At 39.8% G+C, this 121896-nt stretch overlaps 4 protein-coding genes, 1 non-coding gene and 1 pseudogene across 12 annotated transcripts in view; 3 read left to right on the plus strand and 3 right to left on the minus strand.

Annotated features, from left to right (window-relative positions):
- ZCCHC10 (zinc finger CCHC-type containing 10) overlaps positions 1–1373 on the plus strand; it is a 17251-nt gene extending 15878 nt beyond the window's left edge. Inside the window, exon 4 of the mRNA XM_037509336.2 lies at positions 1–1373. This exon is cut by the window's left edge and continues 1145 nt beyond it. The gene's annotated coding sequence lies outside the window, so the exon portion shown is untranslated.
- Positions 1374–14016: 12643 nt separating this feature from the next.
- AFF4 (ALF transcription elongation factor 4) lies at positions 14017–106200 on the plus strand. 5 transcript variants are annotated; one of them, XM_054694404.1, is made up of 23 exons: positions 14017–14262; positions 14931–15005; positions 51386–51477; positions 51941–52086; positions 54035–54829; positions 56352–56396; positions 60428–60514; positions 74070–74106; positions 76224–76272; positions 79060–79114; positions 79567–79604; positions 80248–80410; positions 81084–82001; positions 86240–86328; positions 86944–87184; positions 90872–90966; positions 91584–91647; positions 91756–91892; positions 92313–92384; positions 93530–93623; positions 94732–94775; positions 96223–96443; positions 99021–106200. In XM_054694404.1, exons 4-23 carry the CDS (start codon positions 51964–51966, stop codon positions 99146–99148), a joined length of 3495 nt encoding a protein of 1164 aa, XP_054550379.1. In that variant the 5' UTR covers positions 14017–14262; positions 14931–15005; positions 51386–51477; positions 51941–51963; the 3' UTR covers positions 99149–106200. The 5 variants fall into 5 exon arrangements, with proteins under 5 accessions (XP_054550379.1, XP_037365235.1, XP_054550380.1 ...); XM_037509338.2 differs by having other exon boundaries at positions 51960–52086; XM_054694405.1 differs by lacking the exons at positions 14017–14262; positions 14931–15005 and adding an exon at positions 27753–27912 and having other exon boundaries at positions 51960–52086.
- On the minus strand, positions 43849–43955 carry LOC119243899 (U6 spliceosomal RNA). Its single transcript, XR_005124883.1, has one exon. It is a non-coding gene; the product is annotated as a U6 spliceosomal RNA (small nuclear RNA).
- LOC119243727 (ubiquitin-60S ribosomal protein L40-like) lies at positions 83939–85757 on the minus strand (annotated as a pseudogene).
- Positions 106201–106332: 132 nt separating the features above from the next.
- On the minus strand, positions 106333–112752 carry LOC119243479 (cytochrome b-c1 complex subunit 8). 3 transcript variants are annotated; one of them, XM_037509340.2, is made up of 4 exons: positions 112693–112752; positions 112366–112533; positions 110597–111729; positions 106333–107250 (listed from the first exon to the last, which is right to left on the minus strand). In XM_037509340.2, exons 2-3 carry the CDS (start codon positions 112517–112519, stop codon positions 111635–111637), a joined length of 249 nt encoding a protein of 82 aa, XP_037365237.1. In that variant the 5' UTR covers positions 112520–112533; positions 112693–112752; the 3' UTR covers positions 106333–107250; positions 110597–111634. The 3 variants fall into 3 exon arrangements, with proteins under 3 accessions (XP_037365237.1, XP_037365238.1, XP_037365239.1); XM_037509341.2 differs by having other exon boundaries at positions 112702–112725; XM_037509342.2 differs by lacking the exons at positions 112366–112533; positions 112693–112752 and having other exon boundaries at positions 110597–110730; positions 111448–111629.
- Positions 112753–113573: 821 nt separating this feature from the next.
- Positions 113574–118212, plus strand: GDF9 (growth differentiation factor 9). Of its 2 annotated transcripts, XM_037508240.2 has the most exons (3): positions 113574–113653; positions 115334–115514; positions 116620–118212. In XM_037508240.2, exons 2-3 carry the CDS (start codon positions 115397–115399, stop codon positions 117576–117578), a joined length of 1077 nt encoding a protein of 358 aa, XP_037364137.1. In that variant the 5' UTR covers positions 113574–113653; positions 115334–115396; the 3' UTR covers positions 117579–118212. The 2 variants fall into 2 exon arrangements, with proteins under 2 accessions (XP_037364137.1, XP_037364135.1); XM_037508238.2 differs by lacking the exon at positions 113574–113653 and having other exon boundaries at positions 114866–115514.
- Positions 118213–121896: the final 3684 nt, after the last annotated feature.

Consider the following 121896-nt stretch of genomic DNA (forward strand, 5'->3'; position numbering starts at 1 on the left):
AAAATTAGAGCAATGTCAGATGCCTTTCATTAAGATTTTTTAAAACTTTCTAAAGATTGCCTTTTGCCATTTTTGCAATTATGGTATGACAGTTTATATGGTAACTGGTCAAATATGACAGTCTACTGCAAAATATGAATTATTTGGGTTAATATGGTATGTTGTCAAAGTATATATACAGCCGGAATCAGCATGAAAAGTTAAAAAAGATATACTGCACAATTATTTCTTTAAAGTGCTCTGTTGTGGTGAGATTATTTGGCTTAACATCAAATTCTGTGATGTCTTAAAGCTTTTTGGAAAGGTATCATTTGTAGAAAAATCTTGACTTGGATTAAATATAGGTTTTTAAAACTGAATGTTGTATTTTTAAAAATATTTATTTATTTATGTATACAAGGTGTGTGTATGGGGAGGGGGAGGTAACAGGATTCACCAGAGATAGAGGCGGGAACAGAACAGGCAGATTGACTGAAATACACTGCTGAGGTGAGCTTAAAGCCAGACAGGAGAGGTCTGCTGTGCCATGTGGGTTAGCTCCCTGGCTGGGATCCAACTCATGCTGCAGTGGCTAGTGATAGCCTGATAGCGCTGGGACTTTTTTTTTTTTTAATACAAGAACCGGGGTACAGGCCAGATTCGCAGGTAGGTGAGAGAATTCACTGGAGACAGAGCAGGGAGCAGAACTAGCAGACTGAAGAAATACACTGCTGAGGGGAGCAGCAGGTGAGACAGGAGAGGTCTGCTTCACCATGTGGGACCCTCACCAGCGGGCCGGGATAGAACAGGGCGTTGCAGAGGCTGCGGACAGCATCATAGCGCTGTGCTCAACCGCCTGCGCCACCAGGGGAGTCCCAAGAGACTTTTTTAAGATTTATATATTCATGCATACAAGAATCAGGGTACAGGCCAGATGTGTGGGAGGGTGAGAGGACTCACCAGAGATAGAGTGGGGAACAGAACAGGCAGACTGACTGAAATACACTGCTGAGGGGAGCAGCGGGGGAGACAGGAGAGGTCTGCTGCACCATGTGGGTATCTCCCCGGCTGGCTGGTATCAAACCCACGCTGCAGAGATTGTGGACAGCTTCACCAGCTTCACAGCGCTGCCCTCAACCGCCTTCACCACCAGGGAGTCCTGCACTGAGACTTTAACCCCTGCCCACCAGGGATGCTCCTGAATGTTGTATTTTTTAATATTTTTATGAGAAAGTAGTGGAAACTTACTTTTGAAGAAAATGGGCTTCTATTTAAATATTGAAGTATGTAGTTATGAGTTTAAGGAGCCTGTAATTACCTGTATTACAGAACCATCTGCTTTCATAACTAAACTTTCAACAGATGTTTCAAAAACTCCATATAGACAACAGTTGACAAGTAAATTTAATAAATTATTTTTTTTTTTTATAGAGGCATGTTTTATTTATTTATTTGTTTGTTTGTTTGTTTATACATGCACTGGGTACAGTCAGAAGCGCGGGAGGGTGAGAGAATTCACCAGAGCCAGAGCGGGGAGCAGAGCAGGCAGAAGGACCGAAGTACACTGCTGAGGGGAGCAGCGGGCGGCAGGAGATTCTGCGCGCCATGCGGGACCCGCCTCCGGTGGCCGGGGAGCAGCCGGGGATTGAACCAGCGCTGCAGAGGCTGCGGGCAGCTTCGCAACCCAGCGCTCAACCGCTGCGCCACAGGGGAGGCCCTAATAAATTATTAATTCAACACATATTACAATATTCATAGCTGAGCAGGTAACCTGAAGGAGAAAAAAATGGGTATGCAGGTTGCATCACTTGCAATTAAATAAATTTCACAGTTTGTGCTCATTTTGTTATCTTAAGTTTCCATTATCTTTGTTAGCTTAATTCCAGTTCTTACTCCTTTTGAACATTTAAACAAATTCTAATTCCAAATGTTTGCTGTTACAACTATTAAAAGATGTGCCTGAAGAAGTACAGAGGGCAGAAACTACATTGTTCTCTAGTCACACATCACTTAAAAAAGCAGAACCAATGGCAAAATAGAGACCAACTTCCAGAGTTTCTCCCCATCTTGTCTGTAAGTAGTACCCAGGAACTTGAGTCCCTGGCAAATGTAAATGCATTATTTCTCAACCACAATCATAGCAAAAATTATAGGTTTTCATTCCAAAAATATTTCATTAGTATGACTGTACAATGTAATTTTATCCTGGAATCAAAATATAGCATCAGACCACAAGTTAGCATTGGAGATGGAAAAATGTGCAGAGGAGGTATAATTCCTGGTTTTATTTATTCTTTTAACTATTTGGAACTGATTGTAGATTTATAGAACAGTTGTAAAAATAGTATAGTTTCCATATATACCTCTCCCATTTTCCCCTAGTGTTAATATGTTATATAACTATAGTATGTGATCAGAACCAAGAAATTAATTGTGTAAAACATTTAAAACAACTTTACTCTTCTTTGTCTTCTTCACCAGTTTTTCCACTAATGTTCTTTTCTGTTTTATAATACTACCTTGAAAATGCACTCAGTTACTTCAACTCTTCTAGTCTCTAACAATTCTTCAGTCTTTCCTTGTCTTTCATACCCTTAACGTTTTTAATAGTATTTAAACATTTAAACATTATTTAAACATTTATTTTATTTATTTATGCATACAAGAGCTGGGGTACAGGCCAGAAATGCAGGGTGTGAGAGGATTCACCAGAGACATAGCGGGGAAGGAGAACAGACAGAGTGACTGAAATACACTGCTGAGGGGAGCAGTGGGTGAATCAGGAGAAGTCTGCTGCACCATGTCGGTAGCTCCCTGGCTGGCTGGGGATCGAACTTGTGCTGCAGTGTCCGTGGACAGCTTCACAGTTTGCGTCCCAACCCTTTGCACCACCAGGAAGGCCCAGATCTTGGATTTTAAACACCAATCTCCAATAAAAACCAGGGTAGGCCTCTTAGAGAAATGGTTTGCTCTAAAGCTGGAGTAGGGATACTGTTAAGTTGAAACATGGAGCATCTCGTGATCCCAGAAAGCAAGGAATTTTCTTTTTTCACATTATGAGAGTTTGTTGAAAGGACAGAGAAGACAACCTGAAGAAGCTCCCCTAATAGCCAAAGGTAGAACAATTTTAGCATCTATAAGAATGGTATTGATTTTAATCTACTGAAAAAAACAAATATCCATGAGTTCATACTATAAATAATTAATTAGGGGAGAAGTGACAGCTCTTCCTTACAGAATTCCCATTAATAAAAGAAGGGGAAAGTAGAAAATTGTCATTTGGAAAACATCACAGGAATAACGGTCACAGACAAGTTCTACTAAAATTAGAGGGTGAATATGAAGAGAAACAATCTGCTGTCTCAAGGTATCTCCTCAAGATATTAACTAAAAAAGGAAAGACAGCAACTTCATAATGGAGAAATGTGGCAGAAACCACCTTCACCAAGTAATTAAGGTCAATATCACCTGTAATAAGGAAGATAATTGACATGAGGAATCCTGTCTGTGACAAGAGGAACGAAGGATACAACTTTGTTTGTGTGATAGTCTTCAAAAAATCATAACCTCAATTCAACCATGAGAAAACACCAGAAACTCAGACTGAGGGACATTCAACAAAACTGATCGATGCTATTAAAAAATGCTATTAAAGAGCATCACTGGTGACACAATGGGTTAAGTCTCAGTACAAAGAAGCTATCAGTAGCCACTGTAGCATGAGTTTGATCCCCAGCCAGGGAGCTACCCACATGGCGCAGCAGACCTCTCCTGTCTCGCCTGCTGCTCCCCTCAGCAGAGTGCTTTGGTCAGTCTGCCTGTTCTGCTCCCCACTCTGTCTCTGGTGAATCCTCTCACCCCCCCACACCTCTGGCCTGTACCCCAGCTCTTGTATCCATAAACAGATCTTAAAATAAAAATTCAAGATCTGAGTGTTGGCTTAGTATGTGTTTTACACATCTTGAATGGCAGTGTTCTACATTAGATAAGGTATAGTATCTTGCCATTAGCTGCAAAACATACAGTACCTTCAACACATCTCTTAGTTTTATTTATTTATTTTTTTTTACTTTCACAGGGTTCTTCCTTAAGAGCAATTCTTTCTTTGACAATAAATAGAAGAGGTATAGTCTTTAATTAAAAATTGTTATGGACCTAGGCCTCCCTGGTGGCGCAAGGGGTTAAGACACAACCTATGAAGCTATCTGCAGTCACTGCAGCACAAGTTCGATCCCCAGCCAGGGAGCTACTCACATGGTGCAGCAGACCTCTCCTGTATTGCCTGCTGCTCCCCTCAGCAGTGTATTTCAGTAGATCTGCCTGTTCTGCTCCCTTCTCTGTCTCTGGTGAATCCTCTCACACACTCACACCCCCCTCCCATCTCTGGCCTGTCCCCCAGTTCTTGTATGCATAAATAGATCTTCAAAAAAAATTATTACTGGTGGCCTCCCTGGTGGCGCAGGGAGTTAAGCGTAAGCACTATGAAGCAATCTGCAACTACTGCAGCATGAGTTCGATCCCAGGCCAGGGAGGTGACCCACATGGCACATCAGACCTCTCCTGTCTCACCCGCTGCTCCCCTCAGCCGTGAATTTCAATCTGCCTGTTCTTCTCCCCACTCTGTCTCTGGTAAATCCTCTCACCCCTGCACCTCTGTCCTGCACCGCAGCTCTTATATGCATCAATAAATAAATCTTTAAAAAAGCATATCTAAATTCAGAAGTAGACTAAATATTCATTTTCTAACACCAGGCTGTGCTCTTGACAGAAAAATAAGTATAGGTATGGATATATTATAGATGTAGATTATATATAGATACATAATCTCTAGACATTATATTATGGGGCCTTTATTGAAATAATTTGACCCAAAGAAATATTTCAAATTATATTTTTGCATGCTGCACTGCAGAATTTTGTACCCTGGAAAAACTGTACCATAAAAAGGTTTTGATGTGTGTGTATAAAGTTGAAGAAAAACTAATGAAAGAGGGAGAGAGAAATGAAAATCTATAGATTTTCATTTGGACTTCACTTGGACTGCAAGCATTGTCAGGTGATTTTTAGAAGGTACAGTCGGGAGTTGAGAACCTAGAAACGGCCAGTATTCTCAAAAAGTCTTTTGTGTACCCCAAGGGTACTTGTGTGTGCCAGCCATGGTATTTGGTAATATGAGCCACAAACATTAGTAGAACTCTATTTGGAAGGTACTATACAACAAAGTATAAGGAACATTCTGGCAATGGTTTCCTTTGAGTTTATTATCTAGTTGGGAAGACCATACATACACAAAGTGATAAAGATCAATGAAAAGAGGACTTTGAGAGACCTCCCTGGTGGCACAAGGAGTTACATCTCAGCAATATCAAGCTATGGACAGCCACTGCAGCATGAGTTCTATCCCCAGCCAGGGAGATAACCCACATGGTGCAGCAGACCTCTCCTGCCTCACTCGCTGCTCCTCTCAGTGCATTTCAGCTCCCCTCAGTGTATTTCAGTAGATCCATGTGCTCTGCTCCCCACCCTGTCTCTGGTGAATTCTCTCATCCCCTGCACCTTTGGCCTGTACCCCAGTTCTTGTATGCATAAATGAATAAAAATAAATTAAAAAAAGAGGACTTTGAGTTAAACAGCAGTAGAATCCATGAGTTTATTGACCTTCCTACTGAAGTGTTACTGAAATGGTGGAAAAAAATGAAAACAAAATCCTGTAAGGCAAAGACAAAAAGAGAGGAAATGAAATATGAGAAATGACAGCATATCTGGAAGCTGGAAAGTTGATGGAACAGTGGGTGCTGACTTAAATAACCAAACACAAGGCCCAAACCTCGGCTACTGTGAGAAAAAGTCAACAGGAAGCCAGGTGATTTATACCACAGAATGCTGAAGAGTTTCCAAACTTGATGACACCATATGCTTGTCAGCCAAGGTGCAGGGAGAGTTTGAGGATTGAAGCAGTTGTAGAAAGTTTATGGTATGGGGTCCTCTCCAGTGGCGCAGTGGTTAAGCGCTGGGTTGTGAGGCCGTCTGCAGCCTCTGCAGGCCGGTTCAATCCCCTGCCACCAGGTGAGGGTCCCACATGGCACGCAGACCTCTCCTGCCGCCCTCTGCTCCCCTCAGCAGTGTACTTCATCACTCTGCCTTTTCTGCTCTCCGCTCTGGCTCTGGTGAATTCTCTCACCCTCCCGTGCCTCTGACTGTACCCAGTGCTTGTATAAATAAATAAATAAATCTTAAAAAAAAAAAAAAAGAAAGTTTATGGTAAGATGCTGTGGTTATGTGTATTCCACTCCTAATCATATTGCCTTAGTTCATTCCTTTAAAAAAATACATTTATTGGGCCTCCCTGGTGGCGCAGCGGTTGAGCGTTGGGTTGCGAAGCTGCCCGCGGCCTCTGCGGCGCCGGTTTGATCCCCGGCTGCTCCCCGGCCACCCGAGGAGGGTCCCACATGGCGCGCAGACCTCTCCTGCCGCCCGCTGCTCCCCTCAGCAGTGTACTTCGGTCCTTCTGCCTGCTCTGCTCCCCGCTCTGGCTCTGGTGAATTCTCTCACCCTCCCGCGCTTCTGACTGTACCCAGTGCATGTATAAACAAAACAAACAAATAAATAAATAAAACATGCCTCTATTTGAAAAAAAAAAAAAAAAATACATTTATTTATTTATTTATTTATTTATTTATTTATTTATGTAGAAGTAGGGGGTAGGACAGAGTTGTGAGGGGGTGAGAGGACTCACCAGAGACAGAGTGGGGAGCAGAACAGGCAGAGCTACTGAAATACACTGCTGAGGGGAGCAGTGGGCAGAGACAGGAGAGGTCTTCTGCACTCTGTGGGTAGCTCCCTGGCCAAGGATGGAACTCAGACTGTAGTGGTAACAGCCCTGAGACTTAAACCCTAGGCCACCAGGTAGGCCATATTCTTTATTTTGTTTTATTCTTTTACTGTGAAGTTCTGGGAGGGGGCACTAGTGAACAGCTAAATTCAACTAGCCAAGATTAATGGGTATTACATTAAAATTAAATGAGACACAATACAACTTCTATATGCTAAGAACCACTTGGGGTAAGGCAAGTAAGTGGTACTGGACCATGCTGATAAATCTCAGCGTGAGCTCTTACTGTCCCAATTCTGAACAAAATCAAAAATGAAAAGCCAGGGCCTCCCTGGTGGCACAAGGGGTTAAGCACCGCACTGTGAAGCAAACCGCAGCCTCTGCAGCATGAGTCAATCCCCGACCAGCCATGGAGCAACCCACATGGTGAAGCAGACCTTTCCTGTCTCGCCCGCTGCTCCCCTCAGCGGTGTGTTTCAGTCAGTCTGCCTTTTCTGGTCCCCGCTCTGTCTCTGATGAATCCTCTCAACCCCCCCCCCCGTGTCTCTGGCCTGTACCCCAGCTCTTGTATGCATAAATAAATAAATCTTTAAAAAAAAATGGAAAGCTGTAAAACTGCTGGGTAAAATTTTCTTATATGGGCATTGTGCTGTATGCTTGATAAAATGATTCTCTTAAGTCCTGAAGGTTACTCTGAAAAGATGATTTCTGTACTAGCCAAATCCATAATAAAGTCCAGGACTATGAAAAATGTAAGCCAACACAACAAGATCCTTGTACAAGGAAAATCATACCTAAGTAAATAATTAGCTCTCTTGAAGGGAATCAATGAATATGTGGACAAAAGACAAAACACTCCTTCACTTATTTATTCAAGCAAAATTTAACAACTCTTACTAAGTGTCTGTGTCCTCTGAGGATTCACAGTCTATTAATAAACTAGTACAGATAGGTCTTAAGTGCAGCAAACAAGTCACTAGAGAGCTTAGAGTCTTAAACAATTGCTGGAAGAGTTTGGTAAAAAGGCTTTTGGAGAAGCGTGTTTGACTGACTAACTGTTGTTGAGCATGGCTGAATGCCACTTCGTATGTAAGACTTGCTGGGGTTGAGGTTGTGGAGGTTGGAAGAGGATTGCTATATTAGGAAAGGTAGCACATGTCAGGCTAAGAAATTTATATTTTATCTGTGGATGACAGGAGAACCTCAGATTAAACATTTTTTCAAGAGTATCAAAACTGGAAGTAGAGAAACTAAGTAAGTGACTTTAACCGTTAAAAAAGTCAAGTCCCAATCCTTCACTGAGGATCAAACCAATTAAGAGCCAGACTTTATACTCCATTTGTCTGAGATGATATAGCTTTTCTTGTAAGTTTGGTAACATTAATATAACCCTAAAAAGAGGACCTCCCTGGTGGCACAAGGGGTTAAGCACAGCACTATGAAGCTATAGTAACCTCTGCAGCATGAGTTCAATCCCCAGCCAGCCAGGGAGATACCCACATGGCACAGCAGACTTCTCCTGACTCGCCTGCTAATCCTCTTAGCAGTGTTTTCACTCATTCTGTTTGTTCTGCTCCCCACTCTGTCTCTGGTGAATCCTCTCACTCTCCACACCTCTGGCCTGTAGCCCAGGTCTTGTAGGCATAAATAAATAAATCTTTAAAAAAATAACTCTAGAAAGAAATCCAATTAATACCACCAGGTCCTTCAGGAAATATCACAAAAAGAGAAAAGACTAGCAGTAAGGCAAGAAAGAAAAAAACCAAAAATTAGTATAGAAATAATTAAATTAATAAAGTGATTTTTTTTTTTAAGATTTATTTATTTTTTATACAAGCACTGGGTACAGTCAGAAGCGCGGGAGGGTGAGAGAATTCACCAGAGCCAGAGTAGGGAGCAGAACAGGTAGACTGACAAAGTACGCTGCTGAGGGGAGCAGCAAGTGTGGCAGGAGAGGTCTGCGCGCCATGTGGGACCCTCGCCGGCGGCCGGGGATTGAACTGGCTCTGCCGAGGCTGTGAGCAGCTTTGCAGGCCAGCGCTCAACCGCTGCACCACCGGGGAGACCCTAATAAAGTGATATTAATAGTGTTTTAAAATATGTGTGTGTGTGTGTGTGATTAATACTCAGCCATGTAAAATACATTTAACTGATCAGGTTAGAAAGGTAGTGACAGATATGAAAGGTAATGGGAAAGTGAGAATGACATGTGGATTATGAGACTGACATGAATGATGTGTGGATTATGGTGGTGAGAGAGGTGTACACCGCAGGGTTTCAAGATCTGTTCTTTGGATGATATTGGAGGAGGTCATGGAGAGGACACGACTTCTGAGGGATGGCGAGCCTGGGCATTTGGAGGCTCTCACTCCTTCCCCTGTCCTTGGGATGTGCTTCCACTTGCCTTCTACTTACTTCAAGTTGCCCCAAGGACAGAGCCTTGAGATAGTGATGTGTTGAGATAACACAAATGACTAAACCCTCTTAAGGCCTCTATTAAACTTTTTTTTTTAAGATTTATTTATTTATTTATACAAGCACTGGGTACAGTCAGAAGCGCGGGAGGGTGAGAGAATTCACCAGAGCCAGAGTGGGGAGCAGAGCAGGCAGAAGGACCGAAGTACACTGCTGAGGGGAGCAGCGGGCGGCAGGAGAGGTCTGCGCGCCATGTGGGACCCTCGCCCGGCAGCCTGGGATTGAACCGGCGCTGCAGAGGCTGCTGGCAGCTTCGCAACCCAGTGCTCAACCGCTGTGCCACCGGGGAGGCCCTCTATTAAACTTTTAAGATTTGGTGGGCAGATGCAGAAATCTACTTCTCTTGCGGTCACCCAAGAGAAGCCTCATAAGTCACTTCCCTTGCCTCCTACCAATCTGGAGTGATCTGTTTCTTCCATCTTCCCCTGCCCTCCATACATGAGGCAGTTTGCAAACCAACACTGAATATAGAAATAAAAATATCCATTTCTATACCATTATAACAGTAATAGTATCCATCACTTGACAATGGGAGAAAGATAAACTATTTTCATAGACATAATGGAATACTATAGTTTTGGAAAAATGGGAGCTACCACTTCGGTATCCAAAAAAGTGTCTAGCGCTTGATAGTTACTAAAATGTTAACAGTTCTCATATTTGAGTGGTTAGAATGTAGATCCGATTCTTCCTCTCCTTGGCAATTTTCTTTTTAAAAATGCATTTAGGGGCCTCCCTGGTGGCACAGGGGTTAGTCTCAGCGCTATCAAGCTATTGCCAGCCATGAAGCATGGGTTAGATCCTCCGCCAGGGAACTAACTCACATGGTACAACAGACCTCTCCTGTCTCGCCTGCTGCTAAAAAAAGATAAAAATGCATTTAGGTGCAGTTGGTATACAGTAATCTGTACATATTTAATGTGTATAATTTGGGAAGTTTTTTAAAAAGATTTATTTATTTATTTATTTATTTATGCATACAAGAACTGGGGTGTAGGCCAGAGGTGTGAGGGGGGTGAGGTATTCACCAGAGACAGAGTGGGAAGCAGAACAAGCAGAAAGAGCAGTGGGCAAGATAGGAGAGGTCGGCTGTGCTATGTCGGTCAGCTCCCTGGCCGGGGATCAAACTCATGCTGCAGTAGCTGGCAACATCTTGATAGCACTGAGACTTTAACCCCTGTGCCACCAAAGAGGCCCCTAATTTGGGAAGTTTTGACAAATGCAACACCCATGAATTCCTCAGTACACGCAAGATAATTAAAACCGTGCCCAGGGGGCCTCCCTGGTGGCGCAGCAGTTGAGCGCTGGGTTGCAAAGCTGCCCACAGCCTCTGCAGCGCCGGTTCGATCCCCGGCTGTTCCCCAGCCACCAGAGGAGGGTCCCACAGGGTGCGCAGACCTCTCCTGCCGCCCGTTGCTCCCCTCAGCAGTGTACTTCGGTCCTCTGCCTGCTTTGCTCCCCGCTCTGGCTCTGGTGAATTCCCTCACCCTCCCGCGCTTCTGACTGTACCCAGTGCTTGTATAAATAAATAAATAAATCTTCAAAAAAAAAAAAAAAGATTTGATGTCTGATAGACCTATAAAAAAAAAAAAAAAACCTTGCCCAGGGCCTCCCTGGTGGCGCAAGGGGATAAGACACAACCTATGAAGCTATCCACAGCCATAGCAGCAAGAGTTCGATCCCAGGCCAGGGAACTACCCACATGGCGCAGCAGACCTCTCCTGACTCACCTTTTGCTCCCCTCAGAAGTGTATTTCAATCAATCTGCCTATTCTGTTCCCACTCTGTCTCTGGTGAATCTTCTCACCGCCCACACACCTCTGGCCTGTACCCCAGTTCTTGTATGCATAAATAAATAAATCTTAAAAAAAAAAACAACCCTTGCCTGTATTGCTTCCTTGTACTCCTTTATAATCCTCCTCATCCAATCCTCCCTTTTTACTTTACCCTCCACCAGCTCCCACACAAACTATAAATATAGTTTCTTAAACATTAGAATATTTGCATTTTTTTAATTTTATATAGAGCCACACAGCACATACTTTTTTTGGTCTACATTCTTTCAGTATAACTATTTTCGTATCAACATGTTCCTTCATTCTTATTTATGAGTAGTATTTCATCACAAGGCTAGACCATATTCGTCCATTCATTCACAATTTGATGGTCATTTAGATTGCTTCTAGTTGCTATGAAAAATAAACCTGTTGTGAATATTTATGTATCAGTCTTCTTATGTAATATGATTTAATTTTTCTTGGGGAAGGTCCTAGGGGAGAATGACTAAGTATAATATGAACCATAAAACAGGCAATAAGACAACAAAACAAAGAGTTCTAGCTAGTATCCAACAAAGGAGATAGTGGAATAGTTACAAAAAAAATCAACCATTCCCAAGGAAAAAAAAAGTAGAAGAGGAAGGACACATCAAAAATCAAATGGGGGGCCTCCCTGGTGGTGCAAGGGGTTAAGACGCAACCTATGAAGCTAACTGCAGCCACTGCAGCATGACTTTGATCCCAGGCCAGGGAGCAACCCCATGGTGCAACAGACCTCTCCTGACTCACCCGCTGCTCCCCTCAGCAGTGTATTTCAGTCAGTCTGCCTGTTCTGTTCCCCACTCTGTCTCTGGTGAATCCTCTCACCCCCTGCACCTCTGGCCTATACCCCAGTTCTTGTATGCATACATAAATCTTTCAAAAACAATCAAATGGGGTAAATCGATAGCAAATACCAAGATGACAGATTTAAACCTAATCATGTCAACACATTAATATGAATGTTCTAAACACTCCAATTGAAAGGCAGGGATTATTACATTGGATTAAAAAAAGAGATGGTGTAGATCAGAAATGTACTTTAAATATAAACACAAATAGATAGACTAAAACTAATTAAAAAGAAGCAAAGGAAGTTATACCAAAGTAGATTTCAGAACTTTACTGGGACTAAAGAAGAAAATTTTGTATGACGCTGTGGTTAATTCATCAAAAAGAAATAAAAAATCTTAAATATTTGTATGTTTAATAACAGATATTCAAAATACATGAAGCAGAATTGATACAAATGATAGACAAGTTCACAATAGTCAATACTAAAAACTCAATACCCATACTCAATAATTGACAGAACAAGTAGACTAAAAATCAGTAACTATATAGAGACTTGAAAAACACAACCAATCAATTTGACATTATTAACATTTATAAAATGCTCCACCCAAGAGAAGTGTACCTAGACCATTTATTAAGATATATTTACTAAGGTATAAAACAAGTCACAATAAATGTCTGAAATATTGGCTACCTTGGAAAATAAATGTAAAAGGATTCAAGTTATACCAGGCACAGTCTCTGATCACAGTGGAATTAAATTAGAAATCAAAAACATAAAATCTCTGGAAAGTGCCCCAATATATAGCAATTGAATAATATACTTCTATATAACCATGGGCCAAAGAACTCACAAGGAAAATTAGAAAATATTTTTAACTCACCAAACACAAAAGCAAAGCATATTAACATCTGTGGGATGTCTTTAAAGCAATAGTTCGGGAAGACTTACAGCACATTTATCTATCTATCTATCTATCTATCTATCTATCTATCTATCTATCTATCTATCTATCTATCTATTTATTTATACAAGCACTGGGTACAGTCAGAAGCGCGGGAGGGTGAGAGAATTCACCAGAGCCAGAGCCGAGAGCAGAACAGGCAGACTGACGAAGTACACTGCTGAGGGGAGCAGCGGGTGGCAGGAGAGATCTGCGCGCCATGTGGGACCCTCGCCTGGCGGCCGGGTATTGAACCGGCACTGCATGGCTGAACCAGCGCTGCAGTGGCTGCTGGCAGCTTCACAACCCAGTGCTCAACCGCTGTGCCACCGGGAAGGCCCAACACTCATTTTTTTTAAAGAAAGGTCTAACACAGAAGAAAAAGAAGAGCAAATCCAAAATAAGCAAATCCAAAATAAGCATTTGTTATGCAAAAAATAAGATCAGAATAGAATAAATGAAATGAACAATAGAGAAAATCAATGAATCCTAAAGGTGGGTCTGTGAGATTAATAAAATTGATAAACCTTTAATCAAATTGCTCAGGATAAAAAGAGAAAAGATACAAATTACCAACATCAGGAATGAGATAGATGACATCACAGATGCCACAGTCATTAAATGGGTTCTACAGGAATAGTATAATAACATTGCTCATTTGATAATAAACTAGATGAAATGGAAAAAAATCCTTGAAAGCCAAACTGAGAAGTTTCACAGAAAAACAGATTACCTGAACACCTTATATTTATGAAAAAATTTGAATTTGTAGTAAATATCCTTCCACAAAGAGAATTCTATTTTTAAATATATATTTTTGTATTTTAATATACATTTAAATTTATAAAAATAAAAGGGAGTAAACTTCAGACAGGAAATAATGATTAAGACTGGATATGAAATGGAACCGATACAAAAAATTAGACTTTAGTGTTTATTAGTGGGTGTTTCCCCCTGTAGACTGCTTAAAATCATCACAAACATATGTGAGAAAATGGTTTGAATGAGGCTAACCAAGCCCCAAGATGGTTCCCAGTGAGTCTCACTTCCTGTTATGTATACCCTTGTGTACTCACACATTGTGTCAGGGTTAATCTATGTGACCAGCAGAATAATACCAAACTGACAGTGTGTGACTTCAGAGGCTAGGTCATAAAAGGCATTACAACTTCTGCCTTGCCTCTTGAAACACCCACTCTGGGATGAACCAGCTTCCACTGCTTGAGGGGACTCCAGCAGCCTTGTAGAGAGACCTATGGGGAGTAACTGAGTCCTCCAACCTGTCAGTCAAGCCAGGAAGCCACCTGGAAAGCAGATCCTGCACTCCCAGTAAAGGTTTCAAATGACTACAAGCTCTGAACAGACTCCTAGCCAGAACTGCCTAGCAAAGCCACACAGGAATTCCTGGCCTACAGAAATTGTGAGAGATAAAAAATGGTCATTGTTGTTTTAAGTCATTAAGTTTTAGCAATTTGTTATGCAAAAAATAAAAAACTAATGCTTATATATTTAAAATTACACAATTTATTGAAAGACCATGTTAAAGTTTCTGCTCAAAATTTATCACCTTTGAGAGGTTTTCCTAGCCAACCTGTCTAAGATAGCACCTGCATTCATCGTAATCCTTTCCTCTTTGAATTTACACTTGAAAGTTGTGTGTATGTGTTTCTTCTCCACTAAAATGGAAATCACATGAGGACTAGAACTTTATTTTGTTCACTACTGCCTCTAGGCTTAGAATGTCTACAATGTTACCTGGCATATGACAGACAATTGATAACTGTTGAAAGAGTAAATAAATAACAAGTAAAATAATTAATATTTATATTTGCCGTAATAATATACTTGGTTTTATATCTGGGGACAATGGGTAGTAGTGTAGAGACTGAGTTTTGTGTGAATTTTTACTTTTCTTAGAAATGTTTTGTGTTAGAATCATTACAAGAACTTTTTTTTAAGGAAAATAGAAAATAATGATTATACTTGCACTTTCTGTTGATTTGCTTTTATTAAGAGGGCACTGTTGTCGGCAGCCCCTAAAACGAGCCTCAACAATCCCTGACTCCTAGTATTTTTATTCTTCCACAGTCCCCTCCAACAGGGAATAGGGAGACTTGTGCAATCAAAGGGATACTGCATACATGAATGTGACTTCTGAGACAGGTGAGGACACTGAAAATTTTGTATCAAATATCTCATTAGAGTTGAATTGATTCACAAGGTTAAAAAATTAAAAGGAGGCAGCTACCAAAGCAGGTTTCTGAGTCACTCATTTGTTTAAGCATTTGCTGATGGACAATACATTAACTCCTATTTGATTGTAGCAGTCAAAGAAATATATCCAGAGAAAGTTTGTTTAAGGTTACTAGCTTTTCCATGAGAGCAGTTTCTCAGGTGAAGATATTTCAAGCAACATCAATAGTCAACGAAAGAACAAATTAAAGTGATATCGACTGGCTTTCTTAGACTTTTTTATAATAGGTTCTTGAGATATAACTAGCATACCAAGCAATTCACCTATGTTAAGCACAAAATTGCACAACCATCACCATAATCAGTTATAGAACATTTTCATCACTCCATACAGAACCCTTACCCATTAGCAGTCACCTACTTTTGCCACAACCACCAGCCATTGGCAAACTCTAATCTACTTTCTGTCTCCATAGATTTGCCTAATGTGGACATTTCATATAGATGATATCGTGTAATATATTGTTCTTCATGACTCACTTCTTTCACCCAGTATGTTTTCAAGGTTCGTCTGTTTGTGTTGCATCTACCGGTGTTTCATTTCTTTTTATTGGTTAGTAAAATACTATTTCATTGACATACCACATTTTGTTTATTCATTCATCGGTTGGATGATACCTGGGTTGTTTTCCACCTTTTGACTACTATGAATAATTTTGCTATAAATATTTGTGGACAAGTTTGTGTGTAGACATATGTTTTCAATTCTCCTGTGTAAATAGAAATGGAATTTCTAGGTCATATGGTGACTTTAACATTTTCCAAAGCAGCTGTACCATTTTACATCCCATCAGCAAGCTATAATTGTTCCAACTTCTCCATTTTAAAAAAAATTATTTTTATTTATTTATGCATAGAAGAACTGGGATGTAAGCCAGAGGTGCGAGGGGTAAGAGAATTCACCAGAGATAAAGTGGGGAGCAGAACAGGTGGACTGACTGAAGGGAGGAGAGCAGCGGACAACACAGAAGAGGTCTGTTGCGCTACATGGGTTAGCTCCCTGACTAGGGATAGAACTCAGGTTGTAGAGGTGATAGTGCTGAGACTTAACCCCTAGGCCAGCAGGGAGGCTTTTTGAATCATAAGTTGCTTTCTGTATTGCCCAAAGTTACAAGAAGTAAAATGTCCACTACCAGTCAAATGTACAGTATACAGCTTTGCTGAGCTCAAACTATAGTGCCTACAATGTTTTTTGAACTCTAATTGAGTTGTAAAAGAAGTTCCAATATTTCAGAATTCTTTTAACTGTATAATGGAGTATCTCCCATTCAATCTTTAATAGGAGATGATTAGTCTTCTATGTAATAATGTTTTCCAAGGCATGCATTAAAAGAAGAATCTAATAAAATTCTATGAATTTTTTCTGAGCAACAAATATTCTTTTTTTTTTTTAATAGAGGCATGTTCCATTTATTTATTTGTCTGCTTGTTTGTTTGTTTTGTTTATACATGCACTGGGTACAGTCAGAAGCGCGGGAGGGTGAGAGAATTCACCAGAGCCAGAGCGGGGAGCAGAGCAGGCAGAAGGACCGAAGTACACTGCTGAGGGGAGCAGCGGGCGGCAGGAGAGGTCTGCGCACCATGTGGGACCCTCCTCCGGTGGCCGGGGAGCAGCCGGGGATCGAACCGGCGCCGCAGAGGCCGCGGGCAGCCTCGCAACCCAGCGCTCAACCGCTGCGCCACCGGGGAGGCCCAACAACAAATATTCTTAATTAATATTGCAGTGATATCAGTATTCAGCAATATCTACCTGTGTGAAAAGATGTTTTAAAAAATGAAATGCATTAGGTCTCATTATAGATAAGCATCAACAGAAAAATACCTGAAATCACTTTTGATGATAAGAACCAGGGCCTCCCTGGTGGCACAGGAGTTAAAGACAGCGTTATCAAGCTACTGCCAGCCACTCAGGCACAAGTTGTTGCCAGGGAGCAACAACCCACATGGTGCAGCAGAGCTCTCCTGCCCATAACCCCCTTCCCCCACCACCAGCAGTGTATTTCAGAACCTCTGCCTGTTCTGCTCCCCACTCTGGTGAATCCTCACACCTCTGGCTTACACCCCAATTCTTATATGCATAAATAAATAAATCCTTAAAAAAAAAAGAACCATTAACTTTGAATCCTAGTTAAGTGAAATATTATCCCCACCCCCACCAAAAATATTCTCATTAGCAGATATGAATTAAGAAAATTAATGATTTGGGGCCTCCCTGGTGGCGCAGTGGTTGAGCTCTGGGTTGCGAAGCTGCCCGTGGCCTCTGCGGCGCCGGTTCCATCCCCGGCTGCTCCCCGGCCACAGGAGGAGGATCCCACATGGCGCGCAGAAATCTCCTGCCACCCGCTGCTCCCCTCAGCAGTGTACTTTGGTCCTTCTGCCTGCTCTGCTCCCCTCTCTGGCTCTGGTGAATTCTCTCACCCTCCCGCGCTTCTGACTGTACCCAGTGTATAAATAAATAAATAAATAAATAAATCTTAAAAAAAAAGAAAATTAATGATTATATTTTTAATTTCATTAGAAAAAAAATTACAGAAAAATTTTAAATCTATTGTATGTGCCTACATAAAATTCTCTGTTGTCCCACTAGGACTGCAAAACTTAAAATATTTATTAAATGGCCTTTACAGAAAACATTTGCCAAAACATTTGCCTGGTTTTGATGAAACTAATGTGAGAAAAGAGCTAAAGACCAAGTGTTAGAATACTTCTATTCAGGAGTCAGGAGAAGGTAAAGAACTCCTGCAAATAAGAATTAAAAGCAGTGGCAAGGGAGATGGGAGGAAAAGTCAGAGTGTAGCATCTCCAAAACCACTGACAATTTCAGTCAACTGTGTTGAACGGCACTAAGGTAGACATGAAGATTAGTTTTGGATTTGATAATGTGAGGATTGGTGGTGATCTTGGTGTGTAGTTTCAGTGGCATGGTGGTAGTGGAAAAATACAGAAGAAATGGACAACTTAATGAACACATCTATAGTGTTTAGCATTATGTAGGGCAATAGCAAAGAATGAAATTTCTAAACTACCAAATTTCTATACTACCAAAGCAGACAATGCTAGTATCCCATCCATGTCCCCTCACCTCTACCACCTCAGGAATGCCACTCTGACTTTCAATTGTGCAGATGTTCCTGATTTTATTTTCCTGAAAACGTTCTCCAGCTGCTCTATTCACATGCCACAGGCTGGAGTTGCTGGGTAACTAACACCGTCACGGGCAGCCCTCAGCAGTGACAAATAAGAATAATTGTACAAATACTCCAGATTCTTTGCCTCTCAGAGGGGGTAACTCTGAGATACATGTTCTCTAGGTTTCCCCAGTGTTCCCCAGAAGGATTAAGAATGAGAAAAGTGTACCCTTATGCAATTTAAAACAACCATCACCAGAAATTTGATTTGTAGTTATCATACTCTAAGTTAACAGTGAAGATTTGGACTGATCATGGCTGCAGATGCTAATGGTCTCCAGCTCAGGTTAAAGACTGACTGCAAGGTGGGACACAGAAATGACACCATCTATAGCCACTCAGATTATTGTCAATGTTATTGCTATGAAATAACATAATTTTGTTATTTCAATTGTCATCTTCAACATAACTATTATTCCAGAAACATTTTCATCAGGAAGAGAAAAATTGCAAACAGTTATATTGTTCATTTCAGAGACTTTCCAAACTCCCGAAAATCCTAAAATGAACAATGAACTGCCCAACTTTTCAGTATATGACTTCATTGATTTTATTTTTTTTAAAGATTTATTTATTTGTTTGTTTATACAAACACTGGGTACAGTCAGAAGCGTGGGAGGGTGAGAGAATTCACCAGAGCCAGAGCAGGGAACAGAACAGGCAGACTGATGAAGTACACTGCTGAGGGGAGCAGCGGGCGTGGCAGGAGAGGCCTGCGCGCCACGTGAGACCCTCGCTGGCAGCCGGGGATCGAACCAGTGCTGCAGAGGCTGCAGGCAGCTTCGCAGCCCAGTGTTCAATCGCTGCGCCACCAGGGGAGGACCGACTTCGTTGATTTTTTGCATTGTGTGGCCGGCAGAATAAAGGTCCCACAAAAATAACTAAGTACTAACCCCTGGAACTTTTGAATATCTGTGTTGCGTGGCAAAGGGGAATTAAAGTGGAAGATGGAATTTAGGTTGCTAATTCAGTTGACTTTAGAATAGTCATCCTGGATTATCCAAATTGGCCGAAAATAAACACAAGGGTCCTCAGAAATAGAAGAGGGAGGCAGAATAGAAAGCCAGAGTGATATGATTTAAGAAGGACTCAAGTGGTCCTCCCCAGTGATGCAGCGGTTGAGTGCTGGGCTGAGAAGCTGCCCACAGCCTCTGCAGCGCCAGTTCGATCCCCGGCCACTGGTGAGGGTCCCACGTGGCACGAAGACCTCTCCTGCCACTCCTGCTGCTCCCCTCAGCAGTGTATTTCATCAGTCTGCCTGTTCTGTTCCCTGCTCTGGCTCTGGTGAATTCTATCACCCTCCCGCGCTTCTGACTGTACCTAGTGCTTGTATAAATAAATAAATAAATCTTTTTTTTAAAAAAAAAAAGGACTCAAGCCTCCACTGCTGATTGAGGAGGGAGGAAAGGGGCAACAAGCTGAGGAATGTGGGCAGGTTCTAGAAGCTGGAAAAGGGAAGGCAAGGGGTTTTCCCCTAAAAGCCCCCCAAAAGGAATGACCTCGCCAACATCTTGCTTTTAACCCAGTGGGACCTGTGTCAGAATTCAGATTTACAGAATATAAAATGATGAAATTGTATGAGTAGCAATTGAAAAGAAATACATTCCCTAAGACTCTAAAATTCTTATTTTACTGTCACTTCTCCTAACTAATTATATCTTAGTTCTTAGCCAGACCAAACCAAGCCCCCCAAATTGAAAAGCCCCTTTAAACCAGACCCCAAAATCTTAAAAATAATTCAGCTTCTCCCTTGGGAATGCTACTGAGTTTGCAAAGATACTGGTCTCTTTTATTAGTAAGATAGTCACTTTTGCCTCATCAACATGTTGCTTTGGTGGTATTTTTTGGGAGACAGGATTTTTGACAATTATTTCATATATGTGCCTAGAACAGTACCTGTTTTAGGGTCTGTTTAGGTAGGTATGTAATACATGTGTGATATATAATGAATGCATTATCTGAGTTCTAACATAATATGGAGTAATGCTTTTGGAGATATAATTGCGACTTGATATTTTCTCTACCTAGATGTGACTTTCATAAAAAAATTTTAAGTCTGAATGAAACTTTGTCCATGTGTATTTATATCACATATATAATGATTTTAGTCATAATCATTCAAACCTGTAAACAACCCAGGTGACCTTCAACTGATGAATGGCTATGATATATTGACATGTCATATATCCATATAATAAAATACTACTCAGCAACAAAAGGTAATGAATTAAAAAAGAATTTTTGAAAAGCAATACATTATTTACACACTCAAACATAGTGTATTAATCTCAAAGGCATTATGCTAAGGGAAAGAAACCAAACTTAACAGACTACATACCCCCCAAAAAATTGTAATAATAAACATGCAAACTTTTTAAAAATAACACAACAGGCTACATACCCATATGATTCCATGTAAGCAATATCCTGGAAAAGGTAAAACTACAGGGACAGACTCTCTGATGCATACATTTATGGTAGTATTTTCTATTATTCCTCCATTTTCTGCAGTTGATTTACATTGTTCTAGAACACAAAGACAGACAATTTACTTTGTTAAAATAAATGCATATGATTAAGTAAAATGACAGAGTATTAAAATATTACAAACTGAGAAATAATTTTAGCATCTTTTTCTCTCACTGCTGCAAATTGCACAGTAATGCCAAAGAACAGTCGAGTTTCCACTCCCAAGCCCTTCAAGGTTTTTAAGTAGGTCTCATTTATAGTGAAAAATTATCATGATTTTTTTTATGAAACAAAACACCTATTATCATTTGGTTAACCAAATAACATTCATCACAAAGTAAGCAAAGAAAATTTCTTGCAAAGTTTATTAAGTAACTTCAATTTGCATTTTAGTATTTCTTTAATAACTATGTAAAATGACAACTAGTCTTTTTTATTGCTTCTTTCATCCTCACTCCCTCCAAACAGAGCCTTGTAAATCTTTCTAAGCGGAACTTGAAAGAAAGCAAATTTAACTAGAGGATAATTTGGCAATACCTATCAAAAGTAAAAATGCCTTTTGATCTAAAGATTCAATTCTGAAAATTTATTGGTATAGATGCCCATTATATGGAGTTATTTGTTCCAGCTTAGTTTCTTTTCTTTTCTTTTTTCCCAGCTTAGTTTCTAATAGGAATGGTTTGGCAACAATTCAAAGGTCAACATATAGAGAATGGTTAGATTATGATAGTCTAAGCATTGGAATATTATACTGCTCTTAGGAAGAGATAGTTCTTTATGTAGTGATATGAAAGGATATCCAGGGTATATCCAGGTTAAGTGAGAAGAGAACTAACAGTGTCTAATGTGAGTTTTTTTTTTTTATGTTAAGGGTAGCTACAGAAACGTAGGAGTAGTTGAAGGGCAGAGATGGGAATGGCAATTATTTCTTACTGTATTTTGTCATAATTTGTTTTAAAATTTGCATTAAATTACTTCCTATCTTTTAGAGATAACTACAGATAAAGCCATAGAGTGAGGCTTCAAAGAAACAATACATTTTTAAAAAAGATTTATTTATTTATTCATACAAGAGCTGGGGTACAGGCCAGAGATGGGGGGGTGGAGTGTGTGAGAGGATTCACCAGAGTCAGAGTGTTACAGGGTGGTCCCCAGGAAAGGGGGAGGTTCCCTGCCCCACGTTGGGCGCCAAATCAGTTATAGGACAGGGAGAGGGGCAGCCCAAACCCCGCAAACCTGCCTATTCTAAATGGGTTCTGCCATCCGCCGCATCAACAGAAAACATAGGAGACTTTAAGGGGAAGGAACTTTAATAAAACTAGGAAACAATACAGGTAAGGCAGAGTCTAGTTTCTAAATGAAGGAACCAAAGTTACCCGTCCCCTCGTGGGTAAAAGTCCATCCATATGGGAATGGCCCAGAGCAAGGCCCCAAAGCCTGCCACAAGTCTAAAGCACCTTCCAGTGGGGACCCACAGAAAAGGGTCAGAAACTACCAGACAAGCCCGGAAGGAAAAGAGCAAAATCAACATCAAGATAAAAGCTGCCATTGTCACCTCCCCACGGGTCTCACCCACATCTGTGTCACCCAGTCCACGACCAAAGGACAAGCACAGTTTCTTCACATGTCTCTAGGCTCCATGCGCCTCCACCAGGTCTCCTGGCTCCATCCTGCTTCCTTCCTCAGTCTCTTCTGCAGCTTCTCCTCTTCCTGCTCAGCTCCACCCTCCCTTGGGTGGGGCAGGAAACCTCCCCCTTTCCTGGGGACCACCATGTTACAAGAGTGGGGAACAGAACAGGCAGACTGACTGAAATAAACTGCTGAGGGGAGCAGCGGGTGAGACAGGAGAGGTCTGTTGCGCCATGTGGGCTGCTGCCTGGCCAGGGATCGAACTCATATTGCAGAGGCTGTGGATTTCTTCATAGTGCGGTGCTTAACCCCTGGCGCCACCAGGGAGGCCCAACAATAGTTTTTTTTTTTTTAAGGGAAAAAATTATGCTTCTATCGATGCTGGTGAGTGACCTGCTATTAAAGCTGATAAAAACATTTTCATATGCACATTCCCTGTAGTTTATTACAAAGCCCCTCAAAACCCTTTAATTTTATTTAAAAAACACATTAAAACGCTAGGTTCAAAATTAGTAGAAAGTAAAATACTAACCACAAAAATCCAACTCAGCTTCATGAAGCGCCTTCATTGAAACGACAGGTCAAGGAAAATTATCAAGTGTTTTCCAAACGAACCAGAGGTAGTTTTTCTGGACAGGCTTATTAATAGGAAAATCTCGTGTTTATCATTTTATTCTCAATTAAATGACAGCTTGCCCTGTGTGCACGTTAAGGGGCGAAGGAAAGTGTTAAAAATGAGGCTGAAGAAAAGTATTAGTGGTGTTATAGGACAGGGAGAGGGGCAGCCCAAACCCCGCAAACCTGCCTATTCTACATGGGTTCTGCCATCCGCCGCATCAACACAAAACATAGGAGACTTTAATGGGAAGGAACTTTAATAAAACTAGGAAACAATACAGATAAGGCAAAGAGTCTAGTTTCTAAATGAAGCATCCAGAGTTACCCGTCCCCTCGTGGGTAAAAGTCCATCCAAATGGGATTGGCCCAGAGCAAGGCCCCAAAGCCTGCTACAAGTCTAAAGCATCTTCCAGTGGGGACCCACAGAAAAGGGTCAGAAACTACCAGACAAGCCCGGAAGGAAAAGAGCAAAATCAACATCAAGATAAAAGCTGCCATTGTCACCTCCCCACGGGTCTCACCCACATCTGTGTCACCCAGTCCACGACCAAAAGACAAGCGCAGTTTCTTCACGTGTCTCTAGGCTCCATGCACCTCCTCCAGGTCTCCTGGCTCCATCCTGCTTCCTTCCTCAGTCTCTTCTGCAGCTTCTCCTCTTCCTGCTCAGCTCCACCCTCCCTTGGGTGGGGCAGGGAACCTCCTCCTTTCCTGGGGACCACCCTGTTGCAGTGGCAGAAAATGTTTAGATGAGGAAGAAAAGGGGCTGATTTGGCGACCATGAAGATTTAGGACAGAGCCATCCGTGGTTAGTCAGCCCCATGGGGAAATTGGGCTTCCCTATGGCACTGGCTACCATAAGCGCAAATGTGATTTTTGGTTTCTCTAGTGTGTTTGTTTCATGTCGATTTGCTGTTGAAAAACTGGCTTGGGCTTTGTGAAGATTCTGTGTGTTTGTGTGTAATTTGTTTGTAGTGACTTGCTAAGAGATTTTAATTTGTGGAAATTTTTTTCTATGCCAGTTTTACTCAAAAGATTAGGCAGTACATTGGACCATGTGGCCAGATCAAAGATGGCGTCTGAGGCCACTTGGAGTGCTCTTGTAAAATTCAGAGATTCTTGTTGCTAGGACTTTGGAACTTTTTTTTTCTTTCTTTTTGTAATCTCTGCTGTCTCATTAGCATTTCTAAAGGCAATAATGGTTCTTCAGTGGTATGTTGCTTTGTCTTTGGCTACTTCCTGCTCTCTGCCTGATGGATTTTGCAAGCCAATTGTGGAGCAGTGGTGTTTAAATTAGCAAATGTATGCCTGGGTGTTAAGGAAAGAGTAGCCTTATCAGTAACTGGTAATTGCTGGTATCCTTGATGGATTCTTGGAGATAACTTGAATTTTTGCAAAGTCTGGATCAGAAAAATTAACAAGATTTTGTCTGAGTCTGAAAGGATTTGCTACTATGAATTTTGTCTACACAATTTGTTTTGGGCATGTTTGCCATTTTGAATACTGGATTTGTTCAATTGCTGGTGTAAGACAAGATTCTAAGTTTCTGCTTCCTACTGAGGAAGGTCTGTTATGGAAAGCACTCTTTAGGGTGCATCATGTAACCGTACCAGGTTTTCATACCTGTGTTGTTGTCCCTCCCTAGTGTGGGGAAGGTGTAATCTGTGCTTAGATGTTGAATCTGCTCTTTCAGCTTCTGTCCCAAAGTGGCTAACAGAAGTAAGGAGATGACTCCTTTTATTTATTTATTTTTTTTTTAAAATATTTATTTATTTATTTATACAAGCACTGGGTACAGTCAGAAGCGCGGGAGGGTAAGAGAATTCACCAGAGCCAGAGCGGAGAGCAGAGCAGAGCAGGCAGACTGATGAAGTACACTGCTGAGGGGAGCAGCAGGTGGCAGGAGAGGTCTGCGCACCATGTGGGACCCCTCGCCCAGTGGCCGGGGATCGAACTGGCGTTGCAGAGGCTGTGGGCAGCTTCGCAACCCAGCACTCAACCGCTGCACCACCGGGGAGGCCCAGATGACTCCTTTTAATTGAAAGTTAATTACTGATATTTTGATTTTGCTTTTTCATGTTCTATTCCAGGAAACCCAAGGAGTGCCTGCTTGGTGGCTAACGAGAGAGGACTCCTTTTGCTTAAAAGTTTACTTTTATTCTTTCAGTTGCTGTACAGAATACCCCAGGATTGACTTCTAATAAAAAGTCTTCAACACTGAAAACCCTAAGGTGATAAACAAGATCATGTAACTCTTGTGATTAATAAAACTTTTCCTTCCTGTTTCCAAAGTCTTAGGTTTGTAGGATGACAACTGGAAATTTTTCTGCCAGCAACACTCCACATTTTTTTTGGACTTTAACATTTTTTTTCTGAGCCTATGGAGTAAAACTGCAGTTACATAACATATTCTACGTGGCATAACTAAAAAAAAACTGTCTTTGTCTATATGTTGTATGTCTGTATGTCCTTCTTTCTGTCTTGACCTCCAGTGATTGACAGATTGGTATACATGGTGCCCATAGATGTTGAAAAAAAAAAAAAGTCTCCAGTTATGAGAAAAACAAAAAAGTTATGGTTTGATTGTCAACATTGTGCTACTGAACTAAGCCGGTGCCTTCATAGAGACTAAATATTGTTGTTTCTGTTAATTTTCTGATATTTATGGCAAAGCTTCCCAAAAATCTAAATTCAAGTACAAATTTGGTAGCCTGTCATTTGACTGATGCAAGGAAATTTTGTGGAACCTCAGTAGAGCTCCTGAGACACTCCACAAAGTTTCTCCCTTTCCTCCTGGGAAGGCATTAGATGAATTTGTTCTATTTGGCTTTTACCTAATGAAGTAAAACTGGAAGGGAAGCATTGTCACTTGGGAAAATGGTAAACTTTGGTATGTACAAAATGTTAACAGTAGTTTTCTAAAATGTGTATAAAAAAAAACCTCTCGGTATCTGGTATGTATGTAAATTGTCAATGGTGATCGTCACCTTGTAATATTGTATAATTCAATTGTTTCACATCTACAGAAATTGTTTCTGGAAATATAGGGAGAAAAGGTCTCAACAGATTTCTATTGATGGAACTGTTGAGAGTAAAAAAACTTTCCTACAAAGGACTGAATAGACCTGGAAATACACCTGAAATTTACTAAGGTTTCTTTGACATAATACTGGTAATTTTTTTATGCATTCTGTCCTGAATCCACAAGGTTTTTGTTTTGTTTTGTTTGAGTAACAAGGATCTGCACCAAGGTTGCAATTTTTTTTTTTCCAGAAAAGCTAACTTGTCACATTTTCTCTCCCCTTGATACTGTTATAGGACAGGGAGAGGGGCAGCCCAAACCCCGCAAACCTGCCTATTCTAAATGGGTTTTGTCATCCGCCGCATCAACACAAAAATAGAAGACTTTAATGGGAAGGAACTTTAATACAACTAGGAAACGATACAGGAAAGGCAAATAATTTTGTTTTTAAATCAAGCACCCAAAGTTACCCGTCCCCTCGTGGGTAAAAGTCCATCCAAATGGGATTGGCCCAGAGCAAGGCCCCAAGGCCTGCCACAAGTCTAAAGTATTTTCCAGTGGGGACCCACAGCAAAGGGTCAGAAACAAGCAGACAAGCCCGGAAGGAAAAGAGCAAAATCAACATCAAGATAAAAGCTGCCATTGTCACCTCCCCATGGGTCTCACCCACATCTGTGTCACCCAGTCCACGACCAAAAGACAAGCGCAGTTTCTTCACGTGTCTTTAGGCTCCATGCGCCTCCTCCGGGTCTCCTGGCCCTCTCCATCCTGCTTCCTTCCTCAGTCTCTTCTGCAGCTTCTTCTCTCCCTGCTCAGCTCCACCCTCCCTTGGGTGGGGCAGGGAACCTCCCACTTTCCTGGGGACCACACTGTTGCAATACCAACACGGCATACAAATAGTGGTAGTAATTTTTGCTACTTATCTTAGAGTCTGTTTTTGCATAACTTCCATAGGGATTTTGTCTGTTTTAACAAAAAATTGGACGTGAGTTTGATTGTGTGGCTTTGTATGAAGTTCTTCCAAAAAGTTGAAAAAGAGCTGAACCAAGAAGAGGAGAACCTGTTTGCTTTGTCTGTAGGGTTCCAGAGACCTCCAAAGAAGGTGAGGAAGCTTGCCTCCATTGGCAGGACTGGACGACCCGGCCAACGAAAATGCCCTGGTACCCTCGAGCAGAGGTAAGCCCAGGTGGAGTCTGATGAGACCGACTTTGTACCTGAAGCCTACATCGACCGGATGCCAATGGTTCGCTCTGATCCTATATGGAGTATTTCAACAAAGCCAGCTAAAAATTGCTGTTAGTTATTTCTGCCCTGTAATTTTATGCAAAAATAGGAAAAATGGTTTAAAAGTAGATTTAATTTGCAAACTTTTGCTATGCTGTTAGAGTTTGGGATCAAGGTTGAGAGAATTCGTTTTTGCATAAGTTGAACCATTTTAACATTTTTTCCCTGTGATTTTGATATATTTGCTGTCTTGTTTTAGCCAATGCTCCACATTTTTTTCTTTTGGCTTGGATAATGGACTATTTTTAAGTAATGAAACTGTCATACTGGACATTCATGGACAATGCTGCTGACTAATTGTTGCTTCTCTTACACACATTGTAACCCTAAAAAAAGACTGTCTCCTAAGACTACACCCTGAGATCTGTGCCACCATAGATATGGTGGAGTAAAAATTAAAAGGGGGGGATTGTAACGGGGTGGTCCCCAGGAAAGGGGGAGGTTCCCTGCCTCACCCAAGGGAGGGTGGAGCTGAGCAGGAAGAGGAGAAGCTGCAGAAGAGACTGAGGAAGGAAGCAGGATGGAGCCAGACCTGGAGGAGGCGCATGGAGCCTAAAGACACGTGAAGAAACTGCGCTTGTCTTTTGGTCGTGGACTGGGTGACACAGATGTGGGTGAGACCCATGGGGAGGTGACAGTGGCAGCTTTTATCTTGATGTTGATTTTGCTCTTTTCCTTCCGGGCTTGTCTGGTAGTTTCTGACCCTTTTCTGTGGGTCCCCACTGGAAGGTGCTTTAGACTTGTGGCAGGCTTTGGGGCCTTGCTCTGGGCCATTCCCATATGGATGGACTTTTAACCACGAGGGGATGGGTAACTTTGGGTGCTTCATTTAGAATCTAGACTCTTTGCCTTACCTGTATTGTTTCCTAGTTTAATTAAAGTTCCTTCCCATTAAAGTCTCATATGTTTTGTGTGGATGCGGCGGATGGCAGAACCCATTTAGAATAGGCAGGTTTGCGGGGCTTGGGCTGCCCCTCTCCCTGTCCTATAACAGTTTGGCTTCCAGGAGAAGTTCAAGCGAGGTTCTAAGCAGCCTCCCACCTAATTCCCCGCAGATTTCCTTTCCCGCAGGCCCTGCCGCGAGGCCGGGCTTCACCCTCGGCAGCTGCAAGCGGGCCCAGGGGGCCTGGTTCTGGCGAGACCCCAGGAGGGGCAGATGGCCTGACGCCCAGCGCTTAAGCCCAGAACCAGTCGATCCGGCTCTGCCCGGCCCCGCCCTCCCCAACCTCGCTAGCGGCTACGCGCGAGGCTGTGCGCGCCGGGACGTGCAGGTCCGGTCCTGCCCGGCCGGTCCTGCCCGACGCGGCCACCGGGCCCCGCGGCTGCGGCCTAGGTCGCTCGGGTCCGTGCTCCGGGGGCCGGGGTCGCGGGTCGCCGCAGCCGCGCACGTCACCGCCCCGCGCGTCGCCTCCGGGCCCGGCGGGCCCCGCAGCGCCCCCCCACCACCGCTTTTCTGGAGGGAGGGGCGCGGCGTCGTCACGTGACGCCTCGCCCCCGCCCGGCCCTGGTCACATGGGTGGCGCGGCCGCTGCGTCAGCCCCAGTCCTGGCTGCGGGAGTCGAGCCGCCGTCGCCGCCGCCGCCAGCGGACGGGGCGGGGATCCGGTGCCAGGTCCTCGTCAGCCCGCCCCTGCCGCCTCAGTCGGCCGTCCCGGCCCGGGCCCGACCGTCATGGAGCGGGGCGGGACCGCCGCCCGTTGCGAGTGAGGTGCGCCGCCGCCGCCGCCGCCGGTGCTTTTCGAGGTCTCCCCAGCCCCCGCCGCCGCCCGGAGCCCCTCGCCCTTGGCAGCCCTGTCGCCGCCCCCCGGGCGGGCTCGAATGCGCGTCCGGTGAAGGTGCAGGCCCGGCGCCGCCGCTGCCGCAGCCGGGAGATGGTTCGGGCCTAGTGGAGAGGGGACTGAGGTGAGGAGGGCCGGCGGGCTGGCGGAGGGCTGGGCCGGCCGCGGTGGGGGAGGGGGCGGGCGGGATCTGGGGGGGGAGACCGGGTTCGCCTGCGCGCTCCGGGGGACCCTCGGTTGGGGGCTAGGCTGCTCGATCCGGCCTTCTCCCCTTCATCTTCGCGTCCCCCCCCTTTCCCCCTAAATAAATAAATAAATAAATAAGTGGAAAAAAAAAAGGCTAACCCAATCCTAACAAAAATTCCCAGAAATCATCTTTCCCCGTTTCTCCTTTCGTCTTTCGTCCCTTGATCTGTTCCTTCGCTCAGAAATTTCATCGACTGATTTGCTACTTTTTAGTCACCCTCTAATTTCAAGTTATTTCTAGTTGAAGGCAAAATAGGCCTAGATTCTGGCTATCATTACCCTACTAGTTCTCGCTTTCCTTCTCGCGATCCTGCGCACGAACACCACTCCCCCTCCTGCCTCCCCCCCCCCCCAAAAAAAGGAAAAAATTTCCGCCTTCTACTAGCGTAGGGGTTGACTAAAAATGGGAATGTGGGGGTGTAAAACTTGAATACCCCCCGTAACTTCTGAATCGGCCTGTTAGCTAGTTATCCCGATAGCTTGTATTTGGATATTGATGTTTAGGCCTTTGCTCCAGCTGCCTGTGCCCGGGGTTAATCTCGTAATTGACGTCAGTGCTTTGTTCCTTCCACTTTGCTGTTCCTTCCACTCTTTTGAGGATGGATCGTGGGGTATAGGAGTTTGAGGAGTATCCTTATTGCCTTTTCTTTAACAAATGATATAATTTATAGGAAGTTGAAAGTACAAATCTGAAATGTTGGTGTGTGCAGTTCAAACTAAAACGAAGAGTTGGATTTAGGTTTCTTGTAGTCAGTTGCAATTGAGAATTGTATGGTTTCTTCCCTGTTGGTGAGATGCAGATTTTAAATTAAGGCCAGTCCCTTTTCCTGTGGCCGATTTTTTTTTTTTTTTTTTTTGACAGAACATGACTGTAGGATCCTGTGAATAGGATGTTTGTAAATCTGATGTTTAAAATGTGTGTTGTTTTTTTAGGGCTCAGATGTTTAAAAAAAAAAATCAAAGCTTTGTTTCCAAACTGATTGTACAAAGCTTTGTAATGTGGTTTTATGTAGCTGCCCTTTAACTTATCAAATCTGAAATATTGGAGAACTTTTCTAATTTGGCGTTTGATAAAGATCCTTTGTGGCCATGAGTCTGCCTAGAATCATCTTTGGTAATATGTACATAAAGAAGTGTTGGCAAGGGGCCACTTTGTTTTTAACAAAGCAGGCTTTTAAAAATTTCTCAGGTTTATTTTCCTTATTCATCACTGTGCCTCTCAGTCTCCAAACATAAAAACATGTCTCAAGAAGTTATTTTTAATTATCTTTTAGAGCTAACTTACCTGGAAGCAATGAAATTTTTTTTTAACACCAGCAGTTTCATTCACTTTGTGTGGCTTGCAGGTTGATGACTTTGGTTTTTGTTAGCTCTACAGGAACAGTAGGCAAATATTACTTTAAATAAATTTTTTTGTCAAGTGGTAACAAGACAGGGTGTCTGTGACAGACCCAACCTTTACTGTTTGGTTTAAAAAAAAAAAAAAGCCTTAGCTGTGTTAATTAGAAGTGGTCTGCAATTTGGGTATGTAGAGGTGATTCTGTAAGTGCTTTGGTGAAGGTGTATAATTGAGAATTCTTAAATACAGGTGTTTTTTTTTTTTTTCTCAGATTCACTTTGTTCTTGTCAGATGACATGTCCTCTTCTCTGTACTGTGATGTTATTGCACCCTCTTTATAACTGTAGATAATTATGATTTTATATTTTTATTTTCTTATAGGTTCATTATAGTGTCTTTATAGGTAGAACTTTATACCTCTCTGTATCCTTCCTAGTGTTTTATACACTTACTAGATTGAATGTGAAAGTGATAATATTTTGAACTTAAAACTCTTAGTCTATCAGGTTGTCCCACCTAAGATTTCACGAAAGGGTAATTTAAAGACAGTGTATGAGCAAGTGATCAGTGTACGAAGGAGAAAGAATGAGTATTGACTCATTCATCAAGATGACAGGAGATGAAACCTTCTAAAAGTTTTGTGTCTTACCTTTTTGAGGAGGTAGGGTAACTGTCACAGTTTTTTTGGTGCACCTGAGAGGAACAAAGAAAACTGGTATTTCTTCTTCTGTGGCCATCTACTGGTTTAGAATGGAGCCCATAATGTATGAGGCCTTCTCTTTGTAGTATTTTTCATAAAATCTAAGAGTTGTTCTTAAGTATTGAAGGCTCATCTGGGCAATAATGGAGAAATACAGTGTGGGTTTTAAAAGTTGATGACTTAGACTTTATTTTTCACTTTAATACTATTCTTAGTATGAAAACTTTCCTATATGATACAAAGATCTCCAGTTTTTGAACTCCCAGTATTCATTATGTTTTACTCATTTCCTTTGTCATTTCCTCTGATAAGCTGCAACAATTATATTTGATTTCTGGGAGGATGTTTGCCAGTCTAAGTTATTGTGAAATAAGGTGTAATCAGTGACTAAAGACTGTTTAAAGCTAATCTGACCTGTTACCTTGCTGCTTTTTCTTTGGTTTATGAAAAGCTTGTAGTAACTCCCTACACCCATTCATCTTGGTTATTTGAAATGATACCCTATTTTTTATTTTTAAAGATTTGTTTTTATTTATACAGGAACTGGGATATAGGCCAGAGGCACAGGAGGGTGAGAGAATTCACCAGAGACAGAGCGGGGAGCAGAACAGGCAGATCTACTGAAATATACTGCTGAGGGGAGCAGCAGGCATGACAGGAGAGGTCTGCTGTGCCATGTGGGTAGCTCCCTGGCCGGCCGAGAGTCCAACCTGTGCTGCAGAGGCTGTGGACAGCTTCACAGCACTGCGCTTAACCCCTGTGCCACCTGGGAGACCCCTGTGTACCCTAGTACATAGAAGAAGAGAACAGTAATAAACAGTGCAGTTACTGAGTTTTGACTGATCGTTTGCATTCCTATTTGTTTTGATGTTCATTTTCACTGGTTCATATTCTGAGAACTTTTTTAAGGTTTATTTTTACCTATTTATGTATACAAGAACTGGGGTGTAGGCCAGAGGTGCGGGGGTTGGGGGTGGTGGTGAGAGGATTCACCGGAGACAGAGTAGGGCGCAGAATAGGCAGATCCACTGAAATACACTGCTGAGGGGAACAGTGGGCAAGACAGGAGCGGTCTGCAGCGCCATGCGAATTAACTCCCTGCCCCAGGATCAAGGTTTTACAGTAGCTGCTGATAGCTTCATAGTGTTTTGTTATAAACCCTTGCTCCACCAGGGAGGCCCCATATTCTGAGAATTTTAATGATACTGGTGTGTAGACAATACTAGAACCACTGACTGAATACTTTTCCAAAATACTCCAAATCATTTTAATATTAGGACTACTTTAATTTTGAAGGGGAAAAAAAACTCATTTAAAATTATTTGCTTCATCAGCTATACTTTATTAAAATATCTGTAACCAGAGGAATGTTCTGAGGGAAGAGATTTCATCATGTAATTTTTTTTCTCTCTTGGAGTGTCTAATGAACTATGACATGGTAGTGGCTTTTAGGGAGGTAGACACAGCTTATTAGTGGATACTGTTTTAAGCTGATTATTTTGATCATCATTTCCTAGTGCAGGTAAAGAACCACATATATTCTTTTCTCAAAGTAGTTTGGGTAGGGGAGGGACAGAAATCAGGGCCTGCCAGGAATAGATTACTCTGGAAAGCCAATGTAATTTGACTACCCAGATATTGTCATTATCAGTGCTGGGACTGGGCTCCCTTTGACTGCTTTTGGCTTGAATGTATCTTCCTTTATTTTGTGCATTTGGAGTGGGCTGGTGGGCTATGACTTTTCACTTTGACTACCTTTTCATGTTGTCATTAAGGTAGGGACAGTTTAACGGACAGGTGAGTGTAGGCCAGTACTCTGCATAGACAAGATTTTCTGCCTCTTTGCACTTGCTTCTATTTCTTCCACCTGGAGTCTCACTTTCCCTTTCTTATTCCCTACCTAGTAAAATTTCACCATTATTAAGACCCATGGTAAGCACAGGTGGCCTTCCTAAAGTTTTTGCTTGATTTTCCTCCTCCCCCCAATCCTTTTTGCATCCCTGTATCACTTTGTATCTTATTTGTTATGCAACTAACTATGGAACTAGAGCTTGCTGGGTGACATGGGGCACAAAGTATCCAGAAGATACAGTAGTGAAAGAAAGACTGCTATTCTGTTTCATTGTGTATCTTTAAAAGATAAGGTTTAAGATGGTAATCTAACCTAAGTTTTCTTTTAAAAATTATCACTAATTCCTGAGTATCATCAAATATCCAATCAGTGTTCAAATTTCCCTGATTAGTTTTGTTTTTTACAATTTCTTTGAATTAGGATACAAATAACTTCCCAGAATTATAATGGATTGATTCCCCGCCCCCGCCCCCCCCCCCCCGCCCCCCGTTCTGGTTTTTTTATTCTTGTTCTTGTTTCCATGCAGTTGTTTTGTGGAAGATACCAGATATTTCCCCTCTGAAATATCATAGTTTGCATTGTGTTGATTACATCCCTGTGGTTTCATGTAATGTGTTCCTCTGTCCCCTGTATTTACTGTCAATTAGAGTAAGTGACATCTAGAAGTTTGATTTGATTCAGACTTGAATTATATTAATGGAGGAAATACTTTATAGGTAGTGCTGTGCATGTCCTTTTCACTTTTCACTTTACTTTTCATCTTACTAGGCCAGTGAAATTGATTTTACCAAGGTCACCCATGATTTTTTTTTAAAAGATTTATTTATTCATGCATGCAAGAACTGGGGTACAGGCTAGATGTGTGGGAGGGTGAGCGGATTCACCAGAGACAGAGCGGGCAACAGAACAGGCAGACTGACTGAAATACTGAGGGGAGCAGCAGGTGAGACAGGAGAGGTCTGCCATACCATGTGGGTATCTCGCTTGCTGGCCAGGATTGAATTCATGTTGCAGAGGCTGCGGACAGCTTCACAGCACTGCGCTCAACTGCCTGTGCCACCAGGGGAGGCCTTGATTTTTTTTTTTTCCTAGTTTTATGACAACAACAAACTAGTGTAGGGAGCAAAACCACAATACAGCAGTAAAATTACAGGATACAAAATCTGTATTCAAAACTCAGTTATACTTCTGTATACTAACAGCAAGCTACCAGAAAGAGAAATTAAGAAAACAATCCCATACAGAATTATATCACAAAGAATGAAATACCTGGGAACAAATTCAACCAAAGAAGTGAAAGACCTCTACACTGAAAACTATAAGCCATTGCTGTGATTGAAGAGGACACAAAGAGATGGAAAGATATTCAGTACTCGTGGATTAGAAGATTTAATTTTGTTTAAATGTCCATTTTGCCCAAAGCTCTCTACAAATTCAGTGCAATCCCTACCAAAGTTTCAGCATCATTTTTCATAGACGCTGTATAAACAATCCCCAGATTTATCTGGAATATCAAAAGATTCCAAAGAGCCAAAGCAGCCCTGAGATAAAACCAAGCTGGTGTGAGGGAGAGGGGCCAGTTTCCCTCTCCCCTTTCAGTTCTTTTAGGCTGGCAAATGAGCAAATTAATATCACACAGATTGACATGAGAAAAAAACAAAATAAACTTAATAGTAACATGCATAGGTGAATGGGAGAGACCCAGTAGAAATCTAGTAACTCCCACCTGAGTCTTCTGTATTTCCAAATGGTGTAGTCATTGTTTACCCCTTTGCCTCTTTCTCCTTGATAATGTTTTCTTCCTTGACTTTCATTATTCTGTCCTCTTCTTGCCTTTCTCCCTAACTAGCTGCTTCTTTGTGGACTCTTAATTTTCTCTTAATCCCTTGATATTGCTAATTCTGCGTTTTGGCCTGGGCCTTCTCTTTCCGCTCTTTGTGATATCATTTGTATTGCTTTAGCTACCATCTCTCTAGTTTGTGAGTATTGGAACCTTTCATTTAACTAACTCCCATTATCTCTTCTATAAAGACAATTCAAATTAATTCATCTCTAGCTACCACATCCAGAGGTCATCTGAGTCCAGATACTAAAAGTGATATTCTCTGTTCATCAGGCCTGTGTATGCTTTGTCGGTGTCTGAAAACTGTGCGCTAAATACTAAATTTTAATCAGTTATTAAAATAACTAAAACAAAACACTCATAGGGAGGGAAGGTATAACTTTTCTAAACTTGTAATAAATCTTGCTGGACAGCCAAAGTATGTGGTAAATGATAGAACCTGCGCATTGCATGGGCCTTCATTTGTTGACTCACTTCTTTGCAAATGGAGTGCAGTTGGTCAGCTGATTGAAGATTTTCAATTCCTCCCATAGGAAAATTTTCCTTATCTTTTTTTTTTTAAATGTCTGGTCTTACTATTTTTTAAATTTCATTCTTTAAAAAAGATATATTTATTTATGCATATAGGAGCTGCGGTGTGGGCCAGAGGTGCAGGGGTGGGGAGTGAGAGGACTCACCAGAGTCAGAACAGGCAGATCTACTAAATGGGATCTACTGAACAGGCAGATCTACTGTTGATGGGAGCAGTGGGAGAGGCAGGAGAGGTCTACTGTGCTATGTGGGTTGCTCCCTGGCCAGGGATTGAACTCATGCCACAATGACTGGTAATAGCTTCGTAGTGCTGAGACTTAACCCCTTGTACCACCAGGGAGGCCTGAATCTTGGGTGCTTTGGTTCTCAGTTTCTTACCATCTTTGATTAGAGGCTTTCTCACAATGTATTGGCAGACATCGTCTTCTTTAGAGAGATTTGGGTTTTTGGGGCTGACAGCTCTTGTTGGATGCAGGTATTGCAGCGCAGTAATATCAGTGAGTCCAAGAATGTCCTTCTTCTGTTTTTTACAATGACCAAGTCAAGAACTCTCAGACTGGCATCCACAATACAAACTCAAGCAGATTTGCATTTTTTAAAAAAGATTTATTTTTATACAAGAACCGGGGTACAGGCCAGATGCGCAGGAGGGCTAGAAGATTCACCAGAGACAGAGCGGGGAGCAGAACAGGTAGACTGATGAAATACACTGCTGAGGGGAGCAGCGGGCGAGACAGGAGAGGTCTGCTGCACCATGTGGTAGTCTCACCAGCTGGCCGGGATCGAACCCGCAGTGCAGAGGCTGCGGAGAGCTTCACAGTACTTCACAGTGTGGCACTCAACCACCTGCGCCACCAGGGAGGCCCATGCATTTTCTTTCGTCAGTCCTCCATGGTCTATAACAGAAGTCTTCCTTACTCAACAGCAGGCAAACCAACCATTGGTCAAGACACCCTCTTTCATGGGGAAACCTTATTTTTCATTTCTTCCACTGATTTGGACTATGGAATCCTTCCATTCTTCACCTAAAGCATCAGCAGCAACTTCAGTGACCATACACTTCTCATTAAAGATACGAAGTTTGCATTCCTCATCCACATCAATGAGTTTCTCGTAGCAAGTGACTGGGAAAGAGATGTTCACCTTCATCTTTTTTTTTTTTTTTTTTTTTTTAAGATTTATTTATGCATACAAGAACTGGGATACAGGCCAGAGATGTGGGGGTTGAGAGGATTCACCAGACAGTGGGGAACAGAACAGGCAAATTGACTGAAATACACTGTTGAAGGGAGCAGCGGCAAGTCTGGAGAGGTCTGCTGCACCATGTGGGTGGGTAGCTTCATAGGTTGCATCTTAACCCCTTGCGCCACCAGGGAGGCGCTCAGCTTCATCTTGAAGCAGCCAACTGCCTCTCAGGCACCACGAAAAAGAGACCTTGTGTGTTTTTTAGGTTAAGATCAACACTGAGGAAATTTGGAAGGAGTTCTAGGGTAGGGCAGTTCTGTGTTGCCTTAGCTCAAGGGTCAATAAACTGTGGTCAATGGGCCTATGCAGCCTGTCTGCTTTTGTAATCTGTGAGCTAAAAATTGTTCTACATTTTTCTGATGGTGGAAAAAAATCAAAATAAAGAATATTTTGTGGCATGTGAAAATTTAGGAAACTCAAATCTCAGTGTCCATAAATAAAGCTTTATTGGAACACAGACAACACACACCCTTTTGTTTATGTATTATCCATAACTGCTTTTGCTGCTACAATTGCAAAGGTCAGTAGTATCCTGCAAAGTCCAAAATATTTACTTCCTGGTTTTTAAAAAGTTTGTTGATTCCTCTGTGAGCATCAAATGGGCTTTAGTGGATATTTTGATCTAAGGATTGCCTTAGAATTGAGCTGTTAGAGGCAAGGTCTCTATCTACTGTGGTGGTAAGATTTTTTTGTTTGATTGTAGAGTATGTATGTATATGTATAAAATAGGTATGTACATATACCTGTATAATGTATTTATGTGTATGTACACATATATACATTTACTGTATATAAAATGGGTGGCCTCTGGTCAGTTACCTAGCTTTAGGATTCAGACCTTCTATCCCTGACGGTAGGGTTACTATGGTAGGTTACAATGTAACATTGTTGGTCTCAGTACAGTTATGTGAATAGGGAAGAACATTTCCAGAAAAAGTGAGGGTGAGAAGAGGCTACAAGCTCACATAGTCCCTACAAATGTTCATCATGGTCAGATTAATATCTACTTCTCAATCACTTTGCCCCCAAATCCTGCTCTTTTCCTTGGAGAAATGCCCCACTGTCATTGCTTTTTCCAGAAACCTGACAGTTGTCTTTCATCCCTTTGTTTTAAAGCTCCCATCTGGCTCTCCTCAAGATTCTACTTCCTTGACTTCCCTTGAGTCCAAACTCTTTCTTTACGTTATCTGCATTTCTATCACTGCCTTATTTCAGGCTTTTGTTTACTCACCTGGATTGTTGCAGCAGCATTCTCATTTGTTTCCTTAGTGTCAGTCTAATCTACCCCACCAGCGTGATTTTTCTCTCTAGACTGCAAATCTGAATTTGTCACTTGTCTTCTTTAAGCTCCTTAGTGTTCCATTTTCTGTAGTAGTGTTCTAAATGGGTATTCCTGGACATTAATGAGTTTTATGAAACTTCTGAAGGACTGCTTTATAGCCAAATACTCTCAGGATTTTGTTGCTGTGTTTAGATTTTGTTTATTGCTGTGTGTGTGTGTGCATGCGCGCGCGCCAAGTTATAATGCTTTGTACTAATGATGACTTTGCGGTGGTTCAGATAGGAAGGAGGATGAGTAAACTTAGATCATTGGATCATGCCATGATATGTGTTAGTAGAGGCAAGCCAAACCCAAAAGAACCCTGGTATAGGAGGAGTTAGTATCATATTTTCACTGTGAGATGTGTCTGGTGGATCCCATGTTGTAACTAATCAACAAAAAACAGTTTGCAGTGTAGGTGCTTTGTTCTGAACTTCAGCAGTGATTATACTGTTATGCATTTAATGTAGATTGATTTCAGTAAGTTCTTACTGCAAATGAACAAGATAGATTGTCTAAATTAACAGGCAGGGCCTCTTTAAATTTGAGATTTAAGGACTGTTAGCTGGTATGGTGGTATAAGATTGGATTTTCCTACATTAGCAAACGAACAGTTATTAAATCCATGTTAGTGTATGGATTGTAAGCATTTTATGCATTAGTGTTATTGAAGTCAGATTACAGAAATGACTAAAGAATGTGGAATCAGTCCTGTGACTACATATTTCTAGGGTTGAATATCTGTAAAACAACCAAATCTATTACATTAATGTTAAAATTTTGTCTTGTATTTAATTTTTATATTTTTTATTTTGTTTTTACTTTTTTTTTTTAAAGATTTATTTACTTATTTATATAAGCACTGGGTACAGTCAGAAGCGCGGGAGGGTGACAGAGTCCACCAGAGCCAGAGTGGGGAACAGAACAGGCAGACCGAAACATACTGCTGGAGGGGAGCAGCGGATGCTGCAGGAGGTCTGTGCACCATGTGGGACCCTTGCCGGCAGCTGGGGATTGAACTGGCGCTGTAGGTGCTACAGGAATCCTCGCATCCCAGTGCTCAACCGCTGCACCACCAGGGGAGGCCCTTTTTTTTACATTTTAAAAGGACAGGTTTATTAGGAAAAGAGATGGCACCTGCATAATCACAGGTGGGTAGGAGACCTGTTATATTTAATTTTTAAAGTTTGAGTTTTACAGGTATCTAAGATGTAAACAGTTATAATAGAGCTAAAATGGGTTATTACTTAATTTTGTATTTATACTCTCATTAAAATTACAATTTTTAAAGCTGTCCACCACTCAAGATTTGGAAGATCTCATTTTCTTTGAAAAGGTATTCTTACATTTTTCAGACTTGAAAAACAAACCCATGGGTCTAGTCTGATCCCATGAATATATAGCTTGTGTCTTTTCTTTTGGTCTCTCCCAATTCTGTTTTTCAACTACTGTTCCCTGTGTATGCCTTGCTCTCTCTTCTGGGCTATTGCATTTCTCTCTGCTTCAAGCCTCCTTGCCTCCCTCTTGGCTGCCGCTCCTCTCCTGCCACCTTGCTTTAATCAGGCCGGCTACAGCCAGATCTTGGAGGTATATAGCAAAGTGACAGATTCTGAAATCAGAGTTGTTAAGTTTTAAATTTACTTCTGAATTCTGTTTAAATATGTTGCAGGTCAGAATTGGAAAATATTTGGAAAGTAGGTTTACTTTATCACTCACTAATTGATTTGTTGAAGTAAATACTCTTTGTACCATAATAACGAACTCATTTATAATTTATAAGTTTATATTTCATTGATTAAAGAGTAGTGACCTTAGATGGCATTAACCTTCTAAAACAATATTCTTGTTTATATTTTAGTAAAACCTTATTAACAGAATTTAGGGTAATTGGAACAGAGCCTGATTTAAGTCACAAAATTTTCGTTTATGTTTTCTTCATTCAGTAGATCAGCAATTTCCTTGTAGCCTTGATTATAGTATTCTGAAACATTAGGTATATTTCAAGAAATATACCACCTGTTCCTGCAAATCAAGGTGGCATTAATGAGAAACAATTCCTTTTCAGTGTAAACTCTTACCACTTTCATATACCACTTCTCATAAAAGTAATAATGCTGCTTTTATTTTTTTTTTAAAGATTTATTTTCAATTATGCATACAAGAACTGGGATGTAGGCCAGAGATGCTGGGGGGATGAGAGGATTCACCAGAGACAGAGTGGAGAACAGAACAGGCAGATCTACTGATATACATTAGGTATGTTTCAAGAAATATGCCACCTGTTCCTGCAAATGAAGATGGCATTAATGAGAAACAATTCCTTTTTAGTATAAACTCTTACCACTTTCATATACCACTTTTCATAAAAGTAATAATGCTGCTTTTATTTTTTTTTTAAAGATTTATTTTCAATTATGCATACAAGAACTGGGATGTAGGCCAGAGATGCTGGGGGCTTGAGAGGATTCACCAGAGACAGAGTGGAGAACAGAACAGGCAGATATACTGAAATACACTGCTGAGTGGAGCAGCAGGTGAGACAGGAGAGGCCTTTGCGCCATGTGGGTTAGCTCCCTGGCTGGGGATCAAACTCATGCTGCAGTGACTGGTGGTAGCTTGATAGCTATGAAACTTTAACCCCTGCACCTTCAGGAAGGTCCCTAATAATGCTGCCTTTGTTCTCTCATTTGGACTTGAATTATTTTCTCCTGGTTTCCTCAGGTAGTGCAAGTCAAAGTTGTCCTGAAGTACTCTCTTGGACAGATTGTTCTGTTCTGGATATTATAGAATGAAACATTCAGTGTTTACACCTTCCCAGTTTTCCAAGTATGGTTCTGAGATTTTATAGTCTAGCACTTACATTTGGTGAACATTTGAGGGTTTAAGTAAAAATAGAAATTGACATTTCTCTTTTTTTTCCTCTTACAAAAATTGCTTTTAAAAAATCCATTTATTGCCAATATTATCAATTCATTTCATATCACTATTATACTTTTATTAGGCTGATAATATAGTGAATGCAGAAAAAAGACGACCTGCTCTCTTACTATTATCAAATATAACCAAAAGTGTTAGGGAAGAGGTGATAGACAGTCTGCATAGGGAAAGATGAGTGACATATTTTGAAATTCCCATTGGCTGTTTGGTTCTTGAGGTAGTAGCAAAAGACAGTTGTGACTTTTATAAATATAATCAACTGTTTTGAGTGTCTGTTGTATGTCATTGTGTTAAGCACTGGGGGTTGGGAGGAGATAAGTTAAATGATGTCTATAGTTCTTACTCTCCAGAGGCTTATATAATATGGAAGAGAGTTGGGAGGGAAGGTTGAAGGATAACAGTAACTAATCCTAATGTAAAGCGAGATTTAATGCTAAATGAGATTAAAAGACATGCGTTGGGAACTTAGTGATTTTAGTGGCAGAGGAATCTTGGAGGACTTCATGGAGGAAGTGGGAAAGTGATGTACTTTGAAATGGATGTATGTAGGAATAGGGAGAAGGAAGGACATTTTGAGTAGAGCAGTTGGTTGGATGGATATAATGTTATTTGGATGGGGATTTCTGGAATTTTTGGAGTTATGGGAACACAGGTCAAGACATCCGTTTTGGATCTGTTAAGATTGATGTTACTATTAGAAGACATGATCAGACAGGCTCTTGGGTTCTGCATCTCAGAAAGGTGTGTTGTGGAATTATTTGGGCCTTTGAATTGTAGGCTTAGAGATAATATTTTAAGCCATGAGAATTTAGGGAGAGAATGTAGAGTGAATCAGAACAAGACCCATGGTTGAGCACAGAGGAACTTTTAAGAAGTTCATGGGTAGAATGAGATTAAAAGACTAGAACTGCTGGGAAAACTGGGATGGGCCAGTGTTATAGATGCCAGAGTATATTAAGGAGCCTTAAATCATTCAATGTGTTGTATAAGATTGGTCAATTAAAATGATAAAGTGTCAGGTTTAGAACTATGCAGAGCACTAGCAATCTTTGCAAAGGAATACAACGTGGGAAGTTAGAAATAGAATATTGGGAAGTTGGCAGCAATAGAATGTTTAATAGTGATTGGATACATTTTGGAAAGCAATTTGTATCTTCTAAAGTTGAAGATGCTCCTATCCTATAACTTTGCAGTTTCAGTTCACTTCTGATGTCTATTCTACAAAAATCCTCATTGTTGCAAAGAGAATGGCATTAAAACTGATCATTTTAACATTGTAATGGCAGAAAAGGGGGAAACTATCCATCAACTGGAGAATGACTAAGTTGTGTGGATACATGTAGCTGTGAAAGTAGTTAGTTGACTTACAGCAACATATAACATGATAAGGCACCTTTTAAAATTGAAAATTATGCAAAACAAATCATTGTCTTATTTTAGGATACATATATATACGGTAAAAGCATAAAGAAATTAATGAGCCTCAAAGTTAAAATAGTGGCTACCTCTTGAAGGGGGAGGGAGCAGTGGAGATGTGATCCTGGAAGGGTATATGGTAGTCTATATTGGTGATGAAGTATTCTCTAAAGCGATATGTGGATTACACATATGTGTGTTGCATTGTTCCTTAGACCTTTTGGAGGTAAATTTTCATAAAATGAATAATTGCAGAGGAAGTGGAGAGTCACCAAGAGTGCTTTTGAGAAACTTTGTCATAAATGAGAATAGTGAAGGGATAAAGTGGTAGCTGGAGAAATAGATGACCAGGGAAGACTTTTTTAAAAAAGAATATGTTTGTATGTTGCTAGAAGGAGTCATTAGAGAGGGGAAAGTTGAAGTTGCTGGAGAGGAGTAACTGATGGTCTACAAGAAAATAATAAAATGGACATAATTGTTCTTTGACAGGCGAGATCTCTCTTCTTTTTTTCAATATTTATATATTTCCTTTTTTTTAAGATTTATTTCTTTGTGCATACAAGAGCTGGGGTACAGGCCAGAGGTGCGGGTGGTGGGGTGAGAAGATTCACCAGAGACAGAGTGGGGAACAGAATAGGCAGACTGACTGAAATACACTGCTGAGGGGAGTAGCAGGCGAGTCATGAGAGGTCTGCTGCGCCATGTGGGTTGCTCCCTGGCCGCCATGTGGGTTGCTCCCTGGCCGGCTGGGAGATGTGCTGCAGAGGTTGCTGATAGCTTCATAGGTTGCGTCTTAATCCCTTCTGCCACCAGGGAGGCCCTTGAGATCTCTCTTCACCAGGAGAAGAGTGGATGCAAATGCTGGTAGTTTGAAAGTTGATGTTTGATTGATCAGAAGAGTTTTCTCTGATTTTATTTTATTTATTTATTTTTTAAAATAAATTTTATTTTTATATTCCCCATACAATTACAACCCCCTTATTTTGACCCCAATCCCTCCCCTCCTCGCCCCCCACTCCTTATAGAGTGTCTCTGGTTCATAGTTGTTTGTTGATTTTGATTTTTTTTCTTTCTTATAGTTATTCTTTTTCCTGGTCCCTTATTTAAGTTTTCTAGATTCCTGCTATGAGTGAGACCATCCGGTATTTTTCTTTTTCTTTCTGGCTTATTTCGCTGAGCATGATCCCTTCCAGCTCCATCCGTGTTGCTGCAAATTGCGTGTGTTTATCTTTTTTGAATGCTGAGTAATATTCCATGGTGTATATGTACCACATCTTCTTGATCCAGTCATCTATTTTTGGGCATTTGGGTAGTATCCAAAGCTTAGCTATTGTAAACAAAAAATATGGAACGCTTCACGAATATGCGTGTCATCCTTGCGCAGGGGCCATGCTAATCTTCTCTGTATCGTTCCAATTTTAGTATATGTGCTGCTGAAGCAAACACGAGTTTTCTCTGATTTTAATCTTTGGTAACAGTAGGTTGTTTGTGGAATGAAAATTAGGAGGTAAAGTAATAGGATTATGAAAATAATTGTGAGAAATAGGAAAAAGCATTCTCTAGAGAAGGACTGTAAAATTTCTGGGGCACTTTGAGGGGCTAGTTGAGAGTGATTTATAAAATATGATTATGAGACATTAAAACTATATAAAAATGTGAAAAAAGCAAAAATGGTATGGAATTATCTTTGCTTCTATGTTTTTCACTAATTTATTTCATTTTTTAAAAAGATTTATTTACTTATGCATATAAGAGCTGGGGTGTAGGCCAGAGGTGGGGGATGTGAGAGGATTCATCAGAGACAGAGTGGGGAGCAGAACAGGCAGATTGACTGAAATACACTGCTGAGGGGAGCAGTGGTTGAGACAGGAGAGGTCTGCTGCGCCACATGGGTCAGCTCCCTGGCTGGGGATCGAACTCATGCTGACGATAGCTTAATAGTCCTAAAACTTATTAACCCCTTGCACCACCAGAGAGGCCCTCAATAATATATTTTAAACCTGAAGACTATGGAAGTCTCATGATTAACTTTGGGGCAACAATCCTTTTATGCAAAATGCTGTCTTGGGATCTGTTGTTTTGTTAGTATTGGCTTTGATCTCTAGGTATACAGTCTTTGTTTCCCTGTGTTGTAGGAAATGACCTCTTCAGACTTTCTCATGGGTAGAGAAATCCTGCCAAATGAGGCCAAGAGGGGTTTCTCTACTCATGAGGCTTTTTGCTTTAACATAGTTCATTGTGATAAGGTTACAGTTTAATAGCTGTTGAAATAAACTCAATTTTAAAATAATTGCAATCTTAGATCAAGTTTCTTTGACTTAAGGAATTTAAATCATTTAATAATCTGGCTGTTGAACTGCTCCATTTTTTCCAGTAAGATAGTTGTGTTAAGGTAGTAGTTAGAGAAAAACATGGCAACGGGTTTTGATAATTTCTTTAAAGAGGCAATATAAGGTCACAGTTGGCTTTTTTTTTTTTTTTTTTAAAGATTTATTTATTTATTTATACAAGCACTGGGTATAGTCAGAAGTGTGGGAGGGTGACAGAATTCACCAGAGCGGGGAACAAAACCGGCAGACTGACGAAATACACTGCCGAGGGGAGCAGCGGGCGTGGCAGGAGAGGTCTGCGCACCATGTGGGACCCTCGCTGGTGGCCGGGGATTGAACCGGCGCTGCAGAGGTTGCGGGCAGCTTCACAGCTCAGTGCTCAACCACTGCGCCACTGGGGAGGCCCTGTTATTCTTTTTGAGTCTCCACCAAACTGTTTTGCACCATTGTAAATTCCTGCCAGCAATTCACACTTTTAATTTCTAATTTCTCCATATTTTTGCCAACACTTTTTTAAGATTTCTTTATTTATGCATACAAGAGCTGGGATACAGGCCAGGTGTGTGGGGGGTTAGAGGATTCACCAGAAACAGAGTGGGGAACAGAACAGGCAGATTGACTGAAATACACTGCTGAGGGGAGCAGCAGGTGAGACAGGAGAGGTCTGCTGCGTCACGTGGGTAGCTCCCTGGCTGGGGTTAGAACTCATGCTGCTGTGGCTGCTGTGGCTGTGGCTGCTTCATAGGTTGCGTCCTAACCCCTTGTGCCACCAGGGAGGCCCTGCCAACACTTTTTGTTTTATTTTTTGCAAATAGCCATCCCAATGGGTGTGAAATTGCTTACCTGTAATTTTGATTTGAGTTTCCCTAATAAATAATGATGTTGAACATCTTTTCATTTGTTTATTGTCCATTTGTATATCTTCTCTGAAGAAGATATACAAGTCCTTTGCCCATTTTTTTTCATTGAATGGTTTGTCTTGGCACTCCTGTGGAAAATCAGTTGAAATGTTAGGTTTGTTCTGGACTCTCAGTTCTGTTTTATTGAACTATATGTAGAAAGTTTTGAAATTAGGAGGTGTTTCTTTCAACTTTGTTCTTCTGCTAGAATTGTAAGAAGTGTAATTAACACTCCATAAAATACATTTATTTTTAAGTGTAAAATTCAGTTATTTTAGGTCAGTGTGTAGCGTATCAGTTATCACCATAATTTCACAATTGTGAAACATTTCCATCACTGCAAAATACCCATTGTGTCTATTTGTCGTCACCTTACAGTCTTCTCTTTGTCCTTTATTCTTATTAGTATTTAGCTTCCAGGTACTGCACATTCAGATATTTCTCTCAGCTAATCCTTATCCTCAGATTCTTCAGACATTTTATATCCTCAGACATTTTATAAAAGATAAAACTGAGGTGATTAGTTGAGTTTTATCTAGTATATTGTATAATCAGAACTAAAAAGCAGGTAACCTTCGTTGCCCCATTTAATAATTATATTGCCTCAACTGTTTATACTTCAATTGAAGTTTGGAACTTACATTATTTTGTTGAAATATGTAAGAAGTTTATTAAGTGGTATTTGCTTGTATTAGTTTTTGGTTACTAGACATTTTATGTTTGGGAATTTTTATTAGCAGGAATAGCATTCTGCGCCTAGATCTTCAAATAATCCTTGCTTATAAATAGAACACCTGAATCACCTATGTTTTGAGGAACTTTGTATTAGGAGATAAAGGATCATTTTGAGAATTAATACCTTAGCTTTTGCTACTGATTATGGAAGAATAAGGGAGGACCTCTTTTCTTCCCCCAAACATTCATTCAGTAGATAGTTCCTCTTGTACATGTACCGGTATGTGCGGAGTTGTTCCTGATGTTCTTTTTTCTGGTATAGGCCAGAGGTGTGTGGAGGGGGTGTGTGTGAGAGGATTCGCCAGACAGAGTGGGGAACAGAACAGGCAGACTGACTGAAACACACTGCTGAGGGGAGTAGTGGGCAAGACAGGAGAGGTCTGCTCCGCCATGTGGGTTGCTCTCTGGCGGGCTGGGGATTGAACCCACGCCACGGACAGCTTCATAGATTGTGTCTTAACCCCTGCATCACCAGGGAGGCCCGAGCTTGTTACTCTTAACCCATCTCTTGTATCCTTTTTTCCCCAAGAATTGGTTGAAAGAAATATAAATAACTGAGATGTGATCTTTTTCTGTTTTGGTCAGTTCTTCTATAAATGCATTTTACTTGGATGGAGCTACTAGTAGTGAGTGGATGAGACTTGTAATAACTGTAATAAGTGGTGGAAGCTGCCTCTCAAAGCCAGCACTTTCCTTTCTTTAGTATCCCAATTCCATGTTGTTCATAGTAGGATCCTCTTGGTGTCTGTAGTATAGAAATTTAAAATTATTTAGATTAATGATAGTTATCCCACAGATATAAAGCTGCCAGAGAGGCTGAGCAAGTGCAGATCATGGTGAAAGGAAAGAAAATAAGGCAGAAACAAATCAGGAGGCACCTTGGAGAAAATATTGACAAATTTTGATAAGTACAGTTAGGTTTATATCTTACTAGGAAGAAATTGAAGAGTTTAGGCATGGTCCATGGGTAGAGTTTGGGAGTGGGCCTAGAGAAGTATGCAGACTATTTTGAAGAGTTAGTTGATAGAGTTAGGCTTAACAGTTTTGTATAAGATTTAGTCCTAACCTTATTTTCCTCAGTCAAAGTATATGGCAGATTAGGAAAGTGTGGCAATTATGATTACATAACCAAAAGACTACCACGTTAATAGAAAAAAGGACAAAACATGTAAATAGGCAGTTCACAGACAAAGATAGAGGAGTGGCTAAGTAATGCCAAAGTAACTACATGCATGAAAATGATGCACAGTCTGTCAGAGAAATTAAGTAGAATGTAGTTGACTCTAGCTCCATGATGTCAAGGACCATTTATGTATCATTCCCATTTTATCCCTAGCTTCTAGTACATTGCCTAACAATATTAGTTAGGCTCATATATTTGTTGAATAAATAAAATAAAATAAATAAATAAAATAAATTGGAATTTTGAAAAAAAAAATCTCTTAGATTGATAATACAATTTTAAAAGACTTTCGAACTCCCTCTTAGGGATTGAACACCCTAAGTTCAAAGGCAGTCTCATCCTATGGATGAGGAGATGTGATCTTTTTGGAAAAGAATTTTAGTGTGGGTGGCCTACGGGTTAAGTCTCAGCGCTACCACCAAGACAGCCTAAGTTAGATCCGGGCCAGGGAGCTAGCCTACATGGCGCAGACCTCTCCTGTCTTACCTACTGCTCCCCTCAGCAGTGTATTTCAGTAGATCTGCCTGTTCTGCTCCCTCTTCTGTCTTTGGTGAATCCTCTCACCCACTGCACCTTTGGCCTGCACCCCAGTTCTTCTATGTAATATATAAATATCAAAAAATAAACAAATAGGGCCTCCCCGGTAGCGCAGTGGTTGAGCGCTGGGTTGCGAAGCTGCCGGCGACCTCTGCGGCGCCGGTTCCATCCCCGGCTGCTCCCCGGCCACCTGGGGAGGGTCCCACATGGCACGCAGACCTCTCCTGCCGCCCGCTGCTCCCCTCAGCAGTGTACTTCGGTCCTTCTGCCTGCTCTGCTCCCCGCTCTGGCTCTGGTGAATTCTCTCGCCCCCCCCCCCCCCCCCCCCCCCCGCGCTTCTGACTGTACCCAGTGCATGTATAAACAAAACAAACAAACAAACAAATAAATACATAAAACATGCCTCTATTAAAAAAAAAACATTAAAAAAAAATAAACATTTAAATTGCATTGAGAGAATCAGAGTCTCATACCCACATAGCTCCAAAGGCCTCTCGTGAGTCCACCTTGTAGAGCCACTCCTCTTTATACAACACAGGGTCTCCTGCAAATCTCTCCCTTATTTAACCAAGTAAGTTAACTTCTCTTATTTTCCTGGAAGAAGAGTTCTTTTTATGGTAAGCAAAGGTGTGTTCTGAGAATGAATAATCCCATGCCCTCAAAATTTTCACTCAGTGGTTTTATCGATAGTTTCCATTGATGAATCTTGCCTTGACTATTATTTTAGTGGCTATAAAAAGGTAATTTCATACTTCTTTGCTTCTTCTATATTTATTATTGACATTTTGTAAAGAAGGACATTTGCCCACCTGCATCATTTCTCTTTTTTATTCTTTGTTATTATTACCATAACCGAGGGATTATTTTTTTTTTAATTCCCTTGTTTATGTTCCATGTTAGTCTTTGTTCATTGTAATGCACTTTCTTATGCCCTTTGATACGGCTCTATTTTTTAAAAGAATTTTCTTACTGATAAAACATATTTTAGATTCACTTTGTACTTTTGCTGCTGCTACCTTGGGATTAGTAGCTATTTCTTCCAAAGCCCTATTTCATTTTAATGGGGAATAATAATAGAAATCAAAATTTGGTTGCTGAGGGTGCTTATTTCTATTGGGGTGTTAATTCTAACTTTTTTCAGTAGACAGAACTAGACATACATCATACATGCACAAACACATACATACATACATGCATCTGTATATACACACATACATATACACACATTATATATTATATGTAGCTCCTGTATATGAGTTCCTAATAATACTACTAATTTTCAACCTCCACAGGTTTTTTTCCCTCCTTTTTTTTGACATCTTTTTCTCCATATTCCAATATCTGTGTTTAACTTTTCTCATGGTGAGACCCTTGGTTCCCCCCAAAATCTTAGTATATTTGCTCATTTGCTTAATATTGTAGCAATGAAACTGTTTCCGTACCATTACTACTACCAGCAACAGTCCTATTAGTAAACTTAAAGATATCTTTGCATTTTTTTGTCCATTGGATGTTTATAATTGTTCATAATATAAGTTAACATAAGTACTTGAGAGATACTTAAAATAATTTACCTTAAATAATTACAAATTTTGATGGAGAACCCTCCTTTATTTTTCTTTTTAAAATACCTAATAGTCCATAGCTTTTGTTGTGATTAGCAGTTTGCTAATCTTAGCCAAGTTTCAGTACTATAGCTGCAAATATCCTGAGGGAAATGCTATCAAATAGTTTTGTCAGTGAAGATATATTTCAGATGGACTTATTTAAATTTCATATTAATTTTAATGGTGTGCAGATTGCTAGAATTTCTCCTCTAAGGGCAACCTTTATTTTAGATAAACATACTGATTTCAAAGACACAGGAGGAAAGAAATGAAACTGATAAATTAGATGTGAGAATAAGTCAGATCTGAAAGAAATTAGAGATTATGAGCTATAACTGGGAGTATTAGTTCATAGAAGTAATCAGTCTAGTCCTGAATACTCAATGGTGATTTTCATTGTTTAAAAAAAGAAAACAAAGTTTTTGTTATTGGATTATAGCAGGAATTTTACTGTGGGAACCATCTTTTTGCAAAAAATGTACAACTTTCTTGCATGCTTATTTTAGTGCAGTAAAATACATAAAGTTGAATCACAGTTTAAAGAAGGGATTTTCTTATCTTTCAGTAATTGAATTTAGAAAATTCAAGAAAATTGATAGTTAACATGCCCCTTAGATTCTAAGAGGTCTGTCTGGAACTTGACTGTTAGTGCCAAATTATTAGTTGGTTTAAGTATGCTGAAGAAGAATATATGTTCTTTGGTTTAATCTCTGAATATTTAAATGTAGATGTTTTATGGCATTTATTAAAAAGCAATTACAGTATTTTTTGTGGTTTGGTATGATGCTAAGCACCAGGGAGACCGAAGAAAGCACACAGTGTATTTCCATAGCTCAAAATAGCTTGTATTCTTGTCTAAGTTTATTAGAAAGTTTTACAAATAAGAGACAACTTGAATACACATTGAGGATATTTAAAGTATTTTTCAAAACCTTATATTGTTTCATTTTCATGATACTAAATTGTACAAATCAAGAAGCTTTGTCTTTGAATGTTTATTTGCATTGTTTCATTTATAAAAGTCCTCAAGAGTATATTGGTTTTGCTCTCTATTCTAATTTACAATTATTGTTGCCTCTGATCTTGAATGACTGTAATTTTCTGATTAATTTGATTTATGAATCACAAGATTAGAAATGCTCCCCAAGTATTACCTACTTTATTACCTAATTTTTCTCTCCAACCTCAACAATCTTTTTTTTAAAAAAAAAAAAAAAAACACAAAAAAAAACAAAGCCAGGACATACAGTTTAACCTATCTCCAGGGAAGAATGTTTTACAGAGCCCCTGGTAATCCAGTGTCCCAGGTTTTGAAAACCCTTTCTTTTAACAAGAATTCCTGCTGCTATAAATGAACTATTTTACTTAGTTTGCTCTTAGTGAAAATATACTGTCACAAGTATAGAAATTGCACCCTCATTTTTCCCTCTACCCCAAAAACCTTTTTCTTTTTTTCAATACAGTTTCAACTACTATACTAACACAAGTTAATTTTAGATTCTATTGCTGAAAACCTCACTTTTGCCATTTATTGAGGTGTTAATTGAACTATTAATGTATTTAGAGCAGAAATGTCGTTTTTTAGGGAATCTAGAGCAACAGCAAAGCTGAGGTCAAACTGCCATAAGGATGGACACCAAGGAAGCTGTGTTTGGGACAAAAAGAAATCAAGATAAGGTAGATGCACAGTAGAGAAAAGCACTGGACCCTGGGGGGCGGGGTGGTAGGTGGGAGTGGGTTGTATGCCTCTGATAGCAAAGAATAGGTAGATTTCTGAAGAGGAAGCCAAGAAAGGCTTATAGGAAGTATTAAAGATTTGGGTTTAAGTACTACATTCCTTCTGAATATATAAGTTTTAGCTGACTTTTAGCTAGTTGAGTGCTTTAAAAATTGATAAGGTTAAGTGCTGAAATGGGGTGGATCCTAATATTCTGGGATAGTGTTGGATAGTTGGATAGTCTGTCTGGATAGTTGTGGAGGACACTGTTGTTATTAGTTGATAAAACCTTTACCAAAACCCAATTTCAATCCTAATGCCTGTTACTATTTGAAAGTCAAAAGGGACTCTATGATTGAAAGAGTAAACTGGCAAAATCAGTACAGAAAATTTAATTTTTCCTTTTCTTTTTGTAATGTAAAGATTGTGTTTCTCTTGATAGCAACATGAACCGTGAAGACCGGAATGTGCTGCGTATGAAAGAACGGGAAAGGCGGAATCAGGAAATTCAGCAGGGTGAAGACGCCTTCCCACCTAGCTCTCCTCTCTTTGCTGAGCCTTACAAAGTTGTAAGTTGTCCTTTGAATGTTCTTTCCCAATAATGTGACATTTTTGTTTTTAAAATATTTAAACTTGAATTTTTATATTAGAAAAGAGTTATTTGTACACTAAGTTTCAGTGAGTGTTTATGTTTGAATAAATGTCTTTAGTATTAGTCTAGTTCTTTTTCTGTTGCACTAAATTCTCTGATTTTCCTTTTAATGTATTTAATGTTTAATTAATAGTATCAGATTTCAATTAAAGCATGTATTCAATAAATTGAACCAATTGCTATTTTTGAAACTCCCATTCTGCTTGGAGTAACAAAACACTGAATGGAACCATCCTAATGATTAATGTTTCTATAGTGGCCACAGACATCTCCGTTATACTTGATTTGACTTGGGATTTCATTTGAACTGTCCTTAGATTTTACAGATTTATACTGTATATAGTGCTGTGTATTATAGCAGTAATCACCATTGTTGGTGATACAGCAATAATCACCATTTTATAGTATGAGATTGAGTGTGTGTAAAGCTTAAAAACATGTCCTAGGTTTACCTTTATAAGATTTGGTGTTTGTAGAAACTATTTGAGAGGTCTATAAATGCCATTTATTCAGAGCTTTTTCCATTTAAATTCAGTTATACTAATACCATTTATATGAGTGTAACATAAAACCTAGCATTTGGTATTAAAAGTCATGTTGAAAGTATAGGACTTTGGTCCAGAATCTTCAAATCATACTACAACTTGTTTGTATATTGTAATTGGATTTGATGCTGCCCATAAATTGCTGAATATTTACTTCTCTTCTTTAATAAGGACCAGAATGATTTTCAGAAAATTTACAGTCATTATTGATTCATGGCAATTCAGAATAAATGTTGTTTTAATGTAATCAGTAAACATGCTTTCTTCCATGTATATAAATACGAAAGTCCTAAAGTTTGCCAGTATCTTAGACTTGTTTGTTATCTAAGAATAATTCTTAAAAAGTATGTATATTGTTGACCTCAAGAGTTGGAGCATTTATTGGTCAGAATTAATAGCTAGAATTTTAAACTTTATCAGTTGATTCCCTGTACTATTGTGGTTGTTACTTTTTTTTTTTTTTTTTTTTTTTATAGAGGCATGTTTTATTTATTTATTTATTTATTTGTTTGTTTGTTCATTTGTTTTGTTTATACATGCACTGGGTACAGTCAGAAGCGCGGGAGGGTGAGAGAATTCACCAGAGCCAGAGCGGGGAGCAGAACAGGCAGAAGGACCGAAGTACACTGCTGAGGGGAGCAGCGGGTGGCAGGAGAGGTCTGCGCACCATGTGGGACCCTCCTCCGGTGGCCGGGGAGCAGCCGGGAATCAAACCGGCGCCGCAGAGGCTGCGGGCAGCTTCGCAACCCAGCGCTCTACCGCTGCGCCACCGGGGAGGCCCCTGTGGTTGTTACTTTTATTAACTCACAGGTAGAGAAGGAATTAAAATTTTTTAACAGTCAGTTGGGCATAACTTACTTCACTAAATTTCTGTTTCTACCTCTGATTGCATTATAAGGAATATGTGTTTCCTAGACTGCCAAAATATGAGTTATAGCTAATCTGCTGACCTAGAATTTATATAAATGCAGATTACTTTTCCTGCTCTTCAAAAAGTTTTTATTGCTGTTTGGTAATTTTATTGGTGCAATTTGGATTGTTTTCCCCTCCAGCAATCTATTGTATTTATTTCTCAATGTCCTGTAGAATATTTGCGTTTCAGTATGTGTCGTCTTCTTTTTTCACTGCATGTTTTTTTTACTATAAAATTTATGTATTTATAAATATATAAAGTTTGTTTTGAGATGCTAACCTTAAGATATGAGATGAAACATACCTTTGAAAAATCCCTTTTTTTTTTGAAGTTTGAGAAGTTAGTTTAGAATCATTTTTATCTCCAGTTATGCTATTGGTATAATTTTATTTTACTTTTTCTGGTAGACTAGCAAAGAAGATAAGCTATCAAGTCGTATTCAGAGTATGCTTGGAAACTACGATGAAATGAAGGATTTCATAGGAGACAGATCTATACCAAAGCTTGTTGCAATTCCCAAGCCTACAGTACCACCGACAGCAGATGAAAAATCGAACCCAAATTTCTTTGAACAGAGACATGGGAGCTCTCATCAGAGTAGTAAATGGACTCCAGTAGGACCTGCACCCAGCACTTCTCAGTCTCAGAAACGGTCCTCGGGCTTACAGAGTGGACATAGTAGCCAACGGACCAGTGCAGGTGGCAGTGGTGGCACCAATAGTAGTGGTCAGAGGCATGACCGTGACTCATACAGCAGTAGTGGCAGCAGTAGCCGGAAAAAAGGCCAGCATGGATCAGAACACTCCAAATCACGTTCTTCCAGTCCTGGAAAACCCCAGGCTGTTTCTTCGTTAAGCTCCAGTCATTCCAGATCTCATGGGAATGATCACCACAGTAAGGAACATCAGCGTTCCAAATCTCCTCGGGACCCTGATGCAAACTGGGATTCTCCTTCCCGTGTACCTTTTTCAAGTGGGCAGCACTCAACTCAGTCTTTCCCACCTTCATTGATGTCAAAGTCGAGTTCAATGTTACAGAAACCCACTGCCTATGTGCGGCCCATGGACGGACAGGAGTCTATGGAACCAAAGCTGTCCTCTGAGCACTACAGTAGTCAGTCCCATGGCGGCAGCATGACTGAACTGAAACCCGGCAGCAAAGCACATCTCACCAAGCTGAAGATCCCTTCCCAACCACTGGATGTAAGTCATGCATTTGCAGATTTTAATATTGTGACTGTGAAGCAATTTACCATGAAAGTGTGATTGAACTTAATTAAACTGTCTTTGTCTTAAAGAATGTAAGGAATAGAAAAATTTAAAGAAAGACTTATGATTGTCTCCCAAGTGGTTCCTTACACTTGTTTGGTTCCCCTCTTGGGTGTTAAGGAAAATGTCATTCACTGTTCTTAAAATATTAAAATGATAGGTCAATTATGGAATAAAACATTTATCAGTTCTTTAGATTTCTTCCTTTTTGCTGAATAATACATCTTGTTTTATTTAAAAAAAAAATCAACTTTTATTCTTTTAGTGATACTCATGAAAGAGATGTGGCCTTTGATTCATTGGGATAAATGTTGGAACTTTTTCACTGCATGGAGATGGTGATGTTGTATGGTTTAGATGCCATGTTCTTTTTCTCTGTTTATACTCAATGTTTGAGGTAGCTGCTCTGGTTCATATTAGTGGCTTGAAATTTATTACAGTATTTATATCTGTCTGCTAAACATGATATTCAGAATAACCAAAGAAGTGAGTGTTTATTGTGACATGATGGTGGGAAGGAGTAAGAAAAATGATGAAAATACTATTTTGAGAATATTTAGAAATCTTTCTTGTGGACTTGGGAAACTCATTGTTCCTGGTATTTGTCATCTAATTACTCTTCTCAAGAGAACAGTAAGGTGGTAATTTGTTCTTTCTTCAAACAACAAGATCCTTAGAGGTAGGCTTGAATTCAGACTCCAGCTTTCTAATTCCTATTGTGCCTTACAATAAACAACTGCCATGATTTAAGAAAGATGATATAAAATGTTCCAGGCAAGTAATCTTTCCAGAATACTAGGTTAATTCTGTCTGTAACTTGTTGTGAAATGATATATCTCTGTATTGTGGTATTTTTTTAAAATATTTATTTATTTATTTATACAAGCACTGGGTACAGTCAGAAGCGCGGGAGGGTGACAGAATTCACCAGAGCCAGAGCGGGGAACAGAGCAGGCAGATTGACGAAATACACTGCTGAGGGGAGCAACAGGTGCGGCAGGAGAGGTCTGCACACCATGTGGGACCCTCGCCGGTGGCCTGGGATCAAACCAGCACTGCAGAAGCTGTGGGCAGCTTTGCAGCCCAGCGCTCAACCGCTGTGCCACCAGGGGAGGCCCTGTGGTATATTTTATATATAAGTAAACCTTAACATTTTTGACAGGCTGCTCAAATGAGAAATTTTACTTAAAAATTATTCTAATTTAAGTGTAAGAATAATAAAGTTTTTAAATCTTTAGTTGGAAAGTTTGGTGATTAAATGTTTTTGAAACATTTGAAGAATTTGTATTTAAGGAAATTAGTTTAAAAATTCTAATTGTTTTAGAGAGGGTGTGATCATAAATACTACTTTAAATTTTTTTCATATCTAGTAATGTCAATTCTGTATGGCAGATGATTAAAATTTAATCAGAAGCTACTCCAAATCTAATGTGTTTCTTTTCCTCTTTCTCTTAAGGCATCTGCTTCTGGTGATGTGAGCTGTGTAGATGAAATTCTTAAAGTAAGTTTACTTTTTAATTGTTACAGTCTCTTACGTAACTATATGATCTGCTACCTATTTAGCCTCTTGCCATCTCTATTTCATAAAGGCTCTGAAGCAGCAGATTGCTTAACAATTGTAACTTGATTATGTCCATCAAAAGTAGTTGACTCTTCAGCACTTATATTCTTACTTAGGTTCTGAATCACTTGTTTGTTACTATTTGTCCTCAAAGAGCTGTTTTTTTATGTTTGCTTGTTTTTTGTTTTTAAGTAAAACAAAAACTTATAACCGTTTGCCTTAAAAGAGGAAGAAACCAATTAAAATTATACTTTTTTTGGTTTATCAATTACTATTTTAAAATACTAAAAAACTTGAAAGTTGTAAGTCAGTCCTTTACAATGAAAACAACTTGCTACAAAAATAAATACATCAGTACATTCTGCTACAATCTTATGATGAAAGATGTCTGAATACTTCACATTTTGAATGTTTAATGGAATATGTTTAAAACCAACATATGAACAAAAAGCACATTCCTCTATTGGAAAAAGAAACAGTTGTCTGTTGGAAAAAGAGACTACAGTGAATTAATGAGTGACAGTGACTGCTTTTGACTAATTACAGAAAAACCGTTAGTCACATATTATTGTACTTATTTGTATGCTTCCAAGTTTTGTATCTATACTTACATTTCACTCCAGATACTCTTGGAAGACTACTTGCATTGGCTGCTTCCTTGTCCATTCTCTTCCATTCCTTCTTTGAGCCTAGTACATCTTTTTACCTCCATCACTCTGCTGAACCTGTTTTGCTAATGTTTTGAAGATCTTCTTCATCTGGAGGCTTCCTTTGAGTTCTCCTTTCTTTTTTAAAGGATTTTTGTTTTTCACTTCCAGAAGCAACATCCTTCCTTCCTTGACTATTACACTTCATTGTTTTAATTTCTCATCTGTCTTTTTTATCTCTCCTCTGACTTTTGAGAACCTTTGTGTCTTCTCTTACCTCTTTACTCTGAAAGCATTTCCTATATGCTCCTCTTTTCTTTCTGCTTCTTAACTTGCCTTTTCCTTCATTCTCACATCTTTGTCACTGTTAGATACTCTTTAGTCTTTCCTGCCCTGTTCCCCTTTGGGTTTTGGTTTATCTTTGGTTTATCTTTCTCAGTTGCTTCTTTATTGGGTCTCTGGATTTCTCCATTCTTCACACTCAGCATGCCTAATGTCATAGTTACCAGACTTGCTTCTCTTAGTAGTACCACCGTTCTTTTGTGCTTATAAGTGTAGAATACTAATTCACTTCTTTCTCCTGTGGTCCAGTTAATCATAAAACTACACGTACACTTAGAAAATTTTCCGTTATTTCCTTTTTTACCACCTTAAACTTTAGTGACTGTGGGCCTCCCCGGTGGCGCAGCGGTTGAGTGCTGGGTTGCGAAGCTGCCCGCGGCCTCTGCGGCGCCGGTTCGATCCCCAGCCACCGGAGGAGGGTCCCACATGGCGCGCAGACCTCTCCTGCCGCCCGCTGCTCCCCTCAGCAGTGTAACTCGGTCCCTCTGCCTGCTCTGCTCCCCGCTCTGGCTCTGGTGAATTCTCTCACCCTCCCTTGCTTCTGACTGTACCCAGTGCATGTATAAACAAACAAACAAACAAATAAATAAATAAAAATAAAAACATGCCTCTATAAAAAAAAAAAAAAAACTTTAGTGACTGTAATATACAGTCCTCATTGAGCCTGTCTGCCTCTGGAGTCTCCCCATTCTTCTGCTTTCTGTATTGCTGCCAGATTCTATGCTTCTGTCCCTTGTTTTCATAAGTTAATTTCCTTTTTAGAAATTTTCAGTGACTCTCTAAGGTCCATAGAAAGAATAATATCTACATTTTATATTTCAGACCTATCACAGCCCGTCCTTACCTCTCCTGTTAGCAATTGATCACTTTTGGTGAACTGATTTCCCTAAGCATATGCTTTATTGCTCTTTTACCCTCTTTAAAGTACCTTTTGTAGACTCTGTTTTGCCTTCCTCTTTAGTTATATATAGATTATTTTTTTCTTAGTACATCAGATATTCCTTATCAAACCATCAAACTACAGTAGTAACTTTCCTTTGAATTTGCATACAGCATTCATTTTCCAGTTACCATGTATATAAAAAGTGTTAAGGGAGCATATATCTTTCCCCTGAATCCACAAAAATGCATGGCACTTTAACATCTGGGGAAAAAAATCATAGATTTTTCATATATTTAATTATCTCTTTGATGTTACATTTATTGTACATTTTATGTATACAGGGTGTGGCACATGGCCATGGGAGTAATTGGTGCTCAATCATTTGATGGAGAATTAAATAGATTTTCTGTTAAGAGTATTTTCACATTTGAGGTAAAAGTATCACCTTGCTGAAAACCTTTCTGAAAATATTTCAAGAAATGAAATAAGTTTCTCTTTCCTTCCCCCTTCCCTCTGTGCAGTGCACAAGGGAACTTCAGGTCTGCATTCCTGTCATGTTTTCCAGATATTTGTAGTCATATTGTCTTGTAAGAATTCCATCACAGACTTAAAGGAAAAAAAATTAATCTGAAAGCAATATGTTTATTTGTTAACTCAAGGTATAATAACTGAGCACCTTCTGTGTATCAAAAACTGGGGATATGGTGGCGATAATGTTTGTTGTACTCTTTGAACTGACATTTTAGTGCAGGATGTAGGAAATAATCAACTTAGAGCATTTCAGGAAGTAAAATGTTACTTAAAAATAAAACATAAGCTGATAAAGAATAGTCATGGTTCAGGTGGCTGTTTTAAGGGGTTCAAGGAATAGAGACTGTCTTAGGTGCCTTCTTTATCTTCCCCCTCTGTCATTCTGTTGTCCAAAGGTAGCCACTGTTAATTATCTTCCAGAGATTTTTTTCATATAAACATTTGCTAGGTCATAGACTATGATTTTGTTGTCATTTAACAATTTACTTTGGACATCATTTCATACCAGGAATTTCTCATATCACTGTCTGCTTGGTGTTCCATTGTGTGGCTGTAATTTAATTACTCCTATGTTATTGGACACATAGGTTGTTGCCATTTTTTAAGTGTGAGCTCCCCTTGAACATGTATCTGTATAACTATAGGGTAAATTCCTAAGAGTTATACCACCTTTAATTTTTTAAAAATATTTTCTCCATGGACCTGATAGTTTTCTTTGAACTAAATGCGAAAAATAAAATAATCCCTCCTTGTTCTGAGTCTGATACCTCTTTTTCTACTGCTCCTCTAACATACATGTACATTGCGATTTTATCCAGGCCCCCACTTGGACATACTTGGCATGTGATTAGACAGAAGGCATTGAATGAAGACAGACTTGGCCTTGCTTGTCTGTCTTCCTCCTCAGGGTTTATTTATTTATTTATTTATTTGTAATATATTTCTCCTCTGATTTTTCCTCCACCTGACCAAAATGTCCTATCAGTGAATGGGCTCTGAGCTAGACTTCTTAGTGAGAAGTTGCTGTCTATTACTTACCAAGTATGTCACCTTAAAAAAGTACTTAACTTCTGTGCTTAACTCCCTACTTAGTGTTAGGATAATAATGGTGTCTACCTCATAATGTCATTGTGAGTATCAAATGAGTAATAGACATGTTAAACATAGCATAGTGTCTGGCCCATGAAAGGTACACAATAAATGTTAGCTGCTTTCCTTATTATCCCCCACCCCTCACTCCCATAGCAAGCTCTTCCTCAGTATTTTACTATGTGCCTTGTATATGATTACAGGCTGATTTCTGTAATTTTGTTGATTTTATTCACGGGTCTCAAAATCTTAACTCTAATAAGCTCCTTGAAGCCAGGAAGTCTATATTATTTATCTTCCTACTATCTGCCCCATAGTACCTTGCACTCATTTGTGCTTATTTAATATTTATTGATTTAAAACGTATGCTTTTGAAGGAGCAATCATGAAACCAGTATTTATATTATAAATCTGGTTTTTAGCTGTATAACTCTTATCCTTGACCTGGTTGAAAACAAACTGTAATAATTACATTTCAGGAGATGACGCATTCATGGCCTCCCCCTCTAACGGCTATTCATACACCATGCAAAACAGAACCTTCCAAATTTCCTTTTCCAACTAAGGTAAGTAAATAAAATATGTCTTTGATACTGTAAGAAAACTCTAAATGGCTTGACTGAAATCATATGAATTCAGAATTGTCTTGCCATTTCCGTTGTAGTGGGAGACAGACAATAAGTAATTAGACAAGTTTAGAATAGTGATAATTGCTCTGAAGAAAATAAAACAATTTAACAAAATCAAGAGCAACTTGGATTGAGAGGTACTTCAAAAAGCTTTTAAGGAAATATTGGGAAGAGACTTAAAAGGCATTGATGTTGGTTGCAAATTACTATTGTTTTCTAGGCCACAGGTGGTTAAGAGCTTCTCAAATTGTTTGAGCAGTCTCTTTACAGAACAACCATACCTGTGTCCTGTGGAAAGAAATTCCTCACACAACACTTCCAAGCTCATCTAAAATCAGCATATGTATATATATACCAATCACATTAATTTGTACTTACACAACTGAATGCATTCTCCTTAATAAAACTTTAATCAGGACCCCTAGTAATAGCCTCCCAGTTTTGCCTCCTCTGTCTCACCAGAGCTACTTTCATACTACCTTATAAGTCTTCATGTGAATTTATACTATATATATGTACTCATTACATATAAGCATTTTCTCATTTATTTCTACATAGATATATTGAGTTTTTGATCAATCAGCAATAGGGTTTAGAAACCTTCCATAATACTATGTATATTTGTAGATTATATTTCAATAATATATTACATACAGTTATTTTCTTTTAATTACATCCATAATATATGGATCTTGATTTATTTAGCTCTTTCCATTTAGTATTTAAAGTTGTGACCAAGTTTTCGCATTGCTTTAGTGACTTTCTTTATTCATGCCTTTTGTGTGCAAATAACTTTCTTTTGGGTAAAAAGTAGGAAATAGGATTGTTGATATAAATTGATATAAATTTATTGTTGAATATTAAGATATAAGCAATATATATACTCAAATTCTCTTTATAGTGCTTGTACCAATCAGTACTCCCAATATTAATTACCTATTATTGCTCGTATGCATATGTTATTTTGACATTTTAAGCACCAATCGTTTAAAAAATTTCACTCTGTTTCCTAGATTGCTAGTGAAGTTCTCACAATTGTCATCTTTTTGATTTCTTTGTAGATAAATTTGCTGATTTCTCTGCCCTTTAGGTTGTATCTTTCACCTAATTAGTTTTAGGGGAATTTGAGTCTTGTCTTTGAAGTTTTATATTCTAGAAGATTTTAATTTTGATGAATAAAATCTTTCACTTCTTTTATAGCTTTTACTTTTTAATGTCCTGTTAAACAAGGTTCTTTCTTTTCCTAGGATTATAGCATACCCTCCTATTTTTCTTTTTTTTTCCTTCTCCCCTCCCTCTCCTATTTTTCTTTAATGTGATTGCAATTTGTTTTCTGTTTATCTTTAGCCCAATTTACTTTTGTGAATGATGTGAGGTAGAGATAATAACTTTCTGCCTGTATGTGAACCATTACTTTTTTTTATTTATACAATAGTTGGGGTATAGGCCAGAGGCACGGGAGGGTGAGAGGATTCACCAGAGACAGAGTGGGGAGCAGAACAGGCAGACAGACCGAAAGCACTGCTAAGGGGAGCAGCGGGCGCAACAGGAAAGGTCTGCTGTGCCATGTGGGAATCTCCCTGGCCGGCCAGGAATCGAACCTGCACTGCAGAGGCTGCAGACAGCTTCACAGCGCTGTGCTCAACCTGCTGCACCACTGGGGAGACCCTACTATTTTTTTTAAAGATTTATTTATTTATGCATACAAGAACTGGGGTACAGGTGAGAGGATTCACCTGAGACAGACGGAGTGGGGAACAGAGCAGTATTTCAGACTGACTGAAATACACTGCTGAGGGGAACAGTGGGCAAGACAGGAGAGGTCTGCTGTACCATGTGGGTAGCTCCCTGGCCGGCCGGGGATCAAACTCATGCTACAGAGGCTGCGGATTGCGCCATAGTGCTGTGCTGTGCTTAACCCCTTGTGCCACCAGGAAGGCCCTTACACTCATTTGGGTTTTTTTTTGTTTTTTTTTTTTTTAAAGATTTATTTATTTAGGCATACAAGAGCTGGGGTACAGGCCAGAGGTGTGGGGTGGGGTGAGACGATTCACCAGAGACAGAGTAGAGAACAGAACAGACAGATTGACTGAAGTATACTGCTGAGGGGAGCAGCGGGAGAGACAGGAGAGGTCAGCTGTAGTATGTGGATTAGCTCCCTGGCTGGGATCGAACTCATGCTGCAGTGGCTTCAGATAGCTTCATAGTGCTTAGACTTAACCCCTTGCGCCACAAGGGTGGCCCCAAGATTTCTTTTTTTTTTTTTTAAGGTGAAAAAATTTATATTCAGAATTAGCTAGATGGAGTCAGTTGAAATGATCCCAATTTTTTTCCACAACATCTAGAACATAATAGTTGGGAGCCAATCAGACATACGCCTCTTCTCTCCATCAGGTCTGACTGATCAAGTTGTTGACCTTGGCCCCTGTCAGTGTCTTTGAGCTTTATCAATGTCTGTTTGATCTGGTAATCAAGTGTGTTGTTGTAGTCTGTCTTCTTCAGGGCTGATGCAGTGGTCAGGGGACAGTTAGTGATGGCATAGTGGTCAAACTTATTTCTCCTGGGGTACTCTAATAAATATATTTGGGTTGCCTTCAGAGCTGCAGTGTGTTGGGTCACCAGAAGGTGGGCGATGAATTAATCCACTTTTTTTTTTTGTAGCTATAGATGCCTTTCAGCACTGCTTTCTTGACCTTTAAAGCTTTGGCATTTGTGTTGGCTTTGGGAGGGTCAGGGGCTTCCTTTTTTGCTTTCAGTACCATCTTTGTGTTGTGGGTTTTTTTTTTTTTTTTTTTTTTTTTTTTGGTATCAGTAGTATTGCATTGTATATACATGGCACAATTTAAATTTATCCATCAGTTATCCATATCGTAGTTATAATAAATAATGATGTAATTAACATGGAGGTGCATTTATTTTTAATGTTAGCCTTTTCATCTTCTTGAGAGAAATACCCAGAAGTCAAATTACTGGATCATATGGTAGTTCTAGTTATAATTTTTTTTAAGATTTATTTATTTATACAAGCACCGGGTACAGTCAGAAGCGTGGGAGGGTGAGAGAATTCACCAGAGCCAGAGCAGGAAACAGAACAGGCAGACTGACGAAGTACACTGCTGAGGGGAGCAGCGGGAGAGGTCTGCGCGACATGCGGGACCCTCGCCCGGCTTCCAGGGATCAAACCAGCACTGTGGAGACTGCAGGCAGCTTCACAACCCAGCGCTCAACTGCTGCGCCACCGGGGAGGCCCTATTTTTAATTTTTTAAGGAACCTGAATGTTGCTCTCTGTATTGGCTAGTCCTACTTGTTAGTTCATGTCTTTTTTGATATAGCCAATCTAACAGGTGTGCGGTGATACTTCATTGCTGTTTTGAGTTGCTTTTCCCTGATGTGTAGTGATCTTCTCATGTACCTGTCAACCAGCGGTCTGCTGGCTCTACTGCCTATCTTTTTTTTTTTTTTTTATAGAGGCATGTTTTTATTTATTTATTTATTTGTTCGTTTGTTTCGTTTATACATGCACTGGGTACAGTCAGAAGTGCGGGAGGGTGAGAGAATTCACCAGAGCCAGAGCAGGGAGCAGAGCAGGCAGAAGGACAGAAGTACACTGCTGAGGGGAGCAGCGGGCGGCAGGAGAGGTCTGCGCACCATGTGGGACCCTCCTCTGGTGGCCGGGGAGCAGCCGGGAATCGAACCGGCGCTGCAGAGGCTGCGGGCAGCTTCGCAACCCAGCGCTCAACCGCTGCGCCACCGGGGAGGCCCCTCTACTGCCTATCTTTTAATTAGACTGGAGTTTTACTGTTGAGTACCTTATATATACATTAAATATTAAACCCTTATCAGATGTATGATTTGCAAATATTTTCTTCCATTCAGTTAGTTGCCTTTACATTTTGTTCATGGTTTTCCTTGCTGTGCAGGGCTTTCTAGTTTGATATAGTCATGCTTTTGGTTTTTGCTTTGATTGCCTTCACTTTTGGTGTCAGACTCCAAAAAATTATAAATAAGACTTGTGTCAAAGAGCTTACCACCTACATTTCTTCTAAAAGTTTTACAATTTCAGGTTTAATGTTCTAATCTTTAAGTCATTTTGAGTTAATGTTTGTTTGTGTAAGATAGTTGTCCATATGCATTCTTTTACTAGTGACTGTACATTTTTCCCACCAAACATTTATTGAGGGGATTGTCCTTTTCCCATTATATATTCTTGGCACATTTGTCATAAACTAACTCATCATATATGCATGGGTGTTTCTGATTTTAAGCTTCTCAGTTTTGATATGTCTTGGTGTGGTTCTCTTTATCTTTTTCTGTGCTTGGGTTTTGTTTTGTTTTTGAGCTTCTTAGAACTTGGGGTTTATCAATTTCATCGCATTTTGAATTACTTCTTCCAAATATTTCTTTGGTAAAGGGAAAGAAACCCTTTCTGTTGTTCTTCAGGAAATGCAGTTTCATGTATATCAGACCCCTTGAAGTTGTTCCACAACTCAGACATGTGCTATTTGATTGGTTTTTTAATTTTGTTTTCAGTTTTCTGTTATTTCATTTGGGGTAGTTTCTGTTGTTGTAAATTCAGTTTTAAAGTTTTTGACCCTTGCACATACATACTGTGTGTTTAGAACAACCCTTGTTGGAGTTCTAGGTGCTGCAGAGCCATTTACACATCGCCCCTACTGTAAGGTTGGTATTTAAAGAGGCAGTTGGAATAGTATGTGTCAATACCTAAACCAGGTCAGGGCACATCGTAACTGTTCAACAGGTGTTTGATAACTGAATTTCAGTTAAAGATTCATTTTATTTATTTATGCATACAAGAGCTGGGGTACAGGCAAGAGGTGCAGGAGAGGGTTCACCAGAGACAGAGTGGGGAGCAGAACAGGTGGATTGACTGAAATACACTGCTGAGGGGAGCAGCAGGAGAGACAGGAGAGGTCTGCTGCACCATATGTGGATTAGCTCCCTGGGATTGAACTCAACTTGCAACCACCTTGCAGTGACTGCAGATAGCTTGATAGCACTGAGACTTTAACCCCTTCCCCACCAGAGAGGCCCTGATAACTGAATTTCAATAAGTATATATAGCTGTGTTTAGATTTTTGATATTTCTGAAATATTTCTGTTTTTTTATTGAGCATCTTGACTATTGCTTAGGTTGGGTTGCTTTTACAGATTGGTTTTTGCCTTTTTGTAGCTCATCCTATTCTCTAAATTTTCAGTGACTACACTTTGTGTGTAATATATTGACATTTTCAAGCTTTATGTAAAGCTGTAATGGGTACTTACTCTCCTGTGCATTATCTATATGGATGGACTAGGTTCAATGAGAGGACAAAGGGAATGAACTTTTGATTCTTGGGGAATTTGGAGATGGCATCTTGAAGAAGATGACACAAAAAAACAAACAAACAAACAAAAAACGAAGATGACACCAACTGTGGTTAGAAAACAATAAAAGGGAGAGCAATTGATGATTGATAGTAAGTAAAAAAAGGAGAGTAGTTTTGTCTTAAAATTGAAATGCCAGAATGTGGAAGAATAGAGAAAAAGCTAAAATTGAGGGTATGTAGTAAGTTGTAGAAGGTTTGAGGGGAAGTGAATTTTATTTGCTTGGTTTATAAAACCTGCAAATAATGGGTTTGAAGAGAAACAATAATATGTGTTGGAAATTTGACCGTATTGCATTATTTCGTCGATTTATTCATATGATGGAAAAAAGACTGATTAATCTTTTATTGTAAAATTTTTCTGTTAAAATGAGATCCTAGTCTTAAAATTCTTGTCACGGCAGATTTACAGTGTTGATCCATCCAAGTAAATGTTGACTATTTTGTGAAATATATTTGGCCAGTGAAAATGAAAACAAACAAAAAACCTGTAAATAGATCAATCCAAATGAATTCTCTGTATAAATGATTATAGAAGTAAAAAGAATTGCACACATAAAAAAAAAAAGGAGAGAGAAAACAAAGTATAGGGCCTCCCCGGTGGCGTAGCAGGTTGAGCGCAGCCCTGTGAAGCTGCCCACAGTCTGCAGCACAGGTTTGATTTCTGGCGGGCCAGAGGGAGATTCCCACATGGCACAGCAGACCTCTGCCTGCTGCTCCTCTCAGCAGTGATTTTGGTCTGTCTGCCTGTTCTGCTCCCCACTCTGTCTCTGGTGAATCCTCTCACCCTCCCACACCTCTGGCCTGTACCCCAGCTATTGTATAAATAAAAAATAAATTGAAAAAAAAAAAGAAGAAAACAAAGTATAGTCCTGCTAGGAGGACATAGAAAGATAAGGATCACAGCAGAGAGTATGTTGATCAGTAAGCAGGTCTGAAGAAACAATTAACAGGTAGCTATTGGTAGAATGGAAAGAGTAGTTGGCAGGTAGATAGTGGCAAGTTGAGTTTAGGAAAATATTTGGAGAGCTAGTTTAGTGAATCCATATTATTCATTTAAATGTCCTTGAACCTATCGCATTTGAAAATAACCCAACAACCACCAAAAAATTCCTCTGTCCCACAGTATTCTCTGACCACTCCTCCTCCTTTGAGTTAAATTTATTAGTGTTTTTTATTTGCTTTCTATATCCTTTTCTCTAGTCACTCCATCGTTCAATCTGATCTTGCTCTTACCCTTAATATCTTACCAAAAGTATTTATTATTTTTGTTATTATTTATTTTTTACATTGTTATTTATTTTTAAACAATATTTGTTTCCCCCAGCCCCCGCCCCACCATGTAGTCCCTATAGACTTTCCTTCACCAATGCACCCGTGCACCATCACCTCAGTCCCCTGTGCTCCTCCCTCCCTCCCTCTGATCCCTCTCCCTCCTGCCCCCCACAGGATGTCTCTGATTTGTTACTGTTTTTGTTTCGTTGTGTAAAACTATTTTCATTAGGATTACCAATGGCACATTTTGTCAAATCCAGGTAACTTTTTTATTTTAATCTTTATTGGGCTTCTCATGAGCATTGAAGGTTGTTTTAACCTATTTCTTCCTTGTCTTCCATTTTACGTTGCACATCAAGATTTACTTTGTTCTCTGACTGCTCCTTTTTCTTCTCTACTTCTGTCTGTAATAAGTTTTCCAGGCATTATGCTGGGTACTAAAAGAGAATACAACAGAAGAAATGTGTTTTTCCAGAGTGGTTGTGGAAATGAAATAATACAAAAGAAAGAAAAAGGAATTCTATATTAGTGTTTAATTAGATGTGCAGCTATAGGTAAGGTCACTCCTTTTTGTACCCTATTCCTCTTTACCTAAGTGTTTACAAATTTCTATCTTAACAAATTTAAATTTTAATCCCAAACCATATTTGATTCCACATACATATATCCAGCTATGTAATTGACATTTCTTAGATGTTATGTTTCAGGTACCTTTGATACATCTGTAAGGGAGAACTCACGATTCCCCCTGCTAGTTCCCAGCCCAGAGCAAATAGAAAGGAAGCATGCATCATCCTCTTCTCTTGTTCCTTATCTTAGTAAAGCTAGAAAAACCAGTAGGTGTTGTTTGATACTTTTCTCTCCATCAAACCCCATAGACTGTCACTAAATCCTTATGATTTTCCCTCATCAAGTGTATCTGAATTCCATTTGTGTTTCTCCATTTTTGTTGCCACTCTGGTAGTCAGTGGCCTGGGAAACATATACCCCAACATAGTATGTATTGGAGAATGGGAAGTTGGGGAGAGATGAACGAAAACTTCAGGTACTCTTATTTCCAGTTCTAAAAACCTTAGTTTATTTGCTTTTCAATCATAGAAGAAAAAGAGAAGCTAAAATCAAGAGTAGTACTTCTCTCAATCTGAATGGCAGATGGTCATATTTTATTTCTAGCTTGTGGGGTATCCCAAAAGAAGTTTAGGTCTCTCAGTATGGAAATATTGATAGGCTTGCTTTCATTTATTTATCTTAGCTGTGGCATGTTGTAGCTTTAAATATGCTTGGTTAAGATTTAGGGCCTCCCTGGTGGTGCAGCGGTTAAGCACCGCTCTATGAAGCAATCCGCAGCCTCTGCCTGCGATCCCTGGCTGGCCAGAGAGAAACCCACATGGCGAGACAGATCTCTCCTGTCTCGCCCGCTGCTCCCCTCAGCAGTGTATTTCAGTCAGTCTGCCTGTTCTGTTCCCCACTCTGTCTCTGGTGAATCCTCCATCCCCCGCATCTCTGGCCTGCACCCCAGCTCTTGTATGCATAAATAAATAAATCTTTAAAAAGAAAAAGATTTACAGATTATATCAGCTGGTTTAATTCCACGAATCTTCACTAATGCACAAGTGACTTTAAAGATAACATACAGGGCCTCCCTAGCACAAGGGGTTAAGACACAACCTAGGAAGCTGTCTGTAGCCTCTGCAGCAGGAGTTCGATATCCCGGCCAGCCAGGGAGCAACACACATGGCGCAGCAAACCTTTCCTGACTCACCCGCTGCTTCCCTCAGCAGTGTACTTTGGTCAATCTGCCTGTTCTGTTCCCCATTCTGTCGTGAATCCTCTCACCCCCCACACCTCTGGCCTGTACCCCAATTCTTATATGCATAAATAATTAAATCTTTAAAAAAAAATAACATACAGTGAAACTATTTTGTTGAAAGTAGCACTGAAGTACATTTCTTTTTTTTTTTTTAATTTTTTAAAAGACTTATTTATACAAGAGCTGGGGTACAGGCCAGAGGTGCGGGAGGGTGAGAGAATTCACCAGAGACAGAGTGGGGAGCAGAACAGGCAGACAGACTGAAAGCACTGCTGAGGGGAGCAGCAGGCATGACAGGAGAGGTCTGCTGCACCATATGGGCATCTCCCTGGCTGGCTGGGAATCGAACCTGCGCTGCAGAGGCTGCGTGCAGCACGGTGCCACCAGGAAGGCCCTGAAATACATTTCTGAGCAAGCAAAAAACTGGCCAACCTATGAATTTCCTTCTACTATGAGCTCTTTATCTACCACGGTATAAAGTAGAAATAGGATGCCATAATCATTTAAAAAAAAAAACAAAACCAGATTATCATCACTAGTTTAAATGTTTTTTTTTTTTAATCATTTCTGTGCTTTCCTGTATAATGTTCCTTGAGAATAGTAACCAGTGAAACAATGAAAGCATCATGATTCATACTCAATGATATTTTGGGTTATGTGATACTCAGTTCAGCCGTTAAACCATGTATCAAGACTAGTAAGTTTTTATTAAAAACCCCTCTTGAGGGCCTCCCTGGTGGCTCAGGGGATTGGGACGCAATCTATGAAGCAGCCCACAGCCTCTGCAGCATGATTCGATCCCTGGCTGGCAAGAGAGCAACCCACATGGCGCAGCAGACCTCTCCTGTGTATTTTGGTCAGGCTGCCTGTTCTGTTCCCCGCTCTGTCTCTGGTGAGTCCTCTCACCCCCCACACCTCTGGCCTGTACCTCAGCTCTTGTGTGCATAAATAAATAAACTTAAAAAATAATCCCTCTTGAGGTTTCTCCCAGTGTTCTATATACCATTGTCAAAAACTTGGTCTTTTTGCTCCATTGAAAATGACTGAAATCCAGTGCAGAGAGAACAAACTTAAAATGCATTCCTTTGTCAGGAAACAGTATTGAAGTAGGCTTCCTTAGCAAAACTGGAGATTAGAGAAACAATTACTAAAATAAATCATGCAGTATACAAAATTAGTTATATTAGAAGTGGGTAAAAGTACAGGTGCTTCTGATAGTTCCAACTTAATATATTTTTTCTCCTATTGGCTGTCTTTATTACTGTACATCCCAACTCCCCCCCCTTTTTAAAAAAGATTTATTTATTTATGCATACAAGAACTGGGGTACAGGCCCAAGGTGTGGGGGGTAAGAGGATTCACCAGAGACTTAGTGGGGAACAGAACAGGCAGATTGACTGAAACACGTTGCTGAGGGGAGCAGTGGGCGAGTCAGGAGATGTCTGCTGCCCAATGTGGGTGGCTTCCTGGATGGCCAGGGATCGAATTCATGCTGCAGTGGCTACAGACAGCTTCATAGGTTGCGTCTTAACCCCTTGCGCCACTACGGAGGCCCCCTTTTTGGCCTTTACACATGCTGTTTTCTGCCCTGAACTATACCTTTCCTTTCCTATCCTAGTTTGCTTCTTATAAATCCTTTAATTCTCAAACTGAGGGCTGCCTTTGATCATCTTCTTGCCCAATATTGGCTCTTTTTCTCCTTCTTCCCCCTTCCCTCCCCATCTACAGTTAATTATAAGCTCTTATATAATATTATGTATGTATTAACCATTTACTGTCCTTCTCACAGTTGCAATTTTCCCTTTATTTGTGTAATTGCAAAGATACTGACATGTTAAAACCATGAGGACAAGGCTTTTATCTGTATTTGCTTATTATTCTATTTTCCCATATCAAAAAGTTTGGGTTTTGGGCCTTTCTAGTGGCACAGGAGTTAAAGTCAGTGCTATAAGGCTACCTCCAGCCACTGTGGCATGAGTTTGATCCCTGGCCAGGGAGCTAACCCACATGGTGCAGCAGACCTCTCCTGTCTTACCTACTGTTCCCCTCAGCAATATATTTCAGTAGCTCTGCCTGTTCTGCTCTCCACTCTGTCTCTGGTGAATCCTTTTACCTCCCATACCTCTGGCCTGTATCCCAGTACTTGTATGCATAAAAAAAATAAATCTTTAAAAAAGAGTTTGGATTTCATATCTAGGAAAAACAAAGAGACACTATGAAAAATAGCAGAGTGATTATGACGCATGCTAAGACTTGGGCTTTACACTGGTCAACTGGAGACTATAGTTGAGTGAAGGAAAGAAAATCAAGTTCGAAACACCCAGTAGATGACTATTGTAGATGAAAAAAAATGAGTACATGAAATCTTGCTGTGTAGTTGGAAAGGAGATAGCACTATGTTGAATTAGATGCTTTGGAGATAGCTGATGTTGAAGACAAGTGATCATCCAGTTGCATTAGATGACCAGCTGACATATCAGAGGTGAAGGAAAGTAGAAAGAGATTACTTAAAAGCTTGGATTATTAGTTTTTAGGCCACTTAGCAGGTAAATGAGTATAAGGTAATAGCAATTCAAGAGGGGTGGTGGAAAGTTCTTTTAATTTTTAAACACATTCATAGGAATTACCTTTTGGTAATTCTCTATTGTTGTTGTTGTTTTTTTTTAAGATTTAATTTATTTTTATACAAGGGCTGGGTACAAGCCAGAGGCACGGGAGGGTGAGAGGATTCACCAGAGACAGAGCGGGGAACAGAACAGGCAGACTGATGAAATACACTGCTGAGGGGAGCAGCAGGTGAGACAGGAGAGGTCTGCCGCACCATGTGGGATTCTCGCCAGCAGGCCGGGATCAAACCCACACTACAGAGGCTGCGGACAGCTTCACAGTGCTGCGCTCAACCCGCTGCACCACCAGGGAGGCCCAGTTCTCTATTGGATTTTAAGGTAGCTTTATTGAGAGGTAATTCACATATCATGTATAATTTAAAATGTACAATTTAAATGTACCCATTTAATATGTACAATTAAATGGTTTTAAGTATATAGGTAGTGCCACTGTTGCCACAGTCTCCTCAAAAAGAAACTCCTTACTCTTTAGTTATTACCTATCCTTTCGTCCTTTTCCTAGCCCTGTGCAGCTACTAATCTATTCTCTGTCTATATATTCCTCTTTTCTGGATATTTCATATATATGGAATCTTACGTTATATGATCTTTTGCAATTGGATTCTTTCACTTAGCATAATGATTTCAGTTCTTGCAAGTTGTAGCATGTATCAGTAGCTCTTTTTTTTTTTGACAAAAATTATTGTATGCACATATGTATCCCATTTGGTTTATACATTTATCATTGTCATTTGGGTTGTTTCAGGTTTTTGGCTCATATCAATAATGCTGCTGTAAACATTTGTGTAGAAGTTTTAATGTGGACATATGTTTTCATTTCACTTGGTCATAAACTTGGGAATAGAATTGTTGTATCATATGGTAACTCTACTTAATTTGAGTGCCAGAAAGTTTTGCAAAGCAGTTCTACTATATATTTTACATTCCCACTAGGCTTCCAATTTCTCCATCTTCTTGTCAGCCCTTGATGATATCTTTTTTATTCTGGTCATCTTAATGGGTGTGATGTGTTATCTCTGTGGCTTAATTTGCATTTCCCTGTGACAAGTGATGTCAAATAACATCATTTCATGTGCTTTATTGACTAGTTATTTTCCTTGACGAGATGTCTGTTCAGATCCTTTACCCATTTCTTTTTCATTGGATTGTCTTTTTACCATTTGTAAGAACTTTATATATTATAGATACTAGTCCCTTATCAGATATCTGATTTGCATTTATTTCCTCCCATTGTGAGTTGTCTTTCAATTGTTGGGTGTCCTTTGAAGCAAAAAAAGTTCTTCATTTTATACAGTCCAAGTTATCTTTTTTTTTTTCTTTTATGTCTTGTGCTTTTGTTGTCACTTATGAGGATTCTTTGCCAAATCCAAGATTGTTAAGATAGGATACTACATTTTCTTCTAAGAGTTTTGTAGTTTTAACTCTAACATTCAAGTGTCTGATCCATTTTGATTATTTTTTTATATTGTCTGAGGTGTAAGCATCCAGCTTCATTCTTTTGCATATGACTGTTCTCAGCACCATTTGTTGAAAAGATTATTCTTTCCTGTTGTTTTCTCTTGGCATCATTATTGAAAATCATTTGATAATAGATGTAAGTATATAGCATTTTTTTAACAGCAAAACTGTATTTCATCTACTCACTGTTGGGATTTCTCTTTCACAGACAATTCTGACATTGAAATTGAGGGAAAATTGTGCTTATTTTTAAGTAGACTTTCAGGGATGCTTGTGTAATTTTAGTACTACATTATGCATCACAGACATAAACTAGAAAAATGCAAAAACAGCTGTTCTTATCATGACTTTGGAAAACCGTATTCTTTCAGTGACAGTGACATTTTAGCCTTCTTTTTACTGGTGCTTACCCTGCCAGGCGTTGTGGTAGTGGAAGGCTTACAAGGGCAATCATTTCCTCAAGTTGCTCATTGTAAGATATTGGGAGCAGGAAAGGAGCAAAATGATATAAGAATAACACTTTGGATCTAAATTGGTCGTACAATTATTTTCACCCTGGTATGAGGATTTTAGTATTACCAGTTTTTTAATTAAACTTTTTCTTAAGATTGAGAATCTTAAATTGAAATCATGGCTTTCCCAGGGCTCTAAATTAATATATAAGTACCAGGGATGAGGCTGATGAGTGATAAAGACTAGTAGGGCGCTTGATGTTTTTTGCATTAAGATCTGGATAGTCCATTATTGACCACCAAATTGCCAAGATTGATCAAAGGGGATCATTAAATTCTTTTGGTGTTTTTTTAAATGCGCTCTTAGGAACTCAATGGGATCTTTCATTGAATTAGCTGGAATTGAATAGTTTAATTTGAAACATTTTCTTCTAATGAATCTTTTTCTCTTAATGTCACTATAATTTTATGTACCTTTTCCTTAGGAGTCTCAGCAGTCCAATTTTGGACCTGGAGAACAAAGTAAGTATTGATTTTCCTCTCAGTTTTCAAATGAGATTTTTTGAGCATTTTGTTCTCATGACCATATCATGTATTAAAGCAATACATGATATGGATCCAAAAGATATCATATCCAAAAGATATCATATCCAAAAGATGTGATAATACATACCGTGTATTAAAGAAATACCCAATTTTTATGGTTGGGGTAAGAACTGGGTTGAATTGATCTTGGTATGCCAAAAAAAGAATTTTAGATTACTGGATATCAAAATTAACTATTTTATTTATTAAGTATTTGAACTAATAGTTCAAAGATCATGAATTCAATTTGATGGTCACCCATAAACCTAAGAACCATTCTCCTGTCATTCCATCTCCTTCATGAAGGTGCTTAGTTCTGTGGTGGTAAAACTCCAGGTAAGAATGGGTCTTTGTAGCTGATCATGATTATTCTCTTCCTGTAATTTATTCATTCTTACTGGATCTTCTGGTTTGGGAAGAAAGTCTGTTGTTCAACCCTTCTCTTCCTCTTCTTTCTTTGCCTCAGAAGAACTTGAGAGGAAAGCAGCCAATGGGAATATAAGCAGCCAAGGGGAATATAAGTGTGGTTCCACGAGATGGTGGCTGTGGGAGTGGAAACATGGGAAATATCTGGGCTTTGCCATATTACCCTGTAGCAAAATAAGTGTTCTCTTGCCAAGAACAATAGCTTCTTAAATAGGGTAGTTTCATATTGGTTGTAAACTATTTTGAGAGGTAAAAATATGAAACTTTTTGATCACTGTTTTTAGTGATCTGAAATGAAAACAAAGAGACAAACTTTAAAAAAAAATTTTTTAATGTAAATAAACTTGATATTTCCATTTCTTAGTTCTGCTTCAAAGCTGTCGTTACAAGGTAAAGGGACCCAACATTGTTGGTATGTGGAAAATAGCTAGTTATAGGTCAGAAGGTTTACATTTTTCCTCTTAAAAATCTTAGAAGGACCTCTCATCCTTTGTCCCCTCCTCCATTTTCCCTGCCCATTACTAACTTGGCAGATAGAATTATTCTTTTATTTACCTGTATTTTTATGTTTATTTTAAAACTATATATCAAAATAAAACTTGAGCTTAATTTTTTTTTAATTTCTTTATTTTTTTTTTAAAGATTTATTTATTTATATAAGAACCGGGGTACAGGCCAGATTCACGGGAGGGTGAGAGGGCTCACCGGAGACAGAGTGGGGAACAGAACAGGCAGACTGACGAAATACACTGCTGAGGGGAGCAGCAGGTGCAACAGGAGAGGTCTGCTGCGCCATGTGGGACCCTCGCTGGCCGGGATTGAACCAGCGCTGCAGAGGCTGCGGACAGCTTCACAGCATGGCACTCAACCACCTGGGCCACCAGGGGAGGCCCTAGCTTAATTCTTTTTAAGATTAAAGTTGGTATCATACTGTATGAAAGTACCATAACCAGTCCCTTTTTTTTTTTTAAGAGATTATTTATTTATGCATACAAGAACTGGGCTGTAGGCCAGAGGTTCTGGAGAATGAACGTATTCACCAGAGGCAGTGAGGGGAACAGAACAGGCAGATATACTGAAATACACTGCTGAGATGACCAGCAGGTGGACAGGAGAGGTCTGTTACGCCATGTGGGTTAGCTCCCTGGCCAGGGATGGGGCCTTTCCAGTGATAGCTATGAGACTTCACCCCTAGGCCACCAGGGAGGCCCCTGACTAGTCCCTTCTGATGAACATTTGTTTCTAGCTTTTACTCTTACAAACTATACCATAAGAAAAATCTGTGTGTGTGTGTGTGTGTGTGTGTGTGTGTATGTGTTTACAGATATATCTGTAAGGTAAACTGCATTGGTTACAGTTGCTAGGTTAGTAGATACATGGATTTATAGTATTGACAAGATAATGGTATTCTCCAGAAAGATACTGAATTTACAGTCCTACCAATAGCACTTGAGCAAGCCTATTTCCACCAGTATCTCATACTGTCAAATTGTAAACTATTACCAATTTGATAGATAAATAATTCTATCTTGTCTTGATTTATATTTCTTTCAGAATATTTTTACAGACATTTTATAGTTCAAATGACCATACTTCATTTGCTGATTTCTGCATTCTTTTTGTTCTAGAAAGATATAATCCTTCTTCTAAAACTTCAAATGGCCACCAGTCTAAATCGTAAGTTATTGCTTATTGTCTTTGACTTTCTAAAATCTATCTATAGTGTCTGGGTATTTAGAACATTTAGAAATACACATTAAAAAAAAAAGAAATATACACTTAATCTTATAAGGTCAGGGGTAGGCAAACTTTGTGTAAAGAAACAGGTAGTGAAATATTAGGTTTTATAGGCCAGAAGGTCTCTGTCACCTAGTTAGCATTGCCAGTGTAGTGTGAAAGGAGCCACAGACTATGGGTGTTCCAATAAAGGTTTCTTCACAACAGATAGCAGTCTGGATTTGGGTTGTGTGCCATAATTTGCCTTCCCTTTTTCTTTTTTTAAAGATTTATTTATTTATGCATGCAAGAATTGGGGTGCGGGCCAGAGGTAGGGGGGGTAAGAGGATTCACCAGCAGATACAGAGTGGGGAGCAGAACAGGCAGATCGACAGAAATACATTACTGAGGAGAGCAGCAGATGAGACAGGAGAAGTCTGTTGAGCCATGTGGGTCACCTACCTGGCTGGAGATTGAATTCCTGCTGCAATAGCTGCAGATTGCTTTAGAGTGCTGATTGCGCCACCAGGGAAGCCCCTACCTTCCCTTTCTTTGAGATGAGGTGTGGTTTGTAGTTTGTTTTCAGTAAAGAATACATTTTAAAAAGTCAACGGTACTCTTGGCAAACCCACCATTTAGCCACTAAATGTAGAATGTTAACATAGCATAGTTGCATTGTCTCTAAGTTGCATTGTCCCACCTTTGGCCAAAACAGGAATATATATTAAAATGTGATAGTGTAATATTTGGGGTGAGACAAATTTCAGCTAAAAAATTAATTCCTGAGAACTTAGGTTAACTCAGTGGTTAAAGCAAAGACAGTCTGTTCTGATAACCTCAATCTTGTTACCATTTATGCTACATATAGGAAGAATTGAAGTTTAGAACATATGAATATTAACAGTTCCCTTTCGCTGCTAAAGAATTCAAGTTGTATTCCTACTTATCATATTTATTCACACCCAAGAAACTGAAGTGAACCTGCTACAGGTGTCTGTCATTTTGCTTGCTGGGGGACAAAAGAATGCTGGACTTTGAGCAACCTAGTAAAAACTTTTACATATTCACATGTATAAGCAGATTTATCGAGCTGCCATTATTAAATCATAAGGACTGAGAGAATTCAGAGTAAGCACATTTCTTTACAAGAAATCTGTATAGAGATGCACTAAGCCCTTGTCCAAAGGAAAACTCTTTTTTTTTTTCCCAATCCTGCCTAATTGGGCTAATCTTTTCATAATTCTGTCATTATCTGGTTACTTTGTTTCTAGGTGATCCTTTTATATAATACTCTAAATTTGGGGTCCGGTTAAGAAACTCTGGTTAAGCTTTGAGGGGGCAGTACAAGTAGTTATTGGACTGAAGAATTTCCTTCCTACTAATTGGAGATTGTCATGAATATTAAACAGAAAGGTAAACTACTGCTAATGAGAAATTTACATTTTTTTTTTTAGTTGTAGTTCTCCCTAAGCTTTTTATTAATTTTTTTCACTCCTATATAAAGGCAAGAAGTGTTCTTTGGTTTGATACTCAGATTTTAATATTGATTTTGATTTTGCAGCCTTAAAGAAAACTTTAATTTTTATACTTACATTCAAACACTGATTCCAGAAACTATTAGCTTATAGTATTTGTGTTTTTAAAATTGATTTGAATTTTGATCAGGGAAGATTTGGAACCTGGCTATTTATTTTTTTTTAAGATTTATTTATTTTTATACAAGACCTGGGGTACAGGTCAGAGGCACGGGAGGGTAAAAGGATTCACCAGAGACCTGGTTATTTTTTAATACACACATTGTCATTTCTGTTAAAAGCAAGGTTCTTAGTCCAAATTGTCACTTTAACATAGGGCACTTGAACTTGGACTTTGTGTTCTGATTTTCACAAATTACCCAGTTGCCAATAGTTATACAAATCTCTCTTCATGATGGGGACAAAGATATAAATAGCTTATGCTTTGGGCCTCCCCGGTGGCACAGAGGTTGAGTGCTGGGTTGCGAAGCTGCCCGCAGCCTCTGCAGCACCAGTTCGATCCCCGGCTGCCGGGCGAGGGTCCCACAGGACGCGACAGACCTCTCCTGCCACCTGCTGCTCCCCTCAGCAGTGTACTTTGGTCATTCTGCCTGTTCTGCTCCCTGCTCTGGCTCTGGTGAATTCTCTCACCCTCCCGCACTTCTGACTGTACCCAGTGCTTGGATGGATGGATGGATGGATGGATGGATGGATAGATAGATAGATAGATAGATAGATAGATAGATAGATAGATAGATAGATAGATAGATAGATAGATAGATAGATCAATCTTTAAAAAAAAGAAAGAAAATAGCTTATGCTTTAATTTTCATTCTTTTGAGAAGTTATATCTCCCTAGTGGCCTGTTCTGTATGAGTTGGGTAATTTGTTTTAGCGATAAATGAGTTCATGTGTTTGCAGTCGAAAAAAATTAAAGGTGAAGTGAGTAATAAGACTTTGTAGAAGGTGGCTTTTTTTAACTACACAAGAAAGATATATATTTTACTTATGGAAAACTTAAAGTTTACAAGATTGTTAATTTCCTCTTACTCAGTTTTTATTCTGTATGTGAACTGAACCAGATGGGGTACAACTTGCCGGTTCTTTTCTTTGTTTTTCAATTCAATCTCTATCACAGTGATTATTTCTAGAATTATTGGTAGATATTTAATACTCTGGTATGCCATGATAAACTATTCCAAATATAATAATCCTTTCTGCCTTTTCCCTCTAGTATGTTAAAAGATGACTTAAAACTAAGCAGCAGTGAAGACAGTGATGGGGAACAGGTATGTCTACTACTATATGATTTTGCCAGTCTCCTAGAAATACTTGTTTTTGTTGTATTTTATATGAATTATAATGAATACATTTATGATTTAGTTACTTGAAATAAGTTTCTTCCTGCTTTCTGACATTGGAATATTAGTTTTCTGCTCTGTTTAAACAACTCTTTTTATTCTTATTTTTAAAATTTTACTTTTCCTTAATATTTACTAAAATCAGAACATGATCCATTTTCATGAGATTGTTGACAAGAAGAACTATTAAAGCTTTTTATCTTATTCTGACAATTTAGTTACTCTTTAGGTAAAAACACTGTGTTATAAATGTTAAGTAAATATTGATGCATACCATAGGGAAGTCAGTTTTTTCTATTAAGAGTTCAGCTCTTGTTCACATTTAGCAGATAGGGTGCTCTTTATTCATTCACATATTTCTTTTCATGTTTTAATTTTAGGATTGTGATAAGACAATGCCAAGGAGTACACCAGGAAGGTAAGCATCCTTTTATTTCTTGCTTTATTTGATAGGGTCAACCTGCTAACACTTTGTAGTGATAGAATAATTGACCTTACTAAAGTAAATACTGTCAATTGTGATGGTGGTTATACAAATCTGTAAGTTGACTATCAGTGAATTATATATTCTAAATGAGTGAATTCATGTTAGGCAAATTATCCCTCAATAAAATTGTTGTTGAAAGGTAAGTACTAACATCTAATTAGCATATGAAGAACCTTTAAAAAATATTTCATTTAGGGCCTCCCCGGTGGCTCTGCAACGCTGGTTCAATCCCTGGCTGCTCCCCGGCCACCAGAGGAGGGTCCCACATGGCTGGCAGACCTCTCCTGCCGCCCGCTGCTCCCCTCAGCAGTGTACCTCAGTCCTTCTGGCTGCTCTGCTTCCCTCTCTGGCTCTGGTGAATTCTCTCACCCTCCCATGCTTCTGACTGTATCTGGTGTTTGCATAAATAAATAAATAAATCTTTAAAAAAAAATTCATTTATAATGGCGTTCTAGAATTGTAGCAACTTAACAAATAGTAAATGTTTTAAATAAAGTTAGTTAGATTTGAATGTTTTTCCGTTGTCACTGTAAAAATAAACTTTTGGTCAGATTACCTGTTTTATCTCTTTTAGTAACTCTGAACCTTCACATCATAATAGTGAAGGAGCTGATAACTCAAGGGATGATTCTAGCAGCCACAGTGGATCTGAAAGCAGCTCTGGATCTGACTCAGAGAGTGAAAGTAGTTCCAGTGACAGTGAGGCAAATGAGCCATCCCAGAGTGCATCTCCTGAGGTAAGAGGAAAGCAGAGGATACCTTCCATAGACTCTCTCAAAGCCCCTGGTGACAGCCAGCTAAGCCTAGCCCAAATAGTAAAGTTGAGGGAAAGAAGCTTGTGTATTCTGAGAGAATAGAAATTGAATTGTGTATCTTAGAGAGAACCTAGATATTTCCGTTTCCTTGTTATTTAACAAGTCTTTGGTCTAGATTAAGAACTATTTAATTTATAATGGAGTTCTAGAATTGTAGCAGCTTAACAAATAGTAAATGTTTTAAATAAAGTTGGTTAGATTTGAATGTTTTTCCGTTTTATTTTTGTGTATCAGTGTATCATGTTATTGTGGATAGGAGGAAGCATTTCATATAGTATAATTTTACTGTAGGCTGATAAAATGTGGTAAAAAAAATATTGGGTCTAAATCATTTATTTTCTCGAATACACTGCATGATTGTTTGTAATTTTGCTTTAGAAACTGATTTCATGAGAGGAATGTTTAATATTTAAAGGCCATTTATAACATTAAGCTCATTCAAGTGGTTAGAGTTAAAAGTTAATATTCACCTCCTTTGCTTTGGTGAGAAACAAATGTATTTGTGGCATTAGAAATCTATTTTTTCCTTTTCCTTGAGAATATAAAGACTATAATATGGGTACTGGAAAAAGTATACTTTATTTCTGTTTTACAGCCTGAACCACCACCAACAAACAAATGGCAACTTGATAATTGGTTGAATAAAGTGAACCCACATAAAGTATCACCAGCTTCATCTGTGGACAGTAATATTCCATCATCTCAAGGCTATAAAAAGGAAGGCCGAGAACAGGGCACAGGGAATAGTTATACTGATCCAGGCGCACCTAAAGAAACGAGTTCTACTACTCCTGGACGAGACTCCAAAACTGTCCAAAAGGGATCAGAAAGTGGACGAGGGAGACAAAAGTCTCCTGCACAGAGTGACAGCACAACACAGAGGAGGACTGTAGGCAAGAAACAACCCAAAAAGGCTGAGAAGGCAGCTGCTGAAGAGCCTCGTGGAGGCCTGAAGATAGAAAGTGAAACTCCTGTAGACATGGCTACCAGCATGCCTTCCAGCAGACACAAAGCAGCCACCAAAGGCTCACGGAAACCCAATATTAAAAAGGAATCCAAATCTTCCCCTCGACCTTCAACTGAGAAAAAGAAATACAAGTCAACGAGTAAATCTTCCCAGAAATCAAGGGAAATCATAGAAACAGATACCTCATCCTCAGATTCGGATGAAAGCGAGAGCCTTCCTCCTTCCTCACAAACTCCTAAGTACCCCGAGAGTAATAGGACTCCTGTTAAGCCCTCCTCAGTGGAGGAGGAAGATAGCTTTTTTCGGCAACGAATGTTCTCTCCTATGGAAGAGAAGGAACTTCTTTCACCCCTCAGTGAGCCTGATGACAGGTATCCACTTATTGTGAAGATTGACCTGAATCTCTTGACTAGAATACCAGGAAAGCCTTACAAAGAAGCAGAGCTACCCAAGGGGGAAAAGAAAAATGTGCCAGAAAAGCACACAAGAGATGCTCAGAAACAAACCTCAGAAAAAGTTTCCAATAAAGGCAAGAGGAAGCATAAGGTTAGTAAAGGGGTTTTGTTGTTTTTGCTTTTAAACAGCACAACCTGAAATGTGGAAATCTCAGTAAGCCAAAAATAACTGAGTCATTGCTATGAGGGAAAATAGACGATGTGCCCAAAGCCCATTTGCCACTACGGAGACAACATTCTTGAGGACCAGTGTGCTTCTACCTCTTTTTATAAAGTAGGATGGTTTCTAAGCATGTGAGACATGACCTGATACTTCTCTTCAGAGTAATGCGCTGGCCAGTGTAGAGGTGAGGTAAAGTAGAGATTGCAATGGACTATCATAGCCTTCTTAAAATTTTGGATTTTCATGTCTTTAGTTGTGATATGTACTCCTGAGGTTGTCACAGCCCCTTGAACTCTTTTCTCTCTTATACCCAGACCAAGTCACACTTGTTAAATTACTAATTCCAGCTAAAAAATTGACTCACCAGTTTTGATACTTCCCAAAGAATTTTACCAGTCTGCTGTGTGTGTATATCTATCTATGCTCCAGCTTTTATCCCTTTTTAAACATCCATGTCTGCTGGCCGATAGCCAGCTCTCGTCCAAGGTAATTCGGATTTAGGGATGAAACTTGTTTTTTATATATTTTTTAATTAATTTTTTTTCTTATATCATTGTAATCCCCATAATTCTCCTGCCACCGTTTCACCTGTGACCCATCACCATATTCTCCTGTGCTCTTCCCTTCCCTGTTGTGACCTTCCTCCTTCCCCTTCATATGCTGTACGCCTGGAATCTGTGGTCAGCTTGCTAGTTTTGACATTTTCTTGATCTTTTGTTTGATTTCTCTATATTCCACATATAAGTGAGACCATCCAATATTTCTTTTCCTTCTGACTTATTTCGACTGGCATAATACCTTCAAGCTCCATATAGGTTGCTGCAAATGGCATGACTTTGTCTTTATTTTGATTGCTGTGGAATATTCCACTTTGTGAATTATACCACTACCTTTTGAGGCAAAGAAATGTGAAAACTTATGGTGTCTGTAATAGACATAATGAAAAGGAGTAAATACCTTAAACAAGTGAAAACTTTGGAAGAAATAATTTGATCTTCTAGCTCTAGTGAGGAATTTTTAGAGTAAGGTTAATTCCAATAATATGTATAGAACAGTAGTATAATTTCCCTTGATACATATGTGTGAATGTTTGAACATGATTTCAAAATACTGAAATATGAACAGGCACTGGAATGGCTACACTGGGTTGACTCAGAACAAAACCCCAATCCCAGTTGAACTTGAGAACCTCAGATAGGAAGAGTATGGTATTTTTCAACCCTCACATCTCTGGTGTAAACCCCAGGTCTTGTATGCATAAATTTTTTTAAAATCTTAAAAAAAAAAAAGATTTTCAAATGTTTAAACTATTATATAGAAAATAAAGTCCTGGGCCTCCCTGGTGGCACAAGGGGTTGAGTCTCAGCACTATGAGGCTGTCAGTAGCCACTGCATCATGAGTTTGATCCCCAGCGAGGGATCAAACGAGACCTCTCCTGTCTCATCCACTGCTCCCCTCAGAAGTGTATTTCAGTCATTCTGCCTGTTATGCTCCCCACTCTGTCTTTGGTGAGTCCTCTCATCCTCCCATGTCTCTGACCTGCACCCCAGCTCTGATATAAATAAATCTTTAAAACAAAAGAAAGAAAATAAAGTCCTTTTTACTTTTTTACTTAAAATTTTACATTTATAATTTGTAATTTAAAACAACCTTTCCTTTAAAAGAAGTGCCTCATGTGGCCTTACCTTACCCACATCTCATTGACTTACATTCCTGCTGTATTTTTTATATTAATCCCTATAAGTAAATTTATATTTATTTTTACTGCTCTAGTCAATGAAAGGGAAACTTTGTTGAGACCCAGGTGCTTGGGGTTTGGGCAGGACTCCACCCTGTGAACAGAGGAAGAGCCAGTTATAGGATCTTATTTTACCTCCTTGAGATGTAGGTTGCTGGTGTGGTCATACTTTTTGGGGCATTTGACAGCTTGGGGGTACAGGTAAGAATAATACTGTGGCAGATCATCTTTTGCAGCTGTATTTCGGGGCCAGCTGGTAGAAGGACAGCTTGATGATGCCACCCTGCAGGTGCAGCACCAAGCGCAGGGCAGACGCTTTCTGAATATTGTAGTCTGAGAGAGTGAGACTGTCTTGTAGCTATTTGTCAGCACCTGATATCCACCTGCTGGGCAGGTGGGATACCCTCCTTGTCTTGAATTTTGGCCTTAACATTCTCAGTGGTGTCACTGGGCTCGACCTTGACAATTATGGTCTTGCCTGCATCTTGTCTAGGCTCTGCATCTTCATGTCCCCTTTGCTGCCTTGTTGAAAAGAAAGAGGAGGTAATTTTTATTTTTAAAAATATGTAGCACTAGAAATCTCAGTGATGATCTTTGAGATTTTTGGCTTTGGTAAAATTACGTGTCTGTGTCAATTCCTGGATATAAATCAAGTGGTGCTGAGAGGAATATCCACCCAAGGGTAATAAAGTCTGTAGATTACTTTTTCTCAGATGGTCACATGTCCATCTTTCATCTTGTGTATAGAGAACACATTCTTATGTTTGCAATTTTGTACCTTAATATTAAGGAAATGGGAAAGCTTAGATTCACTCAGGAAAGTAACACTGGCAATTAGGAATGGGCTCCCAGTTTTTGTTTCAGCTAGGATGTTTAAAAAAAAAAAACATTAAAAAGAATCATTAGGCTTGGCTGTAATCAGAAAGACAGACAATGAAAGTATTGGCGAAGGCCTCCCTGGTGGCGCAAGGGGTTAAGACGCAACCTATGAAGCTATCCCCAGCCTCTGCAGCACAAGTTCAATCCCCGCCCAAGAAGATAACCACATGGCGCGGCAGACCTCTCCTGTCTCACCCGCTGCTCCCCTCAGCAGTGTGTTTCAGTCATTCTGCCTATTCTGTTCCCCACTCTGTTTCTGGTGAATCCTCTCACCACCCCCCATACCTCTGGCCTATATCCCCTAGTTCTTGTATGCATAAAGAAATAAATCTTTAAAAAGAATAAAGAAAGTATTGGTAAAGATAAGCAGCATTAAGATTTTCATACAGTGCTGCTGGAAATGCAAAATGATATAGCCATTTTGGGCCTCCCCGCTGGCGCAGTGGTTGAGCGCTGGGTTGTGAAGCTGCCCGCGGCCTCTGCGGCGCCAGTTCGATCCCCGGCTGCTCCCCGGCCATCGGAGGAGGGTCCCACATGGCGCGCAGACCTCTCCTCCCGCCCGCTGCTCCCCTCAGCAGTGTACTTCGGTCCTTCTGCCTGCTCTGCTCCCCGCTCTGGCTCTGGTGAATCCTCTCACCCTCCCGCGCTTCTGACTGTACCCAGTGCTTGTATAAATAAATAAATAAACAAAAATTAATTAAAAAAAAAATGATATAGCCATTTTGGAACACAGTTTTGCAGTTCCTCAAAAAATTAAAGGTAGTGTTAACCTTATGACCCAGAAGTTCCATTCCTAGGTATATACCCAAAAGAAAGAAAACATAGCAGGCAAAAAATTGTAATTGAATATTCATGGCAGTATTAACCTCATATTAGTCAAAACTTGGAGGCAACCCAAATGGCTCAGAACTGATGAATGGATGACTTCAGTGGAATATATTCAGAAAGGGAAATGAAGTGTTAATACATGCTTCAACATGAATGAACCTTAAAAATATTATGTTAATTGAAGGGCACCAGACATAGAAGACCATACCTACTGTATGTGATTCCATTTATATGACATGTTTAGAATAGGTAAATTCATGAAGATAAAAAATGTGTCCAGAGTTTGAGGATGAAAGGAATAGGAAGTTACTGCTCATGGATATATATAATCTTTTGGGTTTTATGATAATCTAAAAATTGATTGTGGTGATGCTTGTACAGCTCTGGATATGTTAAAAACCATTGAATGGTGTGTTTTTAGAGAGTAAACTTTATCTTTCAGATAATGTGAATTTTATCTTAACTATCATTCTACAGTTTTCATCCCCCTAAATATAGCATCAGCCTGAAAAAAATGCTGTCTAAAAGACTAGGAATGTGTTTTGATATTTGATATCTAAGATAATAGAATTCTTAACCTTAAAACCTAATTTATTGAGCATTTATTATTTTTCTGAAGGTAATCAAAGTTAAACTATTAAGGGATGAATAGTGCTGGAAACTGAAGTTAGAAGAATAAAAATCAAACCTGATAGCTGCTATTTTCTGTTTTTCATTTAGAATGAAGATGATAACCGAGCCAGTGAGAGCAAGAAACCCAAAACAGAGGACAAGAATTCAGGAGGCCACAAGCCATCTAGCACCAGAGAGTATGTCCCCAAACTATGTTGCATATGTGTTTATATATGTCTGTCATGTGTTATTGGATACTTTCAATTGTGCTCTTAGAATATTCCTTTTAATAAGTACATGTCATATCCATGCACACACATACATGTGCCCTATAGTGGGAACTTCTGTTTTAGGCTAATAGGGATAGAATGCCTTTAAGATTCAGTTACTTCCTCTCTCTCTCTCTTTTTTTTTTTAGTAGAGTTAGGGGTAAGAATTTAAGTTTCACTGCTTTCTGGGTAGATAACAAGCTTGCCTATAACTTGGGAAACATTACTGACTTATAAGCATGAATATTTTTTGCTTGCCATTTATCTCTTTGTTCATATTTCTACATTTATTCAATCAATATTTACTGAAATACTTGTGTAGCATGCCAAGATTTAGGCCCTGGATGTGCCAGCAAAGGGTTGTGGGGAAACCAGTCAAAATGCTTGCCTGCATGAAATTTATAGTTCTGTTTTACAGAAATCATGTCTCCTAGTAACCCAATTGGGAAAAACAAATTTGTCTTGAAAGCAAAGAGAATTGGAAAAATCCATCACCCCTATATGACTGTGTGGGGAAATGAGGGCATTTGTTTGGTTTGGCAGGTCATCTAAGCAGAGTGCTACAAAAGAAAAGGACCTGTTGCCTTCTCCCGCTGGACCTGTTCCCTCAAAAGATTCAAAAACAGAGCATGGCTCTCGGAAGAGGACTATTAGTCAGTCTTCTTCCTTAAAGTCAAGTAATAACAGCAACAAAGAGAACAGTGGTAGCAGCAAAAGCAGTTCCTCCACATCCAAACAGAAGAAGACTGAGGGGAAGACTTCCAGTAGCTCTAAGGAGGTGAAGGTAAGCTGTCCCGGGCCTGAGCTCTTTGAAAATGAATCTCGTTGCTCTGTGACTTCCCCATGGTAATGCTGTGCTTTGAAAATTTTATGAGTAGCTCATTAAATTTTATAGGCCTATGCATTTTTATAGTCTTGAGAGTAAACATAAACTGTGATCTAAAACCATGAAAACAGAAGACTGGCTACATGCTTATTAATCAAAATAGAAATTTGTAACTGGAGAATCTGGTTGTGATCTAATTTTAAATAATTCCAGTTGCTGTGATTGAATTCTTCTCTATGATTTGAAATTGACTTTGGGCATTTTGTGATTAGATTATACAAATTATATTACATAAGTGAAAAAAGCAACCATTTGACTTTTGATTCACGAAGAGTGGAAATATCTTGAGCACTGATGTTATAGTTGACCTTATTGCTCGAGCATGATCATATTGTTGGGCACTATTTTTAATGTGTGTGAATGGTGAATTGAATCAAAGAAGCTTTTTCATTAAAAAGCTTTTCCATTTAAGATATTCTTTAATGGACCCTCACCCTCAATTTGCTTTCTAGGCTATTTGCATTGCTTTCTAAACTGTTCTGAGAGGGAGCAAATTCCCTCACCAAATTAAGAAAATTCCTGAATTTTAAAGAATATAATTTATTGGATTATTATTTGTGACATAGATCAGCGAAGGTCTGAGAATTGAAAAATTGGACCGTTAAATGTAGTTAGTTGTGCTTATTAAATGTGGTAATTAAATATTTAGAAGTAATTCAATTGTGAATAGCTTTTTAAAGTTGAGATACACAGCAGGCTTTTTCAAACCTGGATACCCTTTTGTAGTAGTTTAGAGAATCCTAATGTCCTGAAGGAATCTGACTGCCCTGTTGAACTTATTCACAGCCCTAATTTTTATCTACCTGCTGACTGGTTCTTTGTCCATTTCCTAATCCTTTATAGGATTTTTCTCCATGCTTTTTTATTTTTTTATTTTTTTTTTTTTTTAAAGATTTATTTACTCATGCATACAAGAGCTGGGGTATAGGCCAGAGGTGTGAGGGGTGAGAGGATTCACCAGAGACAGAGTGGGGCAGATTGACTGAAATACACTGCTGAGGGGAGCAGCAGGCACAACAGGAGAGGTCTGCTGTACCATGTGGGTTGCTCCCTGGCCGGCTGGAGATCGAACTTGTGCTGCAGAGGCTGTGGATTGCTTCATAGTGCAGTGCTTATTAACCCACTGTGCCACCAGGGAGGCCCGCTTTTTTTATTTTTTAAATACGCTTTTTTAGTGAGCTCATCTGCTCATCTGGCTTCTGTTATCTCAGGTTGTAAAAATCATTGTCTTTGTCTCTTCCTTACTGACTTGACTTGTCAGCTTCTTGAAAGCAGGAATTTGTGTCTTATTTTGACGTTTATTTCTGCATTTACTGGGAGAAAAGAAAGTAGTTGTTGCATTAAATATAGTCATTTGTTACTCATGTCATTGACAAAATATAAAATTGACCCAAACCACTTTGATTTTAAAATCTCATGGCACATAATGGTTTTAAAATTGTTATTGTTTGGTCTCCCCAGTGACGCAGCAGGTTGAGCACAGCGCTGTGAAGCTGTCCGCAGCCTCTGCAGTGCAGGATCTATCCCGGCTGGCCAGGGAGATACCCACATGGCACAGCAGACCTCTCCTGTCTCGCCTGCTGCTCCCCTCAGCAGTGTTTTTGGTTCATCTGCCTGTTCTGCTCCCTGCTCTGTCTCTGGTGAATCCTCTCACCCTCCTGCACTTCTGGCCTGTACCCCAGTTCTTGTATAAATAAATAAATCTTTAAAAAAAAAAAAAAGGATTGTTACTGTTAGTCTTACCAGTTCCTGGTTTAGTCAGTTATATATAGGCTTATTAGAGGGAAATCTATAGTTAGAAAATATGCTATTTCTTATTATACCAACTAAATAAAAACTAGGTAACCTGGAAAACCAAACTGACATAATTTTTATGTAAGAAAAGTGTGTTGAAATAGCTGGAAACTTTTTTTTTTATTTTCAGAAACTTTAGTTTTCTTCCAGTTAAACTTAGGGACTTGGGGCTCCCTGGTGGCCTACAGGTTAAGTCCCAGCACTATCACGGCTATGGCCTGATCTGCAGCCAGGGAGCTAACCTGTATGGCACAGCAAACCTCTCCTGTCTCACCTGCTGCTCTCCTCAGCAGTGCATTTCAGTCATTTGCCTGTTCTGCACCCCATTCTGTCTCTGGTGAATCCTCTCACCCTCCCGTGCTTCTGACTGTACCCAGTGCATGTATAAACAAAACAAACAAACAAATAAATAAATTTAACAAAAACATGCCTCTATAAAAACAAAACAAAAACAAAACAAAACAAAAAATGATATATTACTGGGTTTTCTAATGATAAAATATTCATGCATTTATGGATCAATTCTCCTTATTTATGATGGTTTTTTATTTTAAAGATTTATTTTTATTTATTTATACAAGCACTGGGTACAGTCAGAAGCGCGGGGGGGGTGAGAGCCAGAGCGGGGAGCAGAGCAGGCAGAAGGACCAAAGCACACTGCTGAGGGGAGCAGCGGGCGGCAGGAGAGGTCTGCGCGCCATGTGGGACCCTCCACCGGTGGCCGGGGAGCAGCCAGGGATCGAACCCGCACTGCAGAGGCTGCGGGTAGCTTCACAACCCAGCGCTCAACCACTGCGCCACTGGGTAGGCCCTTATTTATGATGTTTTTTATGGCAAAGTGTGTGTCCAGTTCTAAAAATAGGACTGGATGGGGAAGAGCTGGGAAGGCAGAGCTGGTTATAACTCTTGCATAGAGAGAGGACTGTGTTGGTAGTAAGCAGAATAAAGTTTTAAGAAAATGGCTAGGCTTTTGAAATCTGGCAGATCTGAATTTAAAACCCCAAATTACAGGAATGCTGCTTAAAAGCTATTTGAGGACCTCCCTGGTTGCACAGGAGCGCAGCACTGTGAAGCTGTCTGCAGCCTCTGCAGTGCCGGTTCGATCCCCACCGGCCTCAGAGCAACCCACGTGGCCCGCAGACCTCTCCTGCCGCCCGTTGCTCCCCTCAGCAGTGTATTTCTTCAGTCTGCCTGTTCTGTTCCCCTCTTTGTCTCTGGTGAATCCTCTCACCCTCCCGCGCATCTGGCCTGTTGCCTGGTTCTTGTATAAATAAAAAATAAATCTTAAAAAAAAAAATCTATATGAACTTCAGCAAGTTACTCAGCCTCTTTGAGATTTTGTTTTTATTCTGTGCTAGTAGCAGTACATATTTTGTAGGCATGTTGAATTAATGACTGGTAAGTACTTAGTGCTTGGTAAATAATAAGCTTATCATAAACACTAGATATTATTGCCATTTTCATTGACCAATAATTATCAATAAATTTTGTCCTAAGTAGTACTGCCATTTTGTTATTAGATTTGTGTCTTCCTTGTTTTAACAAGTGCCTAGGCCAGGCACTAGGCCAGGTGCCTGATATATAATTTAATATTTAAGTGATTTTGTTTGGTTATATAAAATAGACCTGTTCTATGAAAAGAAAGTTTACATTCTGAAATTCAGAAGTTTTAAAACAACAAAATTAATTACTGAGTGCAATGGAATTTTGTTTCCTTTTTTGGCAGAGGCTCAAGAAATAATTTTATTTTAATATTAATCTTACAATTTTAAAATGTATTTTTTTGGTCAGGAAAAGGTACCAAATAGCTCCTCTAACTGCCCTCCATCTACACCAACTCCTGAAGCCTCTAAGCCTCGAAGAACAAAGCTTGCCTTTGACGACAGGTGAGAGAAATGTGGACCTTGTTTGTTTTTTTAACGTATTCAAGAAATTGTTCCAGTCAACATATAAGAAACTCATTTAATTTCTCTCAGTGAGCAGATTTGATACTTGTCTTGTGATCCACAGAATATTCAGGTTTTAGTTTGAAAGGCAATTCAAGTGATGCTCCTTTATCTTAACTTCATAACTCTTTTCAAAGAGTTAGTCTCTACTGTTAGTCCAGTAGAGGTTTGCTGTGCTGGTGTCACTTTACAGTAGGGGCTTTCTTGAATTAGTAAGAGTTATGTTAGTTTTTTCCTTTAATTTGATTAAAGGTTATTTCTCCTGCCCACATTTTATTTACTTTGAATCTTTCCAACAATTTGGTAAGTAGTATTTAATAGTAGGGAGTTTGCTTTTATTTTCCTGAGTAGAAAATTTGCCATGAGTTGGCCAAAGCAATTTTTGCTCTTAACCTGATAAAAACATTTGTCAGAAGAAACTGAAATGAGTATTTAGTAATAGCTTATTTTCTTTAATTGAGGACATGGAAACCGAGGGGTGCTAGAGACGAAAATAATCTCATGTTCATCTTATGAAAATATTTGCCATTTTATTTACAATAAAACTTACATTGCAGAAATTACTCAGCAGACCATTATTTACAAGAAGCAAAAAAACTAAAGCACAATGCAGATGCATTGGTATGTAAATATTTTTGCATTTATATATTTAATCAAATTAACTTCATTTGTTTGTTTGTCCCATAATACATCAGTGCAGCTCTCATCACTTTATTATTCTGTCTTCAGTCCGATAGGTTCGAGAAAGCTGTATTCTATCTTGATGCTGTGGTTTCTTTCATTGAATGTGGGAATGCATTAGAGAAAAATGCTCAGGAATCCAAATCCCCATTCCCTATGTACTCAGAGACAGCTGATCTCATCAAGTAAGTGGGAAAACCTGGCACATCTTTGGCCATGTTACTTCTCTGATCCAAAAACAGGGAGGGGCTGGAGAAACTGCGGTCAGCTGTCATTCAGTGATTGAAATACTCTAAGAAATGTGTTGTTAGTTGATTTTATCCTTTTGTATATGTCATAAGCTATAATTTTACACAAACGTATACAGTGTAGCCTATTACACACCTAGGTGGTCTATCACTGACTGACAGGTCATGAAGTAGAGCATAAGTGTGTATAGTAAAGCTGAAGAGGACGCCTGACCCATTACCCTCTTTACAGAAGAACTGAATACTTCAGTGTGTATTTTTGCCTTAATTTAGTTTTGTTTCTTATGTATTAAGGACAAAGGAAATCCTAAGATGGAAATGAAGTATTTTATAGTGTGGTGTTTGTTTAATTCACAGATACACTATGAAGCTAAAGAATCATATGGCACCAGATGCTACAGCTGCAGATAAAAGACTTGCTGTACTTTGGTAAGTGTTGTGTTTGGTCAGTGTTTCTAGCCTGCTGGTACATGACAGGCAGTTCCATAATAAATTGTGCTCTCTGTGTTCTTTCTGTTGAAAGTTAACTCTTCAATTAATGTCCTATAGCCCAGTCATAAATCTATTCCGATAGGTAAAATAGAAAATAACAAACACAGTTTCTCCTGAAAGATTTTATTTAGTTGTTGTCACACTCTGATCCATTGCTTTGTTTACCAAAACCCTAGTAGAGAAGCACTGGTACTGGAAACTTCCGTTATCTTAAGCGGTCACTTTTCCAGTCTCTTCTATTATAGTTATCTCTCTAGTCACAGATATATTTTTTCCTCAGGGAGCAAACATTTAGCTTGCTCAGAATGAAGAATATGACTTGTTTGCTGCAGCTCCAGGAAATATTATCAGTTCATGTGTTATAGGTACTTTTTTCACCTGGCACTGTGTTTAACAATGGGAAATGTACCTGGAAATAAAGACACAGTACTGTTTGTCATGTGCTTATAGTCTAGTGTGAGGAGAAATAAGTAATCAAATAATTGGTTAAGTATGTAAATTAAGTGAGGCTAGTCTCTGGGTAGAGGGAACAAATTTGGTCTGAGTAGTGGAAAGAAACTTGAAGTTGATCAGTGAGAAGTAAAAATGACCAAGCGGTAGGCTGTGATGACCATACGGCCTTTGTGAACCATCTTAGAAGGTTTACTTATGTTTCATCAGATTGTAATATTTAGTTGAGTTTCCAAATTTTTTTTTTTAATTTTAGATTATTTATAATTCGACATAGTGGTTCTGTCTCTCAGTGCTTTTTTTTCTTAATGCATGCATTATAATGATAATGTTGGCATAATGAGAGTGAGGTTTTGATATTCATATGTCACCTAATAAAAGGCTAGTCCTCGTTCTCTTCTTCTTTCTCTTTAAGAGTATACACCAATAACAACTAGCAAACAAGCCATGTTCTTCATTGAGATGTACCTAAATATGTAACTAATTATAACTAAGGGTTTGCATTGTTGACCTTATGCCATGGTCTGCTCGAACACTCCAGTCCTGTGCTCTTGTACAGTGAAAGCTTGTCTGTGCACATGTGACCAGGGTCTGCTGTCTTGGTAAATAAATTGGTCTTTTCCATTGGCTAGCCTGCGATGCCAGTCTCTGCTGTACCTGAGGCTCTTCAAACTAAAGAAGGAAAATGCCCTGAAGTACTCAAAAACACTGACAGAGCACTTGAAGGTAAGTGTACATAACAAGCGGGTCCATTTCCTAGGAGAGAAGGTGTGTATCTCCTAGGAAATGCCCCTTGCACAGGAGTTAGCTACTGTTTGGGGATTTTCAAATAAGTTTGAGATTGCCTGGAAAGTTTCAAATGCACATATTTCTGGTTCTAGAACCTATTTAACCATATGTAGCAGCTCTTAATAACATTCCAAGCCTTTTTTTAATCATACCTAATTTATACTTTTAAAAAGTTCTATTGTTTTCACTGTCATGCCTCCTTAGACTTTGTTTCCTACAAAAGTCTTTCTGCTTTTTCTTGACACTACCACATAAATTTTCCTTAAATCCTACTTGATTATGACATGCAACCCTTACCATTACCTTGAGGTCAAGTCCAGATTCCTTAATCTGACCTGCAAGGCCTCTAGGTCATTCACTCTTGTTCCTTTCAAAACCTTTCAGCAGTTTCAGGAAAGCTGTATGGCTCTCAGACATTATCATTTCTGCAGCCTTTGTACATAGTAAGACTCACTTTTATTATATCCCTCTCCCCTCTTTATCCTTATGAATGTTATACTTTCTCCCTATAAGTCTTCTGGAATATCTCAGCTGTCAGCTAAACTACTCTTTCTAATTTTTCTTTTCTTTTCTTTATTTTTTTACTTTATTTTATTTCTTTCTTATTAAAGATTTATTTATTTTTTATACATACAAGAACTGGGATACAGGCCAGAGGTGTGGGGGGTGTGAGAGGATTCACCAGAGACAGAGTGGGGAACAGAACAGCAGATTGACTGAAATATACTGCTGAGGGGAGCAGCGAGCGAGTCAGGAGAGGTCTGCTGCGCCAAGTGCATAGCTCCCTGGCTGGGCATCGAAGTTGCGTTGCAGTGGCTACGGCGAGCTGCATGGATTGCATCTTAACCCCTTGCGCCACCAGGGAAGCCCTAAACCACTATTTCTGTTGTACATTTATACACGAGCACAGGTGCACACACCCTCAGAGGATGCTTTCTAATTAATGAAGTTTATTAGGATCATTTTGGCCCCAGTGTCTTTGAATATACTTAGTACTTCATAAATAGTGGGGTTTTTTACTAAATACATTTTATTTTCTCTGCAGAATTCTTATAATAATTCTCAAGCACCATCACCTGGCTTGGGAAGGTAGGTGAATTTTATTCTTTGAAATATTTGTGACGAGTTTATTTTTTACATACAAATGGGATGGCTTGCCAAAAATGGAAAGATGACTTTTAAAAAATTAGTACTATCTGTAAAATAGTATTTTTGGAAGTTATTTTTCATGTTTATTTTTTACAAATTGTATATATAATGGCATAAGCTTAAAAAGATGAAAGAGGGGGATAGTTCACCTGCAGAAGTGTTTTTTTTACATTACCTCAAACTGCTTGGGTTTTTATTATAAAGGATTTATCTCTAATGATGTCAGGATGCTGCCAGAAGTTAATAATGGTGACATCATTGGTTTCTCCACCATACTCACAATCACTCCCAATTCTATCCACCTCCAAAAGGAGAGAAAACATCATGAAATAAATTTTTTGAGTTTTTTTGTTCAATTATTATATTCATTGACAGTCTGTCTTTGCCCTTAGTATTTCCTTAACCAGATTTATAGTTCTGAAAGTACAGATAGAAATATTTTAACAGAAAAGCAATTCCCCCTCCCCTCCAAAAAAACCTTTTGTTTGATTTTCCTGCTCTTGGGCACTTCTGCCAGCTTTAGCACCACTGAAATAATCTGCTAGATTTCAGTGTGTGTGTTCTAAGAAATATTTAATTGACAAGAAGCTTAAGATGATCACCCTTGATTGAGAAAGCTGTGCCATTGGTAAACTCTGAAAAACTTGGTTAAACTAGGAAATTACCAGAAATTATGAAGTTCAAAATAAGATTTTCCTATCTATTACCGCAATTTTGGGGTGTTGTTAAATTCCACCAACTTTTTATAAAACAATTTAAGAAGTAGCTAATTATATTCCAAAACAGATGAAAAGTGTATTTAACTGAGATTAAAGCAACCCAGCTTGTAAGTCTTCGAACTGTTACTAACAATGTATATGACTATCTGAGCGCTTTCCATCTCTTGTGCTGTTGCCATTCATTAAACAAAGAGTCTAGATAAGATTATAATTCACTGTAGCCTTTAGTGAACTAAGTGCTTATGTAGAAGAAAATGTATTTCTCTGGGATCCCTTCTAAGTTTAAAAGAATATAATTTTTTTTTAAGATTTATTTATTTATGCATACAAGAGCTGGGTACAGGCCAGAGATGTGGGGGGCGAGAGGATTTACCAGAGACAGAGTGGGGAACAGAACAGGCAGACTGACTGAAATACACCACTGAGGGGAGACACGGGCAAGACAGGAGGGGTCTGCCACGCCATGTGGGTTGCTCCCTGGCTGGCTGGGGATCAAACTCGTGCTGCAGAGGCTGCGGATTGCTTCATAGTACAGTGCTTAACCCCTTGCGCCACCAGGGAGGCCCAGAATATAAAATTTTTAAAGCCTTTTGTGTAGAAAGAACCGGTAACAAATTGATTTTATCATGCTCACCTTGTAAACAAGCTTCCCATTTTTCTTTATGTAGCAAAGCTGTTGGGATGCCTTCCCCTGTTTCTCCAAAGTTGTCACCAGGCAATTCAGGAAATTATTCTTCTGGGGCCAGTAGTGCTTCAGCAAGTGGTTCTTCAGTGACCATTCCACAGAGGATCCACCAGATGGCAGCCAGCTATGTTCAGGTTACATCCAACTTCCTCTATGCCACTGAAATTTGGGACCAAGCTGAACAGCTTTCCAAAGAGCAAAAAGGTTGGTAGGTTTCTGGAGAAACTTTGATTGAGGGATAGAATTATTTAAAGGAGCTCTGTGATCTAGTTAAATAAGTGTCTGATCTGCATTTGATTTATTATCTAGTCTAGACTTAATCAGTTTGTTAATTTCCTTTTCTTAGCAGTCATACTAAATCTATTGAATTTGATAAAAAAATATCTTTCACTATACTAGTGACACAAATTAAGGTAAAAATAGTTTTTGGTCTAAGACAAATATGCCTCTATTCTGGCACGTTAAATGCAGGTATTACTATAAATGTAATGGATGGTTAACAGCAAATTTGGCTATAGGCATAGGATCATATCTAGATATTTGCTCATAAGAGATGTTTTATATATAAAGGAGTACATTCGTACTGGATTTTTAGATGAATGTTGGAAGAAACTTAGGTGATAAACAAAGTGATTAATTTTCTAGTATTCTTTAATGTTAGGTCATTTGAAGCTTTGTACCTTAAGTTTATTTTATATTCTGAAACTAAGAACATCGAGAATTATAAGATATTTAAGGCTCTTAGAGGTAAGTGCTAGCTTAATATAGTAGATATAATTAGCATACATGTTTGTATAGCCTTTTATTCAGGTAGATCCTTTGCAGGGAAGCACTAAAGTAGCCTATCAATCATGCTCTTTTGTCACAGCATATAGTCACACTTACAACATGAGCACGTAGTCAGGTGAAAATTATGTATGTTAGCTGCATCTATTGTGATTATCATTTTACGATATGTGTAAATCAAGTCAGCATGCTTAATGCCTTAAACTTATACTGTGGAGTATGTCAGTTATTTCTCAATAAAACTAGACGAAGAGGGAAATAGAGAACTATAGAAGGGGATCCCCAACAGAAAGTGTAAATACTGTCAGTACTGCTCAGGAAAAGTTATAAAGCTGAATTCTTCTTAAGTCCCTCTACTTTCATTCCATTCTTCTCTCTGATGCCAGTTTTCTAGCCTCAATTTTCCTATTTTCACTTTTTGTATTGCAGTTTCCAAACATTGACAAAGGAAAGAACTTTGGTTCAACAACACTACATTTTACAAATCTTGTCCTGGTTCTCTCTCTCTCTCCCCCAACTCCTCACCCACCTCACTTTCTTTTCACCTGGAGAATTTTAAAGCCAAAACTATATGTTATAACACTGCATCTCAGCATGCTTTGGTATGCCTCTTTATGTGAGAGGGACAAAAGCATGGCCATCATACCTTATCACATCCAACAAAATTTAACGATAACTTCGGTATATCATCTAATATGTAGTCTACCATCAGACATCTGAATTATCTCAACCACACTTTTTTCCTGACAGTTGGATTTGTTTTAGACAGGATCCATCATCAGTGTCTTTTTAAATATGTCCCCCTCGCCCACTCTTTTTTTTTTTTTCTTGGCTATGCTATTAATGTCAAGGAGAAACTGGGCGTACAATGTGTCATGTTCTGGATTTGACAGATTACGTCCTCATGGTGTCGTTTAACTTGTTCTTGTGTAAGAGTTATATTTTGAGACTTGATTAGATTCAAGTTTATCATTAGCAGGTAAGAATGTTTCATAGGTGGTACTGCTATGGATTTCCTGTTAAAAATATTATGAGTCACGTGATGGTTATCCCTTTTTTAGTGATGGTAAGATACGACCATTGATTGATTCAGATGGTGTGAGCTTGATCACTTTGATGTAAGAGGCCCTATTAAACTATAACTTAGGCTTTTAGCATCCATTGATCATTATTCTTGTCAGTTATTCTGTTGGGAAATAGAAAATTTATCAGGATTTTTTTCCCTGACATTTCTTCTGCATTCATTAGTTGGAATTATGTAAAAAAGATCCTTTTCTCCTTGACTGTTGATTTCTTGTGTTGTTTGAATAGCCTGAGGTTTTAATCATGAGAATGACCTTTCTCTTTGCGTGTGTGAAAACTCCTTACTGAGTCGCCATCCCTCTATTTTTACCTCAAATTGCATTAAAATCAAATGTTAGCTACTATCATCCACTCCCTATGCCCAGCCTCACATGCACATCAACCTATATTTGTTCATATAATAATAATCCTTTTATTTCTATCCCTTACATTTTTAAATTATTGCCTGAAATGGGATTTAGTTTACCAATCTTGCCTGGTATATGATTACAACAGAAAGGTTAGTTAGCTACAGGCTATCCTAAGTGTCTAACCTCTATAAGTTACTCTTATGGGAAACGTGCACCTCTTGCTTATACAGAAACAGTACACAGAGAATGTTTGAGTAACAGTACATTGTAGCACTAGGTCTCCATTTTAATAATTTTCCTGCATGACATGGCAATTCTAATTCTAATTCTATCAGTGAGATTCTGTTTGTTTAACACTTAATTCCTGACCACAAAGGCCTCTTAAAATGTTTTTATGACTTAAACTATGAGATGGCTTCTTCTAAAATGTGGGCAGTTACCAGTTTAGTGGAGGAAGCAGTGTTTTTTAATTTCATGTGAAGTCTTTTATAATCTAGAGTGAAAATTTTAAAGCAGTGATTCAAAGAGTTGCATCATTTAACAAGTGTTTTTGATTTTCTAGAATTCTTTGCTGAACTGGATAAAGTAATGGGCCCTCTCATCTTTAACGCAAGCATCATGACAGACCTAGTTCGTTACACCCGGCAGGGACTACACTGGCTTCGCCAGGATGCCAAGTTGATATCTTGAACTGAACACATTCTCGTTGCCTCTGATTTTCTCCACAACACTGTGTCACATCACGAAGGAAAACTGCCATAACACGCCACCTAGTCGACACTAAGAATGAGGAATGGTTTTCTCCTCCCTGGTTCATGCGTTGTTTTTTATAACCCAAAACCATCATGTCAGTTGACCCCTTCAATATTCCCAATGTGAAAAATTTATTTAAATGTTTTTAAATCTGCAGCACATTGAAAAGATGGTTTCAGTGATCTGTAATAAGATTGAAATTACTGTTGCAGTTCATAACTAATCAATTGAGATTCTATTTATTTTAATTTTTTTATGTTCGCAGATTGGGGGTAGTTGAATACTTAGTTATTTCTGCCTATAAATTTACTCTTAAATATTTAGCATAAATGTAATGTAGGCATTTTTATTTATATACTTTGGGAGCTTTGTTACCTAATAATGTTTTTTTGTCATAACTCTTCTAAGAGTAAGAGATGGTTCATCTAAAACATGGACATGTTCTTTCTACGCCTGCTACCTGAAATTATTTCAAATCTTAACTACAATTTTATTATTGTAGAATTTATACTTAGTATTAGGATATTCTTCTACACATGAAAAATCACTTAAATATGAGAAGAAGATGGCATTCTACATGGATATAAAATGAAATGTCTCATTGGTATGCATTATTTCAAGAACTGTGAATGTGTGTTGATAACACTAGCAATCACAAGGTGACTATAGCTTGCATCAAATGCATTACAAAAGAGGGCAGGCAAACTTCCTGGGAGAAGCATATCATGTGAAGGGTTTCATAAAAGGACAATCTTGAACTTCATGGATTTTATTAAAACCATGTGTTCTTTTTGCTAATCATTTGAACTTAATTGAAACAGTAAGTTACTGTTGAACAAAGGATGATCCAACTCCTGAGGGTTGCTGCCTATATCTCTTCTACTGATGATGTTTAAAGGATAAAATGTCTCTTCTGAACTTTTATGTAAAACATTTTCCCCCACATTAGACTGGTGCTCTGATAAGAGCATGCAGTGACTGTTCTCGGAATGGACTGGAGCTCTGGTGCGTGTGCTTTTGCTCTACAATTTAGAGTTCTAATGCCTGATGTGGAGATGATGAATTTTTCCTTTTTAACTATCTTGTATTTACTTCCTTTGTATTATGAAGGCCCTCATCAATATTGTGTTTCTGATGGGATCAGAAAATTCACACTAGAGAAGTATGTAACTTGGTTCAATGTGAGCTCTCTTGGGAAGGGGAGAAGTGCAGGGGTAGAGCTTAAGAAGTCACCTCTGTCAGAGTTGTGTGTCAAAGTACCTTTCCCTGTAAGGTGCATATAGGAATCAAAAGTGAGAAACGTACCCTCTATCTTTTGCTTTTAGTGCCCCTATCATGTCTGGTGTGCCTTAAATCTTACCTTTAAATGAAGACTCTATGGATTGTTTACAGATGAATTTTTACACTAGGACCAGATCACCCATACAGTTGGTCTTCTGCGGTAATAATGTTAAATTCTCTTTCCTTTTAAATCTCTCTTTAGGGTCACTTAAAGATGAATTATTTCAGAAAAACTAATGCTTTGGTACATGACTTAGTCTAACCTATTGCGTGATGCTGCTTCAAAAAATAGCTTGTCCTCCCAATCTCCCAATTCCAAAAATTAATCTAGCCAATCAGAAAGAAAAAAATGATTGCCCTGTTATTTATAGATGATTGCTTAAGCTTGAAATGGGAAAGGAGAAACAAAATCTCCAAGCCCAGTCGTGCAGAGAATCCTCTGTTTGAGTCTCTTTTACACTTACTTCCTGGAGCTAATGAACTCTCATTGTCCTGTGGCCTCATATTTATAGAGTTTCTTACCGGTTTTGTACCTCAGATTGTTTTTGCATATTACTGAAGATGGAAATTGACAAATTATGTTGAATTTAACTTTTTTCCCTTGGAGAAATTGCCTCTGGTATCTTTCTGTGTTTTTGAACAGTTTTCCTTAAGAGAACAACTTCTCAGTGATCAATGGTAGTTAGTAAGAAATTTGCCACTGTTAATCAAGTAGATATATGCCCTGTCCTCCTGATTCCTCTGATTGTGATTTCTTAATTTGTAATGAGGTCTTAGAAATAGAATCCTGAGCTTTTAGACTTTGAACAACAGCAGTCAGTAGGGCACCTGTGAGTTTCAGTGTGCCCTAGCTTCATGTGTGTCCTGAGAGGCAGCAGGCATGTTTCTGATTTTGTTCAAGCAGAGTTTCCTGCATGTTTTATGGTGCTGCTCTAAGATACTCACACTCACAAACTATGTGAATTCCTAGAGAAATACAGTTTTCGAGTTTTCATTGTGGAGGGTTTTTGCTACCAGGTGGTAATGGGCAGTGGATCAAAATCCTATCCTAAATAATTGAATTGTCAATGTAATAATAGTCTGTGGCAACACCACTCCCTCTCCTCTTTGTCCATCTTCTCAGAAGTCTGTCTGGGTCTTCATCTGCTCCAGCATGTATGTCGGACTCCTTTACAGACGACCATTCCTCCTTCCTCAGTAGGTGTCTTCAGTGTTCTCTAACCATTTCAAACTGAATTTGAGAAGTGGCTAAAAACTTACTTAGTCTGAGACTTGTACTTAATATATCGTTAATTATAAAAATGACAACTATTTAAAAATTTGCTGTTGACTGCTCTTTAAGACCACACTTGTATGCCAGGAGGCAGCAGCCTACACCATTGGACTCTTTACAGGCAACCAACGAACAGATTGCAGTGGATGAAGTTGTCACGTGCTAGTCTTGCCCAGCCTGGACTGGGCTGTGGGGAGCATTCCCCTTCAGGTGATTCACACTTTCACAGTCCAGCCCAGGTCCAGTGTGGGAGCATTCATCCTATTTCTTGCCCCAGTACCGCCTTTTTCTGGGCAAATAGCCAAGAACTGACTCTGTTAGCAAGGAGTACTTCAGATAATTTGTAGCTTATAGTTGCTGAAGAGTGGAGAAGGTTGACCATCACTAAATTAATTCTCCAATGTGAAAGCAATCTATATAACATGTGCATGTGCCCACACACTCCTGTACTCTGGGGAGCTCTCCTACTGATGGATCCATAGGCATCTGGGCTGCACTTTGAATGACACACTTGCGGCTTTATTAGATTCACTGTTGTTGTGTTTTTTTTTTTTTTAATTGTTGTTTGTTTCTTTTCATTCAAGAAAGGTTTAATCAGCTAGATCAAAGAGCATCATTTTGTATCCAATGACAGAAACTTTGGGAAATTACCTTTATTAAGTGAGCTTGCGTTGTGAAGCAAGAGCCTACAAAAGGCACCTGTTCTACATGAAAATTCTGCCTCTAGAGGCAGCACTCTGGAGTTTGAGAGCAGCCAGTGGTCGCTCCAGTCAGTGATGCCTAGTTGTGTAGAGGAGAGGCACACTGCGTGCTCTTCTAGGTGTGAGGGTATGCAACTTTGGATTTTAAAATTATGTACACATACACACTTTATATATATGTATGTATGTATGTATGAAAACATGAAATTAGTTTGTCAAAAATGTGTGTGTTTATTAGTATTTTAGCTTAGTGCAACTATTTCCACATTATTTATTAAATTGATCTAAGACACTTTCTTGTTGACACCTTGAATATTAATGTTCAAGGGTGCAATGTGTATTCCTTTTAGATTGTTAAAGCTTAATTACTATGGTTTGTAGTAAATTAACTTTTAAAATATATTTGAGCCCTTCTGTAGTGTAATGGGGCTCTTACAGGGTGGGAAGGATTTAAATTTTCCAGTTGCTAATTAAACAAAATGGCCTCATTATGTATTTTGAATTATAGGAGTTTGCCTCTGGGTCCCAGGAACATCTGGGAATATGTATTTTAGGCAGATTGTGCTGTTTTGTTTTTTTTTTTATTTAAAAAATCTAAGTAAATTGGGAAGCACAGCATTTCAAATCCATATAGACTCCTATAACTCATTTTAATTGATTTCATTTCAATTTCATGTATCAAATGTGTTGGAGAGGCAGACTTTTTTCCAGTAATAAATAATACTGCACATCTAAGGATGACAGATGAGCTAAGTATTGAATGACTTTGTAATATTAGTGACAGGAGGCCAAATTGGTCATGTTTGAGCTTATCTTTCACATATTCACTAATAGAGAAATTCAGCGTAGACCTCTAGATCCTAGCACCACGTTGGCAAGTGAGAGGAAATAAGTTTTTAATTGTTGGTCAAGTAGACGATGATTCTACTCAGATGGGCCCTATGGTTAATGAAAAAAATAACTGCCTCCAGAAAAGGGGATGGGTGAAGTATCAAAATCTCTCTCTCTCTCTCTCTCTCTCTCTCTCTCTCTCTCTTTTTATGGAATTAGGTCACAGAAGAAGGCATTAAGTCTAAACCATGTCTTACAGATCTCTAAGCAGCCCAAAATAGTGGCCTTAAATAATCATGTAATGAAGTTGACTTTTGGGAATGTCAGCATTGACCTCTCCCTGTCACCATTTAAGCACTCAGCTAAGGATAAATTGCCATTCTGAAAAAGAAAAAAAGCTCTCTAAAGGAGCATGGATAAAAGTTCCCACCCAGAAATTCTAGTAATACTGTTTTACCTCTTCCTGCTTACATGTGGGGTTTCTTTTCAGCCTTTAACCATTGGAATTTTCTGCCTGCTGTGTTCCTCTCTGGAAAGTATCTATTTGGAAATGCTGCCTTCCAAATCAATGCCATGATTATCCATACTGTTGAGTTTGTTGTTGCTGTTCAAGAAGTGTCCCCATATAACAACTTTATGCACACACCTGGCAAATCATTGACATGAGCATTCAACAGTACTGGGGTGGGGTGGGGTGGGGCGGGGTGGGGTGGGCTGAGATAGGGCTCACCAACAGAACTGGCCCAATTGGCTGTGCCTAAAAAGGCACCACCTTTGAGGCCCAGATGTGGGGTTGGTAAGCACAGTTCTGAAAATTTCTATCTAACCTCCGTTTTGAATGGTTTTAAGAAATTTTGTATATGGAGGATGGAAATGCTTATATATTTATTGAAAATTCTTTTATCTTATTTGAAATTAAAATTATTTGGTGAATAATGGTTTGATATTTGGGGAGGGTTTTGGAGGGGAGCTAACGCCACTGATAAATTAAAAGCCTGTTGATTCTGCAGAAAGGTACTGTTAGTGTCTGATAGGATGCCTTTGTTTTGTACATGATCCAAATCTTCGTTTTACATTTCTTTTATCCAAAATATTTAGGCATCTGACATTTTCAACCAAAATTTCAATTATATACTGTGATTTTTATTTGTTGCAATACATTAAAATTTCAGAGGTACTTTGGGGCTCAAAAGCTAGGATTTCTAAGTCAGTATGTGCATTTCACATAATAAAGCTGTTAATGGTGAGCAAAGTATTATATACTAACTAGATTTTTCCACATCTGTATAGTATATTATATGTATTTTGTGGTATTGAGATTATAGAAAGTTTAGAGTGTCAAACATGCGTTTAATGTGTATTTTTAAACAAATTTATGGCAATTAAAATATTTGGAGACAAGGGTATCACATTTCAATTTGTAAAGATCTTTTTAACTCTGTGTCATTAAGATGCTTTGTATAATGCCAAACCATAGCTGGAGAAACTAAGTTTAATAAATATCAAATAGATTTTCTGTATTAAAGTTTATAAACACTGTGCTCTTTACACTTCTTCAACTCTTACTTTGCCCTGTTCATGTAATGTTTTGTATTTTAGGGTGCACTGCTACTCTTCTCTAAAAATCCACGTCTCATCTGATTACAGAAGTTCTAAACTTGCTGACCATGGGGATTTTGCACAGGTCAAAAAATCTTTTTTTTGCTGCTCTTGGTGATGTGTGCATTTGTTTTATTCAATTAGATTTTTCTTGCAATTCTGCCTTATGTTCAGCAACATACAGACTGGGCACATCATCAGGCAGCAAGTGCCAGCATGGCCCACCTTTGACTCCTCACTGGAGAATTTTTACATGGAGTGAAGAGCGAGCGTCTGGTGCCCACTTATCAACTTGCCAAGGCCGATCACATAGCTATTGCTAAACTTTTGCCTCTGACCAGACATTGTGTTATCTCTTGGGGAAAAACAACTGTTCTCACTACATTTTCCAGAATTAATTAGGCAACACTGTCTTTTCTTACAGTATACAAAGTGAACCCTTCAAAACTTGAATACCAGACTACCGACATTTCAATTTGAGACATTTAATAGTACACATAGAAAAATAAACTCTAAATTGAAAAGTGCTTCTCTACATATCCACATTCTAAGAAGAAACAGAGACCAGTTTAAAGCATACATCTGTCTTTTAAATATTAAAAACACAAGATTGCTTCACGTGTCTCCAGCCAAAATGCAGTTAATCAATATTCCATAGAACGGAGCATTGTAGGTGAGTGCTGTCCACTTCCCCTCTGGTGTGTACATCATTCCTGCGCCACACTTAGGGAACAGTGTCTTTTTCTAGGGGAAAAGAAGAGGTTTTTAAGACAGGTGTAGCTACCTCCATTGCATTTCCTTACTCTTATGTAATATTGGACGAGACCTAAACAAAAGACATCATTCATGGTATCTGTGTGGAGCTTCTTGGCTCTTAACCCCTGCAGGGTTTTCCAGGGAGCTCCCCATCTCAGCCCAGGGAGTCCACCACCCCAGGTTTATTCTTAGGTTTATTCTCTGTGTGCTGATCTTGCCTCTGCCTAACTTCCAAGCTTCTGTGCCAGTCCTGCTTCCCAGGTCCATGGTGTACCTGCATAGCCTCGTGATGCACTCGGAGTCGTCCCGGCAAGAGGCTCCAATGGGCCTGAGGGAAACCCCTCTCCAAAATGGGGTCATTCTCCGCATCCTTCTCTTTGCTGAACTCACTTCTGATATTGGGGAGCCATCTGCCTGTAGGGTAAAGACAAATACATTTCAGGAATGGAAGAGCTGACGCATACTGCATAGCATGCAAGAGTGATCTGTCCCAGGATGCTGTAGGGCTCGAGCAGAGGAACCATTTCTCAGGACTGAGTCTAGTTTTCAAGTTGTTTATCCTTCTACCACCACCACCTCCCAACGCGTGCACATAGGTATCCTTTCCTTACCTGACCCAGCAGCAGCAGGCAGACCATGAGCACTGCCAAGAATCTGAGGTACCACATCTTGATGGGCAATGTTGGATCCTGCAAGCCAGGGGGCTGTTCCCGTTTCCTTTTATAGACTGAAATCCACCTCTTTTATGGTTGCCAGGTGAGATGGGTACAAAGTTTCTATTTGCAATCAGGGTCAATTTAATAAGTTAATGTCTACCAGAGGAATGTGCTCAAGGCCTGCCTTTCAGTCATTGCATCTACTGATCCCTCACCTGGACTTTGAGTGATTTATGTTGTTGGCTTGGACCCTTACCCATTTTATCAAAAGTCACCACTACCTTCTCCTTCCCTTTGAAAGTCATGAAGCCATTCAGGAAGACCTGGCCCCTAGCCCTATTTTGATTCCAATATAGCTGAGAGAGATGACCCTAATCAAAACAGAACACTAATCATGAAGTCTTCAGAAATAGTGTTGACCCCTTTTGAGCCTTGTCCAGGGAAGAAACACTGATTTATTGTGTTCAGGCAATTGGATAAGGCCCTTATCTCCCTTCCATAGGAGGCTGTTTCAGCAGGCATGGTCTACCGTGCTCAGATCTCTTGTTTACATAGATGGACTATCGCTCTAGTTATCTGCTCCAGATCATATAGAAGACTTGGAAACCCAAATGTGGAAAGTTCAAAGTCTGGCCTAACTGCCCTCTCTCACGGGAAGGACAGTCAGGACTGATGTGGGACTTACTTGAACCACAGGTGAGTAGGATGAGTGCAGGTTTACTGTTTGTTTTAAAGCTGTGAATGAAGAGGTAGCAGGGCTTCCACATCACGAGGAGAGCTTGTGTGGTGGTAATAAATCAGATTGCAAGCCTTGAATTATGGACTTTCTTCCCAGAAGTTGACTGGGGCCTTCTACACAGCATATCCTTTCAGCAGTCTCATGAAAGCAGGCATAGGGCTGACATATCCCACATCCAAAACATTGATCAGCGTAAAAGGTTCCTAGAACATGGGAATGTACCTAAATCACGAGTACTCAGGCGTACTTATTAAATCATGAGAATTTTAGTAAATGCCCATGGGGAAATGTGTGAATTCTAAGAAGGTTTATAAGACTTTAGACCTTCCTATGAACTGGAAGGATAAGCCAAGAAGGCAAACCAGCAAGATTCTTTGCTTTGTGTCTTCCTGTTAACTCGGCTAGTATCTCTTCCCTCCTCATCTTCAGAGGTTGAATATTTGGTAAGAGCCTACCTGTTCCCCAAAGTAAAACAGTATGTCTGAAGGGGAACAGGATGGTGGCCAGTCCTCTTGCAGGGGACTAGAGGGTGGCATGGTAGACCTCAGAGCTGGGATTGGGCAGGGTGTGACTCCACATATCTTTCTGTCCTGGTTCTTGTCCTCCCAGGACAAAAAAGCCAGGTCTGAAAGGAAATGCCAGTGATTACATCAGACACACTGAAAAGCAGACAATGCCAACCTACCGTGAATTGAAAAAACTTTTAATTTCTGACATATGCCTTCACAGTTATGTAAGGGATAGCTGTAGACAACTGCTATCACTTCAGCTTGTAATGTCTGCCCGCTGCATTGCTTTTATGTTTTGATTTTTGCAAGTTATGAGACTAGCTGCTTCTTCCCATTACCCCTGAGCTTGGATACTGAGTGACCACCCTCCCACTCCCACCAACTCCCAGGAGGGGCCTAACCAGGAACTTCTGTGGAGTGGTGAAGAGACTATGTGGTGACCTAGTGGACATTGGGTAAGAACACAAATCCGATTAGTAAGCAAAAGAATGAGCAACGTGATGTCCTAGAGCCAGTTAGGCCTGTGGACTCAGTGCCAGTCTTCCTTTAGCCTGGAGAGAGTGATGTGCCAGAAGGGATTTGGAAATTGCTCATTCGAAAAGTGGGTACTTCTAATCCTCCTCCTGTGCCTTCCTGTACGCCAAGCAAAATCAGACTAGCCATCTGTGCACTTATAAAGCCGATACCAAAGCCAAAGGAAGAGCCTGAGGTTCTGGGTCCCTGTGCTTAGGGGAGACAAAGACCTTCTGTCATGAGCATGACAACACCTTCTAGAGGCTACAGGGTCACCTCATCCCTAGCCTTTGTGGCTAGAGCCTCTATCTTACATACCACCACGAAAGGCCCACCCAAGTTACTGCCTGTGGAAGGAACCACTTTTAGGGACAGTACAGCAATATATGTCTATACTAATGGTAGTTAGTATAAATTTTACATAATTTGCACATGTACATTAAATATGAAGCAAATATCAAAACATAAAAGCAATGCAGCAGCCAGACATTAAGCTGAAGTGATAGCAGTTGATCACAGCCATCCCTTACATACCTGTGAAGGTCTATGAAATTTTTAAAAAAGTTTTTTCAATTCATGGGTACTCTGCAGGTTTGTTTTTTTTTGGGGGGGGGAAGGTTGTAACAAATATATGTTACCTCCTCCAACAGTAAGGTCTAAGCAACCCTTTAACAATTTTAGCCATGAGAAAGAATGCTTGGGGGCCTCCCCTGGTGGCGCAGCGGTTGAGCGCTGGGCTACAAGACTGCCTGTGGCCTCTGCAGCGCCGGTTTGTTCCCCAGCCATCGGCGAGGGTCCCACCAAAAAAAAAAAAAGAAAGAAAGAATGCTTGGCTGAAGCATAGAAGCCTGGGACATAGGTAGGTAAATGACCACAACCCAGCCCTTCCCCTCTTTGGACTTTAGTCTCTTTCTATCAATGATATGGGAATAGATCCCCAAGACCTCTCAGGCACTGACATTGGGGGTTCAAAGTATTCGTTTACAAAAAGAAAAGGAGACTGAAGAAATGTGATAGCTTATATATTCATAATGCAATAAAGCCCCTAGGGATTTTGCTGCTTCTGAGTATCTAGGATGAAATGGAAGATGGTGTAGCTACACAAGCAGCTATCGGAAACACATTCCAGGTTAATCATTACTGCTCTACACTAATTGGGAACCCTTTCACTGCTCCTGGGCTGGCAATGCCTAATAAAAGAAGAAATTCTGAAATAAAAAGACTTTTCCAGGCAAAGCTTTTCAACAAAGGGTCAAAGTATATTTACTTTTTTCCTAGGTGGAACTGGCACAGACCTCTGGACCTGCACTAGGTAGTCCTACATCTTGGGACTACGTTGGCAGACTGGAGAGTTGCCATTGACACACTTTGCAGCCCGGAGATAAAGCTTCTGTGGGGGCAGGAACAAGGTTGAAGACAAGGAAGTGGAAATGATCAAGTGGTAGTGTCCTAGCTGTAGGTGGAGCCACACTGGGGGTGGGAGATTCTGTGTGGCTAGGTGACAGGTGCTGTCACATACAGCAGCAGTCCCTCTTACTTCCTTAAAAGACTTGATCCATTTTCCTTCTCTTTATGGATTTCTACAGATAGCATGATCTCTCAAAATGATCCCAAATCCCTTACCATGTACAGCAGCACTGAACTCAGTACTCTTCTCCACAGGCAAGTTCTGTGTCACCAGGTTAACAAGAGAAGTTCCTTGGTCAGACAGACTTAAAGCAGCCTTTGCAGGACCCCGCCGCCCTGGGCCAGGCCGCGCACGCATGCTCCCGCTGGCTGCCGCCCCCTCGGGAGCTGGCGGGCTGTGCAAGCGTTCCCGGGGGCCGTGGTGGGGGCGCGCGGGGGCGGCCAGCCCGCACCACAATAAAATCTGCTCTGACCAGGGAAAAAAAAAAATAAAAAGCAGCCTTTGCAAATTTTATCCAGAAGCAAAAGCTCAGCAATGGAAGTTTACAGCAGGGTGTTTTCAGGAAGTTATTCCTAGATTAAAAAGGATTCCGACCAACAGGCTCAGTGCCTAATCTGAGCTGAGAATCAGTAAGTTTGATTTTGAGAGAGTATCTCCAAAGGGGTCAAAGAACCACAAAGAAATAAAATGTAAAGGGAAAATATAGTCAAGAATGGAAGACGGTGGCCATCCTCTCTCCTAGGAAGCTTGGGGCTAGAATCAGAGGGAGACAGTGATCAGCAGCCTGCCAGGCAGTACAAGGCCTGTGAACCAGTTGAAACTATGCAAAGTTAAGGATGGGTCCTTAACTTCTTCAAGGTCCATAAACCTTTCATCAGATTCTCAAAGGAGTCTAAGACCCAACTATGTTGCAGATCAGGAAGCACAGAGAATAAATTTGAACAAACAGTAACATGGGATGTTTGGTGAGTGAAGTTTTCATCATATATGCAGATTAAGCCTGTACCACCCTGCCAGACATTTATCACTCTCTTTACTTCACAAGAGCCTTATGGCTTTGTATTAACATATCTATTTTATGGGGGAGAAATTCAAAGCTCAGGAATGCAGGTTTCCTACCTGTATCACACAGAAGTAACAGTTCAAGGGTATGGCCTCAACTTTGTCAAATTCAGCTGTTTCTCCTTTTCCTCCCACACAATCAATGCAATTTATCTCACCAGTTTTGGGGGGATGTATTTTAATTTTGGTTCCTAAAAGATAAGAGCCATCATTAGAAGATAACAGCCTGAGTACACTAAAGTTGCTCAAGACCAGTAGAATGTGCCTTATGAGAAGTTTCTATAAATGAAGCATAATAAACCTGCCAACACCTATCCCTGCCACCTCCTGGTGAGAGGGAAAAGGTACTTTTTCTACTAAAAAGGTAATTTAAAGGGGTTACTACTCTCCTTAAGAGCTCAGAGGGTATTTTAAGCTTTATGGGCAATACATACTTTAAAACCACTATTTGGTCCCTGGTACAGGGAGACAATACTCTAAAGGCCACAGGGTCACCTCTTCCCCGCCCTTTTAAATCTGAGCTCCCCTCAGACAAAGGAAGGCTGATGTTAGGGAGAATGGCAGAGTCCATCTGCTAGTTGTGTAATTTTGGAAAATGACATCCTGTTTTTGTGTCTCTGCCCTCATCTGCAAAATGAGTATAATGATACTTCAAAGGAAGCTGTGAGGTTTAAAAGAGCTCATCTGTGCAAAGCTAAGAGGAATGCTTAACATAAAGAAATTAAAATACAGTTACTAGATTTTGTTACTATGGGAGTAGAAGGTCAGGAGCCAACTCTACCCCACAGTCCATGCCACTCATTAACTTGGCAGATGCAGGAATAGCTACAGCTACTTTCTTACAGAACAAGGGGCAACCCTCATTCATTCATCAAACCCCAGAACAGCCAAAAGTATTCATGACTCACTCTGGGGAAGGGAGTTCATGAACTTGAATACGAGCAGTTACAAACACCATGAACTCTGCTCACAAAAAGGCAAAATCACAAGTGTCACCCATGAGAAGTTTATTGTGTCTTCAAGACACTACAGTGTAGACTCTGCTCCCAGAGAAGGGCCTTTCAGTGACACGGAACCATTTTCCAGGTGAGTTGTTCATTTGTCATTTTCATAGGCAGCTGGATTCTTCCTCTTGGATTTCTCAAACTCTTCAGTCCCCCATGTGTAGACTAGGTAAAACCCTATAAAAGCTGTAAAAGTCAAAAAGAGTCAGCATTGCGCATATATAAAGCCCAGGATTCTGCCCTCCTGTCTCCAGATTTCAAGAAACAACTTTTAAACCAGGTAACCAAGAAAGATTACATTATTCTTACCCTACAGATGATCAAAATGGTCTACCTATTTCCTGGACTAGCCAAGAAATTCTGTCTCCAAAACTTCCATTTCCCCCCTGCTGCACATGTTAAAATATTTTAATGAGATAACAGACAAAATTCACATATCATGAACCTCACCGTTTAACCATTAAAATGGGGTTCAGTAGTTTGCAGCACATTCACAATGTTGTAAAATTATCACCCCCACCTGCTGCACATTTAACACAAAACAGTTCATCGTTCAGAAAAAAGTAGGTAAAAATGACTCAGAGGGAGACGTTGGAGTCACATGAGTGACCTTGGGCCAGTCACTTAACTTCTCTGTGACTCAGATTCCACATCTGAGGGGGGCGGAATGATGGGACTAGCTCAAGGGCCGTCAGAATATTCTGCGAGAAATCGCGTGGACAGCAGGTTGCAGTGACCGCCCGCCGCCCAGTGCTGGCTGAAGGGCCCCCAGTGCCTGCTGCAGCGGGGCGTCCCGCCCGCCCCCCGGGCCAGGGCACTCACGCGGGACCACGCGAAGGATGCAGGCCTGAGTGCGGCGCAGCACGTTGGGGATGCCCTTGCTGAAGTAGTGCGGGAAGGCGCGCTGCTCGAAGGGCGACAAGCTGTAGGAGATCACATGCCGCATCCGCGTCAGATGCCCGAACTCGCGGCCCATGGTGGCGGCGGCGCCTACAGGACCAAGAGCAGACACAGTCACCCGCTCGGTCCAGCCCACGCCGCCTCCAGCCCGAGAGGCCCTCCCGACGCCCCTCCTCCCCCGCGACCCAGGCGGCGCCCCCACCCTCCCAGTGGCCACCATGACCGCGCGACCGAACCCCACTCTCGCACCAGGGTCACCTCGCCCTCCACAATAGCGGGATCCAGCGGCCTCCGTCCGCCACTTCCGGTAGGATCGGCAGCCGCTCTAGGCGGCCATGAAGTCACTTCCGGGGCACACCACTTTCCCGTGGTCGCCAGGGGAGGGGGCCCTTGCCCCCGTCCCGGGGAGAAGTGCCCCGACCCGGTGACCCCGTGGGTGGGCGGGGCCCGGGCGGGGGGGGGCCCGGCGACCGCCTCTGGGATTGAGCGGGCTTCGGGGCCCCGAAGCGTCCCTCAGCTCCTCACTTCTCAGCCCCCAGCTCCCCGCTTTCGGTGGAGCCGCAGGAAGTGGTCGGCGCCGAGGGGGGCAAAGAGGTGACGTGAAAGGGGTCCCCCTAAACTGGGGGGCCGCGTTGGCGGGGCCTTTAGGGCCTGGCGAGTTCCCCGACGGCGGAGAGCGCCCCGGAGCCCGAGGAGGCGCCGCCGCGCGGCTGCCCAACGCAAGGCTTTGCAGCTTCTGGCCCAGCGGCTGGAGCGGGGCGCGGTGTTTTTCCAGACTGTCAGGGACCCCAGGACCAAAATCTGTGCCACTGATCTGGGGCTTCTGCTGGCAGCCGCTGCCTTAGACTCCACTGGCAGGGTTTCCAAAAAATAATAATAACCTTCCTCCCCCCTCAAATTCGGCCGCAATATGATTGCAAGCAGTTGCCGAGCGGCTGGTACTGGCGTTGGGAGGAGGAGGAAGAGACCATCTAGGCAGCAGCCAGGTGCCCCCGCAGAGGGTTTGACCTGGGGTCGGGGTGGCCATGGTGCCCACGATTCCCATTCTGCTTCCGAGGCGAGGGACCTGACTTCTGAGGCGTTTCTGTGTTTTCGGAAAGTGCTTTCTACTTGAGATTGCTGCCGTCCTGTGCCGCCGGCTGGTGGTTCTACCCGATGCAGTGTGTGTGGAAATGTGCTCACGGCGTTGCTGACTACATGTAATTTAGGGGTACGCTGTCCGTCAGCGCTTGGGGGTGTGTATAACCTGCTTGAGAGCCTTGGGCAAGTGAGTCTCGGCGGGCAGTAAACTTAAATCTTGCAAACATAACTCAGTTTTCTCAACCGAGGTACTGCACAAACTGGTTCTTTTTTTGTGTGTGGGTTGACTTTTTCCCAGCAAATAGTGCCCTTCGGGATGATGGCCCTGGAGGTCCCCTCATGTCAGCTTTTCACGGTGCTCCTTTGTCTCATTTGTCTAAGGCATCATCTCTAGCCTAGTCTCAGCTGCAAGGCAAGAACATAAATTCTTACAACAGTTAAGAACAAAAATATCCCAGTGAGTTCTACCACTAGTTGTGTGATTATTTTGAAAAAATTCCCATTTTCTAGTACCTGCCAGCATCGCAAAAACTTTCACCTAAAATATGTATAAATGAATGTGCAAAGCAAAGACATCAAGATATATTTTTAAGTGAGTAAGGTTAAAGGTGGTGTCCTTTTTTAAAGCATATTGCAATATTCCAAGTACATAGTCTACGTGGCAACCTAACAGTTCTCTGCTCTCTGGAATCTCAATGCCAATTGTGACTTTCTCTCACCCTCCAAATTAGCTTGCAGTAAATAATTATTCTAAGCACCTGAAAGTGGGAAAGGTGATGAGGTTGAAGTCAGAGGAAGAGTAAACCTAATCCTGTCAATTGCATACAACAGATCTGTGCATCATCATGAATAATTAGTTAGCTTTTCCACCGGCCTTGGAAGTTTCAGCAAGCACCTACAGAACATTTTAAGAATCCTTCTCTCTCCCAAAGAATGGGTGGTTTTATTTGAAGATCATTCCTCAGTTTCTCTTAAGTGATCATCTATATAGCTTGTCCATTTCAAAGATTTAAAATAAATGCCACGAGGGCCTCCCCTGGTGGCGCAGCGGTTGAGCGCTGGGTTGCGAAGCTGCCCGCACCCTCTGCAGCGCCAGTTCGATCCCCGGCTGCTCCCCGGCCACTGGAGGAGGGTCCCACATGGCGCGCAGACCTCTCCTGCCGCCCTCTGCTCCCCTCAGCAGTGTCCTTCGGTCCTTCTGCCTGCTCTGCTCCCGCTCTGGCTCTGGTGAATTCTCTCACCCTCCCGCGCTTCTGACTGTACCCAGTGCTTGTATAAATAAATAAATAAATCTTTGAAAAAAAAAAAAAAAAAAGATTCAGCTATAAAAAAAAGTAAAATAAAATAAAATAAAATAAATGCCACGAAAGGGAAGAGAGGAAAGCTAAATAACCAAATAAGTTTGTATCTAATGAGGACAAATTGGATAACGAGGGCATTGTCAGCTGTGTGATATACAGCTGATAAAAAGTTCAGCTAGGTATCCTTGAGGTCTGATTACAGAAGTGGCCCTATTCCACCCACAGCTAAATTTTATTTAAGAGATCAAACGGGGCTCTTCCTGGCTTTTAGGAAGCAGACCGTTGTGGGGAAATGTGTTCCCTGCTAGTTCTTCCAAGCCATGGCACCTCCCAGCAAATTCTTTCTTTGGTTTTACTGCTTTGCCTGGCTTTGTTTTTCCATTAGCCTTGGTTTGCAGGCTTCTAGGGCAGATGCTCATCTTACAAATAGTTCTGAGTTGGAATCTGGGGCCGAATCTTGGCCACTAGATGGGAAAGGCAGATCTGGCCTCCTTTCCCCTCTCTTCAAGGTTCTATATGATGGGCAAGGTGGGGCCCCCAGGCTCCAACCTGACTCCAGAGCTTTGCGCTACATGAAGAGACTCTATAAGGCATATGCTACCAAGGAGGGGATTCCTAAATCCAACAGAAGTCACCTCTACAACACTGTTCGGCTCTTCACCCCCTGTGCCCAGCACAAGCAGGTGACAGGTGTGTAGGAACAGATTGCTTGATGGGTGGAGGGAAGATCATGGAGTTTTCTGCCTTTCAGTTACAGACAGGAGCTGGGCCTCGTTTCTTAAATTGCATTTTACTTGGTGTTACTCAGTGTCCACATTCAAGCAAATCTGGTACTCGATTTTATCATTTCTTCCTATTGGCGTTGTTGGTTTAGATTGGCTAAAATGATAGAATTTTCAAACGAGGAGAGACTTAGTGGCTCCAAAGGCTGAGCATAAAAGGACTGTTGAATTCAGCATCTTGCCCAAGGTTATAAAATCCAGACTAAATTTTGACTTACAGTTCATATTTTTCCCAGCCTACCAATGCTGAGCTGGAAGTGTGCCACAATATCTCATAGTTATTGGTGTGATTTGTTAAACAGGATGTTTTCCCCTGGTTGTTGCTTTCTGTGAGAGGAAAGCTTAAGTTTCCATTTGGAACAGCAGGTCCTCACAAGCACAAAGTGTTAGTCAATCTGAAAAGCTCAGTGTTGTGTGAAAGTACTTTAAAAGATATATTCATGAATGTGTGACTTAAAACCATTCTAATTGAACAGGTCTGTTGTGGCTATATAAAACCTTTTTTCTTCCTTGATGTCCTGTTTTATTGTAGTGGTTTTTCAGCCTCCATTTGTTGTCAATCTCAAGTGCTGCAAATTAACTCAGACAATTAAGTTTTCTTCATTGACTCTGCCCATTAGCCTTAGACTATTGTCTTAACAAGCCTCTTAAGTATCTTTTATTATAGTTTTCCTTTGAGAAACTATCCAAGAGAAAACTATTGCTTTCCTTATTTCCTCTATGTTTGGCACCTTCTAAAACGTTAAATTGTAATGATTCCATGTCGCTTTAATTTACCACCAGTACTGTTTTGACTTTATGGTTATAAAATATCCAGTTGTATTTGCTGGGAATTAGTTACGGTATCAATTACCTTGGTTTTCCTCCTAACTCCCCACCCTCCTTTTTTATGGTTTGAGGAAGGTGGTGGGAGGGAGAAGGGAAGAAAGCATATTACGAAGTACTTATTCCTTGACATCCTATTATGTTTGATTTGTTTTCATGCTCTACCAGTAGATTGTTTTTCTTCTCAGGAGCCCTTCCGTCAGTGGACCTGCTGTTTAGCCTGGATCGTGTTACTGCTGTTGAACGCCTGCTCAAGTCAGTCTTGCTGTATACTTTCAACAACTCAGTGTCTTTCCCCTCTGCTGTTAAATGTTTGTGCAACTTGATGATAAAAGAGTCAGAATTTTCTAACAAGACTCTCCCCAGAGCTCCATACTCACTTACTTTTAGCTCACAGTTTGAATTTAGAAAGAAACACAAATGGCTTGAGATTGACGTGACCACTCTCCTTCAGCCTTTAGTGGCTTCCAACAAGAGAAGTATACACATGTCTATAGATTTTACCTGCGTGAAGGACCAGCGGCCTTCTGCACAGGACCGTCCGTTTAACTTGACTCTTCCTACGCCCCCCTCCCTGCTTTTATATCTGAACGACACAAGTGCCCAGGCCTATCACAGATGGTATTCCCTCCACCATAAAAGGAGACCCTCACAGTGTCCTCACCAGAAGAGAGTTCTGTCTGCCTATTCCAGGGAAGAAGAGGCCTCTGAGGGTGTAAGATCCTCCCGTCACCGGAGAGACAAGGAAACTGTGAGTTCTGACTTGAAAAAGCCTCTGGTTCCAGCTTCTTTCAATCTGAGTGAATACTTCAAACAGTTTCTCTTTCCTCAAAATGAGTGTGAGCTGCATGAATTCAGACTGAGCTTTAGTCAGCTGAAGTGGGACAACTGGATTGTGGCCCCACACAGGTACAACCCTCGGTACTGTAAAGGGGACTGTCCCAGGGCGGTTGGGCATCGGTATGGTTCTCCAGTTCACACCATGGTGCAGAACATCATCTATGAAAAGCTCGATTCCTCAGTGCCAAAACCATCCTGTGTACCTGCCAAGTACAGCCCCTTAAGTGTTTTGACCATTGAGCCCGACGGCTCAATCGCTTATAAAGAATATGAAGATATGATAGCCACTAAATGCACCTGTCGTTAACAGAGGGTCCACTAAACTATGACTTTGAACCTCTCTGGCAAAGCAAATGCCATGTGCCTATCTGTGCCTTCAGGAGAAAGTGTCTTGTCATTCATATCTCTAAATATAATGCGGCATGTGTTATAGATGAGTGCCTCTGTGGCCTCTATCACTGTAAAGGGGTACTATTGGCTTTTTTTTTTTAATTTCCACATGCAAATGAAATGTGATTATTTTGAAGAGCTTTAAATTTTTTTCCCTGAATGATTTTTTTTTTCCTTTTTGTGGGAGTCTTGTTTTTGATGTGAGGGGGAAAAAATAACAAATCTTGGATGGCACAGATAAATCAATGCTGTTGTGTAATTTAGTGGATGAATAAATTCTTGACAGTGGCCGTTCTGTGTATGGAAGCGTGTGTTTTATTAAAGATTGCTTTTAAATGGGCATTTAGAAGGGAAAGGTAGTGTGTCTGAAAGCTAGTCTAGGCTGAACCACTTTTTTAGAGTAAAAGAAAGACGACCTTCTCTACCTTAATCCTGATTAAGATTCACTAGGATTTGAAAGTATGCAATGTAACCTATTTCTGTAGTGTTAGGGTGTTCAGTACTTGTAGATGGCTAGTATAAACCAGTTTATTCACATAAAGCAATGTAACATTGGCCCCATTTATTTACAGGAAATTACCTTGCAGATTTTTCCAAGAAAATACAATGTTCAAGATTTTAAAGTGTATTTTCTTTATATGTTTAAAACCTCTGACCCTGTGGAAGGAAGTCAAGGAGCCTTTTTGCCTCTTTGTTTTTCTTTTTCATTTGTGCCAATTTCTCTCAGCTCTCATCACAACACCCCACAGATTTCTTTCCAGTGGATTTAAGACTGCTCCAGCTAAAATAAACTGCCAGTGACTAGGTTATATTACAGAGGGGGCCTTGTTTGGATCTGAGGGCTTTTATGTGAGTTGTCAATAAATCTACCTTGAGAGAGCCCTAGGCACAAAGTTAGGAAGGATGTAGTGATTTCCGGTTTCAGAGCTGCTAAAACTCAAATCTACAAAAAGTGACTCCTAGATGCAAAAAGTACTTTTCATTGTTGTAAATGACCTTTTTGTTTAACCAGCTTTATTTAATAGAGTTTACATATCATTTACCCATTTAAAGTGTACAAGTCAGTATTTTTTAGTTTATTACCCGCTCTCACCTCCTTCCTAGCCCTAAGCAGCAAAATCTTTCTAAAGATTTCCCTATTCTGCACCTTGATATGAATGGAATCACATAGTATTTGTTTTGTTTTGTTAAAGATTTATTTATTTATGTGTAGAAGAACTGGGGTGTAGGCCAGAGGTTCGGGGTAAGGGAGGTGAGAGGGTTCACCAGAGACAGAGTGGGGAGCAGAGCAGGCAGATCTGCTGAAACGCACTATGGAGGGGAGCAGTGGGTAAGACAGGAAAGGTCTGCTGTGCCAGACCTCTGGGTTAGCTCTGGATTAGCTCCCTGGCCAGAGATGGGGCCTTTACGGTCATAGCTGTGAGACTTCACCCCTAGACCACCAGGGAAGCCCCTAATGTTTGATTTTTTTGTGACTGGCTTCTTTTGCTTAGTTTTCAGGGTTCATATGTGTGGTAGCATGTATCAGTTTCTTTTTATGGCCAACTGATAACCCACTGTATGCCTATACCACATTTTGTGTATGTGTTCATTTGTTGGACATTTTGGTTGTTTCCACCTTTGGACTGTTATGCATAATGCTAATATAAATCTTCATATATAAATTTTTATGTACAATTTTTTATGAACATATTTTTGTTTCTCTTTGCTGTAAACTTGTAGAATTTTGGGTCATGCTAATTTGGAATTTTTTACTATTAGATTGTGTTCCAAAGCAAATGAACTAGTTCACATTCCCACCAGCAGTGCTTGAGGGTTTCTCCATCTTGACTTGCACGCCTCTGATGACTATGATGCTTAGCATCTTTTCACATACTTATTAGCTATTTGTATATCTTCTTTGAAAAAATGTTCAGATCCCTTGCCCTTTTCTAACTGGGTTATTTGTATTTTTATGGCGGTGGAAGTGTTCCTTATACATTCCAGATACAAGTCCCTTATTGGATATGACTTCCAAGTATTTGCTCCTGTACTATGGGTTGTCTTATCATTTTTTTGTTGTTGTTGTTGTTGTTGTAAAATAGATTTAACAAGATTTACTATCCCAACTATGTTTAAGTGTTTGATTTAGTGGTATTAAGTACATTTATATTGTTGTGCAGCCATCACCACCACACACTTCCACAAATTTTTATCCTAAACTGATAATTTGGATCCATTCTCCCTTCTTTCCAGCCCTGACAACCACTCTTTTGCTTTGTTTCTATGATTTTGAATGACCTAGGTATCTTATATGAGTGGAAGTAGGCAGTATTTCTTTTGTGTCTGACTTATTTCATGTAGCATAATGATTTCAAGATTTATCTATTTTGTTTCATGTATCTGAATTTCATTCATTTTTATGGCTAAATAATTTCCTTTGTATGGATATACTACATTTTGTTTATCCATCAATTTTCATGGACACTGGGTTGTTGCTACTTTTTGGCTGTTTTAAATAATGGTGCCGGGAATGTGCAGATATTTCTAAGAGGCTCTACTTTCACTTCTAGAATTTGAACTGTTTGTCTCATATAGTAATTCTATGTTTAATTTACTGAGGAGCTGCCATACTGTTTCCTACAACAACTGCACCATTTTACAGTCCTACCAACAATGCACAAAGATTCCAATTTCTCCACATTGCCACCAATACTTGTTATTTTCTGTGGATTTTAAAAATATATAACCATCCTAATGGATGCGAAGTTGTATCTCATTGTAGATTGATTTGCTTTTCCCTAATGATTAGTTATAAACATTTTTTATGTGCTCATTGAACATTTGTATATCTTCCTTGAAAATTGCCTGTCCTTTTTTTTTCCCCAAAGATTTATTTGTTTGTGGATACAAGAACTGGAGTGCAGGCCAGAGATGTGGAGGGTGAGAGGATTCACCAGAGACAGAGTGGGGAACAGAATAGGCAGATTGACTGAAATACACTGCTGAGGGGAGCAGTAGGCGAGACAGGAGAGGTCTGCTGTGCCATGTGGTTCTACTCCCTGGCCAGGGATAGAACTCTTTTATTTAAATTGGGACATTTATCATTTTATCATTGGGTTGTAAAATCTCTTTGTATATTGTGGATATAGTCCCTTATCAGATAAGATTTGCAGATATTTTCTCCCATTCTGTGAGTTGTCATTTCACCTACCCTGTCCTTTGAAGCACGAAAGTCCTTAATTTGATGAAGCCCAATTTCTTTTCCTTCTGTTGCCTGGGCTTTTGCTGTCATATCCAAGAAATCATTACCAAGTCCAATGAAATGAAGACTTTCCTGTATAGTTCTCTTCTAAGAGTTCTATAATTTTAACTTTTACATTTAGGTTTCTAATCCACTTTGAGTTAATTTTTGCATGTAGTGTGAGAGGTTCAAGTTTATTCTTGTGCATGTGGATGTGTAATTTAGTTGTTCTATTGCCATTTGTTAAGACAGTTTTCCCCTAGTGAATTGTTTTGGCACCCTCGAAAATCACTTAAGCATGTGTATGGGTTTACTTCTGGACTCTCAATTCTATTCCATTGATTTACGTTTGTCTTTGTGCCAGTACCACACTGTCTTGAATATTATTGCTTTGTATTAAGTTTTGAAATCGGGTGTTTTATTTTTCCTTTTATTTTTTTCTTTTTCAGGATTACTAGCTATTTTAGATCTTTTATATTTCCATATGAATTTTAGAATCAGCTTGTTAATTTTTGCAAAGAAATTAGCTGGGATTTTTCACAGGGATTGTGTTGAATCTGAAAATCAGTTTGGGGAGTAATGCTATCTTAACATTAATTCTTGCAACCCATGAACATGGGGTGTTTTTCATTTTATTTTAATCTTTCTTGCAACATTGTATAATTTTGAGTGTAAGTTTTGTACTTTTTAATGTTAAAATTTATACCTAAGTATTCTTTCTGGTGCTGCTATATATGGAATTGTTTCCTGGTGCTATCTTGCATATATATTATAAACCTGCACTTACTGACGTAAATGCCGTATTATCTGCTCATGATTTTTATCTTTTAAACATTTTCCAGAAATGAGACTGAAATCAAAGGAAAATTTTTGGTGGCCCAGATTCAAAATAACTTGGCCATCTTGTGTAACTCAAAGGAGTCATTCTTCTCTAAATAAGGCTGATATGTGATTAAATCTGAGATAAATAGTTTTTCAAAGATTTTATATCTTTCATTCTTAGGAGTAAAAA

Source organism: Talpa occidentalis, unplaced genomic scaffold (genome assembly GCF_014898055.3).
Source record: "Talpa occidentalis isolate TD23 unplaced genomic scaffold, MPIMG_talOcc4v2.1 talOcc4.13, whole genome shotgun sequence".
NCBI lineage: Eukaryota > Metazoa > Chordata > Mammalia > Eulipotyphla > Talpidae > Talpa > Talpa occidentalis.

Coding starts and splice junctions, on each gene's coding strand:
- AFF4 (XM_037509337.2), top strand. CDS start 28,815: ATGGGTGGCGCGGCCGCTGCGTCAGCCCCAGTCCTGGCTGCGGGAGTC. Junction 54,830..56,351: donor TCCCTTCCCAACCACTGGAT/GTAAGTCATGCA, acceptor CTTTCTCTTAAG/GCATCTGCTTCTGGTGATGT. Junction 92,385..93,529: donor AAAAGACTTGCTGTACTTTG/GTAAGTGTTGTG, acceptor TCCATTGGCTAG/CCTGCGATGCCAGTCTCTGC.
- LOC119243479 (XM_037509340.2), bottom strand. CDS start 112,519: ATGGGCCGCGAGTTCGGGCATCTGACGCGGATGCGGCATGTGATCTCC. Junction 111,730..112,365: donor CATCCTTCGCGTGGTCCCGC/GTGAGTGCCCTG, acceptor TGACTTTTACAG/CTTTTATAGGGTTTTACCTA.
- GDF9 (XM_037508238.2), top strand. CDS start 115,145: ATGGCACCTCCCAGCAAATTCTTTCTTTGGTTTTACTGCTTTGCCTGG. Junction 115,515..116,619: donor CCAGCACAAGCAGGTGACAG/GTGTGTAGGAAC, acceptor TTTTCTTCTCAG/GAGCCCTTCCGTCAGTGGAC.